The sequence below is a fragment of the Pyrus communis genome, chromosome 13 (genome assembly GCF_041283825.1).
Source record: "Pyrus communis isolate YQ-2024b chromosome 13, ASM4128382v1, whole genome shotgun sequence".
Lineage (NCBI taxonomy): Eukaryota > Viridiplantae > Streptophyta > Magnoliopsida > Rosales > Rosaceae > Pyrus > Pyrus communis.
Genome location: NC_142577.1, coordinates 30218313 through 30358395, shown reverse-complemented (window position 1 = coordinate 30358395; position 140083 = coordinate 30218313). Strand labels below are relative to the sequence as shown.

At 36.1% G+C, this 140083-nt stretch overlaps 18 protein-coding genes and 1 non-coding gene across 30 annotated transcripts in view; 11 read left to right on the top strand and 8 right to left on the bottom strand.

Moving 5' to 3' along the window:
- LOC137736906 (protein OBERON 3) overlaps positions 1–163 on the bottom strand; it is a 3892-nt gene extending 3729 nt beyond the window's left edge. The window contains exon 1 of the mRNA XM_068476220.2: positions 1–163. This exon is cut by the window's left edge and continues 2197 nt beyond it. The gene's annotated coding sequence lies outside the window, so the exon portion shown is untranslated.
- Positions 164–3859: 3696 nt separating this feature from the next.
- Positions 3860–7029, bottom strand: LOC137737633 (zinc finger protein 7). Of its 6 annotated transcripts, none has more exons than XM_088682526.1 (3): positions 6835–7029; positions 6492–6583; positions 3860–4926 (listed from the first exon to the last, which is right to left on the bottom strand). In XM_088682526.1, exon 3 carries the CDS (start codon positions 4807–4809, stop codon positions 4045–4047), a length of 765 nt encoding a protein of 254 aa, XP_088538652.1. In that variant the 5' UTR covers positions 4810–4926; positions 6492–6583; positions 6835–7029; the 3' UTR covers positions 3860–4044. The 6 variants fall into 6 exon arrangements, with proteins under 6 accessions (XP_088538652.1, XP_068333272.2, XP_068333271.2 ...); XM_068477171.2 differs by having other exon boundaries at positions 6492–6579; positions 6835–6972; XM_068477170.2 differs by having other exon boundaries at positions 3860–4918; positions 6492–6579; positions 6835–6972.
- Positions 7030–15816: 8787 nt separating this feature from the next.
- Positions 15817–21349, top strand: LOC137736866 (histidine kinase CRE1). The gene is made up of 12 exons (XM_088682525.1): positions 15817–15958; positions 16566–16964; positions 17133–17366; positions 17481–17650; positions 17809–18027; positions 18115–18301; positions 18384–18435; positions 18549–18778; positions 18949–19047; positions 19170–19864; positions 20064–20573; positions 20763–21349. The coding sequence occupies exons 2-12, from the start codon at positions 16578–16580 to the stop codon at positions 20998–21000; spliced, it is 3021 nt and encodes a 1006-aa protein (XP_088538651.1). The 5' UTR covers positions 15817–15958; positions 16566–16577; the 3' UTR covers positions 21001–21349.
- Positions 21350–23842: 2493 nt separating this feature from the next.
- Positions 23843–27525, top strand: LOC137735913 (receptor protein kinase TMK1-like). The gene is made up of 2 exons (XM_068475265.2): positions 23843–26274; positions 26829–27525. The coding sequence occupies exons 1-2, from the start codon at positions 23991–23993 to the stop codon at positions 27365–27367; spliced, it is 2823 nt and encodes a 940-aa protein (XP_068331366.2). The 5' UTR covers positions 23843–23990; the 3' UTR covers positions 27368–27525.
- Positions 27526–32931: 5406 nt separating this feature from the next.
- On the top strand, positions 32932–34558 carry LOC137738228 (U-box domain-containing protein 21-like). The gene has a single exon (XM_068477860.2). It carries the CDS (start codon positions 33059–33061, stop codon positions 34388–34390), a length of 1332 nt encoding a protein of 443 aa, XP_068333961.2. The 5' UTR covers positions 32932–33058; the 3' UTR covers positions 34391–34558.
- A 37729-nt stretch (positions 34559–72287) lies between these two features.
- Positions 72288–73823, bottom strand: LOC137736400 (clathrin coat assembly protein AP180-like). The gene is made up of 2 exons (XM_088683477.1): positions 72641–73823; positions 72288–72529 (listed from the first exon to the last, which is right to left on the bottom strand). Exons 1-2 carry the CDS (start codon positions 73821–73823, stop codon positions 72288–72290), a joined length of 1425 nt encoding a protein of 474 aa, XP_088539603.1.
- Positions 73824–76254: 2431 nt separating this feature from the next.
- LOC137737615 (protein POLLEN DEFECTIVE IN GUIDANCE 1) lies at positions 76255–80535 on the top strand. Its single transcript, XM_068477151.2, has 11 exons — positions 76255–77163; positions 77240–77391; positions 77485–77588; positions 77808–77896; positions 78049–78122; positions 78328–78478; positions 78564–78731; positions 79278–79375; positions 79480–79602; positions 79725–79793; positions 80047–80535. Exons 1-11 carry the CDS (start codon positions 76557–76559, stop codon positions 80251–80253), a joined length of 1842 nt encoding a protein of 613 aa, XP_068333252.1. The 5' UTR covers positions 76255–76556; the 3' UTR covers positions 80254–80535.
- Positions 80536–82080: 1545 nt separating this feature from the next.
- LOC137736440 (protein RGF1 INDUCIBLE TRANSCRIPTION FACTOR 1) lies at positions 82081–84212 on the top strand. The gene is made up of 4 exons (XM_068475706.2): positions 82081–82280; positions 82682–82951; positions 83220–83378; positions 83488–84212. The coding sequence occupies exons 1-4, from the start codon at positions 82278–82280 to the stop codon at positions 83737–83739; spliced, it is 684 nt and encodes a 227-aa protein (XP_068331807.2). The 5' UTR covers positions 82081–82277; the 3' UTR covers positions 83740–84212.
- A 652-nt stretch (positions 84213–84864) lies between these two features.
- On the top strand, positions 84865–87171 carry LOC137736399 (binding partner of ACD11 1). The gene is made up of 6 exons (XM_068475675.2): positions 84865–85101; positions 85230–85316; positions 85710–85813; positions 85892–85967; positions 86110–86199; positions 86437–87171. Exons 1-6 carry the CDS (start codon positions 85096–85098, stop codon positions 87016–87018), a joined length of 945 nt encoding a protein of 314 aa, XP_068331776.2. The 5' UTR covers positions 84865–85095; the 3' UTR covers positions 87019–87171.
- A 229-nt stretch (positions 87172–87400) lies between these two features.
- On the bottom strand, positions 87401–91253 carry SDS (Cyclin family protein). The gene is made up of 7 exons (XM_068475674.2): positions 90085–91253; positions 89735–89902; positions 88749–88915; positions 88497–88625; positions 88186–88366; positions 88018–88062; positions 87401–87885 (listed from the first exon to the last, which is right to left on the bottom strand). The coding sequence occupies exons 1-7, from the start codon at positions 91141–91143 to the stop codon at positions 87856–87858; spliced, it is 1779 nt and encodes a 592-aa protein (XP_068331775.2). The 5' UTR covers positions 91144–91253; the 3' UTR covers positions 87401–87855.
- A 2013-nt stretch (positions 91254–93266) lies between these two features.
- Positions 93267–97110, top strand: LOC137737495 (vacuolar fusion protein CCZ1 homolog B). 3 transcript variants are annotated; one of them, XM_068476992.2, is made up of 11 exons: positions 93267–93404; positions 93485–93713; positions 93793–93886; positions 94001–94184; positions 94284–94322; positions 94427–94536; positions 94882–94977; positions 95167–95613; positions 95713–95868; positions 96264–96493; positions 96597–97110. In XM_068476992.2, exons 2-11 carry the CDS (start codon positions 93523–93525, stop codon positions 96625–96627), a joined length of 1578 nt encoding a protein of 525 aa, XP_068333093.1. In that variant the 5' UTR covers positions 93267–93404; positions 93485–93522; the 3' UTR covers positions 96628–97110. The 3 variants fall into 3 exon arrangements, with proteins under 3 accessions (XP_068333093.1, XP_068333094.1, XP_088538650.1); XM_088682524.1 differs by having other exon boundaries at positions 93367–93404; positions 94270–94322; XM_068476993.2 differs by lacking the exon at positions 94284–94322.
- Positions 97111–97389: 279 nt separating this feature from the next.
- Positions 97390–100067, top strand: LOC137737494 (uncharacterized). The gene is made up of 2 exons (XM_068476991.2): positions 97390–99423; positions 99517–100067. Exons 1-2 carry the CDS (start codon positions 97479–97481, stop codon positions 99915–99917), a joined length of 2346 nt encoding a protein of 781 aa, XP_068333092.2. The 5' UTR covers positions 97390–97478; the 3' UTR covers positions 99918–100067.
- On the bottom strand, positions 99990–101270 carry LOC137737496 (uncharacterized). The gene is made up of 3 exons (XM_068476994.2): positions 100690–101270; positions 100422–100610; positions 99990–100342 (listed from the first exon to the last, which is right to left on the bottom strand). The coding sequence occupies exons 1-3, from the start codon at positions 101176–101178 to the stop codon at positions 100202–100204; spliced, it is 819 nt and encodes a 272-aa protein (XP_068333095.2). The 5' UTR covers positions 101179–101270; the 3' UTR covers positions 99990–100201.
- Positions 101271–101393: 123 nt separating this feature from the next.
- On the top strand, positions 101394–101466 carry TRNAK-CUU (transfer RNA lysine (anticodon CUU)). Its single transcript has one exon. It is a non-coding gene; the product is annotated as a tRNA-Lys (tRNA).
- A 521-nt stretch (positions 101467–101987) lies between these two features.
- LOC137737503 (ubiquitin carboxyl-terminal hydrolase 2) lies at positions 101988–104595 on the bottom strand. 4 transcript variants are annotated; one of them, XM_068477005.2, is made up of 6 exons: positions 104460–104595; positions 104012–104059; positions 103569–103615; positions 103257–103303; positions 103027–103129; positions 101988–102953 (listed from the first exon to the last, which is right to left on the bottom strand). In XM_068477005.2, exons 2-6 carry the CDS (start codon positions 104040–104042, stop codon positions 102177–102179), a joined length of 1005 nt encoding a protein of 334 aa, XP_068333106.2. In that variant the 5' UTR covers positions 104043–104059; positions 104460–104595; the 3' UTR covers positions 101988–102176. The 4 variants fall into 4 exon arrangements, with proteins under 4 accessions (XP_068333106.2, XP_068333107.2, XP_068333108.2 ...); XM_068477006.2 differs by having other exon boundaries at positions 104258–104574; XM_068477007.2 differs by having other exon boundaries at positions 104368–104566.
- A 4619-nt stretch (positions 104596–109214) lies between these two features.
- Positions 109215–112173, top strand: LOC137736589 (vacuolar iron transporter 1-like). The gene is made up of 4 exons (XM_068475832.2): positions 109215–109542; positions 109622–109707; positions 110473–110587; positions 111702–112173. The coding sequence occupies exons 1-4, from the start codon at positions 109298–109300 to the stop codon at positions 111997–111999; spliced, it is 744 nt and encodes a 247-aa protein (XP_068331933.2). The 5' UTR covers positions 109215–109297; the 3' UTR covers positions 112000–112173.
- Positions 112174–112226: 53 nt separating this feature from the next.
- On the bottom strand, positions 112227–115043 carry LOC137738245 (heat stress transcription factor A-8-like). Its single transcript, XM_068477875.2, has 2 exons — positions 114542–115043; positions 112227–113733 (listed from the first exon to the last, which is right to left on the bottom strand). Exons 1-2 carry the CDS (start codon positions 114770–114772, stop codon positions 112756–112758), a joined length of 1209 nt encoding a protein of 402 aa, XP_068333976.2. The 5' UTR covers positions 114773–115043; the 3' UTR covers positions 112227–112755.
- Positions 115044–115534: 491 nt separating this feature from the next.
- Positions 115535–121508, bottom strand: KNATM (KNOX meinox protein). The gene is made up of 3 exons (XM_068475673.2): positions 121335–121508; positions 115767–115904; positions 115535–115663 (listed from the first exon to the last, which is right to left on the bottom strand). The coding sequence occupies exons 1-3, from the start codon at positions 121506–121508 to the stop codon at positions 115535–115537; spliced, it is 441 nt and encodes a 146-aa protein (XP_068331774.2).
- A 12391-nt stretch (positions 121509–133899) lies between these two features.
- Positions 133900–138915, top strand: LOC137738057 (MAC/Perforin domain-containing protein). 2 transcript variants are annotated; one of them, XM_068477661.2, is made up of 7 exons: positions 133900–134385; positions 134518–134759; positions 136508–136709; positions 136938–137012; positions 137156–137339; positions 137525–137759; positions 138083–138915. In XM_068477661.2, exons 1-7 carry the CDS (start codon positions 134134–134136, stop codon positions 138774–138776), a joined length of 1884 nt encoding a protein of 627 aa, XP_068333762.2. In that variant the 5' UTR covers positions 133900–134133; the 3' UTR covers positions 138777–138915. The 2 variants fall into 2 exon arrangements, with proteins under 2 accessions (XP_068333762.2, XP_088538468.1); XM_088682342.1 differs by lacking the exon at positions 136938–137012 and having other exon boundaries at positions 133931–134385.
- Positions 138916–140083: the final 1168 nt, after the last annotated feature.

Sequence of the window (140083 nt, the reverse complement as noted above, 5' to 3'; positions counted from 1 at the left end):
ACTGGCCATCTGAATTTGGTGGAATTACTCTACCGCAATGCTTTGAGTCATCTTTTTCTTGGTAAATACCTTGACTGGAGTCCAGGGGTGGTGCTGCAGGAAGGGGACGACTTTTTGTATTTTTGGAGAAAAATATGAATTAACATTTAATTAGAGCATAATTAACGTTCACCATCCTTAAAAAGGTGCTTAATTGCTTTCAATTATGAGTCAAAGTTTAGCTAGTATTTTCTAGCGACAGATATTCAAACGGTACTTCATATGTCATAATATAAGTATAGATAATTTATTTTTGTATATTCTTATTCTTATATTATGACACATGGAGTACTTCTTGAATATCATACACTTTGAAAGTTTTCTCCTTTCCTTCCTGGTAAAGGGTCACAAGTTCAAGAAATTTTCATTTGTACTTGAAACTCTTGTCACGTAAATGTTATAATGAATTAAGAACATAGTTAATAAATTTTACTGTTAAGATAGTACTACAGTCTAATAATATTTTTCTCCATTTATAAAGTTATGGCTCTCGTAAACGATGAGTTATATACCCTCCATTATATAAATGTTGTTACAAAGTAAACTGACAATATCAACATACCTCAATTGCCATTTTTCATCGAAAGGAAAGTGTGAAATAAGGAAAATGTCATGGACTTTCTGAAAATTTGGGGACATTAATAATGTAGCTTAACTGCTATCTGAATTCGGAGCTAGGATGTTTTTGGTCAAATGAAATCAAGTTTAACTGTCATGGACTATTTTATGGCAATATTCTGAGACAAATTAAATGCATCAAATCAAAATATATCCCCCGTTTTGGGGTGATTAATCACATTAATGATTGAGATTAACAAAAATTAGGTGCTTCATCGTGTGTTAATTAATCTCAAAGTCAGTTGGAGAACCATATATTCTAGTCACTAATCAAGAATATGGCTTCTGTCAAATCGGAAAACAACCTTGCTCAAAAAGATTGCAAGAATTATTCTTTTGACTTGGAGATGGAATTATAAAATGAGTCACACAATCGCATGAAATTTTATAAGCATATCCTGAAGGTAGTCAACAACATGATTTTGGTATATTGGTGAACTTCTCGAATTCAAAGAATATTAACCAAAGCACATAATCCTTTTTTTTTATATGAAGGAACAAACTATTATCCTTAAAGACTTCCATTTTATATGACCTTTGATTCTAAACTAAGTGACATACGTTGAAGTTTTATGTTTAAAGTGTTATCTAAACTATCTATTAACATAATTGTCTTTGTGTATGATAACCAATTAGCCTTTTATTTAGTGGTATATTTTTGGCACAGTTGCATTGCTTTCGTGGGCATTGAATATAGACACATACATTTAGCATCCGTGCATAAGAAATGGTGTATATTGTGATTTTTAAAATTTTTTTAGTGGCGTCGACACATGTTGGCAACCAAGGACAATATTGTTGTAATGAATGTAATATATAATTAATCGGGATAACTTTCGTAAATATCATATCGTCCTAAAAAAGAATAACCATTATACACACTAGTGTATTGTAGTTTAATGCCAAAAATATGAGTTGAATTTGCAAAAACTTCACCGATAAAAAGTTTTCAATTTGTTTAGCAGTAGCTACTAGCAAGCTGGCATGAGAAACCCAAACAATCTAGTACTCTAGTGTCGAAGGAGTTGAGATTCTTTCGGATCATTGTCATGAGTCCAATGATCAAGAAATTTAGACCACTCAAATTAAATTTAACGGTCGTCATTAATCAATTTCATTAGTCTACCTCACATAAAATAAGAGCTTGAATCCCCATTTCTTAAACGGTCTGAATTTCTTGATCTTAAGCTCCAGACCGTGAGATCCGGAGTGTATCCCAACTCGTGCAATCTAATACTGAAGTGCTCATTATCCATATATTTTTTTTCAGGTTTAGAGTTATGAAAATGATAAAAAGTTTTAGTTTATTTGAATTGAATATGTGCAAGAAAAGTTGACATTTTGTCTCTATTAAACGTTGCTGTTATGCAGTTAACAGTTTATTGCAGCCAACCAACAACATAATATGCATGCCGTGTCCAAGAGGTAACAAAGTTAGACTTGGTCGATCTGTTGACTCAGTCGACCATTCTCCTCTCTTGCTAATCCAACATATGTAATGGATTTGGTCATCCACTGTTCTTTTACGTTTGACACCAACAAATACTGTTTTTGTAGGATTATATTCGAACTGTGTTATTCACCACCGCCGGTGACTTCTTACACATTGTTCAGCGATAAAAAATGATTAATCAGATGTTTTTTCTTATTTTTTGCATGAGTTTGTTGATGTAAGTTACTAGGAAGAGGGTGGGAGGGATTCAAAAATTCAAGTGTGCGCTTTAACAATTACTTGATGATTACGATTGCTACGCAGAAAAGTGATTAATAAATATTAAGGACGGGCAAGACATGATTAATTAACTGTTAATTGTAGGACATGAATACATCATCTTAGTACTGATTCATTGTTCGCAAAGAAAGTCATGATATCTTAATTAATTGATCACATGGGCCATGGGAATCTTACAGCAATTAGTGGTTTGGTTAATTTGGTAATTAGCGGTGTAAACCATGTAACGTGGGTTGCTTTTGGTCTAGACACGAAAACGACGTCGAACAGGTAAAACGCGTCCGGCAATCCCATTACCTCATGTCTAGCCATTAACTTTGAATGAAATGATTATAACTTTGTTTTTTTTAAGAGAAGAAATATTAAACTTGAGGAATGACTTGTAGCTTAAGTAGTTAACTATTTTTATCTTGACATGTATTCGAGGCATTGTTTCGTTTTTGCCATTCTTAATATCGTCTCTCTCTCTCTCTCTCTCTCTCTCTCTCTCTCTATATATATAATATTCAAACATTAATTCACGTAATTAATTAATGGTAGAATTTTCATATTTTGTTGTCCTAAAAATAACAGAATTTTCTATTCTACTTTGAAAAATGAGATACTCTAAGTGTTTTAACTATTAAATTTTTATATAAAAATACAAAAACGAATGATCAAAATACACATAATATCTTATACTCCGAATCATCCTAAATTTTTTTTGAAAAGCAAATATCCATAAAGAAAATGAATGGTTTGACCCTAGATAAAAGTGAGTGAAAGAGTACTGGAAGGAAGGATACGTTATATTGATTGTTTGGCCAAGTTGCATGCATGAGGGAGGGAGGGGGAGAGGGACAAAGTCAACACGGTATTGACTTGTGCGGCTGCGGCTTTGATTGTTTGGCCAAGTTGCATGCATGAGGGAGGGAGGGGGAGAGGGACAAAGTCAACACGGTATTGACTTGTGCGGCTGCGGCTTTCTAAACCCTTTCGTTGTCTGTTTTTATTTTGTCCAAAAAAAAAAAAAATCATTTGACATTAATATTCACTTCACACCTTATATCCAAAATTGAATATTGAGATCGGTCACTTAGTATTATACTGTAGTGATTTTTTTTTTTTATCTGTAAGTAAAAAGTCTTATGTTAGATTTTCGTTAAAGATAAATTTGAACATATTATTGATAGTTTATTGTGAAACTTAACTTACTTCCACATCTTATAGTACAGATAATATCATTTATTAAAAAAAAAAAATAGGAATATTGCAAAGATTGAACGTTGAGATTAAGATTAAAAAGCGTAGCTCTTGGGGTCATTTGAACCCGATGACCCCACCTTATCTCCACCATTGGGAACAATTCAACGAAAACTTAATTTCTTGTCAAATTATATTGAGCGTTGCATGAGACTTATAGCTCAAATTGTCAAGAGCATTTACCTATGCATCTGAGGGGGTTGTTGACCCTTCTTATAATAATTTAAGTGAAGAAAAAGAAGAAAAACATCCTTAATTATGAAGTTAAGAAACAAATACAGCCTTAAAACAATTTTTGCATCACGTAAAATTCTCACTGTACAAAGCTAATATTAATACTATTCGATTAATGGCAGCATGCATGCTTAATTAATAGGAAACATACCTCTAATTAAACAGAAGTAACAAAAATCTCAAAGCTTTAGAGATAGATCGGGTGAAGACGAACTTGTACTATTTCTTGGTTCCATGCTTGTTCCTGTATTCATATTTGGATTTTGGGCTAATTGATGACCTCCAGCTTCCTCACCCACTTGTCGGAAACTCCCGGGCCAAAACATGCCCACATCATCCTCGTCCATGAACATCGGCACTCCAAAATAGCCCTGATGAAACCTTGCTACGCCTCTTGTGTCGGGGACAGGGAACCTCTGATGATCTGATGTTATCATTGTGTTTTGGTGCACTGCAGAATGAGCTTGGATACCAAGAGACCGGAACGCTGAAGCGGCAGAACCATGTAAGGGGAGAGATGCCAAGCTAGTATACCTATCTGGAAACATTCCCATACGCATAGCACGCTTGGCCATTGTCCTCTCCCTCTTATGAGCATTCTGATGGCCACCGAGTGCCTGTGAGCTATAGAACTTACGCTTACAGTAGTTGCATGAGAATACCCTTGGGATTGTTCCTTCTGAAGTAGGGGGTGCAACTGCTTCACTGCTAGTCTCCCCCGTGCCCTTCAATTCAGTGTCGCCTGAGCTAAACTGGAGTGTCAAGTCAAGGGAAACAGGTCCGGGATCTTGTTGTTGATGGTTCTGATTTGTGAGGCACGAAGAAGTGGTTGTGCTGTCCTTAGAGGGGTCAGGAGATTCTTCATGCAGAGGTATGCTCGAAGTTACTTGGCCCGTGACTTCTGAATCATTTTCAAATTCCAAGTTCAAGTTTTGTGTTAACATGTTTCAGCAGGACAATGAAGTCAAGGACTTCGTTTCTTCTATATGAGCGTAATCACACGAAGAGTTCAATAAACTTTTCTTAGAGTGTCGTTGTTAGCTTGCCCTTCACCTGCAATCCTGAATGCCAAAATGAGTCATTTTCCATGACAAAGTGGGATTCTTTCTTCTTCTCTATTTCATAGCGACAGAATTTGAAATGGAGGATCAATGATGTTAGAAATTGAGGACTCGAGCTCCTTCCTTTTGAGCCGGTTACACGTGTGCCCTAAATGAGAGAAACCAAATGGAAATTATGGAACCACCAAATAATTGAAACCCCTTCGATCTCCACCGTCGATTCCCCACCTCCACAATCGTGACCGTTCCGAGAGCATGATGCAGGCAAAATCATGTCTCTTTTCACAGCCACTTGCCACGTAGCGTGAGTGATTGTCAATGGAGCTGCGCTGGTATCTCATTTAGGGCACACGTGTAACCGGCTCAAAAGGAAGGAGCAGGATGCATGTCAAAACACAAAAGAAAACATTTCATGTCGTCTAATAAAGACCAATTAATCGATCATCAACTTAATTATCAGAGTCTTGAGAACATTTTAACATACAAAACACATTCCATTGTATCTGCAACTAGGAAATTCGATAGTTGGAACATTTTCACATAAAAAATATGATCGACAATGTTCCATCTGCATACTACATAACTGAAACTCATAAAACAATTTTATCAAACACAGTACACAGCTTCCTAGTTCCTATAGAATATGGGGTTTTGCAAGCTCTGAACGTATGAACATTCTCTAAAAGTAATATATTATGACTTGGAAACAGATACGTGGTTTTGGAAACTGAACGGAGCTTGGAAGGCATTGGGATTCAAACGCACAAGGTGTCCAAGAACATATTTGTCACACTGAAGTTATACAAAGATAATTGTGCTCTGGGGTGCCTTTGTGTCTCTTTGGTCAAAGAGGATATCCGTCCTCTAAAAGGCGGGGGAATTATCAGTTATCTCTAAGTAGTCTGAAGCTATAGTGAGGAATCAGTAAACCAACGGCTATTAGTTATCTCTAAGTGGCATTTAAATGGAAAGACGGAACAACAATCCACCAAGTATTGAAGACGAGAGGTTCAAATAATTGGAGAACATGATGAAAATCTAAACCTCCGGGAGCATCACTAAGAATGGAAGAGGAAAATCAACAAATTAGGAAATCGATATGTTCATATATGCTTCAACAAGTTACCTTAAAACGCAAAGCAAGAACAAATTAACAACGCAATCGCTGTTGTTCAGGGTGATTGTAAGTGATAATCACATCATTGGAGTATAACATATGTAGCCATACATTACAAAAGCCCCGATCGAGGAGACATCCATACTTTCAAGTTGTCAATAATACATAATTCTTCAACATGACAATACTAGTTAGCATATATGAATTTTGTTATCATTGCTTGTCACCTTTCACTTTTGGTAATCTACCACAAACAGTTTAGTTTCCTGTAATAATATGCATCCAAACCAAAAGGTCCAACTTCAGAAAAAAGCATAATCCTTTCTTTATTTTGGGGAAGAGAGAAAAGCCACCAGGAAAATCACAATACAAAGAAAACCAGAAAGCATGGACTGGATAGATATATACAAAAAAATAAATGAGAAGCACAAAATCAACCAGAACTCACCAGGTATGTACAATTGAATACCAATATGAAATTGGAGACGCGGGGTTAGGCCAGTATGCTTCCCCTTGCACCAAGTTCGAATCGTGCTCTTCCTAGATTAGAGTAGTTTAAAATCTTGTGAGGAAAAATACTAACAAAACTAGAAATATAGAAAAGATAGCATGTAGTATGTTGAATTGCAGTGATTAAACAGTCAAAAGCCAATAAAAAGAAATCGGATTAAATTATGAGCAGCAACCAACCTTGGACTAAACTGACAGAATTCAAAAGCACACAAAAGCTGCTATAAAAATCAAATCTAGAGAGAGATCGAGAGAGAGAGAGAGAGAGAGAGAGTTGATACCTGTATAGTATTGAAGGTGCAGGCAGGCAGGCTAGCTATCAGCTATGGGTTAGGGACATGGGTACTGCCTGTGCGTTCATGTCACTTGGGAAAGTGCAAGCGAAGTACCACCAGCACCACCACAAAGAAAGGACTAAAAACAGGCATCTGGGTTTTTTATTGTGTATTTTGATTTTTACCAGAATAGTAGTGGGTAAAAGAAATTAAAAGAGAAATAAATGAGGATAAGATGAGGGAAGGAAGAGAAAGACAGATACAGAGAAAAGTTGTACAGTTAAGGAAATGGAGCGCCGGATATTTTTGCGAAGGTTTTGAGAATTTGTAAATTATGTTTGTTTATTGTATATCGTGTAGTTAGAAATTATTTTAAATATTTTTATTTAAAAATAATATAAATAATATTTAAAGAAAACAAATTGCACAATATACGATAAATAAACATGATTTACAAATTTTTAAAATTCTCAACTGTTGTGGTTACTGTTGGGAAAAGAAGGGCTGTGGTTACTGTGGTAGGAGAGAGAGATGGGGACGATGATGGTGTCAAGTCAGACAATTTTACAGAGAGAGAGAGAGTGATAATTCAGATAATATATTATTAATCACTCTATTTATGTTGAATTTTGAGCTGCTCTTCCTTCCGGTCCCCAACAGCTGACCTATTAATCAATCAATGAGATGAGATGAGAGAGAAAGACCGAGAGGAGAGAGAGAGAGAGAGAAGCAAACAAAGAGACAGAAACAGCAAAGGGGTACTTGGGGTACTTCAAGTCCCACGTAAAAGATATTTGCAGAGACCAGTGTCTCTTTGCTGTTTCTTCTCTTTCTTCTCTTTCAGTTTTAAAACAAGGAAAATACTAAGAAGGTGAAATTTTTTATAAACTTTCTATAAATTATTCGATGCTTTATGTTTTTACACAATTTTCGTATTAACGTTATAAAATTTTATGTAAAAAATATGAAGTGATTAAAAATTCATAAAGAATTTTGTTTTAAAAAAGTCTGATTATTATTTCTCTTCAAACAAAAGAGGCAGATAGTTATAAGTTCATATCATCGACACATACATGGATATTTCTTATTTTTATCCCATTTGCCTTTTTTTTATTTAATTTGTTTTTATCATTTTATAAATACATGTACTTACCTTAAATGTGGGTCCACAAATTTCTTGCAAGATCTCATCTTGATTTGTGAAATGACCGAACTAGATCACAAAAATGATTAAAAAAAAAAGGCGATGTTTTTCTTCAAATTCGATAACAACATTGTCGGAAGATAAATTTTTCAGTGTGATCGAAACACGTATATTATGTATTCTGATACATATGATGAGATATATGTGCTAAAAGGTTAATCGTTTAAAAAATAAAATTTCTCATCATTTATATAAAAACACATGATGTATTACTCATGAACCGATCATAATAAAAATTTTCTCCCGTTAGGATAGTAAGTTTTAAATGAATCAAATTTTCATCACTGCTCGTTGTTTCTTAATTATTTACGACACATGGTGTATTACTTTGTGTTCCGTTTATATTGAAAAATATCTCCAACTTAACTGCTCACCCCTTTCACTAACTCCAAAACCTTTAAAAAATACCAAATAATAAAGAAATGGCCGACAACTTGAACGTGGCGCTGACACGTGTAATCCACGACAAGAAAAGTTGTAATAGTCTCGGCTTCCTGTAGAGAAATTTTTTAATATACCAAAACACATTCTTATACAATAAGTGTGTAATACAATTGGTTGAAGTTTTTTTATTTAATTACTTGTATCATTTTGACGACGACAAAAAAAAAAAAAAAAAAAATTATATCATAACACTTAATGTATCGATCATGTTCACACAAAATATCTCCTCCCTTAGGTTGGCGGTAGAAACTAGAAAGAGCACTGAGCACCATAATTTAAATATAATAATTGTGAGATTAAAGCACGTTACTGTTTGTTTAGTGTGTGATTTCGATTTGTATTATTTTTTTAATATGCTTCGAGCTCTTAACCATTATTCTAATATCTGCTTCCTGTTTGATTTATACTTTTATGTTCTATGATTAACAATTTAACACATGGGTTTTTGGCAAAACAAAACGTTACTCAAAACTCTGGCCTAGGAAGAAAAAAGCACTTTGGGCTTTTACAAAAAGTATTTTATCACTGGGCTCATAATTGAGGTGACAGAAACTAAGGCTAAGTATCATGTACATTATGCGTTTGCAAAAAAATAAATAAATAATTGCTTGGTTGGATGAGATTATCGTCAAGATTACAAAGTTGGGCTAGTGGCTCAATACTGTACTAATTTAACCACTTACATAGTTCGAGAAATGTAAATTTTATCATAATAGTTTTATGTGCAATTAACAGTAGAACCATTCAAATATAAGTAATTTTATTCTATCAAGTTTTTATGTGCGATTGCATGCTTCAACAAACATGAAGACTAACATGCCATTGACGAGCTAGATATAATGGTCAACAAACTTCTTCGGGGTATCCTACTAATGTGGCACTTATGTTAGGAATGATCAACGTGAGCTAAATGAGATCAAAATACAGAAAAATATTATATTTATACTAAAAATGCTCTACAAGTGGTGTAGCAGATATTTTCGACCTGATAACTCTTCAGACCAGCATGAAACGAGTGAAATACACTCAAACTTTTGTCTATGAGAGTCGTGTACGGTGTCCCTATCCCAAGTTTTATGTGTTCCTACCCTAAGTTTTAAGAGATTTTAACGAAAAATTTATGATACTGTGTATTTTAACAAAAAATCATATTTTTACATTAAAAAATCAATTTTTATATTATTTATTTTATTTTTATCGTTAAAACTCAAAATTTTCAAGTATTTTTAATTAATTTCCCTCTAGTTTTACTGAAACGGTGAGTGGAATATTTAGTCATGACTTTTATCATCAAACTTTTGGGTACTAGTGAGTAGTGATGGAGCCAAGTACACAACAGAACGCTGCAATTCTGAAATCTCCAGATGCACTAATTGCAAATCTCCTGGTCAAGGTCAAGCCACCCGTCACCTGCCATCCCCACATCCACTTGCGTGTGAAGCAGAGCAGGAAAATGGCAGAGATGACAAATTTAAAAGCCACGGCTGACGCATTCACATCTGTCCATTTCGGTGTAAGAGATGTGCTATCTACACAATTCTATTTATTCGATTTGACAGTTAAAAATTAAAAAGATAGGTTAAAAGTAAAAAATAATGTAGATATCATACCCCTTCGTGTAAATGAAACAGAGATGACAAATTTAAAAGCCACGGCTGACGCATTCACATCTGTCCATTTCGGTGCAAGAGATGTGCTATCTACACAATTCTATTTATTCGATGTGACAGTTAAAAATTAAAAAGATACGTTAAAAGTAAAAAATAATGTAGATATCATACCCCTTCGTGTAAATGAAACCCCAAAGAGTTACAGTAATGATCCAGAAAGAATGTGTTGAGAAATATTATAAAAATTGAATTAAAAACATAAGATAACAAAAAATATACAAATAATCATATTTCGAAAGAGTCTAATTAGCATTTCTGCCATGGATTCAGAAATGTGGTGAACCTCCTTCGTGCAGATTCTTATCTTGTGGCCATGACTTGCGCTGCAGTCTACAGTAGTGTGTCTGGTCAAATACTGCACGCAACCCACTGACTTACAGGCCGAAAATTGCAACTCGTGACTCTAAAATATGCAAGTTCAACTAAGTCATCTAATTAATCACTAATTTAACAAGCCAACATTAATTTAATAATTTCAAGCCCAACCAATATGACAATAAATTTTTAATTATAACATAAATACGAATGATATATTATGTGTTTTTATGTAAATAAGAGTAAATTTTATTTTTTAAGTTATTCATTTTTTAACACACATATCTCATCATTTATATAATAACACATGATATATCATCTCGTGTGCCGATCACACTGAAAAATCTTTCCAACATGACAAAGATGTGAAAAAGAACGTAAATTTAAAGCTTTATTTACATATTCCGGTGCAAATAAATTTACATCCCATAATTAAAAAAAATTAAAAAAATAAATATAAGTACTCATTTCAAGGCATTTTGCTTGCCCTTGTACAGGCCGACAAGCCTCTATTTAGCCCAACCACTAATTATCACTTGATCTTAATTACGAAAGTCACAAATGGAAAATGCAAGTACTCAACTCAAGCGATATGTTATTTTCAACTCTCATCCTGATAGATTTTTTAGTGTACTTGGAACATAATGTTGTACATTACGTGTTATAAATATTGAGAAACATATTTTAAAATATGACATAATCAACTTTATCGTTCAGTTATAATATAACACGTGTTGTATAGTTATACCATCATATATTTCGGATACACAAATATTTCCCATCATGTATCTCAGCTAGTTTCTTGGACATATTCTTACAATCTCACAAGAATGCCAATTAATTAATTTGGTTACTTAAAGACTTTGATATTCTTGCTTTGACTAGCTGCTTTTGCCCCACTAATTAATGGGGTATCTTCTTGTCGCAATACTAATCATTTTTATCTTGCTTTGGCAGTTGACTATGAGATTTGCTACGTTAATATTCCTAATCTTTTCATCTAGAATCTCTTATCTCGTTATTATTCTAAGATCATAAACAATAAGATGAAATTAATTAACAGCCACCCTTAACTATATACCACAATTAATTATCATTTTGAGCCGGAATGGTTATTTAATACTTTAGCATTTGAGTTAAACATTTTCGTTCAAATTTAATAAAATTTCTTATCTTTTGACATATTTTTTAAATAGAACACCTTATTGTAGTAGGTATAAAACGTCAATAATGGTTGGTTAAGTTGATAAGGATTGTTCTATTTGATAGATCAAGACCTTAGGTTCAAATTCCGTTGCTGATAATCTCTCTTGATGAGTGATTTGTAAACACAAAAAAGAGAAACTAAGACTTGGGGTATGCTCGTCTAAAAATTGAGTAGCCTCCCTTCCCCTAAGCTTTTTGTAATAATAAAGAAAAAAGATGATAACGTCCGAGATCGATAAAGTGATTGAATTGCATATGGGGAATATCTATATATCACTAGCTACAAAACTGTTAAGAAATGTGGGAACAATTTGCATTTCGATTATATAACAAGCTAACAACTGTGACATCTTCTACAAAAATAAAAAATAAAAAAGCTAATTTACTTGGACAAAACTGAGTTTATCAAGAGTTAGATGCATGCATAATAAACAAACAGTTGCAGTAGTAGTAGTATCATTGCATATGCAAATCCAGGGTTTAAAGATTTAAATATATTGGTGTGCAGGAGTCCCAGATGCAATGAACCTTTGAAGCACTAAATCTTTGCCAGATTTTGTGTTGTTTGATCATGTGCAGCGCCCATCAGTATTAACATTTAGAAATCATTTCTATTTAGATTGAAAAATTAGCTTGGGAAATCAAGCGAATGTTGTTATACCAAATAAATATCAAAGTCACTATAAATATGTATCATCGTCGCACAATCAGCGAAATCATTCAGACTCTCAAGGCTACCTACAATTCACAAAATTAAATTTGATTAGCAAAAAATGATTTAGAAGTAAGTTTAACTAGTTTACTTGCATATATAATTCCTTTTTCTTAACTTTCTCGGTCATCCTAGAAAATCATGGGCAATATGAAACATGAATTTTCACCTAGTTAAAAAAATACAAAAATCAAGATCTAATGGTTAAAACATCGAATTTCATACTCTTTAACTTTTTATACGAAACATAATGCATCTGGCTAGCTAGCTGGGGACCTGAAATGAAAGCATCAAATGGCTTAGTGAAACCAAATTTAGGGCACCACGTACAACAACACATGCAGAAGGCAGAAGTAGTACTCCAGTAATGCGTACGGTACCAGTACTTGTTAGTGCTAGCTGCAGCATGCAAGGCATGGCATGGGACTCGACTCGACTCCCATTGGGATGCAAATGCAAATGGAAATGGAAATGAAATGCTTTTATTAGGTCGATTATCTACCTAGATCGGGAATCAGGCGAGGTGGATAGATAGAGCCTAGAGAGAGGAAAGCCAAGAAAAAAGAGCACTCAGAGTCCACCATAAAGAAGAAGAAGCACCTGACAGGACTGACTGGCCTGGCCTTGGGAGGGTGAGGGACGGGGATGGCATGGCATGCATGGCATTGGCGGGACTCAGGAGTGGGGAGGGAGGGACACGATATGATCATTTAATTGAACAAAGAAAGAAAATTAGACTGTTTTGTTTGGGATAGAAAGTGATGGGTGTGGGCTTCACCTTCACTACCAGACCACATGACATGGCCGACATACACACACACACTTTGAGTGGCAGAAAAAGATAGATGATGGCCTCAAAGGACAAGCACGTTTTATGTTAATAATTTATAAATTTTGCTCTAATTATTATTATATTACAAGTACGAAACATCACAATGACAATATATTCATGTTAGGAATATTGCTTTCAACTGTAAAACCCTTGTTAACTTATTTAACTATATTTTTCACACGTTATTAATATTATTTATAAATTCGAAATCTCAAATTTAACGAGTTTCATACCTAATAGTAATAGCCATTGACGATTGCTAGAGGACAAACCAAAGCCCCGACCTCTCGTCTTAAAATATTTCAAACATAGAATATAAGGGTAAATGGAAAGGGTCCCCATGCAAAAACCAGCATCGACTACTATTTAAGTATCATTTCAAATCAGAAACGTGTGTGAGGACTTTTGTTTCATTCCAAAAACAATTCTCATATCAATTAACAACTGAATCTAATAACAAAACATTCATCTCCAAAACTTACAATTTTTTTTTTTACTTCCAAAACTTACAATTATGATCTTGAAGAAAAAACTATGACTTGAGAAATAAAAATATCATTTAAAAATATAGTTTAGGAAATTATTTATAAAACTCCAAAAAATCATTGTGCGCTTTTATTTACATGAAAATTTTATTGTATATTTTTTGTTTGAATAGAAAATTTATAATATATTAGAAAATATAAAACACGTTGAATTTAGAGACCGTTAGAGCATCTCCAACAACCAAGCGAAATGAGGTTGGTTGGCTACTTTAACAAAAAATGCAGAAAAATCAAACTTCAACACTCTAGCTAAATGACTAGCTATCTTAACTTTGTGAACAATAACTAGATAAATTTAGTTAGGAGGATAGAGAAATTTAAATTTTTGCTACACATTAAAAATTATAAAATTTCATTGTTTATAAGCTTCAAAAAAAGAAAAAGGCCTTGGGTTGTTAAGTTTAGAAAAAAAAAAATAATACTAAAGTAGCTAGGGGCTCCTTGTGGAGGTTGCCAATTTGCCATCCTCCGTGAGGGGGGACCGTAACAAATTAACCTTGAAACTGGTGGATAGCCAAATTAACAATTAAATTATTTAGCTAAATTAATATTTGGATCATTTAACGAGTATTGTTGGAGATGCTCTAACGTGATGGATACTCATATTCCAGTACCCGCCGGCCAAATTTTCTTATCCAAGCCAAAACTGCCTCAAACCGGTGCGGTATTTTCGGAATTCAGTTTAGAAGTTCGGGGCTTTATGTAATTTACAGGGAATGAGATCCGGGGCTTTTCGTAATGTCATTTTCCCAAAGATTTGTGATTGCGATTTTTGGACTTCCATCTGCCCAATTGGTTGGATTAATCCCATAACACATCGCACACGTCTGGAAAGAATAACAAAACTGACCAATTTGAAGAAACAATAATACGGCTAAGTATTATTTCCGTCATCTGATTTTTTTTAATTTATTCAATTTAAATGTTAAAAATAAACAATAATACGGCCAAGTAAATAAAAAAAAACAGACCGCAGAAATCACTCTTTGAGGATCACAATTTAGTTGTAGTTAAGGTGTCCAAATATTTATAGGATGATTTAACACTCACACAAGAAATTAAAAGAAAACTAGAAAAGGCAGACATCATATCAGACTGTTTCTGATGTTTAAATGGGCAATTATGCTTCCTTTGAGAGTCTTTAGGGCTGTTTTGATATTGTTGTACTTTGAAAAAAAATTACTTTTGCTATGCTGTAAGAATATACTCATTTTTGCTGCTTCATGTTTTTAGCTTTTTTTTTAAATGTTTACTAAACATCTTTTTAAGCTCATCTTTTTTGATACACACTTTTTATAAAAGTATTGCAGTACCAAATCATTACTTAATCCATCCCTTTTTCACTGGTTAAAAGTTAAAAGCACCAAAAAAAGGTAAAACCCATTTGGGGTGTTTCCTTCCTAAAGGGTCAGAATCATCAAACCGGGACTCAGGTGCTGGGTTGGTACTGATGTACTTTTATAAAAAATAGGTATAAAAAAAGTTGAGTTAAAAAATAAGTTTAGTAAATATTTAAAAACAACTTTTCATAATTTTGAATGAAAAAAAGTTGAAAACATAAAATAGTAAAAATAAACTTATTTTCACAACACAACAGAAATCATATTTTTTTATATAAATCAGCCCTAACTTAAAAGCACCAAAAAAAGGTAAAACCCATGTAGGGTGTTTCCTTCCTAAAGGGTCAGGATCATCAGACCCCTGATAATTTCTCAGTTGAATTCATATGGTTGAACCATATTTTTTCATTTTAAAAAATTAGCAAAGCAAACAACAGAAAGAGAACGTAGGGAAGAGAGAGAGGGAGAGTAGTGCAAAATGCAATATTATAAGAAAGTAGACAGAGGAGAGAGAGAGAGAGAGAGAGAGAGAGAGAGAGAAATTAGTTTATAAAGTGGGATCGTAGAGAAAGGGAGACGAGCGTATCTCTGAAAATCCAAAAAAATCGATTCAGTTTGCTTGCTTTAAAAAACAGAGTATAAAAAGCCATAAAAATTACTATTTCACACTGAAAAGAAAAAAATAATAATAAAAATAATTTAAAAACTTTTAAGTTTTACAAAAAACTTTTCGTTAAAGTTAAAAAAAAAACACTATCATAAATAATGAAAAAAAATCCTCAGATCAGGACGACCCAAAACTCCTTTTCTACTATACATTCATTGTACTGCATCAATCCACCATCTTTGTATAATTGTAGAGGTAAAGATCGTTTCTTTCAGCAACCCCATTTCTTTATTTCTTTTGTTTCTCTCTCTACAACTCTCCATCTTTCTCTCTCTGAAACTCTCGTTGGTGTGCATTTCTGTGTTGTGTGCTGAGCTTAGCTGTGTGTGTTTTTGATTATTATAGGGAGGCAAAACAGTGAACGTGCTTCTACTTTGTCTGGATGCCTCTAACTAAGCTTCACGCTTTGAGATGGCATGATTGGAGCTCTCTGTGTTTTTTTATTCCTTGAAAAAATTTGTTTAGCATTCACAGCCTGAGACAGACCATTTTCTAGGGAGAGAGAGAGTGAGTGAGAGAAATAGACTACTTTGGAATTTGAGCTCTGTTTTCATTTCCCCATCTTTTGAGAACCATGCTGTGTCTGAATTGAGAAATAATTCTTCTTTTCGAGCTCTGGGTCTCTCTCTCTCTCTCTCTCTCTCTACTTTTTGCAATAGTACAATTGGGTTTGAGTGAGAGAGGGGAGAAGAAAGCCCACACTCCACGGAGGAGATATTTATTTGCTCATATTTTGCTTATGCTTTCGGAAAAAAAGTGTGAAAAATAAGCACTTTTAAGAAAGTGGGTTCCTTTGTTTCAGATAAGATATGAGATGGGTAAAGAGGAAACAAGAAGGAAAATCAAAGAAATTGGTTTAATGCTGATGGCTAGGAAGATGAAGAGCCACCACTCGGTGGCTGTGAGGTTGAATGAGCAACTGGGGGCCAAAAAAGGCTACACCTTTGTGCAGGCTCTCAGGGCTTGGTTCCCAAAACTTTTCCTTCTTTGGGTTGGTGTGATGCTTCTCTTGGGCTGGTTAACCTACAGATACATGGATGCTGATAACAAAGTGAGAAGGGTAGAACTTCTTGGTAGCATGTGTGATCAGAGGGCAAGAATGCTGCAGGATCAGTTCAGTGTTAGTGTTAATCATGTGCATGCCCTTGCAATCCTTGTTTCCACCTTCCATTACTACAAGAACCCTTCAGCAATTGATCAGGTATGTTTTATTCTTTAATTTTGATCAAAACCCTTTTTTTGCTATAATATCTTTTACTAATTGTACAATTTGGTTGATATAAGACAAGTAGTTTCTCTATTTTTATGATGGTTGAATGTGGTAATGCTGGTTTGTCATTTGGGTTTTGTTTTTTTGGGGAAAATGCAGGAAACATTTGCTGAATACACTGCCAGAACCGCCTTCGAGAGGCCTCTTTTAAGTGGGGTGGCTTATGCACAAAGAGTGCTTGATTCGGATAGGGAAAAGTTTGAAAACCAACATGGTTGGACAATAAAGACGATGGAGAGGGAACCATCGCCCATCCGAGATGAGTATGCGCCTGTAATTTTTTCGCAGGAAACCGTCTCTTACATCGAGTCACTTGATATGATGTCTGGGGAGGTATGAAAGGATTGTTTACTTTCACTTTGCTTATCTTGTTGAACTCCATGGCATTAATTGGAGCATTCGTTAGGCGTTTCGTTTAACCTATAATTTTTCCACTACATGATGCAGGAGGACAGAGAAAACATTTTGAGGGCCAGAGCTACTGGAAAAGCTGTTCTAACAAGTCCATTTAGGCTGCTGGGTTCTCATCATCTTGGTGTTGTATTGACTTTCCCCGTTTACAAATCGAAGCTCCCTCCAAACCCAACTGTGGAGCAGCGCATCCAGGCGGCCGTTGGGTAAGTCGGCATACAACTATAGAACTATGAAAACGCTCTTCAGATGCTTTTTGCATGCTGTTGTTATTACCTGCATATACTTTCACCGGTTCCATGTGCATCTGCCACAGAAGTTAGCAACCTATGGGGTGGTGCATTTGATTCTGTATAAAATGCAGGTACCTTGGTGGTGCCTTTGATGTTGAGTCCCTAGTGGAGAATTTGCTTGGACAACTTGCTGGGAATCAAGTCATTCAGGTTTATGTGTATGATGTTACAAACACTTCTGATCCCCTAATCATGTATGGTCACCAATATCAAGATGGTGACACATCTCTTCTGCATGAAAGCAAGCTGGATTTTGGAGATCCATTCCGAAGGCATCAGATGATATGTAGGTAAGGGCAACCATTCAATAACTAATGATACAAGGAATAATTGAGTGGTTATGTCGTGCTAAAACACATACTTGGTTTCTTGAGCAGATATCATCAGACGGCACCTACGTCATGGACAGCGGTTAACACTGCATTCTTGTTCTTTGTGATTGGTTTATTGGTTGGCTATATCTTATATGGAGCAGCAATGCACATTGTTAAAGTTGAGGATGATTTCCGTGAAATGGAGGAACTAAAAGTTCGAGCAGAAGCTGCTGATGTTGCCAAGTCCCAGGTACTGTTTTCAACATTCCCCAAACATTGCTCATTCCTCAATGGCATGTTTTTTGATATGTTGCCTTCTTTTTTTGTGCAAGTTTCTTGCTACTGTTTCTCATGAAATAAGAACGCCCATGAACGGAATCCTAGGTATGCTAATAGATCTCCCTATTTTTAAGATTTTATTTTCAGAATTACATTATATATCAGTCCGAAAATGCACTCTTGTAGGAGGTACAATCTTTATTTTTCTATGATTGCAGGAATGCTTGCCTTGCTTTTAGATACAGCTTTAAGTTCGACCCAGATGGATTATGCTCGAACTGCTCAAGCTTGTGGAAAGGCGTTGATAACATTAATTAACGAGGTGCTTGACCGTGCAAAGATTGACGCTGGCAAGTTAGAGCTGGAAGAAGTTCCATTTGGTATTCGGTCCATACTAGATGATGTCCTGTCTTTATTTTCTGAAAAAACTAGAAATAAGGGTATAGAGGTAAGCCTCAATGACTTCAGCTCAGAGTTACTGCAATGTTTTTGTAGTTCTTAAATTGTGTGGTGGTGATGGTGATACTTCTTAAATTGTGAAATTTGAACTGTCATAACTAATAGTATCATGTTACATCTGCAAATCTCCTAATTCCGATTTAAATTTGGGATGTGAAGCTGGCAGTATTTGTTTCCGATAAAGTCCCAGAAATTTTTATGGGAGATCCAGGGAGATTCAGACAGATAATTACAAATCTAGTGGGTAACTCTATTAAAGTAAGTGGAAGTTTTCATTCTTTATTAGCAACAGGCAGTAATAGGATTCAATAAAATCTTCGGTTTGTCCTGCTCAGGTTAGTGATCATAGAAAACTTACGTTTGTGCTATACATTTGGCAGTTCACTGAACGAGGACATATATTTGTCAAAGTCCATCTAGCTGAGCCCTCAAAGGTGATGATAAATGGGAAGTCAGAGACTTACTTGAATGGAGGACCAGATGAAGGTGTGCTGACATCCGATGGCCATCAGTTTAAAACTTTAAGTGGGTGTGAAGCAGCTAATGACTGGAATAGTTGGGATATGTTTAAGCATCTGGTATCTGATGAAGAATACAGAGCTGATGTTGATGAAGCTTCTGAGAAGGTCACGTTGATGGTTTCTGTGGAGGATACGGGGATTGGTATACCATTAGGTGCGCAGGAACGTGTTTTTATGCCCTTCATGCAGGCAGACAGTTCAACTTCTAGACATTATGGAGGAACTGGTATTGGCTTGAGCATCAGTAAGTGTCTGGTTGAACTGATGGGTGGTCAGATAAAATTCGTAAGTCGACCACATGTTGGGAGTACATTTTCTTTCACTGCTAATTTTAGGAGGTGCCAGAAAAACGCATTTAGTGACATGAAAAAACCTAATCCTGAGGATCTACCTTCTAGTTTGAGAGGATTGCGAGCAATAGTAGTTGATAGAAAGCTTGTGAGAGCTACTGTAACCAAATACCACTTGAAGAGACTTGGAATCCTTGTGGAAGTTGCGAGCAGCATCAAGATGGCCGTTGCTTCATGTGGAAGAAATGGTTCTGTGGCATCCGGGTACGTTTACGCTTGCTATGTCTTTAAAGTTTTTAAGGAGTTCAATATTTACTGCACTAAAACTAAAACAATATGACGATTCGATGTTATCTTTATTAACTGCCAATGAAAAGGTAGACTGGAAAACCAAAAAAAGGGTAGACTTAGAAATAAGTAGGATGTGATTAGCTGAATTGAACTACTTCGTTATATATGACAGGAATAGTATCCAGCCAGATATAGTTCTAGTTGAGAAGGATTCATGGATTTCTGGTGAAGAACATGATCTTAATGCGCAGAAATTGGACTGGAAACAGAACGGTCATGCGTTTAAGCTGCCAAAAATGATTCTTCTTGCAACCAAAAATCTTAGTCAAGCTGAATCTGATAATGTAAGGGCAGCAGGTTTTGCGGATACTGTAATCATGAAACCTTTGAGGGCTAGTATGGTGGCTGCGTGTCTTCAAGAGGTCCTGGGCATAGGAAAGAAGGGGCAACCAGGGAGAGTGGTGCTGCATGGATCTAACGTTCTCCAAAGTCTGCTCTGTGGGAAGAAAATTTTGGTGGTTGATGACAATTTGGTAAACAGGAGAGTTGCTGCAGGTGCACTAAAGAAGTTTGGAGCTAATGTAGAGTGTGTTGATAGTGGCAAAGCTGCATTGGCGTTGCTTCAATTACCGCACAATTTTGATGCTTGCTTCATGGATATTCAAATGCCTGAAATGGATGGGTATGTTTCGGTGTTTCAGTTATTACGTTCTAGATTCGAAATGCCCTTATTTTGATGCTTTCCCGTTCGTTATGTTTTTTTTAGCAAAAGTCTCTCAAACTCTTTCTTAGGAAGTGAGAAACGCATTGGCTAGCCATTGTGCTTGACCAAATTGGAATTGTTATTTATAAATGCGACTTTTGATTGCAGGTTTGAGGCAACTCGCAGAATCCGGCAGATGGAGAGCAAGGCAAATGTTGAGATGATTGGAGGATTTGAAGGACTAACAAGTAAGGGTGACTGGCATTTGCCTGTATTAGCTATGACGGCGGATGTTATTCATGCCACCTATGATGAGTGCCTGAAGTGTGGGATGGATGGGTACGTCTCAAAGCCCTTCGAGGAAGAGAATCTCTATCAAGCAGTGGCCAAGTTCTTCAAAACTTAAACAAGCAGTGACTCATAACAAGAATCTTCAAACCCAAAACCTGCAGACATCTTCGTTGGTCGGATGTTACAAGCAATTTTTTGATATTCCCGGAGAGAACGCTGAGAGTTGGTCCTAGAACTTTTGAGGATTCTTAATGGCTTGAATGCAGGTTCGAGGAATCATTTCTAACCAAATTTTTAACTCTGATTCGGTATCCACGTACATGTATACTAATGCAAACCTCCATATCCCACTTTGTATGTATAGTAGGGTGATCCTTAGAAAAGGGGGAGGAGCAAAATGTGTAAATGTTATAATTTTGTATGCCTTGTTTGAATCTTTCTTATGAGGAAAGAGGTTTCAAAAACGCCTTTGTTTTTCGGGTCCAGCAGCGGTACACGTGCATTTACTTAATATATTCACCGTCTAGCGCTCAGATATGTAATCAGAAAGAGAGAATATCATGTTCGATCATATTAGATTGTTAGATGGTAAATGAGTTGAGTAAATGCATGTACGCTGGCCGCGTCCTTGTTTTTTTCCTTCTGTTTTGGTGTTTTTGAAGGCACTGCATTGCTGCAGGATTTCTCATTGGGCATATCGACTTTTCATTATTTTGGACTTGAGGGCTTGTAAGAATTTCAATTGGGCTTATGCCGACACCCTCTCAAAGATTCTCTTGAATGATTTAATTAGAGAAAATATCTGAAATAATTAAATTTTAAAATCTCAAATTGTTAAATTGTCAATGTTTAGTATGTCATCGACATCTGATCTCTATGTCGTAAATATTTAACCTATAAGGAAGAGCATGATACACACTACTCAAGCCGATTGAGCTAGGTTCACGTCAACCAGAATAGACACGCATGAGCAATAATTTGGGTTAAATGGGGTTTAGTGATTTTCTAAGTTTGGCAATTCAATATATAGTGTTTTCAATTGGAAAAACCAACGCAAATATTTTATGTGGCGTACACACACATTATATGTAAGATTTGCCAAGTTGAAGTTTTCAACAGACTTCAAGTATTAGTTGTAGATACGAATTTATTGCGTCAATCATTCATGTGACAAATTTATTTTCGTTGCGTTTGTGATAGTCGTGTAGAGGTTTACTTGAGTTGTTTATTTGAGTATGTTCACTTTAGGTAATTTATTGATCATTGGAGCAACGTACCCAATTAGCTTTGTTGTTTTTTTTTTTTGTAATGTTGAAAATATCAGGCATCAAGGCATATATAGTAGAGGCCCTGAGGCTCTATTTGTAAGGTTGAAAATCTGTTGTAAATTGTAACACCTTAAAAGTATTTGAAATTCTACCTTAAAATCAATTGACAATAAGAAGAGTAATCTAACTCCTTACAAATTATTGAAATTTTTTTTAACTTTTCATTTTTCAACATGAAAAATCTACAAATTATAGCATTAGCTATAATGTTACATGATTTACCAAAATTGCTGGATTATGAACCAGATATGGACGAATAATATTGAACAAATGAATTTGCTGCAAATTGCTATATTATTTTTCTTCTAGCGCTTGAAATTTGGAAGGTTGAATCTTTGTGCAAAAAATAGTAAAAAAAAATTGAAGGGGGAAATTAAAAAAAAAAAATCCACCTTCTGTCAGCAGTGTCCAATGGAGGCCGTGCAAAAGATCATTTGGAGATTTGGGCCCAATGGACCTTCTTATTTTAATCTTTGGGTCGTCAAAGAGTTGACCCTCCATGAATTAAAAATAATTATTAAGAAACTTGTTCAGCATTAAGGAAATTAATTAAGGTAATTAGAAATTTCAGTCCCCGATTAATGCCGATTTCTCAGAAAAGGGTTGATCCGTACTCGGCACACAAATACAAAGATTACAGATAGAAAAGGCCAAAAAAATCACACAATTATTTACTCCAAAATCCAAATCATCCTTATTTTACTTTGATATCATTCATACCGAGTATTTGTCAATTAACAAATCCACTAGGATTTAATTCCAAATAGCATTTCTCTTGCTGATCACAAATCATGATTGTATTTCTGAACAACACGATATTCTAAACTATTTAAATTCACGAGAAGAAAAATTGAACATTGAAAAAAAATGAAATTGACACTACTCAACCAACTCACCATACCAATACGAAATAATAGTTTACTAACACAAATACACCATCACTTGATTTGTGTCAATCATACGACATCACAAACTTAAAAACTAACACATAACATTGTATATTAGCACAAAATAAAACGACAACGATGTACTCGTGTCATATAAATTATTGTGTGTATCAAAAAATTGAGATGGAATAATACCAAACAAATAGTGAGATGGAAGACAGCAAAGCTCATATCGATTGTCCACTATACGAGAACTCCAAACAGGCAATACGTGCATTATAAAATCAAAAAGTAATGTTATTCATTTCATATTTTTATATCATATTTCTATACCATCTTAGGTGGCATTTAATGTGGACAACCACATCATTTGAAAAATTTGCAAAACCCAAGAAAAGAAAGGAGAAAGACTCATCGTATACCATAATCATCATTTAATTAACTAGTTTTACTTAATTATTAGTTTATTAAATAATGAAGTAAATTTAAAAATCTGATTAATTCAAATACTGTGTTTGTCTACATCAAATACTACCTAAGATGATATGAAAATATAATATAAAAATATGGTACGAATAACATTACTCGAAACGAAAACAAGAAATTTGTAATAAAAGCCGACCAATACTTCTCTTTCCTTTTCCATTTATTCCCTTTAATTTTTTAAATCGAAAACAGAAAGAGAGAGAGAGAGAAAATAAATTCCCACGTAAATCAAATTATCATTCAAAACGTTCACCTTTTTCTTCTTCCTATTTTCCGCCCAATTCTCAGATTCTCCGCCCACTTCCTCCGCCCATTATTCCTGCATTATTCCGCGTTTCTTTCTCTGTTAAAGCCTCTGCCTTTTTCATTTTCTCTACACTTTTGGGCTGATTTTCCCGGGAAAGATGAAGGACCCCCATCTGGGTTTCTGGGGTTGTTTCCCGGGTGTGCTGCTTTTGTTCTTTTCGCTCTACTCACCATCAGCACACTCCCAGTCCGCCGGCGGCGACGACGGAGCGGCCATGGAAGCAATCAGCAAAAGCATCGGCCCCAACAGTCTCGGGTGGTCCGGCACCGATTACTGCAACTGGGGACAAGTCAGTTGCACCAAGGACGGCAAGGTTTTCAAAATCCAATTGGGTAATCAGAAACTCACCGGCACGCTTCCGCCGGAAATTCAAAAGCTTTCAAATTTGCAGCAACTCGAGGTTCAGAACAACCAACTCACGGGACCTTTTCCGAGCCTCTCCGGGCTGCAACCGCTTCAGGTCCTCCTCGCCCACGACAACAACTTCTCGTCCTTCCCTTCCGATTTCTTCACCGGACTCACCTCTCTTGACAGCATCAACATCGACCACAACCCCTTCGCGGCGTGGCAGATTCCGGACACTCTCAAAGACGCCACAGCGCTGAGGGAATTCTCCGCAACCGAGACCAACATCACCGGAAGAATCCCCGATATCTTCACCAGTTCCAATTTCCCAGGTTTGACTGAACTGCATTTGGCTTTCAATTACCTTGAAGGCGAATTGCCTGCTAGTTTTTCGAGTTCGAGTATTCAGTCCCTCTGGTTGAACGGTCAACAGGGCACCAATAGGCTTAATGGTACTATTGATGTGTTACAGAACATGACTTCTCTGCGTGAAGTTTGGTTACATGGTAATTTTTTCACCGGTCCAATACCGGACTTGTTGAAATTAGGTAGCTTGACCACTTTGAGTTTGAGGGATAACAAGCTCACCGGCGTTGTTCCGGCGTCTTTGTTGAATCTTAAATCCCTTACTTCTGTTAATTTGACCAACAATATGCTTCAAGGACCAATGCCCAAGTTTGGCGATGGGATTCAGGTGGATATGACATCGCAAAATAGTTTTTGCAGTGATAAGCCGGGTGTTGATTGCGACGCTCGTGTCAATATTTTGCTTTCGGTCGTCAAAGACATGGGTTATCCTACTGTTTTTGCAGAGAGTTGGAAAGGGAATGATCCTTGTAATAACTGGAAGGGAATTGTGTGTCATGGAGGAAACATTACCGTTGTCATCTTTCGGAGCCTGGGTCTGAGGGGTACGATCTCTACAAATTATTCTCTGATTACCTTCTTGCAAACATTGAGACTTGACAATAATAATCTCACGGGTACTATACCACAGGAACTTACGCAACTGCCCAACCTTCAAGAGATAGATGTTAGTAACAATCAACTTGATGGTCAAGTACCCAAGTTTAATGATACTGTGCAAGTGAAAACAGGTGGGAACCCTCGTATTGTTAAGGATGGTCCCCCTTCGCCTGCGACACCTCCTAATTCACCGCCTGGCTCGCACTCAGGTGGAGGTAAAAAATCTAGGACTGGGGTGGTTGTTGGGGCTGTCATCGGCAGTGTTGGCGGATTGGTTGTAGTTGGGTTTGTTGCTTTTTGTCTACTTAAGAGAAAGCATTCTGGCAGAGTGCAAAGTCCAAACGCACTGGTTATTCGTCCTCGTCATTCTGGAGATCAAAATGCAGTCAAGATCGCGGTTGCTAGCTCTGGTGTTAATCGCGGTGGAAATGAGTCCTATAAGAGTCCGGCAAGTAGTGGACCTAATGACATTCATGTGGTTGAGGCGGGAAGTATGGTCATTTCAATCCAAGTTTTGAGAAATGTGACCAATAATTTCAGTGAAAATAATGTATTAGGAAAAGGTGGTTTCGGAACTGTGTACAAAGGGGAGTTGCATGATGGGACAAAGATTGCAGTGAAGAGGATGGAATCTGGAGTGGTGGCGGAGAAGGGTCTAAATGAGTTCAAGTCTGAGATTGCAGTTCTTACTAAGGTCCGACACCGCCACTTGGTTGGACTTCTTGGCTATTGTTTGGAAGGAAACGAGAGGCTTCTTGTTTATGAATACATGCCTCAAGGGACTCTTAGTAGATACTTGTTCAACTGGATAGAGGAAGGTCTGAAGCCACTTGAATGGACTAGAAGGCTGACCATTGCCTTGGATGTTGCAAGAGGGGTTGAGTATCTCCACGGTTTAGCCAACCAGACTTTCATTCACAGGGATCTTAAACCTTCGAACATTTTACTCGGAGATGATATGCGGGCTAAAGTTTCAGACTTTGGACTGGTTCGTCTTGCTCCAGAAGGGAAAGCCTCAATTGAGACGAGACTAGCCGGAACTTTTGGCTATTTGGCTCCAGAGTATGCAGGTAAAATATTTCTATACGCGCTCTTCTTTTCAAATTCCATTTTACAAGTGCGCAAGGTGTTTGCTTTATAATGTATGATTAGATATTCCAGTAAATGCCATTGTTCAATGAACTACGATAACTATTAGATTATCTCTCACTGATTGTTCCTTGTGCAAACCACTGGAATAATCAGTGAAGGGGACAGAACTGTGAAAATGATATTCTTTATCGTGAAAATATAATGGCATCAAGTTATATTGCATTGACAGTATGAGACTTTCATATGCTAGTCAACACATGTAGGACTGAATTAGATCAACCGCATCATTTGCGCACTAAAATTCTATGTTCCAATTCTTTGATTTTCCATGGACATTCTGGCATGCATAATTTTCAAAATCAAGGAATGTGAAGAAAATATGAAAGAGTGAAATGGCTTGTGTCTGTGCCTAGCATTTGTTGTCTCTAACATGTTGACTGAATTCTTATGGTTTGCAGTACTTATTTATGCTTACAGTCTTTCGATTAATAAAAATTCAAGGCACTAAATCCACAATTTTGTTATGTGTCAGCAACTGGGCGTATGACACTCAAGGTTGACGTGTATAGCTTTGGAGTGATCTTGATGGAGTTGATCACGGGTAGAAAAGCAATTGATGAAAGCCAACCAGAGGAGAGGTTGCACCTTGTTACATGGTTCCGTAGAATGCTCATTAACAAGGATGCACTCCGGAATGTCATTGATCCAACCATTGATCTCAATGAGGAAACTCTTTCTAGTATTAGCACTGTCGCTGAGCTTGCTGGGCATTGCAGCGCAAGGGAGCCCTACCAGAGGCCTGACATGGGTCATGCAGTCAATGTGCTTTCGTCGCTCGTTGAGCAATGGAAACCATCTGAACTCGAAGATTCTGATGATATGCATGGAATTGACCTCGAAATGACCTTACCACAAGCACTGAAGAAGTGGCGGGCTTTTGAGGGCAATAGCAACCTTGACGATTCTTCGTCGTCTTCATCATTGTTTCCCAGCGGGGATAACACCCAAACCAGCATACCTACTCGGCCACCTGGATTTGCAGAATCGTTTACATCATCGGATGGGCGGTAAAGGTGGAGAAAGCAGTTCAGAGCTACATTGAATGTTCAAATGGCTTGTAGTTACTGTGCTTATTATCCTGATGTGAACAGGGGATGCATTTGTCGTTTACTTTGTTATGTTAAGATAGTTTAATTAGTCTCAGAGGTTAATGAAGATGGCTGATTAAGCCTTTGATGTGATCCAAGATTTTGTCCCTCTCTGTGAACCTAGTTTAAAACTTTGCCCAAAGTTGTTTTGGGTTTGGTCAATGTCATACAGGATTGGGCGAGACAAATTACACATAACGATTGTGGACCATGCAACCAACTCCTTCCCTCTACTTGGTGCGATTATCGTCCACCCGTCCCTCTATGAACTCGAACCAAGAAAACCTGTGAACTAGTCTAATTTACGTAGAGAGCTATTCAAACTCGAATGTAATGGGGGCGTGTATGCTTTCCTATTTATCTTGTACTAGCATGCATGAATGAACCAACAGCCCAGCCTCGCTTGGATTTTGCCCACGAATGGCATCGAATAAATGGTTGATGGAAAACGAGGGCAATGAGCGACACGTGTCCGACATGGACTAGAGTAGATACTGTTTGACAAGGAGTAGGATTCTCTTTCTTTTTAATCTCTCTCATTTTCTCCTTTTTTTTAATATTATGACTAAATCACGCTAATATCTTATATTAATTTTTTGGGTAAATTACACTTTCATATCTTAGGTTTGGACTCGATTTCAATTCCTTACAACATCTTCAAAATATTTTCACTTTCTTACTCAAAATAGTACATCCGTTACATTTTCCATCCATTGATATGCTAAATGCTGACGTGGTTGTCACATATATGTCACGTGGCTGCTAAATGTCTGCCATGTGATAAAAAAAAATAATTTTTATACATTTAAAATATAATAATATTTACCCTATTTAAATTATTTTAAAAAAGCAAAAACAAAAAAACAAAAAAACAAACAAACAAACAAACCCAAACAAACCCAGAAAACGCAGAACCCATCTTCTCCCTCCCCTCCCGACCCCCTCACCTTCATCGAGCCCAAATCCCTCCACCTCCAATGCTCTTCACCGCCACCGTGTCCAACCCTCCCTCCCCTCCCTCCTCCTCAACTGCCACCTCGACGCCATCCCCGCCGAGCCCGACAATTGCTTTTTCTGGGTTCGTGTTCTGTAGCCTCACCCATCCTCGTTAGAAATCAAACAACTAAACTCACTTTTCTCCCAACTAACCTAAACCCTCACCTTCGCCCTGCCAGCTACCACAAATTAGTGAAATCACAACTACCATACGTTGATTGAAAAATTCCATGGCTTTCTGAAGCAAATAAAACTTGGGTTGCAGGGAGAAAACCCTAAAAAAATCCCAATTCAACGAAATGGTTGTCCTGGAGACGAAATCTCAAATCCCCAATTTTCTTAGTTCAAAGCTTCAGCTTTCTCTTTAGAATTAGAAATGAATAAAAGTAAGAGATTAATTTGTGGGAAATTAAGAGGCTTGGGTTGTGCGTTTGCAATGATGCACAACTATTGGCTGAAGAGTGGATTATTAGTTGTTACAGTGTTGGTGGTTAGAGAAAAAAAAATAGAGGAATGGTGGGGTGGAGTGGGGTTACCTCTCTGTCTTTGACACCCACATGGGGGTCATGGTAGGGAAGAAGTTTAATGTTGGCGAGGTAGCAAGGAGGAAGAACAACAGCAAAGTCGTTGATTTCGGGGCTTCGTGAGGCTTTAATGTGTCGTTGAACTCGAGGATTGCTGAAGCTCGAGGCTTCGTGGTGGCTGCAGTGTGTTGTCGAAGGTGAAGGCAGAGAAGATCCAGGGGCTGATGGATAGGGTTGGTGACGAGAGAAGGGGTGGGTGATGATAGGGGATGGGAGAAGGGGGGTGCTAGGGTGGAGAAGACGAAGTGGGTCGGGGAGGTGAACAGGGAAGAGTGGATCAGAGAAGATATGGGATTTAGGCTTTGGGTTGGGGGTTGCGGGGAAGGGGAAAGAGAATGGGGTTCAGGTTTTTATTTATTTTTATTTTCAATTTAGGTTTTTTTTTTAATATTTTTTTTTTCATGTGGTAGATATTTGGCAGCCACGTAGTATATATGTATTAGTCACGTAAGTACTTAGTGGATCAATGAATGGAAAATGTAACGGGAGTATTATTTTGAAATAAAATAATACTTAAGGTATGAAAGTGAAATGTTTTGAAGCTGTTATAAGGAAGTGAAATGTTTTGAAGATATTGTAAGGAATTGAAATAGACCCCAAACCTGAGGTATGAAAATATAATTTATCCTAATTTTTTTTTGTAGAGAGAAAAACACAAAAAAAAAAAAAAAAAAAAAAAAGTTCTAAGAGAAGAGGAAAGAAGCAGAAGGGATTCGGAAGAGTGAGAATGTTACACGGTTTGCTAGCTACAATGTTGTTTTGTTTTCCTAGTTATAGAATATTCTCCAACTCCAACAGTGACTTAAGGGGGGGCCACATCCCGCATGTCTCGACTTTGTCCCCAAATCACTCGCCGTTCTCCTGATTCCAATTCTTTATGTGGCGTATTTGTCAGGTCTGCAACGTTGACGTTTTAGTCCATTTTTTTAATTTTAGTTGAAAAACATATTTTATGCTTGATAATAATTTACAAGGTAGCGTGAGGATTCTCGCTGAATTTTCTTTGTGAAGATTCCGGAGATCCTTACATTATATTCATTCATTGTATATCGTACGGTCAGAAATTATTGTAAATTTTTTTATTTAAAGTTGAATAGAAACAATACATGATGAAAATTGACCGCACGATGTACAATAAACGAATGTGATTGGAGGATCTTCAAGATCCTCAGAAAGAGGATCTGGCGATGATCCTCTCTCTTGGTATTAGGTCTGATAAACGGGTTGTATTTGTTGTACTCGTGTCGTTTTATATTATGATTGTTATCTTAACGGGTCGTATCATATAAACTCGCTTTCTTAACAAGTTTTTAACATGTGACCTAATAATGACCCGATTGAGTGGGGTCGTTTAGTGTCAACTTAACAGGTTATGGAAAAAATTGCAATGGCTAATGTCTATATCTAATAAACATCATCTTATCGGGTTTTTAACGAGTCATCCAATAACAATTCAACTCGTTAATGAGCGACGGGTAAAGACCCGAATCGTTAACTTGTTGATGTCGAAATCTTTCATGTCGTTTCGTGTTTAGTTAACGGGTCTTACAAGAAATTGTCAAACCCAATTAGTATGTTTCTATCGTGATATCATGTGTGAATGATTCGTTTTGTAAATAAAATTTTGTATTATTAAATAGAAAAGTTACAGTAACAGTGCATTTGTCATAAATACTATGCGTGACAAAATAAAATAAAAAATGAAACTCACGAGTTAGAGTGTTGGTTTTGTGTCGAAAGTCACGAGGCTTTTATTTTCCATCTTAATAATATAAGAGATCGTTTATATGTGCTTTTAAAATGAATGAAATGTTTTTGGTGAAAATATTTTTAGAATCAATTTTTAGTAAAGATGCAAGTAAATCATAGAAAAACACTTAAAGTGCTTCCTAGAAGAAGCACAGCAGAAAACACTTTAAGTACTTTTAGAACCTAAAATTATTTTCTTTAAAAACGTTTTCAATTATTTTAAAAGCATATTCGAACGAACCCTAACACAAAAGCCGGTAAGTAGTGCTATATAGGCTATGGCCAGCTTAAATCATATCATAAACCTTTGTTTATTCCATGTAAGTTATTATCTTTCTAAGCTTAAACATCCATTTTTGTCACCTCCAGAATATATAACGGTAAAGTGTTGTACTTAATATATAGAATGCCAATACCAATGGAGCCCAAAATATGGTTAGTTTAGTAGGAGAAAATTTTGTGTTCAAACGTCTTTGTACAACCACTAGGCGTAAAGAGTTGGACTAGAAAATGAATGGTACCAAAATACATGAAAGGGATATTTAGTAGGGAACTTTAACGAAAAACTTCTGGTACTGTTCACTTAAAAAAAATCACATTTTTACTCTAAAATGTTAATCCTAATACTATTCACTTACAACGCATTTTTATCATTTTTTTTAAAACTCAAAGTTTTCAAATTCTATCATTAGTTTTCCTTATTTAGTGTAGACAATAACTGTGTGTTATCGGAAGTACAACCCAATGTTTTTTTAAAATGAAACTGTTATATTCAACAATTGTGTCCGCCTCTTTTCTCGTGTGACATTTCACACGACTATAAACAATCGGTGCCTTGTAAATTGGCTCAAATCACCTAGTGAATTGGCCTTGAAATCTCACAATCACAGTAAAACGAAACTTCTCTCTCTCTCTCTCTCTCTCTCTCTCTCTCTCTCTCAAACAAGTAGTTTATTACTTTCCTTTTTTCTAGGGTTTTGTTGACACTCATGGCAGATAGCCATAGTCTTGATCAGTATGCTATGTTGAATCCCACATCGATCATACAAAAAGAAAACTAATAGTTTAAATATCCTAATCTCACTCTAACTAATACCGAGACTTTTTGTGATAAAACCATACACCTGACGGATTGTGCAGGTGGTAATTACCAAGTTAGGGACAATATCGGTGTTGTTGGAAGTGGGCTGTATGGCCTGTCTCTCTGATAATTCTACATGGTATCAGAGCCAGAGAGCGGGCCTATACTGTATTGTCACGTGATGGGTGGGTCCCTTGGCCCCGCATGTAGGGTGAGTCCCCTTGACTCCACGTGGTTGCCGACCGAGACCTTTTGTGATTAAACCCCACATCTGACGGATTGTGCAAGTGGTAATTACTAAGTTCGGGATAATATCGGTGTTGTTTTGTGATAAAACCCCACATCTAACGAATTGTGCAGGTGGTAATTACCAAGTTGAAGATAATATCGGTGTTGTTGGAAGTGGGCCGTATTGCCCGACGAATTGTGCAGGTGGTAATTACCAAGTTGAAGATAATATCGGTGTTGTTGGAAGTGGGCCGTATTGCCCGTCTCTCTGATAATTCTACATGCTGTATGTCTATCATTCACCTTAAAGCATAAATATGATTGCGAGTTACGGAAGAATGAAATCAGTGGAGATCGAACATGCATTAGAATGCATAACCATCAATACTTTTTGCCACTCCGATAAGAATCACCAGCTTGAGTCCGGGTTCTTGTTTGATGCGCGTATATATTAGCCCAATGGCGAAACTAATCAAACACATTAATAAAAGACCAATCTCATCAGTTAGTGAATTAATTTAAAGTTTTAAACCCATTCATCTCACATGCTGATCTGGTCCAAGGTTTAATAAATGCGATACAATCCGAGTCGGTCAATCCACCGACCAGTTGACCGGCCTGGCGTCAAACCTTTGATTTTTTCCAAACAGTACGTACATATTGCCCGACACCTCCTCCTTTGACGGTGTACCACTTCCTGTTCATCTCTTACCATTTCAAACGTTCAACGGTCAAATATTCAAAACCCATTAGTTATCACTATTTTATAAACGTTTCCTAAGTTTCCAACTTGAACCGCGTCCATATTTTAATCATACAAAAAACATCAACCACTATATATATATATATATATATCCATCCTTACAAATTTCCAACCCAACAACAATACATATATATCATAGTACTAGTCGATCCACCTATTATACCATTCCAACGTTGATATCTCAGATAGACACAGTTCATTAATTCAGTTGTCATGACCTTGTCATGGAGAAGGCTGAGAGCCGGCCGCGGTGCTGCCAAGGAGGGAGAGGCCGGCGACATGGAGCTGACCATACCAAACCATTTCCGGTGCCCAATTTCACTTGAGTTGATGAAGGATCCGGTCACGCTGTCCACCGGGATCACGTACGACCGTCAGAGCATAGAGACGTGGATTGAAGCCGGCAACTTCACGTGCCCTATAACAAACCAAGTCCTCACAAGCTTCGATCCAATTCCCAATCACACCATCCGCAAGATGATACAGGGTTGGTGCGTCGAGAAAAAGTCTTTTGGAATCGAGCGCATTCCCACCCCTCGCATTCCGATCAGTTCGGTTCAGGTGACCGAGATTTTATCAAAGATTACGACATCGAGTCATCATGAGAACAAGGATGATTGCCAAGTTTTGGTGGCGAAGATCAAGGAGTTGGCGAAAGAAAGCGAGCGTAACAAGCGTTGCATTGTGGCTAGTGGCACGGGGAGCGTTCTAGCGGGTGCGTTTAATGCATTTTCAACTTCTCAACACCATCAAAACGTTGCCGTTTTGGAGGAGATTTTGTCTGCTTTGACTTTGGTTTTCCCGCTTGACAAGGAGGCTAACTTGTACCTCGGATCGCCTTCTTCGTTGTGTTGCATGGTGTGGTTTTTGGAGAGTGGAGATTTCTCACAAAGACGAAACGCATCGTTGGTGCTCAAAGAGACCGCTGTCTCATCTGATCATGATCATCAGAAGATCGATGCTTTGGCAGAGATCGAAGGAGCTCTGGAGGTGCTAGTGAAGCTGATCAAAGAACCAGTTTGCCCTACTTCTACAAAAGCGTCCTTGGTCATCATGTATCAAATGGTCAACTCATCATCCTCCTCTCTTTCGAAAGAGAAAATCAAAGAGAGATTTGTAGAGCTGGGATTGGTGTCGGTGCTTTCAGACATTCTTGTAGATGCCGAAAGAAGCATTTGCGAGAAGGCGTTGGGAGTGCTGGACGGACTTTGCGGAAGCAAGCAAGGCAGGGAAAAGGCCTACCTTCATGCCTTGACCATGCCGGTTGTGGTGAAGAAGATACTTAGGGTTTCGGATTTGGCCACGGAGTTTTCCGTGTCTATTCTTTGGAAGCTTTGCAAGAACGAGACTAGGGAAGACGGAGGTGTGCTCGTGGAGGCCCTTCAAGTGGGTGCGTTTCAGAAGCTCTTGCTACTTTTGCAAGTTGGTTGTGCGGAGAGGACCAAAGACAAGGTCACGGACTTGTTAAAGGCGTTGAACATTCATAGGGAAAGGTTGGAGTGTATTGATTCTATGGATTTTAAGCAGCTCAAGAGGCCTTTTTGATTATTCATCAATGTTCAGAAATATTGTAGTTGTTAATTAGGATGAGAGAAAGCCAGGGTTATTGATTGACCCTTTTCAATATTTTCACAGTTCATCAATGTTGTACAAAATACAAATACAAATACTATACATACTAAATGCTTTACAGAAATTAAGTGGTAATCACTATATTGGCCTCTTGAGTATGTAGTTATGGTAAGGAAACTCTCTCAAAAGTGTGATTTTTCATGGACTCGCTGCCCTCTAGTGTTTTTTGCTCTATGTTTTCAAAAATGTTATCCTTATCATCTACTTGTACCATCTCTCTAATAGATATGGGACCCACATGCGATGATGAGCCTTACATTTATTAGAGAGATGATACAAATAGATTGTAAGTGTAGCATTACGTATGTTTTATAATGTTGGCACGAGAATTGAAGTTAAATTGTGAGGTGACAGAGAGCCAATGGAGAGTCCCACTTTTGAGAGAGTTCCCTTAATATTTCTCTTCAATTGGTACTTGTTTTTTTATGTGTGTATGTTTTATTGAGTTGATTAATTTGAGTGTTTAATGAAGAATAATGTTATTTGTACATATTTACTAACCACGTCTCTAATAAAGATGAATATCATATGATCGGTAACGTAGGAAAAGTAATTTATACAACCATTAGATATACACATATATAAGTTAGTTTGATTAATGAACCAATCTCTCGATGAATGAATTCAGAGAATTATCTTGAAGGAAAACTTAAATTTGACTTTTAAGGTGGATGGTAACTCGAATGTTACAAATACCAGTAAGGGGATCATGGCTTTACCACTCGGTTTCCGATAGTCAGCAGGGAATTTGGTCTAGCAACTCACGTTCGTTTGCGCTGCGCGTTCCCGGCTTTTACATATACATGGAGTATAAAAGGTAGATTCAATAATCGTGATTGTCATTTGTGACTGGAAATATAGAAAACGATTGCGCACACACATGTTAGCTGCAGATCAACTCGGAGTTGATGGGTCCGCAAGTTCCCAGGAGCCCGAATTGACTGATCTTTAGAAACTAAACAAAAGAAATTTTTTTAAAATACAAAAACAAGCAAAACACAACCCCTATCTCTTCTTTTAACCAAACTAGGTCTCACATGTGCACATTTTTAATGTGGCTGCCTAATCTTAAAGGTTGCGTAAAATTGGTTTAGAACGCACTAAAGTTGCTCTCCAAAAGCAATTATGTATGTATAATATTCAGTTGGTTAATTGTTCACATCAAGCTGCTTCCAATTTTGTACTCATAATTTTGCTGTTTATAAAAGCGATAAGTTTACATTAAATTAATCTAAATTATAAGATGAACTTAGGCAAAAGAGGGTGCAGAATACTCTAGCAACTTGGATGTTTAAGTATGCAACTGTATGTAGTTCAATATTCTTGTGGATAATGTGTTGGATTTCTATCCATGTGTTCCCCTCATCTAAATTATTGTAATAGTTTTAAACTTTCTCATCCCCTAATAATATTAGTAATTTTTTTTTTTTTTAAAGTCTAAGTATGCAACTTTCAATTTTTTTGGGGGTTACCTTTAAATATTTGAGAAGGGTGACTATCTAGGTTAATTTCCTTATATATCATTTTGCAGGCTTGAAAAATTTTCTTTTCATTGAAAATTAGAGAAGGGTGACTATCTGGGTTTTCTTATAAACTTTTTTCTGCAATCTTGAATACGGATTAAAGTTTAGATTCTCATCAAACCATGCCATTCAACAATAGCTACAAAATAGAAGACTTTCTAGAGCAAAACAACCGTCTTAAACTTTTATTTTTATTTTTTATTTTATTTAAGAGACGGATTAGGCTATATCTCCTTAATTTCTCTTCTAGACACTTAAATGGCCCACTATCCTATATAGAAAGCCAATGGAAAAGGTAACAGTGCATCACAGTTTTTTTTATGGCTAGATGACCAATTTATACTTACATAATTTGAAATATGCTCTTGGGCAGGTTTTAAATTTTTTTTGGTTAAGGGGCATTTTGGTCCACTTTTTTTTGTCGAAGCGGGCGACACCAAAATTTTTGTCTCATGTGTGACCCCAAATTCCACTGTTCATCACACTGTTCTCCACTGTTCATCAGAGAAAAGAATAAAAAAAATGAAAGGGAAGAGAGAAAATAATAAACAAATGACAAAATTGATGGTGCTCACGTGATATAAAAAAGGTCTTTCACACGCGGATAATAATGTGATTAAATAAGTTGTCAAATGATTATTTTTTTTATGTAACAAACGATATTATCTACACTAAGCGGAGGGGGTGGGCTTAGCCTCACAATGTGCTGGAAATAATGTGATTCGATCAGTTGTTTATTAAATATTATTTTCTCTATTTTTAAACACGTTCAAAACATCGTAAGAAGCGTATAATGCCAGTTATAAAAAAGGTCTTTCACACGCAGATAATATTGTGATTAAATTAATTGTCAAATGATTTTTTTTAACACATAATATTATCTACACTAAGGGGGAGAGGGTTAGCTTGGTCTCACAATGGTTAAAAATAATGTGATTCAATTAATTGTTTATTAAATATTATTTTTTTTATTCTTAATGTAAATTCTATAAAGACCGATTTTATTATGTGAATTTATCTACTTTAATTGGTTTATGAGAGGTTACTTCTAACATGATCTAAAATTATTTATTTACTTCAAATATTTGATTTTTCTTTTTGTCAACAAAGTGATAAATAGTGTTTTAATATTTTACTATTTAATGTACAGTGTTAAACAATTGTTTAATATTTAACTTTTTCATGTACAGTTTTTATCTCTTTAATTTTTTTTAATTTTTTATTAATAATAATTAATACCTCACAATGAGTTAGCAATAATATGATTTAATCAGTTGTTTATTAAATATTATTTTTTTTATTTTTAAATACGTTCAAAATATCTTAAGAGGCGTGTAGTACCGGTTATAAAAAAAGGTCTTTCTCACGCGCATAACGCATAATTAATTCTTTTTGTATATTTTTTTAATATAAAAACATTTAAAACGTCGAAGTCCATCGTAGTACACCGTGTTTTTTATTTATTTTAATAATTAGTACCTCACAATGAACTATCAATAATGTGATTTAATCAATTGTTTATTAAATCTTATTTTCTCTATTTTTAAACACGTTCAAAATATCTTAAAAGGCGTATAGTGCCGGTTATAAAAAAGATTTTTCGCACGCGCATAACGCATAATTAATTCTTTTTGTACATTTTTTTTTAACGTGTAAGTTCATCATATTACACCGTGGTTCAAAAAATGCCTTCTGCACTCGCGTGAGCGCGTGTATGAAGGCTAGTTTTATAAAACATGGATAATGGAGACCAATTTTTTAAATTAAATGATGTGATTTTTTATGATTAAATTATTATTTAAGTGTTGACTAACGTGCTTATTTCCTATTAGTGATATCATTTAGTTTAAAATTTTAGTCTCCCTAACATTATCTATTAAACGTATCTCCTAGTGAGAAACCGAAGTATGGTCTAGATTTTGTTGTTGGGTTCAAAATATATTATGATTGATCATTGCTTTTGTGCTTTGTGTTGAAATGAGAGAATTAGGGTTTTTGTTTCAAGAGTACACCGTATGTATATAGTCATACATCGTACGTATATGTAGTCATACATTGTATATGTACGTATAGTCATGTTTTTTTCTTGGGAATAAAACACGATAACGACTAGATCAAAGCACAATTTTTTCTTGGATTATCTCATGAGTTTAGGAGGCTGAGCCTTCTGAGCAAAGCACACAGGCCGTTAGATTTTGATCTGGAGGCCCTCTAAACGTTATAATAATTGTACCATTGGATCAAAATTCAACAGTCCGTGTGCTTTGCTCAGGAGCTCAGCCTCTTAAGCTTATGAGATGATCCAAATCCATATAATTGGGACCAAAAACACACTCAGTATGAAACACACCTGAGCATAGGGGTGGTATTGGTACGATTATCGTACCAAAATTCATGTACCAATTACCATACCAAACTTTTGGTATGACAAAATCTATTACCATTACAGTGCCAAACTTTCGGTATACCAAATTTCGGTATGCCAAATAGTTTGGTAGGCATGGTATGGTAATCATAATTACCAAATTTTTTTCTTTCTTTGACACACCCCGACCGAGATCGGAGCGTGCTGGCCGTCACACGAAGGTGACGTAGCCATGTGCACGTGCGGAAGCTGGGTGGCTGCGACATAGTCCAGGCCCAGAATGCCAAAGCGGACAATATCCGAGAGGTTGGAGTCTGGAATGTGACAATTTGGTATCAGAGCCTAACCCTGGTCGCGTGTGTGCCGACGATGACGTCGGGCCCCTAAGGGGGTGGATTGTGACATCCCACATCGCCCAGGGGGTGATCCTTAAAATGTATATTCCCATCCCTACCTAGCACGAGGCCTTTTGGGAGCTCACTGGCTTCGGGTTTCGTAGGAACTCCGAAGTTAAGCGAGTAGTGCGCGAGAGCATTCCCAGGATGGGTGACCCATCGGGAAGTTCTCGTGTGAGTTCCCAGAAACAAAACCGTGAGGGCGTGGTCGGGGCCCAAAGCTGACAATATCGTGCTACGGTGGTGGAGCGGGCCCGGGAAGTCGTCCCGCCCGGGCCGGGATGTGACATTCTTCCAACCTAATTCAAGGCCCAAACGTGTTTTGGTCACTCCTTTTGGGTTTCTAAAACTTTTTTATTTAATTATGAGAATTTTATAGAGATTCATTTAAGAAACAAGAAGTAAATAGATGGAGGAATTGCTAAAAGAACCATCGTTCAAACTATTTGCTTTCACCTTCGCCTCATCGTGAAATTTTGAAAATTAAGGTAAGACTTTCCATAAATTCTTGACGGTGGAATCCCATTTGACAATGTTTTGGTCTTCACTATTGTATTTTTCACTTATTTTTTCCAGTTTTTGGTTTACATATTTTACTAAGTATACATTTGTTGCTCAATAAATCATCAAATCGCTTCCAAAAACCTTACAAAGTTTTCCCTTAATGCTTGCGAAAAATATTATGCAAAAATAAAAATTTACATTTTTGACCAAAAAATGTGGGTTAACACTCACGATTTTTAGTCGGTTTTATAAATTCGCACATAAATCATCGTAAAATCTATATGCTTTCACCTTCACCTCACCATGAAATTTTGAAAATTAAGGTAAGACTTTCCGTTGAGATTCTTGAAGTGGAACCCATTTGACAATGTTTTGGTCTTCAGTATTGTATTTTTCACTTATTTTTTCAGTTTTTGGCTTAAATATTCTACTTAGTATACATTGGATGCACAATAAATCATAAAACCGCTTCTAAACAAGTTATAAAGTTTTCCTTAATACTTGCAGAAAATACTCACCGTGAAATTTTGAAAATTAAGGTAAGACTTTTCGTTAAGATTCTTGAGGGTGGAACTCCATTTGACAATGTTTTGGTCCTCACTATTGTATTTTTCACTTATTTTTTCAGTTTTCGGCTTCAATATTCTACTAAGTATACATTTGTTGCTCAATAAATTATAAAACCGCTTCCAAACACCTTATAAAGTTTTCCTTAATGCTCGCGGAAAATATTGCCCAAAAATAAAAATTTGCTTTTTTGACTAAAAAAATGCAAATATTTTATTTTTGTGAAATATTTTCCGTGAGTATTAAGGAAAATTTTATAAGGTAGTTGGTAGTGGATTTACGATTTATTGAGCAACAAATGGATATTTAGTAGACTATTTAAGGCGAAAACTAAAAAAATAAGTGAAAAATATAGTAGTGAGGCCTAAAACATTGTTAAAATTAGATTCCTCCCTCTAGAATATTAACATAAAGTATTACTTTATTTTTCAAACTTCATAGTGGAGCGAAGGTGAAAATAAATAGTTTAAACGACGATTTATGTACGAATTTGTAAAAATCGACTAAAAACTATGAGTGTTAATCCACGTTTTTTTGTCAAGAATGCAAATTTTCTATTTTCACAAAATATTTTCTATGAGCATTAAGCAAAATTTGTAAGGCATTTGGAAGTGGTTTTACGACTTATTGAGTAATAACTGTATATTTAGTAGACTATTTAAATCGAAAACACACAAAAAAAATGAGTGAAAACTATAGTAGTAAGGCCCAAAACATTGTTAAAATGGGGTTCCACCATCAAGAATATAACAAAAAGTATTACTATAATTTTCAAATTTCACGTACATTACTTTGAGTGTTTTTTGCTTTTTTGTTTATTTCTTTGAGTGTTTTCTTCGTACATCACTTGATCTGAGTAACCACTATTAAATTCAAATATCTTCAAATTTAGGTTTTAAATCGTTAAGTACAAGTGTTTAAATATGTACGATAATAGATTTTGCATGAAAAAATATATTTTGAAGACTATGAGTTTGATAGTTTGTTGTTATGGTAAAAGAACTAAAACAAACATAAGCAAAAAACAAAAACTTAAAAACGAAAAAGAAAAAATGGAAAAGATGGGTTCGGTATGAATCTAGCGATTCAAACTTAGGAATGTTGGTAACAAGCTAGCAACAGTAGCTTTATACAATCGGTACGTAAGTACTGATCGTATCCTTTTCTATTTCATTCAAGTTTATGATTTATTGAGAAAGAAATGTATGTTTAGTAGACTATTTAAGTCGAAAAATAAAAAAATAAGTGAAAAATATAGTTGGGATGCCCAAAACATTGTTAAAATGGGGTTCCACCATCAAGAATATAACAAAAAGTATTACTATAATTTTCAAATTTCACGTACATTACTTTGAGTGTTTTCTGATTTTTTGTTTATTCCTTTGAGTGTTTTCTTCGTACATCACTTTATGTGAGTAACCACTATTAAATTCAAATATCTTCAAATTTAGGTTTTAAATCGTTAAGTACAAGTGTATAAATATGAACGATAATAGAATTTGCATGAAAAAATATATTTTGAAGAATATGAGTTTGATAGTTTGTTGTTATGGTAAAAGAACTAAAACAAACATAAGCAAAAAACAAAAACTTAAAAAGTAAAAAGAAAAAATGGAAAAGAGGGGTTCGGTATGAATCTAGCAATTCAAACTTAGGACCGTTGCTAACAAGATAGCGACAGTAGCTTTATACAATCGGTACGTAAGTACTGATCGTATCCTTTTCTATTTCATTCAAGTTTACGATTTATTGAGCAAGAAATGTATATTTAGTAGACTATTTAAGTCGAAAACTAAAAAAATAAGTGAAAAATATAGTTGGGATGCCCAAAACATTGTTAAAATGGGGTTCCACCATCAAGAATATAACAAAAAGTATTACTATAATTTTCAAATTTCACGAACATTACTTTGAGTGTTTTCTGCTTTTTTGTTTATTCCTTTGAGTGTTTTCTTCGTACATCACTTTATCTGAGTAACCACTATTAAATTCAAATATCTTCAAATTTAGGTTTTAAAGTGTTTAAATATGTACGATAATAGATTTTGCATGAAAAAATATATTTTGAAGAATATGAGTTTGGTAGTTTGTTGTTATGGTAAAAGAACTAAAACAAACATAAGCAAAACACAAAAACTTAAAAACTAAAAAGAAAAAATAGAAAAGAGGGGTTCGGTATGAATCTAGCGATTCACAGTAAGGACTGTTGCTAACAATATAGCGACAATAGCTTTATACAATCGGTATGTAAGTACTGATCGTATCATTTTCTATTTCATTCAAGTTTACGATTTATTTAGCAAGAAATGTATGTTTAGTAGACTAATTAAGTCGAAAACTAAAAAAATAAGTGAAAAATATAGTAGGGATGCCCAAAACAATGTTAAAATGGGGTTCCACCATCAAGAATATAACAAAAAGTATTGCTATAATTTTCAAATTTCACGTACATTACTTTGAGTGTTTTCTGATTTTTCGTTTATTCCTTTGAGTGTTTTCTTCGTACATCACTTTATCTGAGTAACCACTATTAAATTCAAATATCTTCAAATTTAGGTTTTAAATTGTTAAGTACAAGTGTTTAAATATGTACGATAATAGATTTTGCATGAAAAAATATATTTTGAAGAATATGAGTTTGATAGTTTGTTGTTATGGTAAAAGAACTAAAACAAACATAAACAAAAAACAAAAACTTAAAAACTAAAAAGAAAAAATGGAAAAGAGGGGTTCGGTATGAATTTAGGGATTCAAACTTAGGACTGTTGCTAACCACCTAGCGACAGTAGCTTTATACAATCGGTATGTAAGTACTGATCGTATCTTTTTCTATTTCATTCAAGTTTACGATTTATTGAGCAAAAAATGTATATTTAGTAGACTATTTAAGTCGAACACTAAAAAAATAAGGGAAAAATATAGTAGGGATGCCCAAAACAATGTTAAAATGGGGTTCCACCATCAAGAATATAACAAAAAGTATTACTATAATTTTCAAATTTCACGTACATTACTTTGAGTGTTTTCTGCTTGTTTGTTTATTCCTTTGAGTGTTTTCTTCGTACATCACTTTATCTGAGTAACCACTATTAAATTCAAATATCTTCAAATTTAGGTTTTAAATCGTTAAGTACTAGTGTTTAAATATGTACGATAATAGATATTGCATGAAAAAATATATTTTGAAGAATATGAGTTTCGTAGTTTGTTGTTATGGTAAAAGAACTAAAACAAACATAAGCAAAAAACAAAAACTTAAAAACTAAAAAGAAAAAATGGAAAAGAGGGGTTCGGTATGAATCTAGCGATTAATAGTTAGGACTATTGCTAACAATATAGCGACAGCAGCTTTATACAATCGGTACGTAAGTACTGATCGTATCCTTTTCTATTTCATTCAAGTTTACGATTTATTGAGCAAGAAATGTATGTTTAGTAGACTATTTAAGTCGAAAACTAAAACAATAAGTGAAAAATATAGTAGGGATGCCCAAAACAATGTTAAAATGGGGTTCCACCATCAAGAATATAACAAAAAGTATTACTATAATTTTCAAATTTCACGTACATTACTTTGAGGGTTTTCTGATTTTTTGTTTATTCCTTAGAGTGTTTTCTTCGTACATCACTTTATCTGAGTAACCACTATTAAATTCAAATATCTTCAAATTTAGGTTTTAAATTGTTAAGTACACGTGTTTAAATATGTACGATAATAGATTTTGCATGAAAAAATATATTTTGAAGAATATGAGTTTGATAGTTTGTTGTTATGGTAAAAGAACTAAAACAAACATAAGCAAAAAACAAAAACTAAAAAACTAAAAAGAAAAAATGGAAAAGAGGGGTTCAGTATGAATTTAGGGATTCAAACTTAGGACTGTTGCTAACCACCTAGCGACAGTAGCTTTATACAATCGGTATGTAAGTACTGATCGTATCTTTTTCTATTTCATTCAAGTTTACGATTTATTGAGCAAGAAATGTATATTTAGTAGACAATTTAAGTCGAAAACTACAAAAATAAGTGAAAAATATAGTAGGGATGCCCAAAACAATGTTAAAATGGGGTTCCACCATCAAGAATATAACAAAAAGTATTACTATAATTTTCAAATTTCACGTACATTACTTTGAGTGTTTTCTGCTTTTTTGTTTATTCCTTTGAGTGTTTTCTTCGTACATCACTTTATCTGAGTAACCACTATTAAATTCAAATATCTTCAAATTTAGGTTTTAAATCGTTAAGTACAAGTGTTTAAATATGTACGATAATAGATTTTGCATGAAAAAATATATTTTGAAGAATATGAGTTTGATAGTTTGTTGTTATGGTAAAACAACTAAAACAAACATAAGCAAAAAAAAAAAACTTAAAAACTAAAAAGAAAAAATGGAAAAGAGGGGTTCGGTATGTTTCTAGCGATTCATACCTAGGACTGTTGCTAACTAGCTAGCGACCGTAGCTTTATACAATCCGTATGTAAGTACTGATCGTATCCTTTTCTATTTCATTCAAGTTTTCGATTTATTGAGCAATAAATGTATGTTTAGTAGACTATTTAAGTCGAAAACTAAAAAAATAAGTGAAAAATATAGTAGGGATGCCCAAAACAATGTTAAAATGGGGTTCCACCATCAAGAATATAACAAAAAGTATTACTATAATTTTCAAATTTCACGTACATTACTTTGAGTGTTTTCTGATTTTTTGTTTATTCCTTTGAGTGTTTTCTTCGTACATCACTTTGTCTGAGTAACCACTATTAAATTCAAATATCTTCAACTTTAGGTTTTAAATCGTTAAGTACAAGTGTTTAAATATGTACGATAATTGATTTTGCATTAAAAAATATATTTTGAAGAATATGAGTTTGATAGTTTGTTGTTATGGTAAAAGAACTAAAACAAACATAAGCAAAAAACAAAAACTTAAAAACTAAAAAGAAAAAATGGAAAAGAGGGGTTCGGTATGAATCTAGCGATTCATACTTAGGACTGTTGCTAACAAGATAGCGACAATAGTTTATACAATCGGTACGTAAGTACTGATCGTATCGTTTTCTATTTCTTTCAAGTTTACGATTTATTGAGCAAGAGATGTATGTTTAGTAGACTATTTAAGTCGAAAACTAAAAAAATAAGTGAAAAATATAGTTGGGATGCCCAAAACATTGTTAAAATAGTGTTCCACCATCAAGAATATAACAAAAAGTACTACTATAATTTTTAAATTTCACGTACATTACTTTGAGTGTTTTCTGATTTTTTGTTTATTCCTTTGAGTGTTTTCTTCGTACATCACTTTATGTGATTAACCACTATTAAATTCAAATATCTTCAAATTTAGGTTTTAAATCGTTAAGTAAAAGTGTATAAATATGTACGATAATAGAATTTGCATGAAAAAATATATTTTGAAGAATATGATTTTGATAGTTTGTTGTTATGGTAAAAGAACTAAAACAAATATAAGCAAAAAACAAAAACTTAAAAACTAAAAAGAAAAAATGGAAAAGAGGGGTTCGGTATGAATCTAGCGATTCAAATGTCGGACTGTTGCTAACAAGCTAGCGACAGTAGCTTTATACAATCGGTACGTAAGTACTGATCGTATCATTTTCTATTTCATTCAAGTTTACGATTTATTGAGCAAGAAATGTATATTTAGTGGACTATTTAAGTCGAAAACTAAAAAAATAAGTGAAAAATATAGTAGGGATGCCCAAAACAATGTTAAAATGGGGTTCCACCATCAAGAATATAACAAAAAGTATTACTACAATTTTCAAATTTCACGTACATTACTTTGAGTGTTTTCTGCTTTTTTGTTTATTCCTTTGAGTGTTTTCTTCGTACATCACTTTATCTGAGTAACCACTATTAAATTCAAATATCTTCAAATTTAGGTTTTAAATCGTTAAGTACAAGTGTTTAAATATGTACGATAATAGATTTTGCATGAAAAAATATATTTTGAAGAATATTAGTTTGATAGTTTGTTGTTATGGTAAAAGACCTAAAACAAACATAAGCAAAAAACAAAAACTTAAAAAGTAAAAAGAAAAAATGGAAAAGAGGTGTTCGGTATGAATCTAGCGATTCAAACTTTGGACCGTTGCTAACAAGATAGCGACAGTTTCGTTATACAATCGGTACGTAAGTACTGATCGTATCCTTTTCTATTTCATTCAAGTTTACGATTTATTTAGCAAGAAATGTATGTTTAGTAGACTATTTAAGTCGAAAACTAAAAAAATAAGTGAAAAATATAGTAGGGTTGCCCAAAACAATGTTAAAATGGGGTTCCACCATCAAGAATATAACAAAAAGTATTACTATAATTTTCAAATTTCAAGTACATTACTTTGAGTGTTTTCTGATTTTTTGTTTATTCCTTTGAGTGTTTTCTTCGTACATCACTTTATCTGAGTAACCACTATTAAATTTAAATATCTTCAAATTTAGGTTTTAAATCGTTAAGTACAAGTGTTTAAATATGTACGATAGTAGATTTTGCATGAAAAAATATATTTTGAAGAATATGAGTTTGATTGTTTGTTGTTATGGTAAAAGAACTAAAACAAACATAAGCAAAAAACAAAAACTTAAAAACTAAAAAGAAAAAATGGAAAAGAGGGGTTCGGTATGAATTTAGCGATTCAAACTTAGGACTGTTGCTAACCACTTAGCGACAGTAGCTTTATACAATCGGTATGTAAGTACTGATCGTATCCTTTTCTATTTCATTCAAGTTTACGATTTATTGAGCAAGAAATTTATATTTAGTAGACTATTTAAGTCGAAAACTAAAAAAATAAGTGAAAAATATAGTAGGGATGCCCAAAACAATGTTAAAATGGGGTTCCACCATCAAGAATATAACAAAAAGTATTACTATAATTTTCAAATTTCACGTACATTACTTTGAGTGTTTTCTGATTTTTTGTTTATTCCTTTGAGTGTTTTCTTCGTACATCACTTTATCTGAGTAACCACTATTAAATTCAAATATCTTCAAAGTTAGGTTTTCAATCGTTAAGTAAAAGTGTTTAAATATGTACGATAATAGAATTTGCATGAAAAAATATATTTTGAAGAATATGAGTTTGATAGTTTGTTGTTATGGTAAAAGAACTAAAACAAACATAAGAAAAAAACAAAAACTTAAAAACTAAAAAGAAAATATGGAAAATAGGGGTTCGGTATGAATTTAGCGATTCAGACGTAGGACCGTTGCTAACAAGATAGCGACAGTTTCGTTATACAATCGGTACGTAAGTACTGATCGTATCCTTTTCTATTTCATTCAAGTTTACGATTTATTTAGCAAGAAATGTATGTTTAGTAGACTATTTAAGTCGAAAACTAAAAAAATAAGTGAAAAATATAGTAGGGTTGCCCAAAACAATGTTAAAATGGGGTTCCACCATCAAGAATATAACAAAAAGTATTACTATAATTTTCAAATTTCAAGTACATTACTTTGAGTGTTTTCTGATTTTTTGTTTATTCCTTTGAGTGTTTTCTTCGTACATCACTTTATCTGAGTAACCACTATTAAATTTAAATATCTTCAAATTTAGGTTTTAAATCGTTAAGTACAAGTGTTTAAATATGTACGATAGTAGATTTTGCATGAAAAAATATATTTTGAAGAATATGAGTTTGATTGTTTGTTGTTATGGTAAAAGAACTAAAACAAACATAAGCAAAAAACAAAAACTTAAAAACGAAAAAGAAAAAATGGAAAAGAGGGGTTCGGTATGAATTTAGCGATTCAAACTTAGGACTGTTGCTAACCACTTAGCGACAATAGCTTTATACAATCGGTATGTAAGTACTGATCGTATCCTTTTCTATTTCATTCAAGTTTACGATTTATTGAGCAAGAAATTTATATTTAGTAGACTATTTAAGTCGAAAACTAAAAAAATAAGTGAAAAATATAGTAGGGATGCCCAAAACAATGTTAAAATGGGGTTCCACCATCAAGAATATAACAAAAAGTATTACTATAATTTTCAAATTTCACGTACATTACTTTGAGTGTTTTCTGATTTTTTGTTTATTCCTTTGAGTGTTTTCTTCGTACATCACTTTATCTGAGTAACCACTATTAAATTCAAATATCTTCAAAGTTAGGTTTTCAATCGTTAAGTAAAAGTGTTTAAATATGTACGATAATAGAATTTGCATGAAAAAATATATTTTGAAGAATATGAGTTTGATAGTTTGTTGTTATGGTAAAAGAACTAAAACAAATATAAGAAAAAAACAAAAACTTAAAAACTAAAAAGAAAATATGGAAAAGAGGGGTTCGGTATGAATTTAGCGATTCAGACGTAGGACTGTTGCTAACAAGCTAGCGACAGTCTTTTTATGCAATCGGTAGGTAAGTACTGATCGTATCCTTTTCTATTTCATTCAAGTTTACGATTTATTGAGCAAGAAATGTATATTTAGTAGACTATTTAAGTCGAAAACTAAAAAAATAAGTGAAAAATATAGTAGGGATGCCCAAAACAATGTTAAAATGGGGTTCCACCATCAAGAATATAACAAAAAGTATTACTATAATTTTCAAATTTCACGTACATTACTTTGAGTGTTTTTTGATTTTTTGTTTATTCCTTTGAGTGTTTTCTTCGTACATCAATTTATCTGAAACCACTATTAAATTCAAATATCTTCAAATTTAGGTTTTAAATCTTTAAGTACAAGTGTTTAAATATGTACGATTATAGATTTTGCATGAAAAAATATATTTTGAAGAATATGAGTTTCGTAGTTTGTTGTTGTGGTAAAAGAACTAAAACAAACATAAGCAAAAAACAAAAACTTAAAAACTAAAATTAAAAAATGGAAAAGAGGGGTTCGGTATGAATCTAGCGATTCAAACGTATGACTGTTGCTAACAATCTAGCGACAGTAGCTTAAGACAATCGGTATGTAAGTAGTGATCGTATCCTTTTCTATTTCATTCAAGTTTACTATTTAAGTCGAAAACTAAAAAAAATAAGTAAAAAATATAGTAGGAATGCCCAAAACAATGTTAAAATGGGGTTCCACCCTCAAGAATATAACAAAAAGTATTACTATAATTTTCAAATTTCACGTACATTACTTTGAGTTTTTTCTGCTTTTTTGTTTATTCCTTTGAGTGTTTTCTTCGTACATCACTTTATCTGAGTAACCACTATTAAATTCAAATATCTTCAAATTTAGGTTTTAAATCGTTAAGTACAAGTGTTTAAATATGTACGATAATAGATTTTGCATGAAAAAATATATTTTGAAGAATATGAGTTTGATAGTTTGTTGTTATGGTAAAAGAACTAAAACAAACTTAAGCAAAAAACAAAAACTTAAAAACTAAAAAGAAAAAATGGAAAAGAGGGGTTCGGTATGGATCTAGCGATTCAAATTTAGGACTGTTGCTAACAATCTAGCGACAGTAGCTTTATACAATCGCTATGTAAGTACTGATCGTATCCTTTTCTATTTCATTCAAGTTTACGATTTATTGAGCAAGAAATGTATATTTAGTAGACTGTTTAAGTCGAAAACTAAAAAAATAAGTGAAATATGTAGTAGGGATGCCCAAAACAATGTTAAAATGGTGTTCCACCCTTAAGAATATAACAAAAAGTATTAATATAATCTTCAAACTTCATGGTGAGGTGAAGGTGAACAATTAACAACGATGTATGTACGAAGCTGTAGAAGCTGACTAAAAACCCTTTTTTGTCAAAATTGCAATTTTTTTATTTTCGCGAAATATTTTCAATGACCATTAAGGAAAACTTTTATAAGGCATATGGAAGCGGATTTAATATGTATTGAGCAACAAATGTATATTTAGTAGAGTATTTATGTCGAAAACTAAAAAAATAAGTGAAAATTATAGTAGTGAGGCCGAAAACATTATTACAATACTATTCCACCCTCAAGAATATTAACGGAAAGTATTAATTTAATTTTCAAATTTCACGGTGAGATGAAGGTGAAAATAAATAGTTTGAACGGCGATTTATATACGAATTTGTAAAAACCGTCAGTGATAACCCACGTTTTTTGTCAAAAATGCAAAATTTTTATTTTTGCGAAATATTTTTTGCAAGCATTAAGCAAAATTTATAAGGCATTTAGAAGCAGATTTACGATTTATTGTGCAACAAATGTATATTTAGTACACTATTTAAATCGAAAATAAAAAAAATAAAGGAAAAATATAGTAGTGAGGCCCAAAACATTGTTAAAATTGCGTTCCACCCACAAGAGTATATCGTAAAGTATTACTAGAATTTTCAAACTTCACAGTGAGGTGAAGGTAAAAATAAATAGTTTGTATGATAATTTATGTACGAATTTGTAAAAACTGACTACAACGCATCAATGTTTACCCATGTTTTTTGTTAAAAATGCAAATTTTTTATTTTCACTAAATATTTTCTGTGAGTATTAAGGAAAATTTTATAAGGCATTTGGAATTGGATTTACGATTTATTGAGCAACAAAATGTATATTTAGTTGAGTATTTAAGTCAAAAACTTAAAAAATAAGTGAAAAATATAGTTGTGAGGCCCAAAACATTGTTAAAATAAGGTTACAACCTCAAGAATGTTAACAAAAAGTATTAGTTTAATTTTCAAACTTAACGGTGAGGCGAAGGTGAAAATAAATTGTTTGAACAACGATTTATGTACGAATTTGTAAAAACTGACAAAAAACAGTGAGTGTAACACCCATGTTTTTTTGTCAAATATGCAAATTAAACATTTTCCATGAGCATTAAGGAAAATTTATAAGGCATTTGGAAGTGGATTTACGATTTATTGAGCAACAAATGTATATTTAATAGATTATTTATGTCGAAAACTAAAAAAATAAGTGAAAAATATAGTTGTGAGGCCCACAACATTGTTAAAATTGGGTTCCACCCTCAAGAATACAACAAAAAGAATTACTATAATTTTTAAATATCACGGTGAGGTGAATGTAAAAATAAATAGTTTGAATGACGATTTATATACGAATTGTAGAAACTGACAAAAAACAATGAATATTAACACACGTTTTTTGTCAAAAATGCAAATTTATTATTTTCTCGAAAAGTTTTCCGGGAGCATTAAGTAAAATTTTATAAGGCATTTGAAAGCATATTTACAATTTATTGAGCAACAAATGGATATTTAATATACCATTTAAGTTGAAAACTAAAAATATAAGTGAAAAATATAGTAGAGAGTACTAAAACATTGTTAAAATGGGGTTCCACCCTCAAGAATATAACAAGAACTACTACTATAATTTTCAAACTTTAAGATTAGGCGAAGGTGAAAATTAATAGTTTGAATGATGACTTATGTACAAATTTGTAAAAATCGACTAAAACTATGAGTGTTAATCAACGTTTTTTGTAAAAAATTGTAAATATTTTATTTTTGGGAAATATTTTGCATGAGCATTAAGGAAAATTTTATAAGGTAGTTGGCAGCGGATTTACAATTTATTGAGCAACAAATGGATATTTAGTAGACTATTTAAGGTGAAAACTAAAAAAATATGTGAAAAATATAGTAGTGAGGCCTAAAACATCGTTAAAATTAGGTTCCTCCCTCTAGAATATTAACGGAAAGTATTACTTTATTTTTCAAACTTCATAGTGGGGCGAAGGTGAAAATAAATAGTTTGAACGACGATTTATGTACGAATTTGTAAAAATCGACCAAAAACTATGGGGGTTAATCCACGTTTTTTTGTCAAAAATGTAAATTTTTTTATTTTCGCAAAATATTTTCTTTGAGCATTAAGCAAAATTTATAAGGCATTTGGAAGTGGTTTTATGTCACATCCCGCCTCGGGTCCCCACTACATCACGGGCTCGACTCCATCGTAGCACGATATTGTCCGCTTTGGCCCTGACCATGCCCTCACAGTTTTGTTTTTGGGAACTCACACGAGAACTTTCCAGTGGGTTACCCATCCTGAGAATGTTCTCGCCTGAACTCGCTTAACTTCGAAGTTCCAATGGAACCCGAAGCCAGTGAGTTCCCAAAAGGCCTCGTGCTAGGTAGAGATGAGAATATACATATAAGGCTTACAAGATCGTCACCCCTGGGCGATGTGGGATCTTATAATCCACCCCCCTTAGGGGCCCGACGTCCTCGTCGGCACACTTAAGGCCAGGGATTGGCTATGATACCAAATTGTCACATCCTGGCCCTGGCCCCTACCACATCCCAGGCTCGATTCCACCGTAGCACGATATTGTCCGCTTTGGGCCCCGACCACGCCCTCACGGTTTTGTTTTTGGGAACTCACACGAGAACTTCCCAGTGGGTCGCCTATCCTGGGAATGTTCTCGCCCGAACACGCTTAACTTCGGAGTTCTGATGGAACTCGAAGCCAGTGAGCTCCCAAAAGACCTCGTGCTAAGTAGAGATAGGAATATACATATAAGGCTCGTCACCCCTGGGCGATGCGGGATCTTACATTTTACGACTTATTGAGCAACAACTATATATTTAGTAGACTATTTAAATCGAAAACAAAAAAAAATGAGTGAAAAATATAGTAGTAAGGCCCAAAACATTGTTAAAATAGGGTTCCACCATCAAGAATATAACAAAAAAGTATTACTATAATTTTCAAATTTCACGATAAGGCAAAGGTGAAAATAAATAGTTTTAAGGACAATTTATGTACGAATTTGTAGAAACTAACTAAAAACCATGAGTATTTAGCCCACGTTTTTTTTGTCAAAAGTGCAAATTTTTTATTTTTGCGAAATATTTTCCGTGAACATTAAGGAAAATTTTATAAGGCATTTGGACGCGGATTTACGATTTTTTGAGCAACAAATGTATATTTAGTAGACTAGTTACCTCGAAAACTAAAAAAATAAGTGAAAAATATAGTAGTGAGCCCAAAATATTGTTAAAATGGGGTTCCGCCCTCAACAATATTAACGGAAAGTATTACTTTAATTTTCAAACTTCATAATGAGGCGAAGGTGAAAATAAAGAGTTGGAACAATGATTTATGTACGAATTTGTAAAAACTAATAAAAAAGCGTGAGTGTTAACCCACTTTTTTGTCAAAAATGTAAATTTTTTTATTTTCGCTAAATATTTTCCATGAGCATTAAGAAAAACCGACAAAAAATCGTGAGTGTTAACCCTTTTTCTATGCAAATATTATATTTTCATGAAACATTTTCCGTGAGCATTAAGGAAAATTTATAAGGCAGCTGGAAGTGGACTTAAGATTTTTTGAGTAACAAATGTATATTTAGTAGACTATTTAAGTCGAAAGCCCAAATGTATATTTAGTGACAACCAAAACATTGTCAAATGGGTTCCACTATCAAGAATCTCAATGGAAAGTCTTACTTAATTTTCAAAATTTCATGGTGAGGTGAAGGTGAAAACATATAGATTGAACGATGATTTATGTGCGAATTTATAAAACCAACTAAAAATCATGAGTGTTAACCCACGTTTTTTGGGTAAAAAATGCAAATTTTTATTTTTGCGAAATATTTTATGCGAGCATTAAGGAAAACTTTATAACTTGTTTGGAAGCGGTTTTATGATTTATTGTGCAACAAATGTATACTTAGTAGAATATTTAAGCCGAAAACTGAAAAAATAAGTGAAAAATACAATAGTGAGGACCAAAACATTGTCAAATGGGTTCCACCGTCAAGAATCTCAACAGAAAGTCCTACCTTAATTTTCAAAATTTCATGGCGACGCGAAGGTGAAAACGTATAGATTTTACGATGATTTATGTGCGAATTTATAAAACCGACTAAAACTCGTGAGTGTTAAACCCACGTTTTTTTGGTCAAAACTGCAAATTTTTATTTTTGCTTAATATTTTTTGCAAGCATTAAGGAAAACTTTGTAAGGTGTTTGGAAGCAGTTTGATGATTTATTGAGCAACAAATGTATACTTAGTAAAATATGTAAACCAAAAATTGAAAAATACAATAGTGAAGACCAAAACATTGTCACATGGGGTTCCACCATTAAGAATCTCAACGGAAAGTCTTACCTTAATTTTCAAAATTTCATGAAGAGGCGAAGGTGAAAGCAAATAGCTTGAATGATGATTTATGTACGAATTTGTAAAACCGACTAAAAATCGTGAGTGTTAAGCCACGTTTTTTGGTCAAAAATGATATTTTTTAATTTTTGTAAATATTTTCTGCAAGCATTAAGGAGAACTTTTTAATGTGTTTGGAAGTGGTTTTATGATTTATTGAGCAACAGATGTATTCTTAGTAGAATATTTAAGCTGAAAACTGAAAAAATATGTGAAAAATACAATAGTGAGGACCAAAACATTGTCCAATGGAGTTCCACCCTTAAGAATCTCAATGAAAGGTCTCACCTTAATTTTCAAAACTTCACATTGAGCCGAATGTGAAAATAAATAGATTGAATAGTGATTTATGTACGAATTTGCAAAACCGACTAAAAGTCGTGAGTGTTAACTCACGATTTTTAGTCGGTTTTATAAATTCTGCATAAATCATTGTTCAATCTATTTGTTTTCACCTTCGCCTCATCATTAAATTTTGAAAATTAAGATAAGACTTTCCGTTGAGATTCTTGAGGGTGGACCCCATTTGACAATGTTTTGTTCCTCACTATTAAATTTTTCACTTATTTTTTTAGTTTTCGGCTTAAATATTCTACTAAGCATACATTTGTTGCTCAATAAATCATAAAACCACTTCCAAACACCTTATAAAGTTTTCCATAATGCTCGCAGAAAATATTTTGCAAAAATAAAAATTTTCATTTTTGACCAAAAAAACATGGGTTAACGTTAATTCATTGCTTTTAGTCGGTTTTGCAAATTTGTACATAAATCATCGTTCAATCTATTTATTTTTAACTTCACCTCAATGTGGAGTTTTGAAAATTAAGGTGGGACTTTCCATTGAGATTCTTGAGGATGGAACCCCATTTGACAATGTTTTGGTCCTCACTATAGTATTTTTCACTTACTTTCAATTTCTGGCTTAAATATTCCACTAAGTATACATTTGTTGCTCAATAAATCATAAACCCACTTCCAAACACCTTATATAGTTTTCCTTAAAACTTGTGGAAAATATTTCACAAAAATAAAAAATTTCATTTTTGACCATAAAAACGTGGGAACTTCGCCTCACCATGATGCTTGAAAATTATAGTAATACTTTCCGTTATATTCTTGAGGGTGCAACCCAATTTTAAAAATATTTTGGGCTTTCGACTTAAATAGTCTACTAAATATACATATGTTGCTCAAAAAATCTTAAGTCCGCTTCCAGCTGCCTTATAAATTTTTCTTAATGCTCACGGAAAATGTTTCATGAAAATATAATATTTGCATAATAAAAAGGTTAACACTCACAGTTTTTTGTTGGTTTTTACAAATTTGTACATAAATCGTCATTCAAACTATTCACCTTTGCTTCACCGTGAAGTTTGAAAATTATAGTAATACTTTTTGTTATATTCTTGAGGGTGGAACCCCATTTTAACAATGTTTTGGGCCTCCCTATAACACTTTTCACTCATTTTTTTAGTTTTTGACTTAAATAGTCTACTAAATATACATTTGTTGCTGAATAAATCGCAAACTTGCTTCCAAATAAATGAAATAGAAAAGGTCACGATCAGTACTTAGCTACCGATTTTCTACCAAAACTATCGCTAGCGTATTAGCAACAGCTATGGTTAAGAAATCGCTATCATCATACCGACACCCTCTTTTCAATTTTTTCTTTTTACCTTTTTAATTTTTGTTTTTTGCTTATGTTTGTTTTAGTTCTCTTATTATAACAACAAACTATCAAACTCATATTCTTCAAAACATATTTTTTCATGCAAAATCTATTATTGTACATATTTAAACACTTGTAATCAATGATTTAAAATCTAAATTTAAAGATATTTGAATTTAATAGTGGTTACTCATATAAAGTAATGTACGAAGAAAAAACTTAAAGGAATAAACAAAAAAGCAGAAAATAAATAAAAAAAATGGAATCGGGAAAGATCAGTACCATGCTATCGATCATCGCCCAGTCATATTTAAATCGTTCAATCTATTTATTTTCACCTTTGCCTCACCATGAAGTTTTGAAAATTAAGGTAAGACTTTCCGTTAAGCTTCTTAAGGGTAGAACCCTATTTTTGGGTCTCACTACTATATTTTTCACTTATTTTTTTAGTTTTCAGCTTAAATATTCTACTAGATATACATTTGTTGCTCAATACATCGTAAATCCACTTCCACATGCCTTACAAAGTTTTCCATTATGCTCATGGAAAATGTTTCACGAAAATAAAAAATTTGCATTTTTGACAAAAAACGTGGGTTCACATTCACGTTTTTAGTCCATTTTGCAAATCGTACATAAATCGTCGTCCAATCTATTCATTTTCACCTTCGCCTCATCGTGAAGTTTTGAAAATTAAGGTTAGACGTTCAATTGATATTCTTGAGCATGGAACCCAATTTTAACAATGTTTTGGGCAACACACCCCAACCCGGAAATGTCCGCCTGGACTCTGAATCGAGCTATGTTGGCCGACACCAGAAAGGTGACGAAGCCATATAGTGTTGTGATGTGGAAAATATAAATAAATTTAAACCTAAAAGTGCCTAAATGCAAGAGTGCGTATGTGAGCGGGAATGAACCCATTTCACACATGATGTCAGAGCATAAGTAAAGTATAGTAAGTAGAATGAGAATTCTACCATCGAAGGTAAACTCCTAAACCAAGATTTGTCAAGAATCCTCATCGACAGGAAAGCTCAGCCACTAAAACCTGGAGGGGCGAAAAACAAGGGTAAGTGGACCAAAAAATAAAGCTTGTAAAACCTTTTTGAAAATGTAAAAGGATTTGTATATAAATTACTTAATCGTAAATCCAGCATAATATACATTACTTAATCGTAAAACCTTTTCCAGCATAATATACGTTACTGAATCGTAAATCCACTTCCAAATGCTTTATAAATTTTCCTTAATGCTCATGAAAAATATTTCGGAAAAATAAAAAATTTGCGTTTTTTTTTTGACAAAAAAATGTGGGATAACACAGACGGTTTTAAGTCAGTTTTTACAAATTTGTACATTAATCATCGTTCAAACTATTTATTTTTACCTTCGCCCCACCGCGAAGTTTGAAAATTATAGTAATACTTTCCGTTATATTCTTGAGGGTGGAACCCCATTTTAACAATGTTTTAAGCCTCACTACTATATTTTTCAATTTTTTTAGTTCGACTTAAATACTCTACCAAATATACATTTGGTGCTCAATAAATCATAAATCCGCTTCCAAATGCCTTATAAATTTTTTCTTAATGCTCACGGAAAATATTTTGCAAAAATTAAAAATTTGCGTTTTTGACAAAAAAAACGTGGGTTAAACACTCACGGTTTATTGTCAGTTTTTACAAATTCGTACATAAGTCATCGGTCAAACTATTTATTTTCACCTTCGCCTCACCGTGAAGTTTGAAAATTATAGTAATACTTTATGTTATATTTTTGAGGGTGGAACCCCATTTTAACAATGTTTTGGGCCTCACTACTGTATATTTCACTTATTTTTTTTTTGTTTCAGTCTTAAATAGTCTACTAGATATACATATGTTGCTCTATAAATCGTAAATCCACTTCCAAATGCTTTATAAATTTTCCTTAATGCTCACGAAAAATATTTCGCAAAAATAAAAAATTTGCGTTTTTCTAACAAAAAACGTGGGATAACACTCATGGTTTTAAGTCAGTTTTTACAAATTTGTACATTAATCGTCGTTCAAACTATTTATTTTCACCTTCGCCCCGCCGCGAAGTTTGAAAATTATAATAATACTTTCCGTTATATTCTTGAGCCTGAAACCCCATTTTAACAATGTTTTGTATTTCCACTTATTTTTTTAGTTTTCGACTTAAATAACCTAATAAATATACATTTGGTGCTCAATAAATCGTAAATCTACTTCCAAATGCCTTATAAATTTTTCCTTAATGCTCACGGAAAATATTTCACAAAAATAAAAATTTGCATTTTTGGCAAAACAAAAAAAAACGTGGGTGTAACTCATGGTTTTTAGTCGATTTTTACAAATTTTTACATAAATCGTCATTCAAACAATTTATTTTTAGATTCGCTTCAACATGAAGTTAAAAAATCAAAGTAATACTTTCCAGTAATATTCTTGAGGGTGGAACCCAATTTTAACTATGTTTTTGGCCTCACTGCTATATGTTCCACTTATTTTTTTAGTTTTCGAATTAAATAACCTACTAAATATATATTTGTTGCTCAATAAATCACAAATCCGCTACCAAATGCCAATAAATTTTCCTAAATGCTTACTGAAAATATTTCAAGAAATTTTTTTTTGCATTTTTGCAAATTCGTACATAAATCACCGTTTCATGAATTTATTTTCACCTTCGCCTGAATGTGAAGTTTTGAAAATTAAGGTGAGATTTTCCATTGAGATTCTAGAGGGTGGAATCCCATTTGTCAATGTTTTGGTCCTCATTATAGTATTTTTCACTTCTTTCAGTTTTTGGCTTAAATATTCTACTAAGTATACATTTGTTGCTCGATAAATCATAAAACCGTTTCCAAACACCTTATAAAGTTTGCCTCAAAACTCGTGGAAAATATTTCACAAAAATAAAAAATTTCATTTTTGACCAATAAAACGTGGGTTAACACTCACGGCTTTTAGTCAGCTTTGCAAATTCGTACATAAATCACCGTTCACTCTATTTATTTTCACCTTTGACTCAATGTGAAGTTTTGAAAATTAAGGTGAGACTTTCCATTTAGATTCTTGAGGGTGGAACCCCATTTGACAATGTTTTGGTCCTCACTATTGCATTTTTCACTTATTTTTTTTTTTTCAGTTTTGGCTTAAATATTCCACTAAATATACATTTGTCATTCAATAAATCATAAAACTACTTCCAAAAACCTTATAAAGTTTTCTTTAATGCTCACAAAAGTAAATTTGTTTCATTTTTGACCAAAAAAACGAGGGTTAACACTCAAGACTTTTAGTCGTTTTTGCAAATTCGCACATAAATAACCGTTCAATCTATTTATTTTCACATTCGCCTCAATGTGAAGTTTTGAAAATTAAGGTGAGACCTTTCATTGAGATTCTTGAGGATGGAACCCCATTTGACAATGTTTTGGTCCTCACTATTGTTTTTTCACTTATTTTTTTAGTTTTCGGCTTAAATATTCTACTAAGAATACATTTGTTGCTCAATAAATCATAAAACCACTTCCAAACACATTAAAAAGTTCTCCTTAATGCTCACGGAAAATATTTACAAAAATAAAAAATTTCATTTTTGACCAAAACAACGTGGGTTAACATTCACGATTTTTAGTCGATTTTACAAATTCGTACATAAATCATTATTCAAACTATTTGTTCTTACCTTCGCCTCATCGTGAAATTTTGAAAATTAAGGTAAGACTTTCCGTTGTGATTCTTGACGGTGGAACCCCATTTGACAATGTTTTGGTATTCACTATTGTATTTTTCACTTATTTTTTTCAGTTTTTGGCTTAAATATTGTACCAATTATACATTTGTTGCATAATAAATCATAAAACCGCTTCTAAACAAGTTATAAAATTTTCCTTAATGCTCGCAAAAATAAAAATTTGCATTTTTTACAAAAAAACGTGGGTTAACACTCACGATTTTTAGTCGTTTTACAAATTCGTATATAATTCGCTGTTCGAACTATTTATTTTCACCTTCACCTCACCGTGAAATTTGAAAATTAAATTAATACTTTCCGTTAATATTCTTGACGGTGGAACCATATTTTAACAATGTTTTCGGCTTCACTACTATAATTTTCACTTATTTTTTTTAGTTTTCGACATAAATACTCTACTAAATATACATTTGTTGCTCAATAAATCGTAAATCCACTTCCAAATGCCTTATAAAATTTTCTTTAATGGTCATTGAAAATATTTCGCAAAAATAAAAATATTGCAATTTTGACAAAAAACGGTTTTTGGTCAGTTTCTACAACCTCCTACATAAATCTTTGTTAATTTTTCACCTTCACCTCACCATGAAGTTTGAAGATTATAGTAATACTTTTTGTTATATTCTTGAGGGTGGAACGTCATTTTAACAATGTTTTGGGCCTCCCTACTATATTTTTTAATTATTTTTTTAGGTTTCGACTTAAATAGTCTACTAAATATACATTCGTTACTCAATAAATCGTAAACTTGCTTCAAAATAAATAAATGAAATAGAAAGGGACACGATCAGTACTTTGTTACCGATTGTCGCCAAGAGTTGTCGCTATCATACTAGCAACAGTTTCCGTTAAAAATCGCTACCTTCATACCGAACGTCTCTTTTCAATTCTTTATACAAAAACTACCTCAGCTATTGGGGTCACAACAGTTTCATACCTCATCTTTTAAAATTGACAATGTCATACGGCATGTTACGAATTTGTGACAATGTCATACCTGTGCCAATTTTTCTGTTAAGTGCTGACGTAGCAAGAGACGGAGACCACTTTCTATTAAAAAATTAATAAAATATCATTAAAAACTAAAAAAAATATTTGTTATTTTTAAATATTAAAATAAAAAATAAAAGTAAAAAAAAAAAAAACCTTAGCCGTCCCTTCCCTCCCCCTCTCTCTCTTCCCCATCTTCATCTTCTTCCTGCTTAATCTTTAACACAAAAAAAAAAAAAAAAAAATTTGAAAACCCAACCCCCTCCCAGGAGAAGGAGGAAGAACCAAAGAAGAAAAAGAAGGAGGAAGAAAAGGATGAGGGAAAAAAAAAATTTGAAAACCCAACCCCCCCCCCCCAACAAAAGGAGAAGGTGGAAGAGCGGAAGAAGAAAGAGGAAGAAGAGGAGGAGGAGGAAAAAAAAAAATTTGAAAACCCAACCCCCCCCCCCCCCCCCCCAAACAAAAGGAGAAGGTGGAAGAACGGAAGAAGAAGAAGAAGAAGGAGGTAGAAGAGGAGGAGGGAAAAAGAAGGAAACTGCAACCCAAAAAAAAAAAAAAAACCCAGAAGAAGGAAGAAGAAGAAGAAGAAGAAGAAGAAGAAGAAGAAGGAAGAATGAGAAGAAGAAGGAGAAGGAGGAAGAGGAAGAAAAAAAACCCATCAACTCAACCCCCCTTCCTGCCCCGCCCGCGGAAGAAGAAGAATAAGGCGAATAGGAAGAAGAGGAGGAGGAGGAGAAAAAAAAAAACCCAAACTGCAACCCATAAGAAGGAAGAAGGAAGAAGAAGAAGAAAAATTAAAACACCCCTTCCTGCGGAAGAAGAAGAAGAATAAGAAAAAAAAAAAAAAAAAAAAAAAACCCAACCCAATTCGTCCCCCCCAACCCAACGCACACTCATCTCTCATCCCCCATCTTCATCTTCTTCCCCTTTTCCCTCTACTTGCAACCTAGAAACAAAAACAAAAAGAAAAAAAGAAAAAGAAAAATCAAACCCAATTTCGGCCCAAGAACAAGAAGAACCCTCTTTGTCTCTTCCCCATCTTCATCTTCGTCCCCTTTTCCCTCTACCTGCAACCCAGAAACAAAAAAAAAACAAAACAAAACAAAAAACAAAAAGAAAAAAAAAAATTCATACCCAGTTTCGGCTCAAGAAGAAGAAGGAGGGAAAAAAAAGTGACAAATCCAGTTTCGGCCCAGGAGAAGAAGAAGAAGAAGGAGGAGAGAGAAGAACAAAAAAAAATTAAAATTGGTGTGGGTGAAGGAAAGGGGATGCCGCACCCTAGGAAATTTTTTTGTTTTTTTTTTTATTCTTAATTTTTTTAATATTTAATTATTAAAAATATATTTAATTATTTTTAATCTAGCTGGATTAGTGAGTGGTCCCTGTCTCTTGCCACGTCAGCACTTAACAGAAAAACTAACAGAAAAATTGACGGAGGTATGACATTGTCACAAATTCGTAAGATGAGGTATGACATTGTCAATTTTAAAAGATAAGGTATGAAACTGTCGTGACCCCAATAGTTGAGTTAGTTTTGTGTACTTTACCCTTCTTTCTTTTTAGTTTTTTAGTTTTTTTTTTTTTTTTGCTTTTTAGTTCTCTTACGATAACAACAAACTATCAAACTCATATTCTTCAAAATATATTTTTTCATGCAAAATCTATTATCGTACATATTTAAACACTTGTAATCAACAATTTAAAACCTAAATTTAAAGATATTTGATTGGCGAAGGTGTGGTGGTGGCTCGGTGAAGTTTTACCTAGAGGAGAGAGATATAGTTTGAGTGAAAGATAAATAGTGTTTAAAAAGAGAGGGGGACGAAAATGTTTGAGAGTTTAAAAAAGAGAGAGATGTCGGGGAGAGTGGGAAGAAGAGGACACATGGACAAATGGGAGAGGAGACCCACGTGGGTGGGTCCCACAGACACATACATCCTATAATAAAATAATAAGGATGAATATCTAGAATAGTGAATTTACTAAATTCTGCTTTGTAATTTCGTAAAATCTACATCGTAGCTCCAAATTTGATTCTGCTTGAGCCTATGCGTTTGTAATGTCGAGTACTACAAGAATACCGTAAAATAATAGCTCATACACGTCATGAAATAATGGTCAACGAAAGTCAACAATCACCTCTCTAGAGGCATTTTGGTCAAATCACAGATGTAAAATTAATAAAATCATAAAATTAAGGACGGGTTGTTACATTAGGCCTTATGACTACATTTTTCACTTATTTTTTTAGCTTTTGCCGTTAAATGTTCTACTAAATAGACATTTAGTGCTCAAAAAATAAATAAATAAACGCTTCAAAATGCATTATAAAGTTTTCATTAATGCTCACGAAAAATATTTCACAAAAATAAAAAATTTGCATTTTTGACAAAAAACGTGGGTTAACACTCACAGTTTTTAGTTAGGTTTTACAAACTTGTATATAAATCATCGTTCACACTATTTATTTTCACCTTTGACTAGGGGTGGGCACTTGGAACCAAAAACCAAAACCGAAACACGAATTGAATCGGACCGCACCGAATGGTTTGGTTTTGCAGTTTCAAAACCGAACCGCGGCAAAGAAAACAGTTTGATTTTAGTTTTGGGTTTTCAAAACCGCACCATATATTGAATGTATGTTTTAATTAGTTCAACTAGACTAGTCATCCAATTTTGCACCACTATTCAACATCAGTGCCCTGAACTCATTGCTTGCATCTGTCTCTCTCTCTCTTTCTTAAAAATCATCTTCATCTCTTCCACAGTCGACATCAGTGCCCTGAACTTACTGCTTGCATCTCTGCGTGCGACATGGCTACTTACATCTTTACGACCTCACTGACCTTTTGATCCATGGCTGAGTGTGGTTCATGCCATCGCAGGATGGCCTTGGAAAATATTTGGCAAGAATTGTCATAAGATCACCAACTAAGTCCAAATGGCTAGAAGTAGAATGTACCACCCAGGAATTATAAGCTAAATCTGAGGAGAGTGGTCTATTAGGGGTAAAGATGTCATGCATGTTTGACAATCTTATGCATAAATAGGAGTATATTTTAAATTGTACATTTTTTTCTCAAAACCCAAAACCGAAACTGTTTGAAACCGCACCAAACCTAACCAAACGGTTTGGTTTCATTTCAGTTTTGGCTTCAAAACCGCACCGAACCGCACCACATCCCCCCAACCTACGACTCATCGTGAAGTTTGAAAATTAAAGAAATACTTACTTTCCGTTAATATTGCTGAGGGTGGAACCTATTCAACAATGTTTTGGGCCTTATTACTATATTTTTCACTAATTTATTTAGTTTTTGACTTAAATAGTCGACTAAATGTTCATTTGTTACTCAAAAAAAGTGGGTTAACACCCACAGTTTTTAGTCAGTTTTTACAAAGTTGTATATAAATCGTTGTTCAAACAATTTATTTTCACATTCGCCTCACCGTAAAGTTTGAAAATTAAAGTAATACTTTCCGTTAATATTTTAGAGGGTGGAACCCAATTTTAACAATGTTTTGGACTTCAATACCATATGTTTCACTTATTTTTGACAAAAAAACATGGGTTAAAACTCACGGTTTTTAGTCGGTTTTTATAAATTAGTACATAAATCGTCATTCAAACTATTTAATTCACCCTCAACTCACCATGAAGTTTGAAAATTAAAGTAATACTTTCCATTAATATTCTTGAGGGTGGAACCCCATTTTAACAATGTTTTAAGCCTCACTACTATATTTTTCGTTATTTTTTTAGTTCGACTTAAATACTCAACTAAATATATATTTGGTACTCAATAAATCATAAATCTGCTTCCAAATGCCTCATAAAATTTTCCTTAATGCTCACAGAAAATATTTCACGAAAATAAAAAATTTTCATTTTTGAAAAAAAAAAACGTGTGTTAACACTCACGGTTTATTGTCAAGTTTTACAAATTCATAAATAAATCATCGATCAAACTATTCATTTTCACCTTTGCCTCTCGTGAAGTTTGAAAATTATAGTAATACTTTCCGTTATATTCTTAAGGGTGGAACCCCATTTTGACAATGTTTTGGGCCTCATTACTATATTTTTCACTTATTTTTTTTTTGTTTCTGTCTTAAATAGTCTACTAGATATACATATTGTCACATCCCGACCCGGGGTCCACCACATCGTGGGCCCGCTCCACCACCGTAGCACGATATTGTTCGTTTTAGGACCTGACCACACCATCACGGTTTTGTTTCTGGGAATTCACACGAGAACTTCTCAGTAGGTCACCCATTATAGGAGTGCTCTCGCGTGCTACTCGCTTAATTTCGAAGTTCTCATAGAACCCAAAGCCAGTGAGCTCCCAAAAGGCCTCGTGCTAGGTAGGGATGAGAATATACATATAAGGATCACTCCCTTGGGTGATGTGGGATCTTACAATCCACCCTCCTTAGGGGCCCGACGTCCTCGTCGGCACACCATGGCCAGGGTTAGGCTCTGATACCAAATTATCACATCCCGACCCGGGGTCCACCACATAGCGGGCCTGCTCCACCATTGTAGCACGATATTGTCCGCTTTAGGCCCCGACCACGCCCTCAGGATTTTGTTTTTGGGAACTCACATGAGAACTTCCCAATGGGTGACCCGCGATTATTCGCACAGTCTTTACGTGATCGTAGCACTTGAGGTATTTATTTACATCCAGTCCTGTCGTACAGACCACAATAGGTGGTTCTGACTCGTGTACAAGTATACTTATTGAGCTTTTGACTAGCATGTCGATGAGCTATTGGCTAGCATGTTATTGAGCTATTGGCTAGCATGTTATTGGGCTTTTGGCTAGCATATTGATAAGATAAGGATAAGTCGTACATGTCACTATAGGTGACTCCCGACTTATTTGCTAGCATTGATTGATGAGTTATTAGTTCAGTCGTACTGGCCACAATAGGTGGATCCGGCTGACATACCATTTCATATTGATTTATTTCACCTGGGTTACTTATTCTTATTGAGATATTTGATATGGCATAACTATGAGACTGTTATTTTAGTTTTGCTTTTGAGTTATAGTCACGCCTGTTATTTCTGGGAAATTATACAGGATGTGACACATATGTTTCTCGATAAATTGTAAATCCACTTCCAAATGCTTTATAAATTTTGCTTAATGTTCACGAAAAATATTTCGCAAAAATAAAAAATTTGCAGATAACACTCACTGCTTTAAGTTAGTTTTTACAAATTTGTACATTAATCGTCGTTAAACTATTTATTTTCACCTTCGCCCCACTGTGAAGTTTGAAAATTATAGTAATACTTTCCGTTATATTCTTGAAGGTGGAACCCCATTTTAACAATGCTTTGCGCCTCACTACTATATATTTTCACTTATTATTTTAGTTTTCGACTTAAATAACCTAATAAATATACATTTGGTGCTCAATAAATTGTAAATCTGCTTCCAAATGCCTTATAAAATTTTCCTTAATGCTCACGGAAAATATTTCACAAAAATAAAAAATTTGCATTTTTGACAAAAAACATGGGTTTACACTCACGGTTTTACAAATTTGTACATAAATCATCGTTCAAACAATTTATTTTTAGATTCGCTTCAACATGAAGTTAAAAAATCAAAGTAATACTTTCCGGTAATATTCTTAAGGGTGGAACCCAATTTTAACAATGTTTTGGGCCTCACTGCAATATGTTCCACTTATGTTTTTAGTTGTCGAATTAAATAACCTACTAAATATATATTTTTTGCTCAATAAATCGTAAATCCGCTACCAAATGCCTTATAAATTTTCCTCAATGCTTATTGAAAATATTTCAAGATTTTTTTTTTTTTTGCATTTTTGCAAATCCGTACATAAATCACCATTCCATGAATTTATTTTCACCTTCGCCTGAATGTGAAGTTTTGAAAATTAAGGTGAGACTTTCCATTGAAATTCTAAAGGGTGGAACCCCATTTGTCAGTATTTTGGTCCTCACTATAGTATTTTTCACTTCTTTCAATTTTTGGCTTAAATATTCCACTAAGTATACATTTGTTGCTCAATAAATCATAAAACCGCTTCCAAACACCTTATAAAGTTTTCCTTAAAACTCGGGGAAAATAGTTCACAAAAATAAAAAATTTCGTATTTGACCAAAAAAACGTGGGTTAAATCACGACATTTAGTCGGCTTTGCAAATTCATACATAAATCACCATTCAATCTATTTATTTTCACCTTTGCGTCAATGTGAAGTTTTGAAAATTAAGGTGAGACTTTCCATTGAGATTCTTGAGGGTGGAAACCCATTTGACAATGTTTTGGCCCTCACTATTGTATTTTTCACTTATTTTTTTTCTTCAGTTTTTAGCTTAAATATTCCACTAAGTATACATTTGTTGCTCAATAAATCATGAAACTGCTTCCAAATACCTTAGAAAGTTTTCCTTAATGCTTGCAAAAAATATTTCACAAAAGTAAATTTTTTCATTTTTGACCAAAAAAAACGTGGGTGTTACATGACTTCGGTTTTGCAAATTCGTACACAAATCACCGTTCAATCTATTTGTTTTCATATTTGCCTCAACGGGAAGTTTTGAAAATTAAGGTGAGACCTTTCATTGAGATTCTTGAGGGTGGAACCCCATTTGACAATGTTTTGGTCCTCACTATTGTATTTTTCACTTATTTTTTCAATTTTCGGCTTAAATATTCTACTAAGAATACATTTGTTGCTCAATAAATCATAAAACGACTTCCAAACACATTAAAAAGTTCTCCTTAATGCTCGCGGAAAATATTTACAAAAATACAAATTTTCTTTTTCAACAAAAAAAACGTGGGTTAACACTCACGATTTTTAGTCGGTTTTACAAATTCATACATAAATCATCATTCAAACTATTTGTTCTTACCTTCGCCTCATCGTGAAATTTTGAAAATTAAGGTAAGACTTTCCGTTGTGATTCTTGACGGTGGAACCCCATTTGACAATGTTTTGGTATTCACTATTATATTTTTCACTTATTTTTTCGGTTTTCGACTTAAATATTCTAATAAGTACACATTTGTTACTCAACAAATCATAAAACTGCTTCCAAACAACTTATAATGTTTTCTTTAATGCTCGTGGAAAATATTTCTTAAAAAAAAAAAATTTCATTTTTGACCAAAAAAATTTCATTTTTGACCAAAAAACGTGGGTTAACACTCACAGTTTTTAGTCCGTTTTGCAAATTCGTACATAAAATCGCCATTTAATCTATTTATTTTCACCTTCACCTTTATGTGAAGTTTTGAAAATGAAGGGAAAACTTTCCGTAGAAATTCTTGAGGGTGGAACTCCACTTGACAATGTTTTGGTCCTTGCTATTGTAATTTTCACTTATTTTTTCAGTTTTTAGCCTAAATATTCTACTAAGTATACATTTGTTGCTCAATAAATCATAAAACTGCTTCCAAGCACCTTAAAAAGTTTTCCTTAATACTTGTGGAAAATATTTACAAAAATAAAAATTTCATTTTTGATCAAAAAAAGTGGGTTAACACTCATAAATTTTAGTCGGTTTTACAAATTCGTACATAAATCATCGTTCATACTATTTGTTCCCCCCTCATCGTGAAATTTTGGAAGTTAAGGTATGACTTTCCATTGAAATTCTTGAGGATGGAACCCCATTTGACAATGTTTTGGTCCTCACTATTGTATTTTTCACTTATTTTTTCAGTTTTCGGCTTAAATATTCTACTAAGTATACATTTGTTGCTCAATAAATCCAAAAACTGCTTCCAAACACATTATAAATTTTTCCTTCATGCTCGTGGAAAATATTTCGCAAAAATAAAAAATTTCATTTTTGACCAAAAAAACGTGGGTTAATACTCACGATTTTTTGTCAGTTTTACAAATTCGTAAATAAATCATCGTTCAATCTGTTTGTTTTCACCTTTGTCTCACCGTGAAATTTTGAAAATTAAGGTAAGACTTTCTGTTGAGATTCTTGAGGGTGGAACCTGTCACATCCCTGCCTGAGCGAGACCACTTCCCAGGCCCAACTCCACCATAGCATGATATTGTCCTCTTTGGGCCCCCAGCACACCCTCACGGTTTTGTTTCTAGGAACTCACACGAGAACTTCCCAGCCAGCATGCCTTGATTTCAGTCGTGGTGTGTCAGTACCCCATTTGACAATGTTTTGGTTATCACTATTGTATTTTTCACTTATCTTTTAAGTTTTCGTCTTAAATATTCTACTAAGTATACATTTGTTGCTCAATAAATCATAAACCCACTTCCAAACACCTTATAAAGTTTTCCTCAATGCCCATGGAAAATATTTCACAAAAATAAAAATTTGCATTTTTGACAAAAAAAATGTGTGTTAACACTCACGACTTTTAGTCGGTTTTGCAAATTCGTACATAAATCACTGTTCAATCTATTTATTTTTAGCTTCGCCTCAATGTGAAGTTTTGAAAATTAAGGTGAGACTTTCCATTGAGATTCTTGAGGGTGGAACCCCATTTGACAATGTTTTGGTCCTCACTATTGTATTTTTCACATATTTTTTTAGTTTTCGGCTTAAATATTCTTCTAAGTATACATTTGTTGCTCAATAAATCATAAAACCGCTTCCAAACACGTTATAAAGTTTTCCTTAATGCTCGTGGAAAATATTTCGCAAGAATAAAAATTTGCATTTTTTACCAAAAAAAACGTGGGTGTTCACGATTTTTAGTCGGTTTTACAAATTCGTACATAAGTCATCGTTCAATCTATTTGTTTTCACCTTCGCCTCCTTGTAAAAATTTTGAAAATTAAGGTGAGACTTTCCGTTGAGATTCTTGAGGGTGGAACTCCATTTGACAATGTTTTGGTGCTCACTATTGTGTTTTTCACTTATTTTTTCAGTTTTCGGCTTAAATATTCTACTAAGTATACATTTGTTGCTCAATAAATCATAAAACTGCTTCCAAACATGTTATAAAGTTTTCCTTAATGCTCACGAAAAATATTTCGCAAAAATAAAAATTTGCATTTTTGACCAAAAATAATTGGGTTAACACTCGCGATTTTTAGTTGGTTTTGCAAGTTCATACATAAATCATCGTTCAATCCATTTGTTTTCACCTTTGTCTCACTGTGAAATTTTGAAAATTAAGGTAAGACTTTCCGTTGAGATTCTTGAGGGTGGAACTCCATTTGACAATGTTTTGGTCCTCACTATTGTATTTTTCACTTATTTTTTAAGTTTTCAGCTTAAATATTCTACTAAGTATACATTTGTTGCTCAATAAATCATAAAACCGCTTCCAAACACCTTATAAAGTTTTCCTTAATGCTCGCGGAAAATATTTCGCAAAAATAAAAAATTTCATTTTTGACCAAAAGAACGTGGGTTTAACTCACGACCCTATTTTTCACATATTTTCTTGGTTTTCGATTTAAATATTATACTAAGTATACATTTATTGCTCAAAATGTAAAACTGCTTCCAAATGCCTTATAAAGCTTTCCTAAAAGCTCACGGAAAATATTTCGTGAAAATAAAAAATTCACATTTTCACCAAAAAAGGGGGTTAGCACTCACGGTTTTTAGTTGGTTTTGCAAATTTGTAAATAAATCATAGTTCAATGTAATTATTTCACCTTTGTCATATCCCGGCCCGGGGCGGATCACTTCCCGGGCCCGCTCCACCACCGTAGCACGATATTGTCCGCTTTGGGCTTACCATTCCCTCACGGTTTTGTTTTTGGGAACTCACGAGCAACTTCCCAGTGGGTCACCCATCATGGGATTACTCTAGCCCTTTCTCGCTTAACTTCGGAGTTCCTACGGAACCCGAAGCCAGTGAGCTCCTAAAAGGCCTCGTGCTAGGTAGGGATGGGAATATACATTTAAGGATCACTCCCCTGGGCGATGTTGGATATCACAATCGTGCTAGGTAGGGATGAGAATATACATTTAAGGATCACTCCCCTGGACGATGTGGGATGTCACAACCTTCGCCTCACTGTGAAATTTTGAAAATTAAAGTTAGACTTTTGTTGATATTCTAGAGGATGCAACCCCATTTTAGCAATGTTTTGAGCCTCACAACTGTGTTTTTTGACTTATTTTCTTAGTTTTCATGTTAAATATTATATTAAATATACATTTATTGCTCAAAAAGCTGTAAAAACGCTTCCTAATACCTTATAAAGTTTTCCTTAGAGCTTAAGGAAAATATTTTACAAAAATAAAAAATTATATTTTTCACCGAAAAGCGTGGGTTAGCAGCCCATTTGAAAATTCTATCAAAATTTGTTTCTGTATTTGTTGAACACTTACTTGAATATCGAGATGGAGTCTTATTTATTTTGAGATATTGGAGCAAACTGACTGTTAGCATAATAGGTGCCTTAAAAAACAAAACACAGGGTCAATAAAATGGGATGATTAGGAATCTATTTCCTGGTTAGGAAGTCCTTGGCATATCAAACGGGTTGATTCTAACATAGAAGTGGTGGATCTAAGTTCACCAAGTAAACTCTTTAATAGGACAAGTATGTGCAAGTTTAATTCATCATGCATGCCCTAGGATGAGCTTTGGTAGAAGTTTTTATATTTTAGTAACTCATCGTATTTGTTTACTAGGGTCCAACATACAACATATCAAAATTGAAGAAAATCATGGAGTGAGATGTAAATGACAGTCTTGAATTTTCGATGTTTCCATATGGTTCTACAATGAAATCTTGTTCATATGCAATCAGCTCCTACGCGACAAAACTCTCCAATGCTATATTGCCTCGTCCAAGTTCACTGCAATAGTATTATTTATTCGTAGTTTGTATGAAACCTTCTGAAAATGGGCAAATTTCTTTGGAGCTGGAGAGAACAATAACCACCATTTGAGAGAAAGGTATTTGGGCTTTGAGATTGAATACTTGGTTTTCCATAATTAGCTCTACCGCTTTTTTGTCAGAAATAAAATCTGACGACAATGAAGACGAACACGGAGTGGTCATGGCATTTCAAATGCATTGGGAATGAGTGGTTTCGGCAATGAAAGCATGGAAATATTTAGTTGAATTTTAGTGACTTTTGTAAAAAGTTTAAAAGCTATGAGTTTCTCAGACTCAATGTTTCTCTTTGACCTACTAGCTAGGAATAAATAGGAATTACATTGAATACCACACACGTAAAACCTGAAATCCGTTTGGGAATATCAGCATGATTGCATACATCTTGTTTGCCACCTTCGGGAAGCTTCAAAGAAAGAGCAAGTGCAAGATTCAAGATCATTGCCTGATCGGTGCGGGCGTTAGACTAATTCATCTTCGATATCCTCTCTTCTCTTCTCTCTCGAGATAAATGTATTCATAGACAAAAGGATAGACAAGTATTGAGCATGCTTTGCAATATTTTGTTCCTACTAAAGGTGTCCAACCACCGTATATGTTAGAAGCAGTAAGTACATACTTGATTCGAACATCCCAAAGAATTTTCCAATGGATTATAATTAGGAAGTAAAATGGAAAAGGACTCTCGCCGGATCCTTTTCCGTTGGATCTTAAGGATTCTGTGATCATGACCGTTCATCATACATCGTGCCGTCAGAAATCATTTCAAAATTTAAATTTTAAAATTAAATATAAATAGTAACTAACGAAAATTGACCGCATGATGTACGATGAACAGTTACGATCACGGATACCTAAAAAAAGTATCGGGCGACGATCGTTTTCCAAGTAAAACCATTATAAGATACAAGCGTGCTAAATCACACCAAAAAATGTGGGCCAATATAAAAAAATCAAATAAATATTCAATGTACGTAATTCCCGCAGATTTCTTTTCCTTTTTCTAAGTTGAAAGGCTAATTTATTCCATATTTCACGTGGTGAGCTTTTTATTCAGCTAAATTTGAGCTCACCAAACGTTATAGTCCCCATGGTAATTTGGCCTGATGACTGGCTGCTGGAATGGATTTAGAGCATTGGGGTTGTATATTTGCATCTGCCATGAAATGTTTTGTTGAGTTTGAGCAGCTGGAGACTTGTTAATGGAAGCTTCAAGCAGGCTCTCCCAGCTCTCGTTGTCGATATCATCTTCGAAATCAATCAACGGCTTTTCCTCGTCAAACTGAATCAACGGCTTCTCCTTGTCGAAATCTTCTATTTCGAACTGAATCAACGGCTTCTCCTTGTCGAAATCTTCTATTTCGAACTGAATCAACGGCTTCTCCTCGTCCAACTGAATTAACAGCTTCTCCTTGTCGTAACTTTCTCTCTCGAACCGAATCAACGGCTTCTCCCATTTTGTACTGACAAGGATATGATCCTTTTGTGACAGAAATACTCTGTCTCCAATATCGTCCTCTGTCAAAGTGGTGGAACTTGAAAACTCCACAAAAGATGACGGCACTGATGCCGAAGAAGTTGGCGAAGTTGGTGTCGATGAGGACTCCGTCAACTGCCACATACCATTGAGGAATTTCTCGAGAGCATGAATTTGTATTTGTGGGATTTGATCAATAAAGGGATACTCGTACCCTCCGTAGAATCCCATGGCTTTACACCACTCGTAGAATTCAGAGAGTTGGTTTGCTTGGACGGCTGCCTTTTTGTAAATGCTGAAAGCCGAGATGCAACTACTGTATGGCATTTGAAACAAACTGTCCAGAACCGTGACGATTTCATGGCGGAAGATTGTGTAGTACATGAAGCTTTCTCTCATGATGTGTTTCATAGTGAGTTGGACGAGAAAGGCTTTGGCTGCTGGTCCTGTGGGACGGCAGTCCATGACAAGGTCAATGAGGGTTTGCAGGTGCGGCAACACTTCAAGCATTCGGCCTACTTCCGTCATTCTATTCGATAAGCTCTCAAGTTGCGGCTCTTCTTCTTCTCCTTCTTCTTTGTACTCTTCGTCTTGTTTGCGATATTGATATTCTTCATATTGTTGTTGATCTTGCTGGTCATACGCTGGCTTGCTATCCAACCAAAAGCAATGAAGTGCTTCATCGAGGAGGCGAGCGTATGATCTAATAAAGGCTGTGTAATCTTTGGAAGCCGAGGAAGAATCATCGCGGAAGTGACACTGATTGAGAGACATCAAACCGTTGGATCGCGTCCAAAGGAGCTCAGAACGGAAGTTGCTGTCTTCAGGCACCGAACGGAGTAGGCGGTGGAGGAGAATTAGACACTTAAGCGCAACCCGCCAGCAGCGAGTCTTGACAAAGCGGCGATTGAAGCTGAGTGAAAAATCTCTCAACGAAGATGGGGAGACGGAGAATATTTTCAAGAGTTCCTGAATGTACCTTTCAGGCAACGGCAAGTCATCAGGAGCCGTTGCTTTTATAATGATGAGCTCGACATTGCAAAACCCTCCAACCGTGGCAATCTTGGCATAGCTCACGGAGCTGTGCTCTCTTAGAGCACTGAAAACTTGCCGAAATCGCCGCTGCATGTCGAGAGAGGAAAACCAGAGGAAGAGGGTTTTTCGTGTTTGAACTCGAGGAAGAGAAAGAAAGTAGGACAATATTAATATAGCGAGATGAAGTCGCAGTTTGTTACAGAAGTTGCTTTCCTGGTTCTGTGTATACAATGACGATGTTGTCTTTGGTTCAATCGACGCTGAAACTACAAAGTTTATACGGAAATTAATTAAACTTGTTTAGTAAGCTTCTTAAAGGAGGCCAGCTGCTAGCTCATGCCAATCCACAGGCGGCGAATGAATGAGATAACAACAAAATAAGTTTCTTAATTTCATCTTCGTTCGATTAGTTAACTGCGAAAAATTCTTCGAAAGAGAACTTAGACATCATTCAGAGTTAGGAACTTGTATTTTTCCGTTCGTCTTAGACAGTAAGCCAGAGTTAACAATGTTAATTACTGATTAAATATCATATCTGAAGCATGTTTATAGACTATAGTTATCGATACGATTTATGTCTACAGTTTTTCAAACAAATGTAAAATATCTGATGAAATGTGAGGTCTACAAGGGCTAAAACAACGTAAGATATGAAGGCCGGCTTAACTGGTCATGTATAAATATTCTTCCTTAAAAATTTAGAGAGTATTTTGTGTTTGGTTTTCCAAGTTGGATACGTATTTCTTTTGAAGGAAACGATCGGATTTGCCGAGGTTCACGAGGATACGTTGGATTAGCCATCAAGACTCAAGATTACTTGAATTTCGAAGGGATTGAGGACTTAATCTGTTCTACTTCGCGTAGCTTGTTGGATGGAGTTGGTGTTTAATGGCAGGCCTGGCAAATGGGTCGTATTTGTCATGTTCGCTTCGTTTTCGTGTCATACTCGTTACATTAACATGTCTTGTTATGTCAACTCTTGTATCTTTATGGTTCTTAACAGGTGATCCGATAAAGACCCTATTTATTAATGAGTCGTGTTGTTTCGTGTTTGTAAGAAAATGCGAGCCCTATTTAATGGTCTATAACTCGCTGTATTCAGCCAAATTTACCATGAGAAAAAGGCAACGCAATAGCTGAGGCAATTGACAAAATGCTTGTGCTTCTGCACAAAGGCAAGACTTTCTAAGTCGTAATTCAGTTATTCAGTCCATGAAAGCGTAGCTTATCAATTCTTTAGATTTTTGGAATTTGAAATTAGAGATGTCAGAAAAGTTATCACAAAGATAGCTTGTGGCAACCAAGTGTTAATAGGGACGTTGCTTTTCTTAAAAAAGGGCAAGGTGGGAAAAACATTTCTCTTTTAAAAAAGAGAAGAGGGAGGGGGGGGGGGGGTGTGGAATTTTGGGGCGGAGGCAACATTCCTTTACAATAGGTAGCCAAAACAGAAATTCATCGCGCGCGCAAGACAAATCTTGATGCGAAAAACTTTTCTTTTAAAAAAGAGAGGGGGGGGTGGAATTTTGGGGTGGAGGCAACATTCCTTTACAATAGGTAGCCAAAACAAAAACCCATTGCGCGCGCAAGACAAATCTTGATGCCTCACTGAAGCGGGGTACGAGCCGACAGTACGATGCCAAAGCACGAAGTCTGTTGTCGAATACAACACAATTACCACTCATACACCGTCACATTAGCTAAACTCAACACTGCCCAACGAAAAACACGTTTCAACTAGTCCAATAAAGGGATGCGTCTTGAGTGCAAATACACTGACGGTTGGGTATAAGTCACGCGCTTCAGCGCCATCCATTTTTGAGGTTAGTTGATTCGACAGGTGAGTTGTTACACACTCTTTAGCGGATTTCGACTTTCATAATCACCGTCTCCTAAGGGTACAAGTGTGCATGCACGAGGTTTTACTTACGGTAACATGGAAATTGCACTAGATTTTCTCTTCCATTAGGCATCAAAAAATTTAAAGGTAAAGAAAAATAAGCCTTTCTTTTATTTCCAACGTTATGATATTGCATCTCCTGCCAAGTTGACTAGGCAAATGAGAAAAAAAAAAAAAAAAAAAAAGAGGTCAACTAAGCAAAAATGTCTTAAATTATACGCATCGTTATGTGAAAGAATTAAGTTACATGTCAATATGTGTTTTATTTGAGGCACCACTATTTTTGCGTCACCATTTGATGTATGTCACTTCATGTACTTTCAAATAATTGTAAAGCTACCCTTGCTTCATGAACTAATTAACTTGTGATCTTTTAATTTAGGGTAAATACCAGAGAGTTTTAACGAAAAACCCACGGTACTGTTCACTTTAACGAAAAATTACATTTTTACACTAAAAAGTCAAACATGATACTATTCACTTTATTCTAGCGTAATAACTAGTTGTTAGGAAAAAAAAATAGATGAAGATTAAACTCATATTAAAATGTAAAAATATTATTGTTTTATGCTATTATGATAAAACATCACATGCCTCTTTTATCACCATTTAGCTATCACCATTGTCAATTCATTTGTCATTTAAATGAAAAACTAATAATTAAACAATATTTGTTAAGCATAGAATGTTTTATGCCGAATAATAATACGATTAAGTACTATTCCCAATCATCGAAAACAAAAAATTTATGGTCGAATATGGTAAATAGTGTCACAAGACGCCAGACGCAATCACATTGTACGAACAGCCAAGAACCAGCGGGGCAGGCAGGTTGCAGAATTTACGTGGCGGAGCCCACGGCAGCGCAGCGCCTCCTAATTCCTCATTCCTAAATCCAGACACTGTCTTCTTCTCTCTCTCACTCTCTCATGGCGTTGAGATCCAACGGTCGAAATCTGTCCTTCGAGATTCTGAGCAGAAACAGTTCCCTCGACGACCAACATGATCACGCAATCTTCCACCGATCCAACTCAGATCCCGCTCAATCCGATCAATCCACCAACTCCAAGTTCGCCCGGAGAAAACGCAAGAAGAAGAAGAAGACACCGGCCACCGCCCACGCCTCCATACCCGAAAGCCCCACCGCCATCTACGGCGTTGTTTCCAACTCCTTCGATGTCATTTCCGAAACCACAAACAGAGAAACCGGCGATGTTCACGGCAACGGATTGGAATTCAATTACAGCGTCCAGACCGTGCTGTTGCCCGTCACAACGGAGGTCGTCGATCCCGAGTTCCAGGGTTTGCACGGGACCGCCGAGTTGAGGCAGAGGACTGTCATTGGGAGCGGCGGGGGAGTTGTGGAAGAGACTGAAACGGCGTCGTCTCGCATTGAAAGCCAGGCCAAGGAGGAGAGTGCGGCGGAGGGGGGTTCGGCGAGTAAGCAGAGGAGCGAGCTCAGTGGGAACGTGATCCCGAAATTGCAGACCGCTGAGTCATTGGATTGGAAGCGGCTCATGGCCGAAGATCCAAATCGTGAGGGTCCTTTTGCTTCTCTCGTGCAGTTTTTGTTTTCAATGGCTCAAATTTTGAATTTTTCTTCTTCTCTCAGATTTGTTTTCAGTGGACAAGTCGCCAGTGCAGTACTTCATGGAAGAGATGTCGAATGGCAATGCGTTGCGGAGCACAACCACCCTTGGCAATGAGAAGGAACGAGAGAGAGTTTACGACACGATATTTCGCTTGCCATGGCGATGTGAATTGGTAATCTTTTAGCTGCAGCTATGATTTATTGTTCCTTGAGAAAATGTGTATAGAAGTAAAACTGTGTCTTAACTGTGACCATTTTTGCTGCAGCTTATAGATGTTGGCTTTTTCGTGTGTTTTGATTCGTTTCTGTCACTGTTGACTATCATGCCAACAAGAATTTTGATGACTGTTTGGAGGACTATACAGTCAAGGTTAGATTTTCTCTTCACTTGCCCCTTCTGGGTTTGTCTCATAATTTCGTAAAGTTTGGTTCTTTCATTCATACCGGCTGAGTCATTCGGGTGCTTTGAAGTTTGTACCAGTGTAGTGTAATTTCTGTTATCATGCTGCTTTTGTTTTTGTGTGAAATTTTGTTAAACCGTAATGAATGCGAAGATATTTACAACGTAACCTAACCATACCTGTGGCAGGCAGTTTAAGAGGCCATCTGCAGCAGAGCTGTCTGATTTTGGGTGTTTTACTATAATGGCTTGTGGAGTCACTCTCTTGGAGCAAACAGGTGAGTAAGAAGATGATGGAGTTATTCTTTCATGTAGTAATGTCTTATTCAACCAGTTTGTGGATATTTTTATAGCCTGATGACTGGGTCCATTGATTAGAGCAAGAGTTGGATGTAGTATATTGATTGTACTATTTATTTGCTTCCGTCAGATATCAGCTTAATATACCACATGATCCGTGGTCAAGGAACAATCAAATTATATGTGGTGTACAATGTGTTGGAGGTAATTATGTTATTGATCATATGATTTTAGTTTTGACACCAGTTGCATTTATGTTTTTCAATTTCCTCTTCAGAACATAAATGTAGTTCATCTTTCTGAAAGGCAAAAAGGCTGAGGCGAAACACAATATCACTGTAATATATATATATCTTAGAACCATAGTTGTTGTCAGCAGTGTCTAAGTTGCTTTCTTTGTACTTTGCAGATATTTGATAAACTATGCCAAAGTTTTAACCCAGATGTATTGCAAACTCTATTTAACTCAGCAGATGGACTTGCAAGCTGTCCACCAGAAAACATGAGATTCTGGGTTTGGAGATTCATTTGCGACCAAGCTTTAGCTGTGGCTGCCACAAATATCCTTTGGAAAGATCATTTTCTTCATAGATTTTTTACCCCACTTTTCATGCATAACCTACAGAGTTCCTTAACCGTATGTACTTATTCATGCATTTATCTTATTAGCTCAGGCGATTACTTTGTCAACCTGCATAGTTGCTCACAATAATGCCTTGTGGGCTTTGCTGGTGTCCAATAATTTTTCTGAGATAAAAAGCAATGTGTTTAAGCGATATAGCAAGGACAACATTCATAGTCTGGTATACTTCGGTGAGTTATCTTTCTGTTATTTTACGGTCTATATGGATGACATTCCTGTTTTCTGTTGCATTTTTGCATTTTCAATAGTTTACAAAAACACAAACTTTTAGTCTTACCCACTGCAAAACGTTTTAAGTTTTCTGGCCGAAAATAAAATTACCACCTTCTCTGACATTGCTGTTTTCTGATGCATTCCTTCTAAGACACTGATAGTATGGTAAGGCTGTTTAACATTTGCTGCACCGTATCCATATTCAACTACCAAAATATAGATCATATTGTGGGTATAAAAAATGCAACATTTTGGTTATATATTGTCAATTTGTCACAGACCTATTCTATTGCATAGACTAGACAAAATCTTGGAAGCTTTTACCTCAGTTGCTTATGGTTTGTTGCACAGAACAATTAGGTCTGTTGCCGATATTGTGTGATGATTACAGAAAAAAGATGCAGGCATAAATCTTAATGTCATATTTGTTTTCTAGTTTCTCTTGGGCTTAATCTTTTCATTTGATCTGAAATTTTGTTTTATTTTTGGTTTCTTGCAACCAGATTCAGTAGAGAGATTCCACATTTCAGCATTCGTCTTATTTGTTTTAGCTCAAAACATTCTTGAGGCTGAAGGTCCCTGGTTCGAAAGTTTCCTTTCTGTAAGTTGACCTTAACATTTGACGAGAAACTGTTCTTTATAAAAGAGAAAATTTTGTTGCGCAGCAAACATTTTGATCACTGTTTTTACATCTGTTTACTGCAGAATGCTCTCATAGTATACGTCTGTGAGATGATTATCGATATCGTAAAGCACTCATTCATTGCTAAGTTCAATGACATTAAGCCTATTGCTTACTCGGAGTTTCTTGAAGACCTATGCAAGCAGGTATTATTTTCTCCCAAGTTGCGGGTGACTTTTTTTAAAGGAGTGTAGGTCAGTTGTTATGGGATGTTTAGTATGTTTAGATGGTTATATAGAAATCTGACCCTCTGTTTTCTTCTCGTCAGACTTTAAATATACAATCAGAGGGTTCAAAGAAAAATCTTACGTTCATTCCTCTGGCACCAGCTTGTGTGGTAAGCCACTCGTTTTTACTTATCTTGATGTTGATTTTCACGGTTTGAAGTCATCCCCACTTTTCATGGTAGAGACAAAAAAAAAATTCATGCGTAGAAAAGTTCGCTTATTGCCCGGCTACAAGAATTAGGGTTCTGATATGAGATTTGAGCTGTGTTGAAAATGGAATGTTCAATTTTGAGTGCGAATAATGTTTTATCAATATCGATGATTATGAGATAATCCTGAACGGTATTGTCATCTTTGTTGTAGGTCATCCGAGTGCTTACTCCCGTATATGCTGCTCACCTTCCCTACAGTCCCCTTCCGTGGAAACTATTTTGGACTCTCGTCCTTTTCGCGATGACGTATGTCATGCTGACAAGCCTGAAGGTGTTGATAGGCATGGGCCTCCAGAAACATGCCAGTTGGTACGTCAATAGGTGCAAAAGGAGGAAACACCATCTTCATTATGATTGATCGTAAAGAAGGGAAGTCTTTTGCTTTTCACATATCAGTATTATTCTGTCAATTCCGCTCAAGGAACCCCAACGAACAAGTTGAAGATCGGGGTTCCTGTCGAATTCTGCGCATTAGACCATCCGAGGGCTGCAAACGAAGATGGGGTTCGGCTAGAACATCACGTAGCCTATGTAGTCTAATTATGCATGGTTATTACCATCCAATTTTGTTACAAAACAAAGGTTTAATGTAAGATATCGTGAAACCAACAATAATCTCCGCTATTTCGGAGCACTTCAATTCTTCTGTCAAGCATACTTTTGTGGAGCGTATCAAATGTTTGACCTATCATAATTATAATCATTATTTTTGAAGACCTATGGACGAGCCTTACCAGCACACTTACACCTTAACCAACCCTTGGAAAGATTATTATGTGCCGACGCCGTACAAGGTAGTACCGTAGTAGACTCATGAGCGGGTGTGTAAAAGGTGAGGTTGGCTTGGACCAAATTCAGGAGTTATATTTTAAAAAACGAGGGTCGGACGGCTGACGTGATTCAATTGTTCCAATCCAAATTTTCTTCAATCTTGGGCCCTTGTTAACATTTAGTTTTAGCCAAAGATAGAAATTACTAAATACGAGTCTTAACAGTTGATGCGATTTTAATAAATTTAAGAATTTTCATTATGATTTGAGGATTGGACGATTGATGTGATTTTAATAAATTTTCATCTTTATCCGTCTAAATATATTTCTTTTGTTAACTGAGATACGATAGAGATGAAAAATTATTGGAGACGGATAACCGTGGCAAACTGAAAATCTATATGAATATTGTGTATAATACTATAATGTAGGAGTAAATTTTGGAATTCTCTTTAAAGTTTAGTGAGGCTGCGACATTTTTTGTTCTTTTGACTTACTCTCTTAAAACATCTGACTAGAAAGAGATATATTGACCAAAGAAGAGAGACTTTCACACTATTACAGTTCTTCATTTTTTTTTTGTTATCAAATTAAATAAATTAAACAGAAATATATGATAAAAATGAATGTGCAAGAGGTTAAATAAAGTGTGTATTTATTATTATTTTTAAATAGAAAATGATTGAATACATTTAATTTCGTAACAAATTCCATTTGGGTTTTAACCAAAAGGTTTATCCAGAGACCCGCTTCTTTCCAAAGTAAAAAATTGTAACGATTTCCATTTGCGTTAACAAAACGCGGCAGTATTAATTTTTTGTCATTGATTTTTTTCAATTCATTCAATCCGACGGCCGAAAATTAAGAGAAGTGTATGAGAAGGAAAAATGAAAACTATTCTTATAAAATTAAAACAAAATTAATGCTTCATGAAAAAATGAGAAAAAAGATAAAAAATAATTTAAAACTTGGCTGATTCCAGTTCCTCCCACTTCAAAATTTTAATTTAATTAACTGATTTTATCGTACATTGTATTTGTAGTAGTAGCAAATAAGACATGAGTCCAAGTCAGAGAAGCAGCAAAAAGCTCAAACAATTATTAATAATAATAATAAAAAACAAATGGAAAATAAAAAGAGACAAAACGGCTCCGAAAATCTCGCTTATTTCGGCGGGAAAGGACGTAAAGCTTCTTGGGACTGATCACTAGGGTTTTGCGTAACATGGCCACCGTACGAAAATCCCACTGATCTAATTATTTTATCAATCAATTACGTGCAATAATTAATAATAATTTCTCAAAATTACAACCGTCGGATTCCATTTAAGTTTGATCCGACGGAAATAAAGCATTTAGCTTCCCGCGGAGTGTTTTATTTTTTTTATTTTCTATTTTCTCAATAATTAAGTGGGAAATTGGACACAGGTCTTTGCCTGCCTGCCTGGATAAAAAGAGTTCCCATTTTTTCTTCCTCTCTTGCTTACAACCCTTGTGGAGGTGGACCTTTTTGCAATTTTTGCAAAATTTTCATGTTTTTCTTACTCAAATTTTCAAGTGTCGACTCCTGCAGTAGCAGAAAATTCAATTTCAGTCCATAACTATTCGAAGAAATGGTAAGAATTTGAGTTCTTTCAATGTCTTTTACTATGATCATTGTTATTTTCAAATCGATTGTATCAAGTTATTGGATTCCAATTAGTATACATAAACTTCATCAAATTTATGATCTTTGGTTGTGGGTTTTGTGAATTTGTGAATTTGATTGAATGGTTTTTTGAGTTCGAAGGCTAAGCAATCAAAGTTTTGATCAAATTTATGAATTTTGGGTTTAATTCGATGCAAAGCAAAGAACCTTACCAGGGCTTGACATGCCGCGAATCTTGCGGGTTTTGTGGATTCGATTGAATAATTTTTGAGTGTGGAATGGTGATGAAGTTTTGATGAATTTGTTTTTGCTACATGCTTGTTGAAAGGTTTGTTCTTAGTTGTGGAAGTTGGATGGGATTGTTTGTAGGTAGGCTGCAAGGTTTGCATAAATAAAAACAGAAGAGATCATTGGCTTAACACCCTTTTGCTTAGCAAATTCTTCGGTTCCTGCGGTGTTCATCAACACCTTCGGAAAAACGAGAAGAATGTGTTCTGCATAGACTGCAGCCTCCGCCTCTGCAGGCATTGTATGACATTTCATTGCCTTCACAAAAAGCTTCAGATCTGCAAATACGTTTATCATGATGTCGTTCGCCTTCAAGAAATTCAGAAGCATCTTGACTGCTCCAAAATTCAGGTTTGCTTCCCCACTCTCTTTCTTCAATTATACAACTCTTAGCAATAATATGTGATTTTCATGTGTACTTTTATTGTTGTTCGAAGCTCCGTGCTTTTTCGATCGTAACATCAATCGCAGATTTGGTTATTTATTGTTGACAAGTTCATAACATAAACCCTAGCATTGGGCTTTTTCTTTGGCATATTTTTGGTTACCTATGAAATTACATGTTACAGTTGAATTGAATGTTTATCATCTCAAACAGTGACAGCATGATTCTTAACAGACATATAAAATCAATGGCGAGAAAGCTGTGCATCTAAATTCTCGTCCTCAATCCAAAGACGCGAAACCATCAACAAAAGCAAAGTTTGGTGCTTCCTGTGAAGCTTGTGGGAGATATCTACAGGACATGCCAAATCACTACTGCTCCATCGCATGCAAGGTAATTGTTGTTGCTTGTCAGTTCCAAATTTTCGACTCCATTGTGGTATTTCGCACTCACATCGCCTGTAAGGGATCACGAAACATTTGCTTGCTATTCAAATTTTCAGGTATCGATAGTTTCAGTGAAGCCGAAAGACCACCAAAGTCACAAATTCATCACCGTTGCAATGCGCGAATACGCTGAATTTTCGCCAAAAGGTAACTACAATTCGGAAACAAATATGAGTGAAATGGAATCATCGTCTATCTCGTTAGCTGAGTCATCTGAGGGGATGAATGCTTGGGTGTGTCCAGCATTGAAGCCGAGGAGGCTTTTGCACAAGAGGAAAGGCATTCCTCGCAGAGCTCCTCTCTGCTGATGCCTAAACAAGATCAAGGATATTTTTGCTCTTTTTTTCTTTCCTAGGGATTCGACGTGAAAAAATGGAGTGCCGTCTGTTAACTACCTACTTCTTCTTCCTTTTTTCTTCTAAATTTTTCGTTATATCTAAAGCATTAATAAAACCATAAAACCACAGCTAGTATTTTCTAATGTAAGTTTTTTAATTTGTACAGCATAAAGAGATGATATATATATATATATATATATATATATCTTGAGAGATTTGTTGGGATTTACTGTACTTTTCATATTTCTCAAGACAAGATTAGAACTTGTAAATGTTGATGGGAATGTTCTTGCTTTGCTGTTTTCTTCTTTCTATCTTTTTGGCAATGGCAACCAAAACTAGAGAATTTACATGAAACAGGAATACCAAGTTAGCAGTGTATCAACTAATCACATGATGTGTGAGAAATATAAAACACGTAACGTCGTGTTATTGGTTCAAAATGTCACGCCACCATAGGTGTAAATAAGTAGTTTTGAAATTGATAGGTTTGTGATGGATTCGTTGTGCATTATGGCAACAATCTTTAGTTTATGTCTTGTTTGTTATGGATTGTGGCAGACAGAAAGAGTTGCAATAGAAATGGTTTTTGGAGCTGCAATATATATATATATATATATATATATATATATATATATATATATATATCGTATTGTAATTGTATGCATGTCGCACATGGATGATGGATCACCAACTTTTTCTTATGTTTTGTTTGTTTGGCAACTGCCACCCTTGTTTGATAAAAGTAGAATCAATCACATGAGTATATGTTTATGCGGCTTGCTGATGTGAAAAGCAGTTTTGTACGTTGCTTTTGTTGAAAAGCGCTTTTGGATTTTAGCTTCCACATCAGATATGAAAATGGTTTGTACAAACGACATGATTATTTTGATTCACACTAGAGGAGGAAGGATAAGAATTTAAACTGGGGACGTCGAGGATTAAGAAGAAAGACCCTAAACTCAGGAAAAATTCTGTCAGATTGAAACGGCTTTTACACTAAATAAGATTAACGTGGAGTTAGATACAACCATAATTTAATAATTTTGAAATTAAAAAAAAAAAAAAAAAAACCTAAACTCTCACAAATTAAACGCGTAAAATAAAGGAAAAGGAGTTGGCGTCGCCGAATTGGAGCTCCAACTGAAAACGAGTTGGCAACTCACTGCCCCAAATCAACACCCAACAGCGATTCCGAGCTTGCCGCTGTTAACAAAAAAAGAAATTAACCAAAAATTAAAATATATATAAATTAAGAGAAAAAAGGAACGAAAATACTCCAACAAAGGGACGTCCTGCATTTCCTCTCAAACAAAATCTACCCAAATGTCGGTGAGTTTTTTTTTTTCCCTTATAAATCTTCAATTTTGAGATAATTTCTTTAATTTTTAGATTGCCCTTAATGCTTTCTGTATTTTCAGTTTCCCCTAAAATTATTGCGTTGAGAGTTTTCTGTGCAGACTCCGGCGGAACCTGCAAATGAGGGGATTGAAGCACTTCCCCAGTCAACAGCTCCCACACAAATCTCCTCAACCAAACCTTCAGACGTGAGAAAATACTACTACTTCTTCTGTATTAGCATTCGTCGCGAAATCCGTGGTTATTAGCCGTTAGCTCGTTTGAAGTCCTTTTAAAATGACTAAAAACGCGAAAGTGTTTTTGAAACCAATCATTCTCAGTAAAAATGCAAGTATTTTTGGAATCTAAAAACACTTCCGCCAAAAGCGCTTTTAGTCATTTTAAAAGTAAATTTCGAAACAAGCTCCAATTTTGTAACCAAAAAACGGATGTGTTTCTCTTGTGGAGCCGATTTCAATTCCCGCTTCATGCTCCATGCAGCTTAGATTGGTTTAAAGTAAAATATGGGTTCGTTAAAGAACGTAGAATATTGCTTATAGTGCATTGTTTTTGGACTGATTGAATGTGCATTCCATATGCAGATAAAAACAGTTCAAGTTAGCAACATCTCGCAAGCCATTACTGACAGGGATATCAAGGAGTTCTGTTCATTTTCTGGAGATATTCAATATGTTGAAATGCAACGGTACACATTTTTTACTTATATCGGTCACAGTTATAGTACATTCGCGATTCTGAAGATTTCGGTGTTATATTTTTGCAGGGAAACGGAAAATACACAGCTCGCCTACGTTACCTTCAAGGAATCGCAAGGGGCAGATACAGCAGTTCTTCTGTCGGTATGTTCACTGCTAATCCAAGATTGTTAACCGCATCGAGCTCATTTGCGGTCATGAGTTGCTTGTTCACGTATATGTTAGCTGAGCCTAATGCAGAAGGCATTTTTTCACTACCAAGTGTGTTGTTTTTCTTTTAATTCAGGGAGCTACCGTAGCTGATCTTGCTGTCACCATTAGACCCGCCAAGGATTACAAGCTGCCTCCTGAAGCTATTCCGCTCCCATCAAGCCCGGTAAATACTATGGCTTGCATCCATTTTTGTGTTATATATCTTTCAACCAGTTAATCTTGCGGAGCGTAAATTTGGGGGTAAACTTTTCAGTCCTGTTGTCTTTCGAGAGTAGAACATAAAATTGGAGGCCGTATGAAGATTTGATCATTACTTAATAGTCTTATGTGCCTAAAACTTCTTGTGTGTACGCGCTTCAAATGAGTGGCGTTTCTTACTATAACGTATTCACCTTTGAAGGAGAAAAAGCTGGTTGCTGCTAGTTCTGCTGTAAAGAAGGCAGAAGATGTGGCCAGCGCTATGCTCGCCAAGGGATACACCTTAGGAAAGGATGCCATTAACAAGGCGAAGGAGTTTGACGAGAGGCATAAGTTGACATCAAATGCCTCTGCCACAGTTGTTTCGATTAACCAGAAGATGGGGCTGACGGAGAAGCTAAGTGCCGGAACAGCTGTTGTAAGCGAAAAGGTGAAAGAAATGGATCAAAGGTTCATGGTATCCGAAAAGACAAAGTCTGCCTTTGCTGTTGCTGAGCAGAAGGCAAGCAGCGCGGGATCTGCTATCATGAGCAACCCTTATGTATTGACCGGGGCTTCTTGGGTTTCAAACGCACTCAGCGCAGTTGCAAAGGTGGCTGATGATGTGGGCATGATGACCAACGAGAAGGTGGAGAGGGCCGAGGAGGAAAAGAAGGAGATCATGGACAGGCAGAGGACAGAGATCATCACTGACTTTGCCCAGACCCATCTCGACGAGTCTTCTGCTCCCAAGCCTTCTCTTCCGGTCAGTTCTCCCGATGACATGAAGGCTGGAGTTAAATGACTGGTGTGTACAGATGAAGTATTTTTCGGTTTTCCCTGTATCTATGGTTTCATACAAGGATTCTGTTGTAAAGTAAAAAAACCTTGTTCAGTAGGAATGTACTAGCGTTGATATGATAAATCTGCAAAGTTTGACGTAGGAGATTTAAGTGAATTCGGAAAGGCAGAAAGTTTAAGCAACTGGTGTCATGAAATCGAAGAAAGCAAGGCCAGTATTTTGGAAATGCCGATAAACCGCCTGATGTTAGCTTCTACGGAGTGCGCTTTGAAGAAGAGATATATCAACGCTAATAATAATAAGCCAGCAAAAGAACCGGTCCTTCTCTAACAAGGATGCACATGGTGCAGAGATTTCGAAAAACAGAATTATCAACCCGACCATATAAACCTTCAAACTTTACGCAGATGTTCAAGCATTAGAGCTAGAGGTATCAATAATTCAATCCTTAGCAGAGCATCCACTAGATTTATGTATGCTAGAAAACCTAATACATTTTCTCTAAACAAAAACAAAAAGTTGAGAACCCAAGCATGAAAAGCGGTTTCGTTTTCCTGAATATTTTCATGGTAAGTAATGACAAGCTTTTCAAGCAGAAGGTCTTACAGTTTACGTGTGGTCCTTCGCAACAATTTAGAAGGTACAATTTCAGTTATTTTTATGGAGTGATTACAAGTTGCCGCAGTGTCGTGTTGATTGACAAAACAATCAGATTCGTTTTACCTCTTGATCAGGCTTTAGAAGGCTCAGCTCGATCTACCTTCCGTCTATGTCTTTAGATGAGTAGGAAATCAGAAACAGAAAGGTGATGTACATGTTCCTTTACCTGCTAGGATGCTCTCATACATACTTTAACAACCACTCTAGGCTCTGTCAAATGTAGCACATTGGCAGCTACGTTAATATACAATGATTATATGAAATTGCAATTGAAACTCTTAGGAACTTAAATGGAGAAATGAAAATGCGATTGAAATTCATGATATCAGAATTCATCCATACCTCTATGCATTCGTGTAGATCATCACCTTCTGTTCTCACATGAGTCTGCAAAACCATGAGATCGCGTCAATGAGTAATTGAGAACTGGATGTGTTCTTCACGATAACAGAACCCCGTCGCTCTACATTATAGTCTAATGTAGTTTGAAAGAAAAATTCTGGCAATTACCTCTATTACTCGTTGGCGGGACACATCACGATTGCCTTCTAAAGAAGCCAGGATGACAAGAGCAGCTGCAACAGTTGAAGGCCAGTAACGAAGTTGGCCGTGGTCCTGCATCTGCAGCACTGCCAGGTACTTGGCCCTCTTCTCCACCTGTCCATCAGCTCTAGCAGCTTTCAAATAGAACCTGCGTTATCCAGATTAAACTCTGGCAATTTAGTTCAAGGGATAAAGATATCAAGATTGCAAGGGAAACTGTGTATGCATCATGTCTAATATAGTAGCATTTGGGAGTAAAGGGGGAGGGTGGGAGTTACCATAAGAAGTTATAGATGGTGGGGAGAAAACACTGGAAGCTGAGGACCTCCTGAACTAGCCATTCCATTGCCACCACTTCACATCTGCTGTACATATTGCTTCCTACGTAGAACTTCTTCTTCCGCACGCTGAAAACGGCCATCAGAAAGGTATAATTAGAACGAAAGCGTGACGCATCTTGCTTCGTTATGTCTCAAATTTATTTGAAATACCAAACAGAATAGACGGATATGAAAAGTATAAATCTGAACCAGTTGTAGGGCTGGTTTTCTTCAATTCTTGCAGCCAGTGTGAGGCAGGCTATTCCAGCAGTCTGAAGGGTCCTTTTGTTCTTGAAATATCCTTTGCTTAAGAATCTGTCAAGAAGGCTTACTCCTAAAAACTTCGTCTCCGCCTGTAGCTCCGTTTCAGTAGACCGCTGCTTGTTGGCAAAACCAATCAAAAGCACATTAACAACAGATAATGACAGATTATAAGCAACACAAATTGACAATTAACTACTAAATCACGATTTTTTATTCTTAAATAGCCACCCATTACTAATTAGAAATTAAATGCCAACTAATTAATCATGATTAAGCATTAAAACGTGTGAAATTCCTTTATAAGCGGAAAATCGTGAGCGTACATATAGGAGAAATTTTTCAGTGTGACGGGCACACGAAATGATACATTACGCGTTACTATACAAATGATGAGATATGTATGTTAAAAAAAAATCTTGTCCAACAAGCAACAAACTCTAGGTGCCCCCAATAACTATTACAAGTGCTCCAACAAGCAACAAACTCTAGGTGCCCCCAATAACTATTACAAGTGCACGTGCAACTACTGCGTGGTAAGTGCGTGCAACGTGAAAGGAATGTAATTAATATGTCCAAAATTTCTTGTTGTAAATTAATTGTATCGAATTTACGTAAAAGCATATTTCACAAAGATGTATAATCTCATGCACCCTGAATATTCGCTAATATGTTGTATCACATGCTTTGGCCAATAGGAGAACAGAAAAAACCGTGATAAAGTACATGTTTGATTCATCAATGACGTGGCATGAAATCATTGGATGTTAAATTAGTTGTTGGAATCGTGAATGTAGAAAGTGCGTTCTACAGTAACGGCATATTCTCCGGAAATAAACCAGAACTAATTACGGCTATTAATTGAACTTCGATCGGAGAAGGAAACAAAAACGGCGATTATTTTGTGAAACGAGGTTTTCGGTAAAGCGATTCACCTCGATGATCCAACGGACCATTTGCCGCCGTTGATGGAGGATAACATCGCCGCACTCCGTCGTGGAAGAGTAGTCCTCCGTGTAGTCTCGCAAATACACTTGCATCCTCTCTCTTTTCCTCAGCAGCTGATAGCTCTCTTCGTCCTCCTCGTCTTCGAACCCAAGAAACTAAAATGATAATTATTAATATAATAAAATATGAAATATATTAAAATCTTTGCAAAAAATGATAATTATTAATATAATAAAATATGAAATATAATAAAATGTGTAATTCTGTTTGGCTGGCGAGAAAGTGCAGGAAAGCAAGGGAAAATTGAACTAGTAAGCCTGGACTTGAGGAAACTTACTGTCGATTGATCTTTACACACTTCGTTAACGCGGGAAGCATCATCGAGACATGAAGCAGTGCTCGATCTCGAAAATCCTTCTCTGTATTGGAGGAGCAAGGTGAAAGTAAGTGAAGGAGTTGAATCTTCATCCGAACGCTCTGAGAATTCGCTTCCAGAATCGAAGAAAATAGACGGCGTGTACTCTGAGAGATTGAGATCGGAATGCACGTCGAAAATATCCGATTGGAGCTCCGAGAACGTCTGACTGGAAGAGTACTCTGAAACGTCGTCGTAAGAGAATTGCTCCTTACAAGCGAGGTCAGAGTCGATTGGAAAGCTCTCCGGCCTCTGATCAATTGTCGACTCAGAGTTTGAAACGATGAAATTCTCGGCGAAGTAGTTTCCCGAAATTGCAGGAAAATCAAATTCCGGTGCTCCACCATCATTGGCCGTTTTCTCTGCTAGTTTGACTTCAGAGCACAATTCGACGCCAGAATTGAATGAAGTGACTTCGTTTTCCTTCAATCCAAGCGAAACATTATCGCATTCGGAAATCTCCGATCTAGTAACGGCTTCAGAGCCTTCATTTCCTCCAATTTCCTTCTTCAGCTTCAAATTTCCCTCTGCGAAGCCTCCAAAACCAGCTCCGGAATTAGACTCCACGCACGAGGATTCAGAAACCTCAGGTTCGCCGTCTTTCTTCACCGCCTTTCCTCCACAATACGATCTCGTAGTTCTCTGATAAGGTGCGTCGCGGTACTTCTCAGCTCCGGAGCCTTCAGTTTCATCGAACTGCCTCTTCCTCAAAGCAGACCTCGCCTCGGTCTCAGATCCGACGGAAACTCTGCTCGACTCGCACGAAACTTCACCGCCGAAGTAGAAACACGAGGTCGAGTTCACAGAGAAACCAGAGAAACCGGAGGTCTCGTTGCGAGCATTGTGCTTCAGAGGCGAGTAAAGAACCGGAGAGATCTGAGGTCGCTTCCGGCGAGGGAGTACTGACCGGAGCTTCTTCCTCGCCTCCAGGTACGGCGCCGCTTGGAGGTTCTGCATCGCTCGGATTGATTTGCACTTCATTTTTTCGAATTAGTTTTGAAATTAGAATTTGTGAATTTGAAGAGATTGTGTGCGTGTGTGTGTGTGTGTGAGGGCTGTTTGGTTGGTTTCAGTGTGAAAGTGAGAAACGGAGATGGAAGAGAGAAAAGGAAGGGAGTCAGTTTTAAGAAGGCGGTTATGGAAGTTGGAGGCGATAGGTCCTTTTTGGTCTTTTCATGGTCCCACTACTCATGTCAATACTCCGTGAATCCGTACATTGAGCGATTAGAGGAGGTCCTATTTGGTCTTTTCGTATTTGCATTGCGCGCTCCATTTACGTCAATGTTGGGCTTAATGTGGTATATGGGCCGTCCACTTCAGAGTTAATTATACCAAAGGCCCAATATTAACTTTTAACATCTTTTCCGTGGAAGGCCCAGTAGAGTTTGATTCGTGTTCATTACTTTTGGTTTAAAGGCCCAATAATAAAAATCAATAACAAATACTTTAGGGACCCAATAAATGGTAGAATCAAATTCAAAGGTCTTGCAAAAATTTTCTTAACTTCCTCGAAAAATATTTCCTAAAACTTAATTTCAATTTTTTCACAAAATTTGTGAGTTATAACCCATGTTTTCAACTCGATTTTGGGAATAAGCCAAAATTCGAGTCATTCTCGTCGCATCACATGTTTCCTAAATTTAATTTAGGACATTCTGAAGATTTTCGGCATATAAAAAAAATATTTAGGGAAACATTATTAGTTCATATTATTATTTCTACTTTTCAACTTTAAAAATCAATAAAAATAACTTTTGGGACTCGATAAATGGTAGAATCACATCCAAAGGTCTTGCAAAATTTTCCTTAGCTCCCGCACAAAATATTTTGTAAAAGTAAAATTCCAATTTTTTTTCACAAAAATAGTGGGTTATAACCCACGTTTTGAACTCGATTTTGGGAAGTTGTACGGGATTAATTAAGCCCAAATTCGAGTCATACTCATCGCGTCACATGTTTCCTAAAATTAAAAATAGACATTTCGAAGATATTAGGCATATAAAAAAATATTTAGGGGCACACTATTAGTCCATGTTATTGTTGCTACTTTTCACCTTTAAAAATCAAGAAAAGTGCTTCCGGGACTTAACAAATGGTACAATCACATTCAAAGGTCTTGCAAAAAATTTCCTAAGCTCCCATGCAAAATGTTTTTTAAAACTAAAATTTCATTTTTTTTTTCACAAAATTTGTGTGTTATATATAACCCATGTTTTCAACTTTATTTTGAAATTTTTTACAAGATTAATTATAAGCCAAAATTCGAGTCATTCTCGTTGCGTCACATGTTTCCTAAAAATAGTTTTCGGACCTAATAAATGGTAGGATCACATCCAAAGATCTTGCAAAAATTTTCTTAGCTCCCACGCAAAATATTTCTTACAACTTGAATTTTTTTTCATTTAAAATTGTGAGTTATAACCCACCTTTTCAAATCAAATTTGGAAATTTAATGAGATTAATCATAAACCAAAATTCAAGTCATTTTCCCACACCACATGTTTCTTAAAATTAATTTAGCACATTCTGACAAATTTCGGCATATGAAAAAATGTTTAGGGGCCAATTATTAGTTTATATTACTTTTTCTATTTTTTTCTAATTTAAAAATTCATAAAAAAAAATAGTTTTGGGTTTTATTAGACAGTATGATCACATTCAAATCTTACAAAATTTTCCTTAGCTCTCACGTAAAATATTTCCTAAAACTAAATTTTATTTTTTTTTCATAAAAATTGTGAGTTATAACCCACGTTTTCAAATTAAATTTGGAAATTTTTACAAGATTAATTATAAGCTAAAATTCGAGTCATTCTCGTCGCACTACATGTTTCCTAAAATTAATTTAGGACCTGAAGATTTTCGGCACATAAAAAAGTATTTGGGGGCCGACTATTAGTTTATATTATTATTTTTTATTTTTTAACTTTGAAAATCAATAAAAAATAATTTCATTTTCAAATCAACTTTAAAAATTTTTACAAAATTAATTATAAACCAAATTTCGGAGTCACTTTCCCCGCAAGGCGGTTTTGTTACTCATCGGGGCCATGGTAAATTTCTGTTATGTACAGACACAGTAATTAGTGAAAATTCTCTCACCCAGTTACCTACCATTCAAACTTAGGACAAACCAATAAAACGATCTGTGTCTAATAAAATCATAATTTGGTACCAAAATCCCTAACACCTACAGGAAGCTTCGCTGTGACACGTAGATATCGTCGTCAACCTTTGGCAAAGTAAGCCCCTTCCAATCTCGTATTTACCTGTCGTTTCAATTCAGCAGCTCACGAAATTAGGGTTTCAATTCGTTATGCAGATTGTTTGATTGCGCCATTAAATTAGGAAGAAGAAATCATGGGCTTGTCGTCTGCCACTACTACGGCTACCACTCCAGAGGGAGTGAAATTGTGCATATTCGATTTGAGGAGGGGTCAGAACGAAGGGCAGGAGTTGGACAAGATACTCTTCTTCTTTCCAGCTGATTTGCCCTTCTCCGCCCAATTCTCTGTGATCGGGCTCAGTGAAGGACTCATCACATTTACAAGGTTTCTACTTTTTTTTGCAATTGCATTTTTTGGGGGGTTTTGGTTTTTAATTAGAAGAATTGGGTTGTGTTTTGTGCAGAATCTTCTCTCCGGAGGCTGCTTGCGAGGCCATTGAAGCAGAGAGGCATTCCCATGTCTTTTACGAGGCGGAACCCGATATCTGGATGGTCATGGTGAGCTCTTGTTTCTTCATTTTCAATTATTATTTGAGTTATTTTTCAGTTAAGTTCGAATCCCCCTGCCCACATTTTAGATTAGATTAGAATCATTGCTCTACATTGTGGTAGGTAGTGGAGAAAAACAAGGAGTTTGAACCGATTTGGAGAAGTGATGCATTGAGGAAGGTTCTCAAGGAAGTACATTCTCTTTTCGTGATGTTTCATGGATCGATAAGAGCGTTGCTTGATAAAGACCCCGGTGGAGGACTAACTCGACCGCATTTGTACCATTTCATCATGGACTATCTCGGTGGTAAGTCATCGTACAATTGTGTTCCTACTATTTGCATTGAAGTCCAGTTTTATATCGTCTTTGGGGTTAAAATTTCATTGTATAGTCACTAATTGCCAGCATTTCAAAAGCGGTCTCCATTCGATGAGTGTTGCTGGGGTAATACTGAAGTTGCTGTATCATGCTGTCACGATTGGATTTTTCTTCCTGAGTAATGCTGAAGTTGCTGTGTCTCATATGTGTGGTTTTACTCTCTGCGGCAGATTTTCTGGTTGGGAAGAAACTACTGCTACCCTCATTCCGTGACTCTTTGAAGGAGCGTGGAACTGTACAGATGCTTACTGTAGGGCGGGAAGCAGCAATCGAAGTTCAGGTTTTTTTTCAGAATATATTTTAATCATATGTTAGAGGAATATATAAGCCTTGTTCACATATTGGCCAGTAATTTTCATCTCATTCAGTTTCACAGTTATACTATAGATTCTTCGACCTTAACTTTTAATCCAGTGCTTCTTTACCATTAGGTCTATCTATCATCACTAACAGTCCTATTAGCTACCTTTTAGCCTACTTTTATTGTTCAAAACTCTACATCTTTGTACGTACGAGGACTTCTAAGTTCTACCTGAACCTCCTAATACTAGTTTTTCGTTGTTAATGCAATATCGTATAGTTTTATTTTGTATAGTTCTTTTAATGAGTTCACTTGTCTTTGCAGTCGCTTGTTAGGGTACTTGAATCTTGTGCTGGGAACATGCCGTGTCACTCATTAATCTTGTTTCAGGACCTGTTGGTGTCCACCACACTTTCTCCTGTATGGTTTGATCCTAACATTGGTGTTTTTTAATCATTTCAAAAGCCATCTAGTGTTCAAGTTCAAGAAAACCTTAAGAACTGAGATAAATTTTATTTTGAATTTTCGTAGCAGGAGTGCTAGGAGTGCGCAGTACATTTATTTTGGAAATGCTAACTTCCGTGAATTTTGTTTCCCTATTTTTGTTAGGATGATACCGTAAACCTCTTTGCATATGCTGTTTTAAGGTTGACTCCCCGTGCTTTATCCTCTGGAGTAAGTTCCTGGTCCTATTTACGGAAGGGAGCTACATCCTCAGGTTCTAGTTTGGCCCGTCCTGATGCTGTTCCAGAACAATTGCATGGCTCACTTGACAACTCTCCTACTGGAGATAACAGTTCTCGTGTCGTACGGCCCTTGCAACCTGATAAGTGGTCCAAAGGAAAGGACGGTTTTCTTGTCAGTGATATTTGGGGTGCAGAGACTAGTACTGGAGCTTCTGCCACCCCAACAGTTTTGCTTCATCAGACAGAGGAGAGAATGTATCTGTGTACCCATCAGCATAAGAGTCTCACCTTAATTTTTCTCCTTCCTGTTTCTACGGTACTAAATGGCGATCAAGGTATTTCTGCAGTGAAGCAGCAAGTTCTTGAAAATGTGAGCTTTCTAGCTCTGCTGTTAACTGTAATGCTTATGTTATCAAACAGCTTCTCTAAATATAAACTTGTCATTGGCATTGTCATTACCATTTACCAGGTATCCCTAAAGCTGTTGAAAGTTGAAGAGAAATTATCAAAGGGATGGGGTGGTGAGAATGCGTATCATGTTAGTGGATATCGGTATTTACTAGTGGATGGAGACAGAAGTGTATCCAGGGCTTCTCCACCAGGAAAAGTCACTACCCTTACCAAGGTAAAACAACCTGCCACAGTGTTTGTCTTGCTCTCTTGTTCCGCACAGTCCCTGTTAAAACAGCCATTTGGTTGAGGATCTTCACCTTGTTTACTACATCTAAAATTTATAAGTCCCTAGCTGCAGCTAAGAAATTATGGGAGAGAACTTAGGTGGCCATTATTCTATTCTTTTTCAGTCTTCTGCTTTTCTTACTGGTACCACGCTCATCAGCTAGACTAGGTTGCATCTTCAGTGCATTCTTCTACATTGGGCGTTATCCGTGGCCCTAATGCAGTTGGTTTTTGCAAGATAGGCTTAGTGGTTACTGACCAGACTAGATCTCATGAAATTAATGCTGATTTATGACTTTTATCTATTGGTTCCAAGTTGTCCATTTTTCTCGTCTGTGGCAGGACTCCTTACTTGCCTTAAGTAAGGTCAGAGAAGAAGTTGATTTGGAAAAAAGTAGAACGAAATCGGATAATGCTGGTCACGAGAAAGAATTGGAAGTTAGCATCAGAGCAAAAAACAATGCTTGGGTTATTGCTCGGGTTACAAGAGGGAAGGAGCTTTATATGGTTTTAGAGAAAGCCAATGAAACGCTTCTCTATGCCTCTGATGCTGTTGAGAAGTTCAGCAACAGGTACTACATATTTTGTTCAATGCTGCACTTTTTCACGGATCACTCGTGAGGACAATGCGCTAGAGCATATTTACGGATTAGTTATTTTCTTTGAGTTTTGCAGGTACTGCAATGGAGCTTTCTCGTTGAATTAGGGGAAATTTCTTGTTTTTGAGATGTATACTAAGTCAGTGCGACGAAATGAGAGGTGCGCTCTACCTGATTGTTGCTCAGTATTGTGCTATTTCCTACTGGCTCGGTGCACCTCACGTCGAACCGTTGGCCCTCAGCACTGTAGATTTCTGTGACAACACACTTGCAAGTAGAAAATAGATATCATTTATCATTTCGTTGTCATGTACTTTCTGTTTTGTATTTGCAAGTGTTTCTTGGTTTACTATTAGTCCGTAGTCTCTATGATCGTGCCCTTTGACGTTGGGGAAGAGTTGTGCCTGTGTTGGGGCTGCTTCTTAAAGGCCTATATTATGACTACGTTTGACAGGAAAATTTAAAAGTGATTTAGAGTAATACAAGTGCTTCCGGGAGAAGCACTTTCAAGTGTTTTATAAGGAAACACAATGCTTGTATTTTCAATTGAAATTTCAACATGTTTGTAGCAAAAGCGTTTACGAGCAAAAGTGCTTTGTACATACATAGAAACAAGTGGACCCTTATGATCAAGAATTGATTGTAGGGATGAAAACAAAACAAAACCCAGCATTTGCATTTTCAGTGCTTTTTTCCTGTTTTTCCTTTAACTTTTTACCCAAGGCACTGCACTGAAGCAGCTCCCGCCATTTTTGAGAATCATGGTTAAAAAAAATCTGTGGGAACAAAAGAGTGCTTAGTCAACAAGGCAACGCGTTGATTTGAAACTTGAAAGTAATAGCACTCTAATTTGTGGTCAAGTAATTAGCTACGCGTCAACGCAAACCAGTCAACTGAATGATAAACTAACCTGTTCTTTTCTGTTTCAACTTTCCATACAACTGTAGGCTGGAAGAAGATGCATCTCTCTCTTCCTTTTCGTTTCATCCCCACCTTGGTGGTTGCAATGGCAGTTGCATCAGCGGCGGCCACGGTATCATCCCAGTCGCAGCAGCCGTGGTCACTAGAACTGGAAGCCCGGGCTCTGCTTGCCAGCGGGTGGTGGAGTGGCCACACCAACCATCTCTGCGAGTGGCCCGGCATTACTTGCAACACTGCCGGAAGCATCACGGAGATTTCGCTGCCACCTGAGTTCCAGTTGGGGGACGATGGCAATTTTGGAAAATTCAACTTCTCTTGCTTTCCAAACATTGTTCGTCTTCGGCTTCATGCAAGAGGACTCAAGGGCAGCATTCCATCTGAAATAGGTACTCTTTCCAAGCTCAAGCACCTTGACCTTTCTTACAATCAAATTACTGGTTATATCCCTTCAAGTCTTTGGAACTTGAAAAACTTGGTCACCCTGCAACTATCAGCAAACAGGCTCACTGGTCCCATTCCCGCCACCATTGGCCGTTTAACTAGTTTGAAATCTTTGTCCCTCGAATGGAACCAGATCAACGGTTCCATCCCTTTCGAAATAGGGGATTTGAACAACTTGGAACATTTGGATTTTAGTGCTAACAGTCTCACCGGTTCAATTCCTCCGTCTCTAAGTCATCTAGTCAAGCTCAAGGCACTAAACCTGTCCATGAACAAGATATCCGGAGTCATACCTCCTGAGCTTTCTCAGTTAACACAATTACAATATCTTGTTCTTTCGTCAAACCAAATTTCGGGTAACATAATACCTGAAATCGGATCACTTTTCAATCTTTTGGTTCTAGACCTTTCCAGTAACAGTCTAATAGGATCGATCCCAACTGATCTTGGGAATTGCTCGAAGTTACAACTCTTGTTATTGAGCCGCAACTTTTTAACTGGGATTATTCCCGCTCGGATTGGTTACCTCTCTGCACTGACTAGTATTGACCTCAGCCATAACTCACTACGAGGAAAAGTACCTTCTGAGCTTGGGAGCCTGAGGAATTCGTTGGAATATTTAGACCTCAGCCACAATAAACTCACTGGTACCATTCCCCCTTCTTTCAATTTGTTGCACAGAGCTCGTCGACTCAGTTTGTCAAACAATTCCTTGAAGGGTCATATCCCAACTGATCTCCAGCATTCGTTTCCACCTGATGCATTTGTCGGCGGCAACAATGATTCATTTGGTGACTCGATAGGAACCAGGTCCAGCAGCAAGAACTTGGTCCTCGTGAAAATCTTGGTTCCTGGAATTCTTTTAGCTTTCCTCATTCTTGGTTATTTTGTTTTTCCTCGATGTTTATTACTTCGGAAAAACAAGTCCGGTGGAGTAACAAAGAACGGAGATTTATTCTCGATGTGGAATTTTGATGGAAAAATCGCATACGAAGATATCACGAAAGCAACAGAGAACTTTGACATAAAATACTGTATTGGGAGCGGAGCTTATGGCAGTGTTTACAAAGCACAGCTACCAAGCGGAAAAGTAGTAGCCGTGAAGAAGCTCCACCACTGGGAAGCTGGGGAACCAGCTCTGTTCAAGAGTTTCAAGAATGAAGCAAGAATGCTGTCAAAAATCCGACATCGAAACATTGTGAAGCTTCTTGGGTTTTGCTTGCACAGGCGTTGTATGTTCTTGGTGTATGAATACAAGGAAAGGGGAAGCTTGTTCAGTGTTCTGGGCAATGATGTTGAAGCTGCAGATTTGGATTGGACCAAGAGGTTACATATCATCGAAGGCGTAGCGCATGCGTTGTCATACATGCATCACAACTGCACCCTACCGATCATTCACCGAAGCGTGAGTAGCAGCAATGTTCTTCTCAACTCGGACATGGTGGCTTCTTTATCCGACTTTGGCACAGCACGGCTCTTATATCCTCATTTGCGTAATCGAACAATAATACTTGCCGGCACTCCGGTATACATTGCACCAGGTGAACCCATAGTTTTCTCAGCTTTTTTAACTTCACTTATTCTTTGATTCAGCTCTTATATCCTAATACACTTGCTTGTTTTCCGTAAACCAGAACTTTCACACACACTTGCCGTGACTGAAAAATGCGATGTTTATGGTTTTGGAGTGCTCACCCTGGAAATAATCATGGGAAGACATCCAGGAGAACTTCTTTCCTTGATCTCCGCATCTTCCTCACAGTCCTCAAAGTTGCCTTCGCTTCTACAAATAACGTTGGAAGATGTATTGGATCCACGGCTCTCTCCTCCCAGCAATCGACAAACAGCTTCTGGTGTGGTTATGGTTACGACATTGGCGTTGGGATGCTTGCGCACCAAACCAAAATCTCGTCCAACGATGGAACAAGTAACGAAGGAGCTTCTTGTTCGTAGACCTCAGTTGCCCAAGCCTCTTGATTCGATTTCGCTACAGGAACTTATGAACCAAGAAATTTATCAGATGGAAAAGAAATAGGAGAACCTTGTGTAATTCACTTCGCCCCGTTGAGCAATCCATCGAAAAACAACACTCTTTCATTCATTCGCAGATAGAACCCGAAGACTTTATTTATTTGTACTTGCAATTTAGTAAACAAAGTAATGCCGTCGTTTTTACATCGTCTCAGATCATATGTTCCAGATTTTCTACTTCAGAAAAGCGAAAACAAAAACGAAAGAAGAATGAAAGAAAAAATGAAACAATAGGGAAAGCCAAGAATAAAAAGTGCTTTTCGTAGAAGCAGTTGCCTCCACAAGAATCTACATGAGCTTGTAGTAGCAGTTGTCTCCGGCAAGAAGGAAGTTATAAGGAACGCCGCAGCCGCACCTGAAGCGAATGACTTGGCACTCTTCCAACCTCTCCACCCTCACTGATTCTTCAAATTTTCTCTCGCAATCATCCTGCAACAATCCAAAGCTTAATTAACACCAGAATTAATCCAATTTACGAACGAAAGAAATTAAGAACACCAGTAGGCACCTCAGCAGCGCTGACAGAGTTAGTGTTATGATTAGCATGCTGATCAGCGGGTGATGTGCCTCCATTTTCATCTTGTTCTTGATGGTGTTGTTCTTCGTCGCCTTCGTCGTGATCTTCGACTTCATCAAGCATGACTTGTTGGAACCACAGGCTCATCTCTCTTACCCGGTTCTTTATCCTCGCAAGCCTCTGGAACCACACACAATAATCAATTTCCAAGAACCACCATGAAATTATTAATTAGCAAATTTAATTAATTCAGGAAAACCTTAGAATTGGGAGTTTCGTCATCCTCGTCACTGCCAGAGACGGTTTTCGGTGAGCGAGGAGTGGGATCGGAGACGGAGCGGCGGAGTTTGGGCTTCGAATTAATGGCCGAGTCAGAGGCAGAAGCGAAGACTTTATTGGTTGTTGGGGCAGGTGGTGGTGGTGACGGCGGTGTAACCGTGACAGTAGGCTCCGGAGGAGACTGGAGAGCCGGAGGAGTTGGGTTGAAAAAGAAAGTGTCGGAAATGCAGCGGCGGAGAAGAGGAGTAGGAGGGAGAGAAAGCTTCTCTTTCTTGGCGTTGGGTTCGGATACCGGTGGCGATTGGGTGGGGGATCGCCTCTTCAATGTTTTCGTGGGATTCTTGGGATCAACGACGGAGGAAGACTTGAAGGTGCTGTCAAGGCGGAGCCCGGACAACCGATTCCTCACCGCCGCCGTCGCCTCCACTGAGTAGCCTTCTTTTTGTCTTCCTCCGGTGCAGTAAGCCATTGACTATCTGGAAAATGTGTTTGATTTTCTTTAATCTTGATTTCAATAATTGAATTAGGAAGTCTCTGTTTCTCTCAACTACCTGAATATCTAAACTGCATATAAAGGCCGACCCATCAAACGTTGACGGTTGATGATGGCGCCAAAACGAGAGGATTTGGATAAGGCTTTGCTGCTTTTTGATTAATGTTAATGACCGTTGACTAATCATCCGAGCCCGTCTAGCTCAGTTGGTAGAGCGCAAGGCTCTTAACCTTGTGGTCGTGGGTTCGAGCCCCACGGTGGGCGCTTCCGGAATTTTTATTTTTTAAACGTTTTCGTTCTCCCTTTTTTTTTTTTTTTTTAGTTTAAACAAACGATATTATCTGCATTAAAAGGGAGGAGAGGTGGGCTTAGCTCACTATAGACTAGCAATAATGTAGTTCAAATTCGTCTTTGGTAAGAATTAAACCTAAGACCTCTCACAAGTGAAGAGAAATACAACTATACCGTAGTGCTTAAATGGCGTTTGTTTTCATTCTTGTATATAAGCATGATGAATTTTAAATGCAGCTGTAAAAAAACTGTACAAATGGCAAGTTTTGAGTATAAGTACCACAGCTGACGGGGGTACTAGTACTGTATCACTCTCATTTCTCCAATACGATACGGTTCAACACAGTCGCAAGTGCGGATATAACCGTAGCGACTGGTAGTTCACTAGCCAGTCTAAGAGCAATTTAAACAATGTCCGCCTGAATGCCACAAAAAATCTCCCGTGAAGTCTCGCAGAAGCTATGATGTCTACCAGATTTTTTAAGACATGTATGTTTCTTGACCTAAACAAAAGTGAACAAGTCAATTCCAGGGAATGTCTCAACAAAATAACTTCTAAGTTTAGAGAGTAACCTCACGAAAACACGTATAATCTGGTTAGGTTGACCCTAACTTACAACTCAACACTTAAAATAACCCCAGATGCCCACACTACAGTTAACCACAACATCATTGTATCTCATTCATCTAGTGTTGCCTGCCTTCTGCTTTGCCTTCTCAATAAGCGGCTTCAACTGCTTCTTCTCGGCAAGAATCTTGAGGAAGTTAAACAGAAACGGAATGTAGTTGTGCTTCCTGCGAATGTTCTCTGTTCTCCACTTCTTAAACTTCTCTTCCTCCATCAAGATCTTCTCTGTTGCACCCTCAATCCCAGCATTGATTTCCGAAAGAGCTTTGTTCAGCGCTTCAAACTTGCTACTGTCAGCTGGTCTATCTTGCTGTGAGGCAGACAGCTGCTGCAAAATTCGCTCCCTCTTCTTTTGGAGTTCCTTGAGTTCAGCAGTATACATCTCTTTCCTGTTCTTGATAATGGCCAAGAGATTGAATCTTATCTCGCTTTTGGAATACCTTTCAATACGTTCCTGGATTACAGGTTGTACCATCTGCAACCATTCCATGTCACCTTGCCCGCTGGGGCACTGTCCAAGGCTAATGGGTCCCTCCTTCAGTCCATCAAGCTCGTACAGGACTCCATCGACAGGCAAGTAGCTTATAAAATGGTAGACGTCATCATCTTTTCCAGCTACCTTCTGCTCATCAGAAACAAATGGCTCAGGCCTTGCAAAACTATTATGGGCGGCACGGATGGCTTCACTATTGTTTATTGCCAATCCTTTCAGTTCAGGTGGAAAGTTCTTCGTAAATTCTTTCAGTTTTGACAGTTCAGGACCAGTGTCAACATCTGGACAGTTCATGAGGATAGACAAGATTGCTTGGGTTGCACAAGCATTATTGATGACCTGGGAGGATATACAAACCTTCTGATAAGAAGACCTTACAAATATACCACTACTTTTACAATAAAAAACCAACCTGGCTTGCGAAAAACAAATTAGGATTTGGATCCTTAATTACAAGGCGGTCATCCTTTTCCCCTGGACGCCATTTGAATAGGAAAATCAAACCATACACTGGCCTGTAAATTTCAAGGGAAAAACAGTAACTAAAACAATGATAACATAGATATAAACCTCAAACATTTGTTTCAACAAAAATGAGGATATCTGCCCAGGAGATAAAATCTTAAACAGAAACTAACGTACCTCAGATTGTTCAGAGAATCAAGGTCCAATGAATACAGTTCCTCAACCTGCAAGGTCATACCAACGGAAATAAAGTAAACAATTTCTTTGATAAGTAAAAGTTGGATATAGCCAAGAAGGGGAAAAGGGGTAAGTGTTAAGTGTTAGATATAATCGATCTACCAACAAAAGGAGCAAAGACATCTCCAAGAAGTAGTTAAAGCCTAACCTCGAGCAGTAATAGTAGGCGTCAACTATAAACTAGGATAAGTGCATCCCAAACAAAATATAAATATAGAGTCATAGACATAAAAGACGTCAAAGAAAGCGTACCTGCACACCTTTTACTTGCATCTGCTGAATAAGTTCAGTGAACACCCCTGAAAGGCAAAGCAGACCTTGAAAAAACTAGTACACTTCATGTATACTACAGCTGTTCTAATTTCTCGAAAATTATAAATTTGCTTCTTGGAAATTTGAAGTCCTCCTGCATATTATCCATTACTAAATTACTCAAATCCTATACGCTATCAATCTGCGTCGCCAGATCACAACTTTCATCACTCAAACGGTCCCAAAAACACATTCCCAAAACCAAACTTATGGACCCCATAATGCTTATTGCTAGAAATATCAATTCTCGTAGAGCATGTGATGTGTTTCACTTCAGTACAATTGATATATCAAAAACAACGAACTATACAGTTCCACGTCAAGACTATCGCTCAAACATTAATATACATGGTACCAAATGGACAAGAAAGATGTAACTATACCTGGGTCGGACTCAATCGTGCACCAAGACATGATGAAAAACAATTAATCTGGTAAGAAAGGTAAAAAAGGGTAATTAAGAAACACCATAAGAGGAAAAAAAACAAAAATAATTATAAAATTATGAGCTTTAAACAAATTCGGGGCACAATTTTTGCAAAAAATTAACAAAATTACGTAACTTTAGATGCAGAAATTAACACAAAAGCAAATTAAAGTGGCAGCCCAGCAAACAATTTACAACCAACCTACTAATTCCTTCACAGAAATGATATGTTGGTTCGATAATACAATGCAGTAAAATCAATGTCAATCAACCGAGTACCAGAAGCCCCAATTCAGGTAAAGAGGGTTTTACTTTTATTCTTCTATTCAGTTCAAAACGACGACGTTAGCAGGTCCCCGGAATAAGAGAACCAGTGAGGTAGCAGGGAAGAAGACAGAAGTTACCAGAAACCGACACGACGTCGTCTGCCTCCTCCACCGCCGTGTAGAGATTTTGAGCGAGTTGGTCTGCTTCTCGTCCCCCGTTCCTTCCTCTTCGCGGTTTGTCTCTCTGTTTTCCGTTTTTTCTATTTTTCACTTTAATAAAGCCCATCATGATGAAATTAGGAGTCATTATCAATTACAAAGGCCCAGAACAGTAAAGTAAAAATATGGGCCGAGGCCCAAATCTGAACTTATAGTTTTTTGGGTTATCTTTTGTTGCTGATAGAGCTTCTGGTATTGCTGTGGGGTTTTTTTTTTTTTTTTTTTTGAGTATTTTTGGTGTGTATTTGGATTTTTTAATTTATTTATTTTTGTTCTAAGGATGAAAGATTGAATTCTCCTGACCTTATTGATTGCTGAAAATCTGGAGACCTGAACTGAAGAACGAAGAATATCCATGCATGATAAGATTTTGCTCCATATCGTTTTGTTTCAGTTATTTACCAGATAATTCATTGGTCCTTTGTGTAATATTACATTATCTATGAATTAATGCTGCTAATTTTCTATATATCCAAAATATTTATTTAAAAAAAAAATGTAAACACAAGTAATATATATCCATGTGTGCACACTATCATCCCATTCTACGGTTTCTAATACTCTTAATGAATATCGTACTTTCTCAAAAAAAAAAATAATAATAATAATAATTGTTGAAAGAAGGTATACAATTCGATTTTGGTAAGAAAACCTGGTAGGTTTAGTTTTACAGAGATTTATTATTATTATTATAAATGTACTATATTGGTGTAGTTGTTATTTCTTGGTTTGTAACTTATTAATTCATGGTTTTGAATGAAACTTTTTAATTTCGTTAGTTGATTTATATTTCTAGTTTCAACTTGAACTTAAATTTATTTATTATGACACAAATTTTGAAGTTACACAAAAATTTAGCACTCAAATCAAACTCACTTAAAAATTGGCAAGCGTATGGATTAGGCTTGTGCCTCACACACGCCTAGTCGGCTAATCTATTTTAGCTTCAGCATTTGTAAGTGGCATGTGGCAGACACACGCCTTAATATAAAAACAAAATATATCTAAATCTAATACTAAAATACAAAAGTTGAAATAAAATATACTACATAACTATAAAAACTTAAAAGTATTTTGAAAATAGTAATAGTTGTTATGTAGCCGGGTTCACCTGTCCGGAAGAGGATCCTCTCCTGAGCTCAGGATGAGAATCCTTCTGATCACGAAATTCAGGCCGTTTAATTTTAATCCAACAATTCTAAACAGGGAGTTTCCTAAAAAGTTATAATAATTGCAACCGTTGGATTAAAATTGAATGGCTCGGATTTCGTGATCAGGAGGATCCCCATCCTATGCTCAGGAGAGGATCCTCTTCCCACCTGTCCAATACCAATGATACCAAGAGCTAGCTTTGCTACCCTAAAAGTCTACTTGCTTGCAGACTTCTTGTTTGAAATTTTAGATTCCGTTTTCATTGGTATTTGCTTTTTGCTCACTCTTTACAATTTTTTTTTTTTTTTTGTTTTTAACACTTCCTTCAAAGAATGAACAAACAAAAGTTGCTAACAGCAATTGGTTGGCAACTTCGTCTGTCTCTCTTGTGAATACGGCAGTTTACTTACTCTTTTTTATTGGAATCGATCATAATACTTTGAAAAAATTTGGATAAAAAATTCAGAGTTATCAGAATTGGTAAATACATTCCGATTTGTTCTCAATTCTTTTAAAATATTCGGATTCTTACTATAAAAAAATGGGCAACTTAATTCAACTTGCACAGCTAGATGCCTGTGAATGCGTCATCGTGGCTTGCGGTGTACACACGCCTCTGAAGTGACAGATCAAACAATAAAATATAAAAAACAACGAAAGTGGCCTGTGGCAGACACACGCCTTGATACAAAATATAATGAACAAAATGTATTTAAGAACAAATACTAAAATACAAAGTTGATAACAACACGTATCATAAAATTATAAAAAGTCAGAATACTATATAAAAAAAATATCGAAATAAGTGCAGAACAGCGTTATAAAATTTGGAGTCATCGGAATTACTAAATGCCTTCCGATTTGTTCCAATCTTTTAAAATAGTTCGAAGACAAATGTTACAAAGAGGTTTTTTTTAAATGAGATTCATCATAAATTTTTTGTTACTTTATAATTTAACGTTAATTATTTTTAATAATATTTAAAATATAATGCAAGAAACATGAAGTGAACAAAAATATATGAAAATTTTATTTTTTCAAAAAAAAATTCTTAACATTTCTCTTCAAATTCAAAGTTTTCAGATTCGGATTTAAAAAAATTATTGTAAAAAAGGGGGGAAGTCATTTCAACTTGCACCACTACGTTCACGTCAAAGTGGTCATCGAGGCCTGTGTTGCGCACACGCCTTTGAAGTAACAGATGATCAAAATTGAACACAACTCTGTATTTTATTCTATTTTATTAAATTATTTTGGGGGAGTTCAGACCTGGTGTGCCAAGATTTTCTCTACCTACCTACCTTCTGCCTGTATTTTGGTATTGACAAGTGTTTATTTTTATACGACTAGAAATAAAAAAAAACAAAAAACAAAAAATTAAAAGAAAATGAAAGAACCAAAGCAGAAAACTGGGTTGCTGGGCTGCCATTTTTCGATCAAGTTCTCCCTCATGCTTTTTCTTTTTTCTTTCTCATCTTTCCCTCTTCTTCGAAAGGATTTTTTTTCCCCTTTTATTTTCATATTTTTCTTCTTGTTTTTCTGAAATCCTAACCTTAAAACTGCACTTGCACATTAAAATTGTATAAAACTCCCAGTTCCGTTGGGTCCTTCCGACGTGGGTCGAGTGTCCCGTTAGAAGGGATGAAGACCTGAGATTCCCAGACCTTCATGTGGTGCAATAGAAGCAGACCTTCTGAATAAATCTTCAGATCCAGAGATTCTGAAGTTATATTCCCCACTGAAGGTGTAAAGGCTACAACTGTCTGTACTAATATAATTGCATCGACTGTTTTTCTGATGCTAAGGAGACTATATCTCATAGTTTAATGTCAACTTACGTACTAATATTATAAAGCATTACGAAAAAATCTATTTTGATGGAGTCTTTAACATTTCTCTTTCCTAATTTAGATTCCCAATTCCGTCTCCATATGCATGCGATACCGCCTGCATGCCCTACTAGCATGCAAGCGTACAAAGTCTTGGATTTTTGTGTGCAAGGCCGGCAGGCAGGTTTATTCAAGCAAGGTTTATTCACTAATAATTTGGTCGTCATCATTGTTTGTTAATCCAGTCAAAACTTGAGGACCATTCGGTGAGTTAGATGAGATTAAACTTTAGGGATAGGATCGGATTGGTAGTGATATGTAAGACATAACTTGTAATTATGTATAAGGATATGTTAGATAAACCACTCTATTATGGATTCATAATCCATCATGTTCACTCATGTCTATCTCACATTTTGACACAATAAACAAAGGAGTGGACTCAAGTCTATTTTGGCTGGTCACAACCTATTCCAACCGACCCACTAGACAAGCAAAAATCTTTGGTTATTAATAAACACATAGATAAAATTAGGAGAATGAGGATACGGTCCTTAACTACCAATGTTCTTTAACTGAAACTTTGGTGGTTTTCAATTTTTTATCGAACTTCTTGACGTTAATGTTATAATGTATTTTTATGTAAGTTATTTTATTTTAAATTAAAATTTGACATTTGTAGTTGTTTACAGTAATTAATGAGATTTTAAATAAATCCATAATTTATAGGATTAAAAAGATTATCTTAAAATATATATATGATAAAAGATAAACTATACTATCCAATGTGTGTGTATGTGCGCGCGCGCATAAACATGGGTACTTCATCAAAACTAACCAAAAAATTATTGTACCAAAACATGAGTACATTTTTCAAAAGCACAAAAGAAATAATAGATATTAGACTTAATAATATTATTAAATTTCTTTCATTAAACTTGACATGAATATATTCTGAAATCAACATAATATAAAGTACCTATATAAGTTTAAAAAATGGATAAGAAAAAACTTGAATTGAGTTTATATACAAAAAAATGGTTACATTTTATATTAAAAAATGGTACATTTTATATATAATAAATTAGAATATTTAAGAATGGGTACATATAAGATTAGAAAAAATAAAAAAAATTATATGAATGGGTACATTTAAAATTAAAAATTGAAAATCTTTTTATACAAAATCAATAGGTACAAACTTATTCTAATTTTATTTTTTTCATTTTGAAAATGTTTTGAATGGAAAATTAATTATATGACCATTAAAACCCAAATCAATTTCTAATTTTTATTTTAAAACATTATGTAACTGACATGTAAATTCATTAATACATTAATACTAGGTCTTTGATCAAAATCTAAAAACTGATAAGGTTTCGGTCAATGAACATTAGTAACTAGATAAGGAATACTAATTTTTCCATATAAAAAAAAATTATAAACAAATATTTGGTTATTTTCGAAAAATTATCATTAAATCTTTGGTTATTAGTAGACTCATAAATATTAGAGAGATGATAACCATTCGCTTTTTGTATCTTATACATTATTGTTCCATTATAATTATTAATTTTGTTTGATTTATTTGAAGGAGCAACCAAATAGTATGTACCTTAGAAGCAAAACCCACGCAAGCCTTACGTACACTGTGAATGTGAATCCGGATCCTCTCCGGATCTCGTCGTCTATAAATAAAAAACCATTACAGTACTAATGTAAACCTAACGCTCCGACATCTAAACGGCTTCAAAACCCTATTTCATTTTTTTATCAATGGCTAATGACGGACAAAAGACCAACTTAGACCCCGAGAAGCAAGCACTGCTGAATAAACACACCGAGAACCACTTCACCGCCGGGGAGATCGTCCGGGACATCATCATCGGCGTATCTGACGGTCTTACTGTGCCGTTTGCTCTCGCTGCGGGACTGTCCGGAGCCAATGCCACGTCATCTATCGTCCTCACTGCTGGCATCGCCGAAGTCGCAGCCGGTGCTATCTCCATGGGACTCGGCGGGTACTCTTTCGATTCAGCCATCCTTTGATATCACAGCTTGTTTGGTAATATTTTGATGCATTGGTATTTTATTGCGCAGATATCTAGCGGCAAAAAGTGAATCGGATCACTACGTGAGGGAGCTGAGGAGAGAACAAGAAGAAATTGTAAACGATCCTGATGCAGGTTTAATTTGGATTATTTTCCTCTTTTTAATTTAATTATCAGTTAGTTTAAAAGTTTACCTTATATTATGGTTACCTCACGGATACTTCACTTTGGTGGCGTATCACATATTTGATACTTCGCTAGTTACGATACTCGTCAGATACTCTCAAGTACCCATCGGATATGTATCAAGTCGACAAACACGTCTTTGACTTGATGGATACATGTATCCCATATAAGGGTTACACGTATCATGTTTTTTGGATACTTTTATACTTTCAAATAAGAAATTAAAAAAGAGAAATTTAATAGGAGACAAAGTTTCAATTGAAATCTGATAAATATGAAGAGCTTGCCCCTTATTGGAACTATGAATACAACTCACACTTCTTCTATATATATATATATATATATAACAAGGGAATTAGGTTTTCAACTTTTCTTCTCCAACAAATTAAATAAACTTGAATTCGGAGATGAAATCGAATTCCTGTGTTATCAAAATATGTTCTAAATTATATCATTTTCATTTTATATATTATTATATATTTTTAACTGCCATATCTATGACATATTGGATCTTACTTTTTAAAGATTTTTCATATCATTTTATCGTATTGTATCTCCGCATTCATAGTCAAGTTAATGGAGCGGTGTGCTCCGTTTTTGCTCTAAGTTGAAATCTATTTTCTAATAGTTTATATTTTAAATTAGTTAAACTATTATTGCTTGTATATATATAGAGAGTGAAATTTGTTTTTGTTTATTATGGGGTAATTGCAGAGGCGGCAGAAGTGGAGGAGATATTGGCGGAGTATGGAATAGAGGCACATGATTATACACCTGTCGTGAATTCTCTAAGGAAGAAGCCCCAAGCATGGCTCGATTTCATGATGAAGTAAGTTACTTTGCTTAAATTCTGGAGTCATGCATTAGCTCGGTTGGATAGAGTAATATTTCGTTTCTTTGTACCTAAGTTTTTAATACGATCTTAAAAAAATTCGGCTTCTAATAAGTCAAATGTATATACTTAAGAAAACTTAAAATCATAGGAAGACATTTTTCTTTTTCTTCGGAGATTTGTTCATAAAAAGAGAGAAGAATATTTTATGAAGTAGGTAAAGTGATGAGGGAATTGAAATTCTCGTCGAATCTTTGTGTTCAGAGTAGATAGATTCGAAAATTCGGATCGTTTAAGAAAGAGAAAATTTGAACCGTTTAAAAGTTTTGTTTTGTATGAAGTGTGTGAAGTGATGGGCTAGTAGAGGCTGCACATTTAAATTGAAAATCCGGATTTCCGGATGTGTTGACTACGACACAAAAATATGAAAAGAATCTTAATTCGTGATGTGGATATTCTGTGAATTGCACGAGTCGGTGGGTGGGGGTATATTTTGTGTTAAGTGTAAGCGCTTAGTCAAAAGTTGGCTTCTCTTTAGAAACATGGACAAAACCCATGTGGTCATCCATCACATTCTGTCATTCACACCGTGAATGGATAAAAAGCACTTAAAAATCTTTTGTTCATTGGTGTTGAAATTTTGAATATCACACACTTCTCAGAATAATTGTCTGCTATTCTGATAGGATATCAGTTGTTTTGATCTTTTAACTAATTAGAATTTTATTTCATATATAGCATACAGTTGTTCCTACTTAAAATAGTCGGGTTCTTTTTTGGACATGACGCTTCTTTATCGATATAATATCGATAAATTGTTGATAATATTGGTACAATGAACATGTTAAGAATAAAACATATTCACATATTACCGACACAATGATATCGATATAAACATTGACATTATTGATACCAAATTCGTTATGCACGGATTATTTCTGCATGTAAGAAACTTGGTGGGTTATTGATCACCAATGAAATTTTGGTAGTAGGTCATGTAGAATGTTACAGCTTTTGGTTTTGTGTCAAGACTTTCGTTAGCTCCAAATATTTCATGTCATTTCATTACTTTTCATCTATTATAATTAACTTAACTTGAGTGATGATTCAGGTTTGAACTGGGATTGGAAAAGCCAGATCCAGGGAGAGCCTTGAACAGCGCCCTCACCATTGCCGTTGCTTACGTTTTGGGAGGAGCAGTACCCTTGTTTCCTTACGTCTTCTTTCCGAGGGCTAGGGAAGCTCTGGTTGCGTCAGTTGTCGTAACCTTGCTGGCATTGCTGATATTTGGGTACGCCAAGGGCCGTTTCACCGATAACAAACCCTTCTCGAGTGCCTTCCAGACTGCGTTCATCGGAGCCATAGCATCGGCAACTGCGTTTGGCTTGGCAAAAGCCATCCATCCATGAACACATTTGTCCTACAAAATCATACGACACCCCGTCTTTTGTTAAGATTGTTTTACGTTCGTATGCTTCGCTTCATGTTTCATGTTTGTTAAGATTGTTTTATATTCATATGCTTCGCTTTCATGTTTGGAAATTTTGATGTTGCTCATTATTTTCGTTACAAGTTCATCCTGCGATCCTACTTACACTTTTTCATCGAAAGCTAATAAGAGTAGCACATAAAAACGTCGTAAATACCTAGGAAATAGGTGTTAATTTGTATTGCGAAAAATTGGAACAGCATTTGGTGTCCGCATGAATTTACAAGGTACAACATGGAAGCAGCGCAAAACTGCAGTGGCGCAGACAATTCTTCAACTCACTTTAACCAAGTAGCTATTATATTTGACGAAGAACACTCAAAATTAATGTACAAGCAGAGCAAAACTGTTAAGTGATCATCCCAAGTTGTGCCAGCCTACGAAATTCTGTCAATAAGCAAAATCAAGAAGACGTAGGTCGATACAGTTTAGCGTACAGCAAGCAACAAATAACGTTACTTCAAATCTCCAGGTAGCCTCGATGAATGCAAAGATGATTTCCAACGACATTGTAAAAGAACAATGACACACATTATGATATGATACATGTGGAGGATAAGAACCAACTCACATTTGTTAAAACTGAGTTGTGGAAGGAAGATGGACCGAAAAGTGTCCACGATAAGCTGTCATTAGAGCCGACAGAAAAAACCTAAGTTACACAGAAGTTATCCTGCTACGTTCCTGATTTCGTTTCCATGTTAGAGTCAGAGGCCAAATGTCCCATGTGTTCAGTTATAAATTCCAAGTTTTGAGAGCTCTCCATATTAGCTCCATAAACTGTTGATTCCAATGCAAAGTTCTGAGATTTCTTCATTTGCTCGACCAAATAATCAAAATCGCGTGAATTGTCCAGATCAGATACTATTGGTTCCACCTCCATTCTAGTCTCAGCATGCTCTTCACCATTTTCCTTTGTGCCTTCAATATTTTCCAAGAAAGGACTAGCTAAAAGAAGCTGCTCCCATGCACCATTGTCAGATATATCCGGTAGGGTATATGGGTCGTGATTTTCTATAGGGCTTGACCTTTCATCCATTAGCATTTTCATGAAATCAGCATTCACAACAGAATCTTCCATTCCATCTAGATAAGCATCAGATTCCGGTTGTTTCTCTGAGCCTGAATTCGGTAGGAGTACATGCTTTGGGGCTTCAATCATCGGTGGTTGGTACCTCACTATCGCACCGTTAGAAACCACTGGTTTATCATCATCTACACACTGTTCTATCATATCACCAGCTTCAGCAATTCGCCAATTATTTTCTTTTGGCTGAAGAAGCTGAACCAGAAACCCAGGACTTTGCATGGCCATCACTAGAAACGACAGCATCTGCTGCTGATTCTTCTCCATTCCACAAAGGCGGTCCCTCAAGAGGCGCAAGTTATTTTGCGAAGTTTCCTGGTGCTGCCTAAGCTTTGCCAATTCTTGCTTCAGAGCAACTTTATCAGTCTTCAGGTTCTCAATTTCCCTCCATAGACCATTTTCACTAATGTTTTCAGATGGCCTATCCGGACTTTGCTGTGATGCTTTTTTCTGATCTGTGCCCTGTGGATGTTTCCTCCTAGCAATATTCTTCAACAAAATTTTCTGACCTCGAATAAATCCTTCGTTTGCAAACACCCAACGATCTGAATCTATTTTTCTAAAGCCCTGAAATATTAAGATTCATTAATACTCGATATCGGTTGACAAATCAAGTAACAAAACATTTACAGTCATGCAGATATACACAGAGGTGTTTATAGAGCACGTACAATGCATACATTTGAAGAGTAAAACAAGAAAAGCCATCTGACTATGTCTCACACTTCAGTCTATCACAGCTACATTACAAGCCAATCCATCTAAATAGGTGCCATTTTCTCAAATATATCCGAATTCAGTCAAGAAAGCATATATGGGAACTGCGATTGAAGCACAACCTTTTAATTAGATTGACAAAAAGAAGGGAAATGGATGAAGCTTGGGAAACAGAACGATCACATCTTAGACAGATCGTTTCGAGTGCCACTTAAATTTTTAACCACAGAAAACTTTCAATTCCTTCAACTTGAAAGAAATCCGAAAAAAATGCAAAACTCCCAACATTAGCAATACTTGCAAGATAGACACTTTATAGATGAAGGGTAACATTGAACAAACGAATCGAGCATGATTTCACAGTCGAAACGAAATAGAGCTAACTTGATCGTATCCGCAGGAAAGAAAATTGGCTTCTGAAAGTGAAACCTCGTCTTGTTTACAATTTACAAACGTGCAATAATTTTATATTGGCACAAAAACAACAACGACAACAACAACAAACAATTAACAAACAAACAAGTCTGCAAAAACCCCAATACAAATATCAGCACAATTCCAAAAGCCAACTAAACAAAGAGAAAAACCCCATGAATGCATAACCGAGACAAAATAACTTTGCCCAGTTAATCAAAAGGTAAGAAAACAATGAACTCACATAGATATTGAGCTGTCTCATGAAGCTAGAAAAGTTACTGTGCTTGAAGTACTTGGGCAGCATTGAAATCGAGAACTGGGCCATGTCCAATATAGCAAAGCTGTCGCCGGTTTCACTCCACGTGATTATGGAGTCGGTGTCCTTATCATCCACCATCTCGTAGCATTTTCTGAGAAAAGGAGCCACCGGCCCCGACCCTTCTCCTCCGCCCTTCTCCGCCGATTTCACCATGTTCAAGAAAACCAAGATTTTGAAATTGAATTCTATTTGGGATTTGGGTTTTCGTAAAGACCCAGGAGGAGTTCAGTGGAATTGGATGGAATCGGATGGAAAGTGTAATGTTTTGACGACGAAGTTTCGATCTTTGCTTCTTTGAGTTGCCGTGTTGACGGGGGTATATGGTCTCTGCCACTTTTTGAATTTGAAGGACACACTGGACTTTCTCTCCGGTTTCTGTGTAGTGCGGTTGAATGCTTTTTATGTGTGTACGAGGATCGCCTCCGGATTCGATTTACAGAGATTCTATAATCAATTTATCGTGTAGTAAAAAATTATTTAAAATATTTAAAATTAAATATAAATAATAATTGATAAAAATTAATCACATATTTTATAATAAACAAACATGATTAAAATAATCATTTGAATTCTCACAAAAGGATTCCTAAGAAGATTCTCATTCTTTATGTGTAACTGTCTCGTGTGTCGTGACCACTAAGATGTTGACATGTGGAAAGTATAAAGTGGGCCAAGCTTTACCTGGTTGGGTTTCTGTGGGGTACTAACCCAAAATAAAATGGGCCGACACAACATCATGCATGGGAGAAACATTCTTAACTTATCAAGTAATAGCGACACAACATCAGTTAACATGAGTAGTTCATCATCAGTCAAATTAACGTAGCTAGCCTCTCTCTCTCTCTCTCAACATGTTCTTATTCCTCGGCTGAAACGCAGACGATACAGCCAGGTCGTCGCCGGCCGGTCGGGTGATTAATGGTTTTTTTTGGAACCACTGAGGTCCTCAAGTTGAGCATACATAGTAGTGATAAAAGATGTCATTTCCTTCATGGGATCCGCCATGGCTTCTTTGAGCTTGTTTAGACCGTTGCAGTACGCTTCCTGCCAATAATTATTATATATATCAGATAGGGTAACTTTGATCAATAATTCGTATAGCACACACAAAATTGATGCACTTTCTAGAAAATAATGGTATATATACCATGAACTGATCAAGGTCTAAAGAATTGGGATCACTGCTGGTAGCGTCCTTGATGAGTTGCTTGGCATTGACAATGTTATTGTCCGTTGTAGTAGTGCTTTTATCATCGATTTGATCTCCAATTTCACCCAAACCCACCTGACAATATTGACATCGATATTGGTAAGCTACCAGAGAGAGAGAGAGATTGTGTGTGTGTGTGTGTTGCATGCGGTCCATCCATTAACCTGGCAACCACTTGATTAGCATATGTGTCTAAATTATACCTTAATTATAACTATCCGGCCTAACCCATCTGCCCACAGTAATTACATGCAAAATGGATGTGGAAAATATGGAAGAGAATGCTTTTTTTCATTATATTTCTCTACAAGATTACAAGGATATGTATACATGATACAAGTGTGTAGGTAGGACAAGGTAGCCGTCCTAGTGTGTAAGTAGGACAAGGTAGGACGGCTGTAGGGGACAAGGTAGCCGTCCTAGTGTGTAGGTAGGACAAGGTAGGACGGCTGTAGGACGGCTTGACGGCTGTAGGACGGCTAGTGTGTAGGTAGGACAAGGTAGGACGGCTGTAGGACGGCTTATTCTTCCAATACTCCCCCTCAAGCTGGATCAAGGAGGTTAATTGATCCAAGCTTGGAGAGCAGACTTTGAAACTGAGGAGAAGCAAGAGACTTCGTGAAAATATCAGCAAGTTGATCTTGGCTTCGAGTGAATGTGGTTTGAATTACCTTGGACTGAACTTGTTCCCGAACGTAGTGACAGTCAACTTCAATGTGTTTGGTGCGTTCATGGAACACCGGATTGGAGGCAATATGCATAGCTGCTTGATTGTCACAGAAAAGTGACATAGGTGTGTTGATTGAGAACCCCAAGTCCGAGAGAAGGCCCTTGAGCCAAATGAGTTCACATGCAGTGGAAGCCATGGCTCTATACTCAGCTTCGGCACTTGAGTGAGCAATTACATTTTGTTTTTTGCTCTTCCATGTCACGAGGTTTCCTCCAACCAACGTGCAGTAGCCAGTAGTGGATTTTCTATCAATAGCATTCCCTGCCCAGTCAGCATCGGTGTAGGCAATGATTTGAGTATGACCATTGTTTTTCATGACGATTCCCCGACCAATGGAGCCTTTGAGGTATCTGAGAATTCTTTTAACAACATTTAAATGAGCTTCAGTGGGTGCATGCATGAATTGGCTTACAAGACTGACGGCGTAAGTTATATCCGATCTGGTGATGGTGAGATATATAAGCTTACCCACCAATCGTTGGTAGTAACTGATATCATTGAGAGGTTCTCCTGTCAAGTCCAACTTCAATTTGCTATCAAGAGGAGTACGAGTTGGTTTGCAATCCATCATCTTCACTTCTTGAAGTAAGTCAATCACATATTTCCTTTGACTAAAAAAAAGTCCCTTGGGTGAAGTGGCCAGTTCAATCCCAATGAAGTATTTTAAAACTCCTAAGTCTTTAATGGCAAATTGTTGATGAAGAGAATGTTTAAGAGTGTGAATCTCATCAATGTTATCACCTGTGATGATGATATCATCAACATAGATTAGTACAACTAATTTGCCAACTGATCCTATTCGAACAAACAGGGAGGAATCAGCATGACTTCTCTTGAACCCAAAATTTTCAAGTACCGAGCTCAGTTTGGCATACCAGGCACGAGGAGATTGTTTCAAGCCATAGATTGACTTATGAAGCTTGTAAGCCATACCTGAATTCTGTGTTTGTGGATGACCCGGGGGTAGTTGCATGTAGACTTCCTCTTCGAGGTCTCCATGTAAAAAAGCATTTTTTACATCCATTTGGTACAATGGCCATTCATGGTTCACTGCAACAGATAACAAAACCCTTATTGTGCTCATCTTAGCCACGGGAGCAAATGTCTCCTTATAGTCCACTCCAAAAGTTTGAGTAAAACCGCGAGCCACCAATCTTGCCTTGTGTCGTTCAATTGAGCCATTAGAATTAAACTTGATTTTATAGACCCATCGACTGCCTACCACCTTCTTGCCTTTGGGAAGTTGAACTACACTCCGGGTTTTATTTTCATTCAAGGCTTTGAGTTCTTCTTCCATGGCTAGCCTCCACACAACTTGACGATTGGCTTCTTGAAAGTTCCTTGGTTCACTTTCATAGGACAGTTTACTGAGGAAGACTGCATGAGAGTGAGAGACTTTGGAGTAATTTACAAACTTGTGAATAGGGTACCTGGCATGGTAAGTTTCATAGTCTTGCAACCTTGATGGTGGATGTCGATCTCGAGTCGGATTCCTGCGGGGTTGAGCTGGGATCACAATAGGTTCAGCTCCACTCTCTTGTATAGATGTTGTGTTATGGTCATGGGGAACTACTTGTGCTTCTGAGGCTTCAGTGTCGTCTCCAATAAGCAGGTTATCATTAAGAGTTGCATAAGAGTCCCGGTTGTGAGGTAGTGAATGGACACAATCACTTGGTTCGACTGGATTTGGCAATGGGAAGAGATCTAGGAAATGCTCCCCCTGACGATTTTGATCTGATGATTTGTTGAAATATGGTTGGTTTTCATCAAACCGTACATCTCTTGAGACAAACATCTTCCTGGAGCACGGATTGTAGCATTTGTACCCTTTTTGGGTGGAGGAGTATGCCATGAAAACACACTTGACAGCTTTGGGATCAAGCTTGTCTCGGTGATGGGATTGAATATGAACATAACAGGTACATCCAAAGATTCTCAGATGGGAAATATTACCTTTTTTGTTTTGCATAACCTCAGATGGTGATTTTGTATCCAGAACACGACTAGGCAATCTGTTGATAAGATAGGTGGCTGCAAGAACTCCTTAAGACCAAAACCTCTTAGGCACATTCATTTGCAACATTAGCGCCCTGGTTTTTTCAAGTAGGTCCCGATTCTTCCTTTCGGCAATTCCATTTTGCTGAGGAGTACCTACACAACTTGTTTGATGTATAATTCCATGGGTGCTCAAATAGTTAGTCATATTTTTGGATGTATATTCAGTGCCATTATCAGACCTTAGTATGTGGATTTGGGACGAAAAATGGTTCATGACAAGATTATGAAAGTCCTTGAAAGCATCCATAACTTTACTTTTGAATTTTAGGAGGTACAACCAAGTGGCTCTTGAGAAATCATCAACAAAGATAACGTAGTACCTATAACCATCAAAAGACTCTAGAGGTGCAGGTCCCCAAACATCGGAGTGCACCATCTCAAACAACTTGCTAGTCTTAGACATGGAAGAATTGAATGGGAGTCTAGTAGATTTTGACAAATGACAAATTTCACATACAAGGGAGGATTTGCATAAACTAGGGAACAACGTAGACAACACAGATTCTGAGGGATGTGCTAGGCGTTGATGCCACAACCGATATTCTAGGTTTGAGCTGACTTGGAACCCCTTTGGAACATTGAGGTCCTCTGAAAAATAGTACAGCCCATTTAGGTAATGACCTTCACCAATCAGCTTCTTGGTGGCTAGATCCTGAAAAACAACATTGTGGGGGGAAAAAATTGCACGACAGTTTAGAGAGTTTGTAATCCTTCCTACGGACAATAATTGAAAAGGAAAAGATGGAACATATAACGCTGTGGACTCAACAGTTTCTGAGATCAGTTTAACTTTCCCTCTACCTAGAACTGGCACACCTCTACCATTTGCTACAGAAACTAGTGATGGTTTAGTGTGGCTTTCAAAATCGTATAGCTTAGAATATTGATTTGTCATGTGATATGTGGCACCTGAGTCTATAATCCAAAAATCATGAGAGTGACTAACATTTAAAGCAGTTGAAAGAGCACACATGATACCTGGAATGTCTCCTTGAGGTACATGACAAGATTCAGCTAAGAACCCTGCAAACTGTCCAAGAAGAGCAGTTTGACTTTCCCCAGTCGACGTTTCACCTGTGCTTCCTTTTCTGGTTTGGAGGTAGGTTGAGAACTCATTCAACAAGTCAGCCGGATTGGCTGTAAAGTTCATCGACCCACTGATGGATGTAGCAGCAACAGCATGGTACTTGTTTGTATGTGGTCTGGCATGTGAGCCCTTATGATCTCTTAAAGGTTTGTTCTCAAACTTTGGCTTCAACTCAAGGTGCAATATCTAGCATCGATCTATTAGATGTCCAACATTATTACAATGTAGACACTTCAGATCTGGCCTTTTTCCCTTGTATACTTTATCTCCAAATGACTTGTGATTTGTCACAAAAGCTCTAGCCTCAGACACACTAGGTTTTACGTCAACATTCATGACTTTTCTGCGTACTTCTTCTCGCTGGATAGTAGTGCAAACACTTGCAAATGATGGAAGTTCGGGATTCATTAGAATATGGCTTCTAAGATCTTCATATTCAGAACCCAAACTTGCAAGCAAATGAAAGATTTTGTCTTCCTCGGACCTTTTTAACAGTACGGCAGCATCGATAGTGTGTGGTCGATACATTTCTAGTTCGTTCCACATGTTTTTCATGCAACCGAGATGATGAACAAAAGATTTATCACCTTGTTGAAGACTTGCAAGATTCCTCTTAAGCTGGAACACTCGAGCAGCATTGTTTTGATTTCCATACATGTCCTTGACTGGCTTCCAAAGAGCACTAGAGGATTCTGAAAAACTGAAAATTTCAGACAGCTTAGGATCCATGGAGTTGAGGAGCCACGACATGACCAGCTGGTCTTTGCACAGCCATGCTTCATACTCCGACGATGCGACGTCAGGTGCTTCAATACTTCCATTGACGAATCCAAGTTTGGATCTTCCTCCAAGGGCAAGAGATATTGATCTGGACCATGGAAGATAGTTAAACTCATTTAACAACACAGAACACAAACGTTGGTTTGGGTTGACTTCAGCTTCTGGAAAACTAGGGCCAGGAGCTGTGAAGCTTTCAGCTTCTGAGTCAAAAAGATTATCTTCTGCCATTATCGAAACGAATGTGCAGAAGAAGAGAAAGGACAACAATGGAGTCAGGCCGGTTAAGGTTACGGCTCTGATACCATGTGGAAAATATGGAAGAGAATGCTTTTTTTCATTATATTTCTCTACAAGATTACAAGGATATGTATACATGATACAAGTGTGTAGGTAGGACAAGGTAGCCGTCCTAGTGTGTAGGTAGGACAAGGTAGGACGGCTGTAGGGGACAGGGTAGCTGTCCTAGTGTGTAGCTAGGACAAGGTAGGACAAGGTAGGACGGCTGTAGGGGACAGGGTAGCTGTCCTAGTGTGTAGCTAGGACAAGGTAGGACGGCTGTAGAACGGTTTATTCTTCCAATAATGGACAATCTTTTTGGAACTTCCATATCTTTGATTTGACCATCATATTGTGAAGATATATTTTTATTATTATTTTTTCAGGTATATCTTCTCGTGATTCATCCTTTTAGGACTTCCACATCTTTGATTTGACCATCATATTGTGAAGATACTTTTTTTGTTTTTTAAGGTGAATTATATCTTTCTAACAATTACAAATAAACTGTACAAGGGAAACTGAAAAAGGACTGATATACATATATATGTATATAATTTTTCCATATATATACCTTCAAACAGTCGGTGTGATTCTCCAGCAACAGCCCATACAATGGATGGCCTGCAATCCTCTTCTTTAGAACCTCCTCCTCCTCCACTATATCACCTTCACCTTTTTCTCTAGTGCTGCGCACCTTAACAACACCATTATTCTCTTCATGCTCACCACTGTAAATCTCCTCCATCTCTCTCTCTCTCTCTCTCTCTGTAAAACACAACAGACAGAAGAGATAGCTAGCCAGCCAACCCTTAGAACTTGGTCAACTATTAACCAAATATATGAATATATAAGAAGCAATAACTACTGTAGTCGCGTACGTGCTTTCTGATTCTGCCGTGGTAATTTTCGAATCAAATCAACTATTTGTTTGCATGGATACGCAATCGTGCATGCATAAATCATGATAAAAGTCGGGAGAGGCGCACGGACTCTGGCACTTGCGCTTTCTCTGGAATCATCTTTTAAGTACGTAGTTATGCCGGCCCAGAAGGAAATCTATCGAGCTTACTCTGCAATCATTTTCTAATTAAGTACGTACTTACGCCCGCCGGGCCAGAAGGAAATCTTTCGATCTTTTTCGAACATATTTTTTTCCCTGCAATCTTTTAACGTAGGCCCCAGAAGGAAAGTCGATCGAGCTTTCTCTGCAATCATCTTTTTTTCTCTCCATTCTTACAAGTACTTATGCCCCAGAAGGGAAAATGATCCTTCGAGGTTTCATTAATTATTTAATCTCTCTTTTGTCTCCCTCACTCATCGATATCCCAACACTCTGCTATATACTGTTACACCTTTGAGTTTTCTACTTTGTTGCGTCACTCATTGACCAAATACAAGTACAAGTACTCAGAGAGAAAGATACGTGATTGGGGATTTTATAGTATTCAGGATTATTGAATATTCTATAAATTTTAATTATTAGATTTTTTTTTCCTTAAAAAACACAAAAATAAAAATTTAACGTTACGGAAATTCAGAGCATAAATACTCCGGAACACTTGTTAATTTTTATATAGGATGTGATCATAGACGAAGGCACCTTTACTAGCTAATTAGTTAGGGTTTGATGCTTTTTTTTTTTTTTTTTTTTCTTTTGGTTAAAGAGGCCTCGATGCATTAACTATATATATGTTCTTGTCTAATTAATTAAGTTACTATAATACAATTTTCTTAGTCCGCATAGTTAGAAGTTATACATTCATTGCAGAAGAAACAAAATAAGTGATGATCTACTGCCACTTTCTTTTAATTGAATGAAGATTTTGGATTCAAGCCTGTTGAAATAGGGATGTAACTGAATCACAGTTATGATATTATCAACAGACTTTTAGCAATTGATTGTATATGGATAAACCACTTGGGTTGAAGGTGGCAATGGTGATGAGCAAGGGCAGTTAGAACGTAGAGGTGTCAAATCAATTTATTGGTTGTTAACGGATATCTATTAAGACTCATTTAGTTCGATTTCACATTACACTGTCATAACCATTACTAATCTTACCTCTATATTATGGTGATATATATCAAATTAAATAGGTCTTAACAATACTAATTAATAACTCAAGGTTGATTTGCCACCTCTAGGGGCAGGTTTAGGATCTTATATGGAGGTGAGCCAATATTTTTCTTGTGTTGGAGCATGGAGAGTAAATTAAATTTTAGATGGGCAACACCTCCACTTATACATGCATGACACATTGACGTTTTGAGAAAGTGAGGATAAAGTCCCACATCGGTGAGGGACCACACCATGCAATGCAAGGGCTTATAAAAAGTTAATTACTCCTCATATTATCAATTAACTTTATGGTAGAAGCCCCAGCTTCTTCAGACATCACGATCGAAATTGTGTTGCACACTTATCATATGATTGGAGGACATGGAAGCTGGGCTAGGCTTGCTATTTGGATATGAATATCAATGGAATAGGTAGTATATACTTTTAAGCTTTTAACAAATGTAAATTTTGGAAAAGATTATGGCCCTTTGGGGCAACAGATGAAGTATTCTCTGTTTGTTTCCCCAAGCATTAATGATTAGTCGAGGCTTCTTTACTCACATTGTTCATGCTTATTTAGTTGGTTTGGTTGCATAGGTGTGAAAACTTTTCTTCGTATGAATTGCGAACTTTTGCCTTTTGGTATATCCTGATTCCTGATATGTCTATCACGACAGAATACATTTGAAAGTGTTTTATGAAGCATCCTGTGATAAATTCCTGACCAACTTCATGCATCTAATAAAATAAATAAATATAAGAGGCATCGTCTACTATATGGATTCATGTGAAGCACGAAGTTTGAAACAAAGGGACCTACTGTTATACGCAATGCATATGTTGACTCAGATTGTTGAACTGGAATTACAATATCTCGATTAGCTGTAACATTCTCGTGTATATGCAGGGTGTAAACAAGGGACTTGTAGCGAAACGTCTACTTTCCTCCATACAAGATAGGGAAATGTCACCAGATTTTGTTCCCTGCATAGGGGATGATCGATCTGATGAAGACATGTTTGAGGTAATTACAAGCTCCATATCAGGCCCATCCATCGCTCCCAGAGCATAAGTATTTGCGTGCAGAGTCTGCCAAAAACCCAGCAAAGCCAAGTATTATCTGGATGATGCCTCGAAGATTGTAAGGTTGATGAAGGGATTGGCATGTGTCACTGAGAAAACTGTACCTCTGTAAGTTTACCAACGACGAAGATAGGGGCGTTGTCCCATTTTCTCTGTTTGTAACTGCCACAACGAAGGCCGCGCAGTGTATTACACATTGTTTCTGTTTAATTCCTTGCTTCTTTTGTTCATCATGTGAAAACTATGTGGTGTTAAGAGAAGCTGTGCAATCGGATATTTTTTTTCGCATTTTTTGTTGTAAATCTGCGAATGTGTTTGTCCATGAAGTCCGAGCTTGTTTTACCGCTGTTGATAATAGTCTTTAACGAGGGAAATCTCTCATTCATGTCCACTGCCTCGGATACAATCTTTGTTTTGGAAGTCCAAATTTTGTTGTCTGATTTGGTTTCACTTGGCAGATTGATGTCGTTTGATAATACCGGGCCCTTTCGGTGCCTTTGTTAGAAATTTGTTTTGGTGTGACCGTTATGTCAAGTCTTAGTATTTGAGGTTATGTTATCTGCGCTGGGTAGTGGGTAATGTTATTACAGCGGTATTCTAAACTTATAATGTATTTTCACTATATCCTATGACAGTGCATCATTGGCTTTGGATCCGCCAGTGGCGCAGTCGGTGATGCCGGTGAGTATACCCAAGCGACCATTTCCGGTGCTAATGGGGCATATTGTGCTTTTCTTGATAACTCGGCAGAATTCGTACATTATGTTGTCTTGTATGGTGTGGTTCTTTACATTTGTTCTATAGTGGAATAATAATCCCGGCAGTCAATGATCCTCGTTTTCTGTCGTGCTTGTTGTTTGATTGCTAAGCGTGTTCTGTTACGGTCATATTTTCTTGGATCGTCACCTATATCTATGGCTAATGGGGTTCTTGTTCTTCTGTTCTGCTTTTCTCATTTTTCCTAAATTCCATGCCTAGCCAACAGAGAGTACTGTAGCCAAATACTGTTGATACTACTAAAAAGTTGGAGTAAACTTGATCTAAGTCTAATTTTGTGAATCGTTCTTGGGGTTTAGGGTTTAGCCCACCTTATTGGGTTAGGTATATTCACTGGTCATCTGCTTCAGCTTTTTATATTATCTTTTATCAAATTGTGATAAATGTCATCCCTTATTTATAGCTTTATCGTTTACTCAATTTTAGGACAAAATCTAAAAATTAAATATTATTACTTCTTTTTATGCTCCTAATTCGTATCTCAATTTTATCTTCTACCTCCATCACAAGTTAACTGTGTTAACTAACACAATCTAATTTGTAGGTACTATGTATATCAGCATATATACTAGTATGTGTTGTAGTCGTTTTAGATTAAGAATGTGATTGTATAAATCCTAGTAGTTAATATCCTATTAGAGTTGAAATCCTATTAGGGTAAGGGATTAACTTTCCCTGCTACTCTGAATAAAGACACAATGGGATGGAAAAGAACACACCTCACAATTACACATCTCTCTCTACTCTCACTATGTGCCGCACCTCCCTCTCTCTAGCCTCCATAATTGTTCAGTAAATTATGCCTACAACAAGTTATCAACACGCTCTTGACGCTGCGCTAAAGAGAGTTTATTTTTCAATCAGGGGAGTATTACGTTTTAATCATTCTTTTTATGATTAATTTATTATTTTATTGAATTGATCTAAAGGTTATTGATTCAATTTAATTTTTCTGTGTTGAAAGTGATGCAACGCATTGGAGATGCAATTCTGACTTTTCGAGAAAAATCTTCTACAAATTCAAGGGCTTTTGTTATTTTCTGTCAATCAGGTATGCTTAAAATAAGGGAAGATATTTGAAACGACCATGAAGCATGAAAACATTTCCCATGATGCATGAACCCCCTAAGTTTATATTTTCTTTCCGATATATATTGTATATGTTGCATATATTTGTCAATATATACACACACACACACACATTTCATGCATTACGCAATTTTTGCTATGTGAAATTTGTGAGTCAAAGCATCGAAATAAATTAGAAGAAAATTTTTGGTTTTTCCAAACCCCAAAAATCTGTTAGAAAAAAAAAAAAAAAAAAAAAAAAAAAGGTATAAAAGGGGAAAAATCAAGCCGAAGCCTAGCCGAGCCAGCAGCTCAGGCCCGCTTCCTCTAGACCACAACAACCCCCTGGGCTTTGCTACAAGTGTGCGAGACCACCAGGCATTCGGCCTAGGATGTTTTTGCGAGCTGGGCCTGTAGCCCTCAACTCACACCAGAAGCCCACAACAACCTTGTTGGGCTTCGTCATCTGTTCGGCCTAACTTCAACAGCACACGCTGTTGGGCTTCTTTCACGCCAGTCCAAAGCCAGCAGCTTAACGCTGCTGGGCTCCACCCTTCTCCCATGGGTTCGCTAAACCTGCAGCCATTTTGGACTGCACAGTAGCCGTGGCCCACCCCCTGCAGCCAGTCTGAAGCTGGGTTTTTTCTCCAAAGCCCACACCAGCTCACGGTTAGGGAACCAGCAGCATGGGCTGTGTTTTTTTTTTCACGGACCAAGTCCAATTTGGGTATCTCTTTTAATTTGGCTCGTAATGCAGCTTAGGCAGTGGTTGCCCACCTGAGCCCTATTTGGGCCTAATTTATTTGTGTGGCCTACAACCAACATTAAATGATAAATGGGCCTAGATAAATTTTATTTTGCTTTTACAATCTATCCCAGATGGTCCTGATCTATTGAATTAATTAAAAGTGACCTGCAGTCCATTCATTTGATAATTAATTCAAAATTATTGACCTAAATATCACTTTTGGACATTAACGATTCAATAATTTATTTTTTTTCCATTAACCGTCGACATCCTTTTGTAGTCCCGAAGTGCTGACACTTGAGTTCTCGAAACAGCTCAAATCCACTACACTTAAATCAGCATATTGCATTCTGTGTTCTTACAAGAACCTCTTTTTTATGAACTAAATGTTCATAAAAACCTATAATTTCAAATTAGTGCCTTTGAAACTCGAAATTTTCATAAAACAAATACACCCATGAAAACTTAACATTTTTCATCAAAAACCATGTCTTAGAACTCGAATGTTCTAACTTTGATGCTTATGGATGATTTATTCCCATAGCAATAATCACAAATCTTGGTCCCTTCAATTCAATGGATTGTCAAACCATCACAAGTTCGATTTTCTTGATTTGGATGTTTCCAACTTAAACCACTTTATGTGGGTACAAGTCATGAATCTCCACTTGACTACCATTGTAGCCAACAATGACTTGGAATAGCTGAATAAGCCTCTGCCATGATCTTCATTTGAAGACTTATGCCCAAAGCATTGCAAACGAAAATACCTCCCGAATAAGGATTCCATGGTTATTTGGCTCACTTCTACAGACTGTCTAATCATGAAAGATATTGCCTGAAGCACACCATGATTACGTCCATGAATGAGTACAATTTTGAAGTTTATAAATCCGATCAAATTTTGACTAGAGAATACTTTTCTTATCCTTCCATGTTTCTACCTCGCTCATGAAGTAGCAATGTAGACAACGGAAGTTTACCAAATTATCGGATCTGATTACTACCATAAACTTGAAAGAAAGGTATAGACTCAGTTTGCCTAGAGTCTACCAAATGGCTCAACCCAGTTTGGCCAAAGCTTATCGAATGATGGTGCCTTGCTTCACAAAGGTGCACCGAACAACACTTCTCTGCTTCAGCAGAGACTTACCAAATAGACCCCTATAGCTTCGGTTGAAGCCTATTGAACCCAATTATGGGTCTGTCTCTCTCACAATCCAATTTCGAGTTTGTTTTTATAACACATGGTAGAATCAGGGCCTGCCAAGGTGTGGCATCATGCCTGAAGCGTGATCCTTGGCACTTAAGACCTAAAACTTCAAGAATAAGGGATATTGTTCCCGAACCTCAACCATACATAATCTACTTCTGTCTTGATTGAATAGATCATTGGTTATGTACCTATTTATGCCCCTACCAATGTTGTTGAGGAGTACCATTCTCGTAGTCAATATGTGAGATTGATTTTGCTACACTGAACACCGTTGGAAGAGCATAATTTTGACATGAATGGCCTTGTTAGCTGAATCCCCTTAGTCACCTTGGTTTACTTTGTGAACATTTTTCCATGTTCTTGGATTCAAGTTTGGTGTTTTTTTTAGTTATGGATAATCTTATTGATATTGTCCTCGAATACAAGTTAATTGAATCATATTTCTTGTGTAAATGTGACCGAATTTAATTAAACATGTGATTACATGGGAAACTTAGCTGTTTAGATGAATGAGATACTACGCACACTGACTTTATACCTAAATCACATCTCTGGCAACGACTTCAAGTCTATCCAACCTGATTAAGAGCATTGGCACGCTCATCGTTGTATGAATGGTACTGAATTACCATGTCAGAGACCTTATACTCTATCTGTTCTGGAATAATGTTGTTTTCTTAAGGATATTCGAGATGACAATGACTATGAATGAAACCACTAAAAAAAATAGAGTGAAATATCTTTGCACCACCTCCAAAAATGAGCCTAAAGTTTTGATTTGGGCCTAATAAGTTGTATCCTAACTGGAAACGCACCACATATGGATGGCCTGGAACCTGGTGATTGAGCAGTTTACTTGCTTTTGCATAACCATTTAGGACACTTAGGTTGAACAATGATGCTACAACGTATCTCTTTGCTCGAAGTAAGGATCTTGTGCCTACAAGCACACTTTGCCAAGCCTGCTTATTAGGAAAATTGATTTTCTATATCATTCCTCACAAAGATACGAAATCACCCATTTTCACAATGGATTCAAGGGAATACTGGCCACATGTTTGTCCACACACATTGTTGATAAACCTCCTGGGCGATTAAGGGTTCACCGCCCTATTTATCCCTTAAAGACTGGATAATGCTGGAGATTTTATATCGAAAGTTTTCAATAAAGTATTGCATGTATTTTAGGTTTATAATTAAACAACGAATTCCCATGTTCACCCTAAATAGCCTCGCCTAGCGATCATAAAGCGCAATTTAAATGATTGCCCAGACTTTGGAAAACGTACCAAGTTTTAAGTTTCTGCCTAAGGCTGTGCAATCTTGTACGCAGCTATGTTGGCCTGCCTTGAGGCCCATTGCCACCTAACCTATTCGACGTTACAGTTGGTTACTGGGTACGAACTTGATGTTTTTCATATTTACGCATTTAGATGTCCATTCTATGTGCCAAGTTGCGCCATCACAACGTACCAATATGGGTCATCAAAGAAGGATGTGAATCTTTGTCAATTATGATTCTCCTTTACACTAACTCTCTTAGAGCCCTTGCTTGCGATCTTTTTACCATTCATTTACGGGTTGTCACTTTAATGACAACCCGCCGTTAGGAAGTGATAAGAACGTCAATGTTTTTGTAGAACGACGTGAATTGGCGTGGACGTTGCCCACTATGTCTCATCTTGATCCCCGTACCGCACAAGTGTGATAAGCAATGTGATGACTTCTAGCTTTCAGAATGTTGCTCCATATGCATTCCTTTGATCTAGCTAAAGTGACGAGATCATATACCAGCTGTGAACATGCCTACAAGGATAGATGTACTTAACGGACGTCGAGTCAACATCTTCCAAAACGTGGCTGTGCAGATTTACCAAGTTAATTTAGGATTATGTTTCCTATTTTATTTCAATTTATTAGGTTTCCTAGTTTTATTCTAAGACCTTTTACTAGGAGGATTTTATTTAGAGTAGTATAAATAAGCCTTTTTTGTGACATCCCACATCGCCCAAGGGAGTGATCATTAAATGTATATTCCCATTCCTACCTAGCGCAAGGCCTTTTGGGAGCTCACTGGCTTCGGAGTTCATTGGAACTCCAAAGTTAAGCGAGAAGGGGGCTAGAGCAATCCCATGATGGGTGACCCATCGGGAAGTTGCTCGTGAGTTCCCAGAAACAAAACCGTGAGGGCGTGGTCGGGGCCCAAAGCGGACAATATCGTGCTACGGTGGTGGAGCGGGCCCGAGAAGTGATCTACCCCGGGCCGAGATGTGACACTTTTTGGGCTAGCCGTAGAGTGGAACGCACACACTATTTGGATAATTGTTTTTGACAATTTAAGTTTATTTTCAAGGTGTTTTATATCCATGTTTTTAATAATATTTTGTTTTATGATTATTTGTAACTAATTTTCGTTTGCTAGGGCAATGCCTGAGCTTTAGCAAGAATATGTAGTTCTTTTTTAATTTTCTTATGTTATTATGCATGCATACTTTTAATATTAATCACTGTGCTTTAAACTATCTATTTGTCTTAATGATTCGCGACAATTAGGATATTTAGAAAAGTAATTTGATGCAATTTTGGCGGAGGGTTGTCCCTAAAATTGACCAAGGTTTCTTGTGGTTAATATGTGTAGCTACTTAAGATGGACGACACGTCTTAAGAGTTATATGATTTTTCAAAAGGTTTTCACAAAACTTAATGAGTCTTGCATGTTCACATTCGATTTGGACACCACAGACGGGTTGCATGTTAGATATACGTTCTATGTTGGAGGTTCCAAGTAGGATATATTTTAGGAAAACCTAACCTTTAAAATATGCATATGTAATTCGTAAGAAATTAGAAGAACTAAGTAGGATTGTTAGGGGGACAATGGAACTCTAGTGCTTTTCCAAATTTATTTCTCAAAACCTTTTCTTTTTTATTTGATTTATTCTTAATTGGTTACTAGTTGTTTTTCCTAAATTATTTTTATTAAATTCGTTTTTATTACATTTAAATTCAAAATCAACCTTTTCCAATGTTTGTTTTCAAATAATTAGTCAAGAATTAGTATAAATACATATTATACTACAACTACCTTGTTTTCTTACAAGTATTTTTAAGTGTTTTTATCCCTACTTTTACAGGTGGTAAAAATCCCTATCACTAACCTCGCAAAAAAAAAAAAAAAAACAAAAAGGAAGCATTCGTACAAATTGATTCCAACGAACCCTAGGAAGTGAATTGACAAAATATCCTTTCACATAAGGGGAGCATGACATGTTTTAACAGAAAAATGGATGAAAATTAACGTATATGGTAGATTCTAACAGTTAAGAAATTTTAAATTGAAAGTTCAGGTGGTATTGGAGTAGATAGAGAAAAACTTAGCTACTTTATGTGTTATTATACATTCATAAGGGGAGACGAAATTTTTTTTTTTGAGAAGTAAGGGGAGATGATATTTTGATCTATACAAAAGCGTCCTGGAATGATTGACCAAGTACACAAAGTTTCTATCACTTGGTCGTCTTCACACTTCACACCCTCCTTGTGAACACTGACTGATGCCAAGAAGGTTGACGTCCAGGACTCAATTTTTGTACGAACCAATAATATCTACTAAATCTTTTAAAAACGATTTCATACAAAGTGAAAAGTAGAAAAAATGGTTAACATTATTAAGTTATTGGAATAGATACACACCAACTTTATCAAAGTCCCGCGTCATATAATTTTCCAGACCACATACATCAGTCAGGTCAAGTGTAAGTTTTATTTGTATATTTTAGGTCAAAAGTGTAGAATTATTGTTAGAGGGAATTGGATCCGATCAAGAGGATTCTTATATTTTAATTATTCATCGTGTATCATGCGGTTAGAAATTATTTAATTTTTTTTATTTAAAATTAAACACAAATAGTACCTACAAAAATTGACCGCATGATGTAAGATATACGATGAACGACTAAGATGTGAAGATTCCTAAAATCTCTACAAATTGAATCCGGAGAGGATCCTTTTCCTTGTTAGAGTCTAGCCATAACACAGGTAATGAAAGAAATTTCAATGGAATTGTTTGACTTTATCAGCTTCTATGCTGAATAAAATTAATAAAAGATTAAATGAAACTAAAACACAAGCAGCTCCATACATTTATAAAATTATTCAACAGATGACGTGTCAGCTTCTATGCCGAATAAAATTAATATAATATTAAATGAAACTAAAACACAAGAGGCTCTATACATTTATAAAAATTATTCTACAAATGACGTGTTCGATCTTTTTTTATGGTCTTTATAATTGCCATATCATATTATCCACCACTTCATTGGAGTGGATCAGTTTCAGCGAACCCACACGTCAATAACTTGAGAGTAAGGTCATGTCGTGGCTTTACGTCCTTCTTCCAGTTTTGCTTTTTTCTTAATGGTCAGCTTCCTCCACTTTTCACACTGGAGATTACGGCATCTCGCACAGTAAGGGCAACAGTGTGTAAACGGTCCAACAAAAGTCAAATGCAAAATCCCAGATAAGGAAATCAACGCGAAGATAAAATTATGGAGAAATTTTTGTGCAAATTATCGGAAAATTATAATTGTAATTACTTGTGTTTTATTTAAAAAATAAAATGCATTTGGGTTTTATCTGGTGGTGTATGTAGAGAAGTACCAATGCTATTGTTTTTTTAAGGCGATTAGTTGGTAGTTTCGCAATAACATTTTACTTTTTTTAGCAGAAAGCCTCATAAAAGTTCAGTTATCATCATATGATTCATTAGTGTCTTTGTTTGGTAAGAATTCTTAGTCTAGAAACTTGTCATTTGTGGTTATTTAGGTGAAACACTTAGACGTTTTAGAGGAAATAAATTGCCTAAATTGGCGAACGTATGTGTTACTCCTCTATCAACCAGAAGCCCTAAATTCTTTTGGATATTTGCAACTTGTAATAATAAACTAGTTGCCAACGATTGATTGGAATTCCTTGGACCCATGACATAAGAAACCAACACATTCTTCCACCACACGACAAATACCAATTATTAATGGTTATATATTGTTGCTTGTGATATTGGACGACTAACTGCAAGAAAGGTTGGATTTTGATGTACGTATTGCGTACCGACCTTCCTACTTCCTAGAGCTAGTTGACGTTCAACCTAGATTTGCAAGCGTGTTGGCTGATTTATGTAATTTATTATGTATTTTATGTTCCTGAATGATTGATTTTAATACACAAATGAGAATTAGAATTATATATTCTGGTTGTTTGCTTCTTAGTGTTTATGAAAACAAATTGATAGCACAATTATTTTCAATTCATAATTCTTTTATGTTTACTAATACATATGAAGATTAATAAAGTGTGCCCTCCTCCACAAGGTTTGTTCACAAAGGGTGAGTCAGGGCTTAAAATCAAGCCAAAGGGTGTAGTTGATGGACAACATGTGAATATTTATGCACCCATTGTTTGTTCCAAGAGATGGAGGAGGTTGGGTTAGCTGAAATATAATTATCGATACAAGGACGCGGGTGCTCTTAATTTTTTAGGGTAAAAATGGATAAAAAAAAAATGTCTCAAGCCAATATTTGAGGCACCACGACGCTGAAGTAACCCATGTTCATCTTCCTCTCATACGCTCATGATACTTTTAAAAATTATACTATATTTGCAGACCATGTCGACCCTCCACATTTAATTTTGTAAACTAATATATGATGTATATAAAAAAATCAGGAATCAAACTAGAGGAGCTAACTGATCCGACACATATTCGTCTTTTCTCTTTCCGTTATTTACTTTTTTTTTAATTTCAAATAAATAAACTTATCACATGTTAAAAAATTAGAAAACAAACAGTCACGATTGAAAATGCAATACTATGATTAATAATTAACAATAAATTTGGAAACAAAAAAAGTTCAATATGTTTGTTATATAGATAGAGTAGGATTATCTTCCCACAAATCTCCTCCCCATTTCTCTCATTCTCTCTTGTTTTTCTCTTCCAATATAAAAAATTAACACATGAAATAACTTAATTAAGACTGTTTAAATAAAATGAGAAAAATTAAAATAAAATAAAAATTTAGAAGGAAAAAAATCCTACCCACACAGATAATAAAAGCGGTCAAACTCGCTGAATAAGGGTTTAAGAATGGGAACAAAATATGCACGACTTTGATATTTATACAAAAATTATAAACACCTTATTCAAACCTACCTAATTCACAAATCAGTTCAAATAAGAACCCAAGATATACCAAGTCTTGACATTATTCTCTTCTACTTGTCTCTCCTCCTCCTCCTCCTCCTCCTCCTCCTTAAACTATTTTCTTCACTGTTTTCCTACCAACATTATCATCCAATACAATCACAGATATAGAAAAGCTTAACTGGGTTTCAGACAGACAGACAGTTAGACAGAGATGAGTGGTGACGATCATAGCATGATCGCGGAGAGGGCACTAAACAGCCTAGGCAAAGGATTTGATTTGACGTCAGATTTCCAACTGAAATACTGCAAGGGAGGCAAACAAAGATTGGTTGTGCTCAACGACACCGATAAAAGAGAACTCACAGTTCCTGGTTTCAGAACCATTCAGAACGTCTCCGTCGACATTAAATGTGACAAAGGCGATCGTACTCGTTACCAATCCGATATCCTCACCTTCAATCAGGTATACATGCATACATAACCTTTATTTTTCTACAAATAATAAAGGATCAAATTAATTATAAACGAAGAAGAAGGTTAAAGTTCTACCGTATATTTAATCAATTACTTATATTAGTGAGTATAATTCATGCAGATGTCGGAGTTTTTTAACCAAGGGTCGAGTGTGCCAGGGAAAATCCCATCAGGGCTGTTCAACGCTATGTTTGGATTCGACAGCGGTTTGTGGGCAAAGGATGCAGCAAACATCAAGCACTTGGCTCTTGATGGCTACTTCATCATATTCTTCAACGTTCATATTGATAGATACCCTCTTGTTCTCGCCGAAGATGTCTGTGAGTCCGTTCCATCCACCTGGGATCCTCCTGCCCTTGCAAGGTGTGTGTATATGCATACCATTATTTTTATTTTTAATATACAATGAAATTATAATTTAAGTTAAGATAAATCTAATAAATTGATATCGAATTAGTCATTTACGAAAATCAAACATAAGGCCTCCTAATTACAAGTGAAAAGAAAGAATACAAGATTGTAGTACTCGTAGTCATGCATCAATAATTCAATTAAGATTGATGATATGAAATTTAGGGTTTTTACTTGTAAGTTATTTTTCACCAAAGGAAGCGAATTTTGAAGGTTTTGGGTGCCTCCTAACTCTCCCACCATGCCAGACTTCCGTCCCTGATTTTAACTTAAACATATATTATACAAAATTGTACGGAGCAATTCCAGCTTTATCTTATTGTGTATGATAATAAAATGGAAAAAATAAAGGTAAAAAGATGGTTGGTTTCAAATAAGGTTCACATATTCTTGAATTATAATATACTTGGTTTTTTACTCAAAACATGAATTTATTTAGATGAAGATTTTTTTTTTTTTTCCCAAAAGCTAGGCCTTAATTTTCGTACCAAAAAAAATATATATTATACATGAAAATACAGGACCACTTTCTTTCTACTTTCTTTTTCTTGTTAGAAGCTAGCCATAACATTGTCAACTATGTTACTAATTAACGCGCTTTTATAAAGAAATCCCATGTCTTCCCCACTAATTATGCATGTGATATCGATGTTGTTTGGCAATCAATAAAATATATGTTGTGTATATACACACACACATAAAAAATAAGCAAATTGACGGCGAGAAATATATATGCCATTATTGGATCTTGCAATACTGTCTGACCAACTGACTGGATTTTCCTGGTTTTGGCCATCCATCTACATGCATGCATGATTGATTTCTGTTTTCTTAGGATAAAATAAATATTTAATAGAATTTGATTTAGTCAAATTGGTTAGAATAGTCTTGTTCAAGTTCAACTCTTTATTTTTCTTGTGAATTAAGTGTAAATTATCTTATAGAGTTCGTTTGAAAATGCTTTTAAAATGACTGAAAACGCTTTTGATGAAATCAATTTTAATTTCCAAAAGCACTTAAGTGATTTTGGAAGAAGTACTAGATATGTGTTTCTTGCAGGAAATACTTCAAATGCTTATTGCAGAAAACACTTCAAATGTTTTTCTAGGATCAACTTGAATTTTGACTAACGATTAGTTTTAAATACATTTTTATCAAAACCTTTTTTCTATCATTTTAAAAACAATTCCAAACAATCTGATAGTTTGTAAAAGGAAATATATAGTCAACATTTCCAGCCGCATTGAGATTTGAAAACCTAGCTTATACTAGAAGTGTATGTGTATGTGTATATGTAATGTCTCCACTGGGGCTTGAAAATTAGTAAAAGTCACATAATTGGGCGGTTCTTCATTATAGCTGATTTTCCATCGTGGACCGTTCTTATTTGGACTGACCAATTCTTTGGTTTTGGAATATTTGTCTGTCTTGGTAAACATGTACTGGGGCATTACTTACCCGACAAATAATTTCGCTATTTTATGACTGTTATAGTCCGGCCGCTGTTCACCGAAGCTTTCACTTTTGTTGATCGTCTCTTTATAGATCATTTCACTACACAAAATCTAGTTTACCAATTCCCCTCAAGGGGAGCTGCAACTTAGCGTTCTGCTCAATTTAATTTGTCTAGAACTTTTATCTTTAAATACCAGACAACCATTTTGCTCTTATTTGACATTAATTGTGGGCACATTTGACAGATTCATTGAGAAATATGGCACTCACATCGTCGTGGGATTGAGTGTTGGGGCCGAGGATGTTGTCTTAGTAAAGCAAGATAAATCTTCAAACATGCAGCCATCGGACCTCAAAAATCACTTGAATGAGCTTGGAGATCAGCATTTTACAGGGGCATGCAGTTTCTCCCCATCACACTCCAAATCCAAAGACCAAAAACACAAGGTATATAAATGTATAGAAAAGTTTTTTAACGTGACAGTGTCAACGACATGTGATGCACCTAACGTCTGTATTATATGAATAAATATAATATGATAATTGAGTAAACATTTGTCACATCACCAACAAATTAAATATACATATACATATATATATATATATATGTTATATACAGTTTTAATCCTCATAATATTTGAGCCATAATAATATTTGCACATGGTTTAACTACAGGTACCACAGACATTCAATGTCTTTCATGATCCTCAGTTGGCCATTAATGGCTTCTCAACCACAAACACAAAAGATGTATGTAGGTTCTATATATTGCACTACTAATATGGATATATACTACTCATTTTAATGAAAGGAGCATGCATTAGGGAAAATTAATCAGTCAATTAAAAGATTAACAGTAGTTGTCATGACGACGTGACAGATGAATTTTGCAGGGTACTAGTGTGATATTCTATAAAAAAGGAGGCGATCCGATGGCCAGCAGCCACTACGAGTGGCTTCTCACAGCTCCATCAATGCCGGACGCAATTCAGTTTAGTTTCATTCCGATCACTTCTCTCCTCAAAGATGTGCCAGGCAAGGGTTTGCTGTCGCATGCCATCAACCTCTATCTTCGATGTAAGTTCAATTTATTTGTAATGCCCTTTACGTTCTTAACTAGTTTTCATTACAAGAGCTAACCCAGTTAGTTAACGCACTATGCCCGCTACACTGCACCATATTCAATTCCCCTTTTCTGTTAATTAGAGTAATTCATAACTTCGCTTAATTTATCTTTTTAATTTTGTATGTGTTACGTGCAGACAAGCCTCCAATAGATGATCTGCAGTACTTTTTGGACTTTCAAACCCACAAACTTTGGGCTCCTGTTCTCAATGAGCTGGCTCTAGGCCCAGCCTCCAATAGGACGACTCAGTCCCCTGCAATCCACGTCAGCTTGATGGGTCCTAAACTATATGTAAACTCTGCGCAAGTTAGGGTTGCATTTAGGCCTGTCACGGGGATGCGCTTGTATCTTGAGGGCAGGAAAGCCAACAGGTACTAGTACTTCTGCATGCGATTCAATTGATTATCATGTGATCAATTTTCGTTAGATACTATTTATATTTAATTTTAAATAAAAAATTTAAAATGACTTTTAATTGCATGATGTATAATGGATATGAGGATCCCTGTAATCCTTACAAATAGGATCCATATGGGATCCAAATCCTCAAAAATGGGATAGAAAAGGATGACAAGTGTCAAAATCCAATAAAGTGATACTGGATTTGTTGATCACGATGAGGAACCCTAATAGTACAACGTTATCATGCTATGTACATAATGATGAAAAATGCCTTATTGTTACCTGAACTCAGGCTAGCCGTCCACCTCCAACATCTGTCAAACACACCATTCATGTTGCAAAACAAGATAGATGACACACCAACATGGCGAGGATCGGATGAAATTGCCGACGACCGCTACTTTGAAGCCATAAACCGGAAAAAGATTTCCCATGTGTGCACTGTACCGGTAAAATACGACCCCAAATGGATGTCCTCCAAGAAAGATGCGTCCTTCATAGTGTCCGGGGTCCAGCTTGTTGTAAAGAAGCATGACACAAAGAATGTCCTCCATCTTCGGCTCTTGTTCTCCAAAGTCTCAGATCATTTCGTTGTCCAATCAAATTGGACTGAACCACCGTCGGAACATTCCCAAAAGTCGTCATCGTCCGGTCTCTTCAGTGCCATAAGTACATCGATTTCGGGGAGTAATTGGTCGAGAGATAGAGTACTGCCCGATGATGATCGAGTGATTGTGGATTCGAGTGTGTTCCCGACAGGGCCTCCGGTGCCGCTGCAGTTACAAAAGTTTGTGAAGTACGTGGACATGTCACATCTGTGTAGGGGCCCACAAGACGGTCCAGGATATTGGTTGGTCACCGGAGCTAGGCTCAACTTAGTGAAGGGGAAGATAAGTTTGCAAGTAAAGTTCTCTTTGTTAAACTTATGTTCACCGTCACCACCAGTCTCCCTTCGAGATTTGATGTACAACGTTGTGGATTTGTAAGCATAATTTTTTAGTTCTTTGGTAAACTGTAGCACAAAAGCTAGCTAGCTTATGCTCTGGGTTTGTCGCTCTAAAAATGTACAGAGTGTAGAGTGATACTTGCAGAGAGAGTTTGAAAATATGACTTTAATCCCTCAAATTCAATTTTTTTCATATAAAACCCGACATAATTTTTTTTACTCAAAACAAATCCAGGGACTAGGATCCACCTAAGTGAATTCATTAATTACATATTAATTTATACATTTTACATTTTTAGATGCCTAAAATACCCCTATTGCATATTTGATGTGCATAATTAATTTTATGCAGATTGTGAGGAAGGAGTTAATGATTTTGCAAAAAGAAAAATAAGAAAAATAAGACATTAATGTTAAAAAATTCATTGCATATTAATATCAAATATGAGAATTGTTGGCTTAATTCTATGTTCCCGACCCTGGGCGGATCACTTCCCGGGCCCGCTCCACCACCGTAGCACGATATTGTCCGCTTTGGGCTTACCATTCCTTCAAGGTTTTGTTTTTGGGAACTCACGAGCAACTTCCCAGTGGGTCACCCATCATGGGATTGCTCTAGCCTCTTTCTTGCTTAACTTCGGAGTTCCGATAGAACCTGAAACCAGTGAGCTCCCAAAAGGCCTCGTGCTAGGTAGGGATGTGAATATACATATAAAGATCACTCCCCTGGGCGATGTGGGATGTTACAATCCACCCCCCTTAAGGGCCCGATGTCTTCGTCGGCACACACGCGGCCAGGGTTAGGATATGATACCAATTGTCGCATCCTGGCCCGGGGCGGATCACTTCCCGGTCCCGCTCCACCACCATAACACGATATTGTCCGCTTTGAGCTTACCATTCCCTCACGGTTTTGTTTTTGGGAACTCACAAGCAACTTCCCAGTGGGTCATCCATCATGGGATTGCTCTAGCCCCCTTCTCGCTTAACTTCGGAGTTCCGATAGAACGCGAAGCTAGTGAGCTCCCAAAAGGCCTTGTGCTAGGTAGGAATGAGAATATACATATAAGGATCACTCCCCTGGACGATGTGGGATGTTACAGTTCATATATATATTTTTACCAAAAAAAAAAAAAAAAAAGACCTAATATATGTAATAATACATAATAAAAAAAAAGTAATTTACCTACCATGTACAAAAATGTTATTTGACAAATATATATATATATATATATATATATATATATATATATATATGTGTGTGTGTGTGTGTGTGTGTGTGTGTGTGTGTGTGTATCTTTATATAATTAGACCATATTAATTTACCTACCTACTATTTGAAATGTT

Excerpts from the sequence above, each read along its gene's own strand:
- LOC137737633 (XM_088682526.1), bottom strand. The coding sequence starts at position 4,809 with ATGTTAACACAAAACTTGAACTTGGAATTTGAAAATGATTCAGAAGTC.
- LOC137736866 (XM_088682525.1), top strand. The coding sequence starts at position 16,578 with ATGGGTAAAGAGGAAACAAGAAGGAAAATCAAAGAAATTGGTTTAATG. Across the intron at positions 17,367-17,480 it reads TTGATATGATGTCTGGGGAG|GAGGACAGAGAAAACATTTT; the intron begins GTATGAAAGGAT and ends TACATGATGCAG. Across the intron at positions 19,048-19,169 it reads TAGTGGGTAACTCTATTAAA|TTCACTGAACGAGGACATAT; the intron begins GTAAGTGGAAGT and ends TACATTTGGCAG.
- LOC137735913 (XM_068475265.2), top strand. The coding sequence starts at position 23,991 with ATGAAGGACCCCCATCTGGGTTTCTGGGGTTGTTTCCCGGGTGTGCTG. Across the intron at positions 26,275-26,828 it reads TTTGGCTCCAGAGTATGCAG|CAACTGGGCGTATGACACTC; the intron begins GTAAAATATTTC and ends GTTATGTGTCAG.
- LOC137738228 (XM_068477860.2), top strand. The coding sequence starts at position 33,059 with ATGACCTTGTCATGGAGAAGGCTGAGAGCCGGCCGCGGTGCTGCCAAG.
- LOC137736400 (XM_088683477.1), bottom strand. The coding sequence starts at position 73,823 with ATGCAGCGGCGATTTCGGCAAGTTTTCAGTGCTCTAAGAGAGCACAGC. Across the intron at positions 72,530-72,640 it reads GATTCGGTTCGAGAGAGAAA|ATTTCGACAAGGAGAAGCCG; the intron begins GTTACGACAAGG and ends TCGAAATAGAAG.
- LOC137737615 (XM_068477151.2), top strand. The coding sequence starts at position 76,557 with ATGGCGTTGAGATCCAACGGTCGAAATCTGTCCTTCGAGATTCTGAGC. Across the intron at positions 77,392-77,484 it reads TGCCATGGCGATGTGAATTG|CTTATAGATGTTGGCTTTTT; the intron begins GTAATCTTTTAG and ends TTTTTGCTGCAG. Across the intron at positions 78,123-78,327 it reads TGGTGTACAATGTGTTGGAG|ATATTTGATAAACTATGCCA; the intron begins GTAATTATGTTA and ends TGTACTTTGCAG.
- LOC137736440 (XM_068475706.2), top strand. Across the intron at positions 82,952-83,219 it reads TTGACTGCTCCAAAATTCAG|ACATATAAAATCAATGGCGA; the intron begins GTTTGCTTCCCC and ends GATTCTTAACAG. Across the intron at positions 83,379-83,487 it reads ACTGCTCCATCGCATGCAAG|GTATCGATAGTTTCAGTGAA; the intron begins GTAATTGTTGTT and ends TCAAATTTTCAG.
- LOC137736399 (XM_068475675.2), top strand. Across the intron at positions 85,968-86,109 it reads ATACAGCAGTTCTTCTGTCG|GGAGCTACCGTAGCTGATCT; the intron begins GTATGTTCACTG and ends CTTTTAATTCAG. Across the intron at positions 86,200-86,436 it reads TTCCGCTCCCATCAAGCCCG|GAGAAAAAGCTGGTTGCTGC; the intron begins GTAAATACTATG and ends TCACCTTTGAAG.
- SDS (XM_068475674.2), bottom strand. The coding sequence starts at position 91,143 with ATGAAGTGCAAATCAATCCGAGCGATGCAGAACCTCCAAGCGGCGCCG. Across the intron at positions 89,903-90,084 it reads TGTGTAAAGATCAATCGACA|TTTCTTGGGTTCGAAGACGA; the intron begins GTAAGTTTCCTC and ends TTATCATTTTAG. Across the intron at positions 88,367-88,496 it reads ACCATCTATAACTTCTTATG|GTTCTATTTGAAAGCTGCTA; the intron begins GTAACTCCCACC and ends TGGATAACGCAG.
- LOC137737495 (XM_068476992.2), top strand. The coding sequence starts at position 93,523 with ATGGGCTTGTCGTCTGCCACTACTACGGCTACCACTCCAGAGGGAGTG. Across the intron at positions 94,185-94,283 it reads CATCATGGACTATCTCGGTG|CATTTCAAAAGCGGTCTCCA; the intron begins GTAAGTCATCGT and ends ACTAATTGCCAG. Across the intron at positions 94,323-94,426 it reads ATTCGATGAGTGTTGCTGGG|ATTTTCTGGTTGGGAAGAAA; the intron begins GTAATACTGAAG and ends TCTCTGCGGCAG.
- LOC137737494 (XM_068476991.2), top strand. The coding sequence starts at position 97,479 with ATGCATCTCTCTCTTCCTTTTCGTTTCATCCCCACCTTGGTGGTTGCA. Across the intron at positions 99,424-99,516 it reads TCCGGTATACATTGCACCAG|AACTTTCACACACACTTGCC; the intron begins GTGAACCCATAG and ends TCCGTAAACCAG.
- LOC137737496 (XM_068476994.2), bottom strand. The coding sequence starts at position 101,178 with ATGGCTTACTGCACCGGAGGAAGACAAAAAGAAGGCTACTCAGTGGAG. Across the intron at positions 100,611-100,689 it reads ACGAAACTCCCAATTCTAAG|AGGCTTGCGAGGATAAAGAA; the intron begins GTTTTCCTGAAT and ends GTGTGGTTCCAG. Across the intron at positions 100,343-100,421 it reads ACTCTGTCAGCGCTGCTGAG|GATGATTGCGAGAGAAAATT; the intron begins GTGCCTACTGGT and ends GGATTGTTGCAG.
- LOC137737503 (XM_068477005.2), bottom strand. The coding sequence starts at position 104,042 with ATGTCTTGGTGCACGATTGAGTCCGACCCAG. Across the intron at positions 103,616-104,011 it reads CACGATTGAGTCCGACCCAG|GGGTGTTCACTGAACTTATT; the intron begins GTATAGTTACAT and ends TTTGCCTTTCAG. Across the intron at positions 102,954-103,026 it reads ATTTGTTTTTCGCAAGCCAG|GTCATCAATAATGCTTGTGC; the intron begins GTTGGTTTTTTA and ends ATATCCTCCCAG.
- LOC137736589 (XM_068475832.2), top strand. The coding sequence starts at position 109,298 with ATGGCTAATGACGGACAAAAGACCAACTTAGACCCCGAGAAGCAAGCA. Across the intron at positions 109,708-110,472 it reads TGTAAACGATCCTGATGCAG|AGGCGGCAGAAGTGGAGGAG; the intron begins GTTTAATTTGGA and ends GGGTAATTGCAG. Across the intron at positions 110,588-111,701 it reads TGGCTCGATTTCATGATGAA|GTTTGAACTGGGATTGGAAA; the intron begins GTAAGTTACTTT and ends GTGATGATTCAG.
- LOC137738245 (XM_068477875.2), bottom strand. The coding sequence starts at position 114,772 with ATGGTGAAATCGGCGGAGAAGGGCGGAGGAGAAGGGTCGGGGCCGGTG. Across the intron at positions 113,734-114,541 it reads TGAGACAGCTCAATATCTAT|GGCTTTAGAAAAATAGATTC; the intron begins GTGAGTTCATTG and ends TTAATATTTCAG.
- KNATM (XM_068475673.2), bottom strand. The coding sequence starts at position 121,508 with ATGGAGGAGATTTACAGTGGTGAGCATGAAGAGAATAATGGTGTTGTT. Across the intron at positions 115,905-121,334 it reads ATCACACCGACTGTTTGAAG|GTGGGTTTGGGTGAAATTGG; the intron begins GTATATATATGG and ends CAATATTGTCAG. Across the intron at positions 115,664-115,766 it reads TAGACCTTGATCAGTTCATG|GAAGCGTACTGCAACGGTCT; the intron begins GTATATATACCA and ends AATTATTGGCAG.
- LOC137738057 (XM_068477661.2), top strand. The coding sequence starts at position 134,134 with ATGAGTGGTGACGATCATAGCATGATCGCGGAGAGGGCACTAAACAGC. Across the intron at positions 134,386-134,517 it reads ATATCCTCACCTTCAATCAG|ATGTCGGAGTTTTTTAACCA; the intron begins GTATACATGCAT and ends TAATTCATGCAG. Across the intron at positions 137,760-138,082 it reads GAGGGCAGGAAAGCCAACAG|GCTAGCCGTCCACCTCCAAC; the intron begins GTACTAGTACTT and ends ACCTGAACTCAG.